At 41.7% G+C, this 127774-nt stretch overlaps 4 protein-coding genes across 10 annotated transcripts; 1 reads left to right on the top strand and 3 right to left on the bottom strand.

Moving 5' to 3' along the window:
* Positions 1-19119: 19119 nt before the first annotated feature.
* On the top strand, positions 19120-78231 carry col11a2 (collagen, type XI, alpha 2). 5 transcript variants are annotated; one of them, XM_078290433.1, is made up of 65 exons: positions 19120-19620; positions 35366-35527; positions 37017-37227; positions 38088-38250; positions 38936-39058; positions 44277-45479; positions 47072-47191; positions 49111-49320; positions 50656-50709; positions 51622-51663; positions 51893-51955; positions 52144-52218; positions 52454-52540; positions 52878-52934; positions 53713-53766; positions 54141-54194; positions 54652-54705; positions 55381-55434; positions 56496-56549; positions 56681-56725; positions 57595-57648; positions 58688-58732; positions 58888-58941; positions 59215-59259; positions 59699-59752; positions 59867-59911; positions 60783-60836; positions 61340-61384; positions 61687-61740; positions 61931-62038; positions 63091-63144; positions 63293-63346; positions 63733-63777; positions 63908-63961; positions 64356-64400; positions 64568-64621; positions 64914-64967; positions 65730-65783; positions 65963-66160; positions 66827-66880; positions 67082-67189; positions 67354-67461; positions 67571-67624; positions 67827-67880; positions 68018-68125; positions 68437-68490; positions 68999-69052; positions 69270-69323; positions 69461-69514; positions 69655-69762; positions 70251-70304; positions 70883-70936; positions 71040-71093; positions 71615-71668; positions 71968-72075; positions 72603-72656; positions 73119-73280; positions 73867-73920; positions 74084-74119; positions 74232-74285; positions 74420-74705; positions 75442-75554; positions 76384-76452; positions 76886-77122; positions 77994-78231. In XM_078290433.1, exons 1-65 carry the CDS (start codon positions 19503-19505, stop codon positions 78138-78140), a joined length of 6519 nt encoding a protein of 2172 aa, XP_078146559.1. In that variant the 5' UTR covers positions 19120-19502; the 3' UTR covers positions 78141-78231. The 5 variants fall into 5 exon arrangements, with proteins under 5 accessions (XP_078146559.1, XP_078146561.1, XP_078146560.1 ...); XM_078290435.1 differs by lacking the exon at positions 44277-45479; XM_078290434.1 differs by lacking the exon at positions 47072-47191.
* Positions 78232-83893: 5662 nt separating this feature from the next.
* hsd17b8 (hydroxysteroid (17-beta) dehydrogenase 8) lies at positions 83894-90500 on the bottom strand. Its single transcript, XM_078290458.1, has 9 exons — positions 90452-90500; positions 89329-89531; positions 88787-88903; positions 88092-88187; positions 86867-86952; positions 86666-86750; positions 86178-86220; positions 85480-85554; positions 83894-84096 (listed from the first exon to the last, which is right to left on the bottom strand). Exons 1-9 carry the CDS (start codon positions 90495-90497, stop codon positions 84077-84079), a joined length of 771 nt encoding a protein of 256 aa, XP_078146584.1. The 5' UTR covers positions 90498-90500; the 3' UTR covers positions 83894-84076.
* Positions 90501-90921: 421 nt separating this feature from the next.
* On the bottom strand, positions 90922-96458 carry LOC139915534 (class II histocompatibility antigen, B-L beta chain-like). The gene is made up of 6 exons (XM_078290431.1): positions 96312-96458; positions 95410-95679; positions 94025-94209; positions 92805-92901; positions 92509-92625; positions 90922-91514 (listed from the first exon to the last, which is right to left on the bottom strand). The coding sequence occupies exons 1-6, from the start codon at positions 96373-96375 to the stop codon at positions 91462-91464; spliced, it is 786 nt and encodes a 261-aa protein (XP_078146557.1). The 5' UTR covers positions 96376-96458; the 3' UTR covers positions 90922-91461.
* Positions 96459-96945: 487 nt separating this feature from the next.
* On the bottom strand, positions 96946-114762 carry brd2a (bromodomain containing 2a). Of its 3 annotated transcripts, none has more exons than XM_071924495.2 (12): positions 112578-114762; positions 107749-108055; positions 106295-106432; positions 105561-105711; positions 105133-105332; positions 103733-104245; positions 102851-102979; positions 102494-102685; positions 101932-102194; positions 100785-101104; positions 100290-100418; positions 96946-99371 (listed from the first exon to the last, which is right to left on the bottom strand). In XM_071924495.2, the coding sequence occupies exons 1-12, from the start codon at positions 112607-112609 to the stop codon at positions 99241-99243; spliced, it is 2505 nt and encodes an 834-aa protein (XP_071780596.1). In that variant the 5' UTR covers positions 112610-114762; the 3' UTR covers positions 96946-99240. The 3 variants fall into 3 exon arrangements, with proteins under 3 accessions (XP_071780596.1, XP_071780597.1, XP_078146346.1); XM_071924496.2 differs by having other exon boundaries at positions 96946-99368; XM_078290220.1 differs by having other exon boundaries at positions 100797-101104.
* Positions 114763-127774: the final 13012 nt, after the last annotated feature.

The raw sequence follows: 127774 nt of genomic DNA, 5'->3' as shown, positions 1-127774 counted from the left end.
ATGAAACCAATCAATTATAGTTAACTTTTTTTTTTTTGTAAATATCTGGTGGTCTGTTTGCACGACTGTGTGACCAGGAGCAACGTCTCTGAACTACACTCTGGCTGGCTTTTTAACCTTTCTCAGGCTCTTGGAACATCTTGCCGTTCAAACCATCCTTTATCCTTTTCCTCTCTTTCTGTTTCTCTCTCTCTCTCACTCTCACTCTTTTTCACTCTCCCTTTCTATCTTTCTTTTGCCCCTCTCACCCTTCCCTCCTCGTTACGACCCTGTCTCACCCTCACTCTCTCCTACTTCACCCTCCTCTTCCTCCTCTCTCTCTCTCTCTCTCTCTCTCTCTCTCTCTCTCTCTCTCTCTCTTTCTAATTCTTTATTTGTGAAAATCAAGAATGAACCTAGTTTTACTTTCAGTCGGAATGAAAGTAGGATTATCACATAGTAATCACAGCTTTATCCTGTATGCTTCCTCCCCCTTTTTGTCCCATATAGAAACAGAGCTATTCAGACACACAGAGGTGGTTTACTTCTCTACATCTTCCCCTTCCAATTCCTGTCATATAGTTCTCCCCTTTCCCCTTTTCCACACACTCATCTTGTCCCCTTTAAGTAAAAACTGGTACCGAAATATTGCTGTTGTGGATAAGTAGCTCTCTCTCTCTCTTTCTCCCTCCATCCTGTCTCTCAGCCTCTCGCTCTCCCTCTCTGTCCTGTCCCTGCCCTCCTCTCTCCTCAGTCTCCCTCTGGCTCTCCTCCTCCTCCTCCTCCTACTCCTCCTCTCTCTCCTTGCCTCCCTCCTGTCTCTCGCCCCTCTCTCCCGCTCCTCCGGTGTGCGAGGGTAGCCGCTGCATAAAGACACCTTTTATACCGAGCAGGTCAAATTCCTCTACATTTCTGCCTCAGAAAATGTCGGATTTCACCAGGCTGATGTTATTGCTGAGTATTGAATAAACGAGGCGTGTTTGAAGCCATTTGCCAGCAGCTATTCGGTGGGTCCTGTGTGGTAGAAATACCCCACACATCGCGTTGACACACACACACACACACACACACACACACACACACACACACCTGAGGAAGACAGAGCTTTATTGAACTTCTGTACTCTCTGGACAGGGCAAATACCAAAGAGCAGGGCAAGATGTCAGGTGTGTTTGCCTCTCTCTGTTCTTTTCTGACCCATAATGTACAATAAATACTATAATCCTGTCTGAACCTTTCCTCAAAAACAGATCAAAACATGCAAAAGAAACAACCTACAGAGTCGCATGCATTAGAAATAGCTTCATAACTTGAAAGCTTTATCGGAAGGTTTAAACTCAATCCCAGGCAAGATTGTGAACTTGCAGCTGTAATTTTATGCATTTTCACATTAATATTTTAAGTCTCTTACGTTTCCATTCTTAGCCCTTTTTCTTATCTGGATCACGCATGAGCTCAGGTTTCAAGATTATGGCCGGAACGGGGGCAATTAGTTTGTCAGCAGTCATCTAACATCCAAGCCAGGTTTCTGTTTAGGTGCTCTACCTTTAAGTTTAATAGCATAAAGGCTAATTACATTAGATCCTTTATATTGGTGAGTGTTTTTACTACCACCACGTACCTTTATTTCATTGTGTTACGATCTTAGAATAACACATTTGCAGACATGGACAATGTGATAATGACTGATTCAGAAAGCAATAATCTGTGACTGGACAGCCTGTTTCTCCCCTTTATTTGTGAGATGTGTCCCAGTGCATAATATTAAAACCAAATTAGCAGTGTGGCATTGTTTCTTTGGCCCACAGCAGGCTCCATCTTAGAATAATTACAGTTGACATGGATCTTGTCCTCATTTCCTAACCCAAGTTAACACATTATCAGTTTTTATCTGTTTTTCGAAACACCATCAGGTGTGACCCGGGAAGTGTGGTTGAGTTGGAAGATAATTGCAACTAAAGTAAACACTGGAAAGACCTGGTTCTTAACCTTAAAAACTGAGACTGTAGTTGGAAGTCGAAGAACAAAGCATTTAGCTTGTTTTTGATAAAACCTGCACACTGTTGCTGCTTTTTCACCATTTACTGAGACAAAACAACAAGCACTTTGATATGTAGATCCATGCTTGATCAGCGTTTTGTCTGTCTGTTAGTATTTGGGATAATAAACGGTGGACAGGCAGCTGCCAGTGTGTAGGTTTTGTCAACTTTTTTCAACTTTGTGTGTTCATGTGGCTTGTTCTTGCCATAAAAATGCAGGAATGCCCCTTACATTTTACAGCTTATTGTCTCTATGTAAGATGCAGAGGCTGTAAGGACTAAAAAAAAACGCTTTGGAAGGACTAGTGACAACATTTAGCAAAGCCAAACTACTGGTCAGCCACTCTCCACATGTTCTTTAAGCTGTAATGATATGCTAGGCTATGGTTGTACACAGACCATATCTGGTCCAGGGTGCATTTAGGAGACTGACAGCGCCTCTGACTGGAGCCAATTATAGGTGAAACAGAAGTATATAATTCTACATCTGACGGCGGTTGGTCTTGCTTTCTAATCGAGAGAACATGGCAGATATTTATACATATATATATGACAGAGAGGCTTATTGTCGACGTTTCAGAAGGACATCATCATGGTGCCAGTCATGTCCAGGGATGTGACCGGCAGCAGCAAATAGCAGGAAAGTTGCAATCTCCAATTAGAAATAAGTGAGAGTTGTGTGTTCCAAAACATAATGAAATGCTGGAAAAAGCACAACTGAAATATACCGTCCCTGCATGTTGTAATGTTGATGTTGCAGTCTGCATTTTACATGTGATGTAAAGTTCATGAGCCAGATTCAAACCCGCAAAGTCTTAAGTACATGGTTTACCTGTTAGCCCAGTTTGGTCCAGATCCAGTGGCTGGTTGTACTCGCTGCCTCCGCATCTGATCGTACAAGATGTAATATATTCAGACAATCAGTATTAGTGTGCATTGGAACTTTCCTGTTTCACTGAAATGCAACCAATTACCATATTGTTGTACTGTATCACATCATGAGGGAAACTAACTGTGTAGGAAAATTAATCTGGAAATGTTGGCAAACGAACCTCAGAATAATCCCAGGTTTTGAAAAGATTAGAAAAGTCTGCATTAGAAAAGATTAGGAAAGTCTGTATGGAGAAATATTTTTCAAAGTGTTTATGTGGTTGTAGACCCACTGCCATTTAACTTTGTGATATTTATTGTGAAGAATACTGTTCAGTTATAGAGTGATATGTCTTAGTAGAAACCACCAGCTTGTATCATATTCAATGCCTATTCAACTATTTTGAATATCCAACTCAAAATATCAGAGGTGTGACCAAGTCCTTCGCTCGAGTCCCAAGTCAGTCTCAAGTCTTGAGGCACAAGTCTAAATGTAGAACACCAAGTCAAGTCAGAACAAATCAAGAGTCCAGTATCAATTTAATATCTTAAAGAAAATTAAATATCTAGGACTTTTCTATGCAATATGGTTTTAATAGGATAAAAACTTGGTAAGAGCATCATGAGTTTGATTTCTATAATCAGTTTCAACTTCAATAAATTCAATCATTCCATACAAATTCAGAAAACAGAATTTAAATTCAGTTGTCTGCTGGAACAAATCTCATCACTTTCAATCCAAGTCATTTACACAAACACAAGATCTCAAGTCAAGACTTTAGAAACCTTTTCAAGTCGTCAAAGTCAAGTCCCAATAAGTCAGCAGAAGTCAAGTCAAGTCTCAAGCAATTGAAAATGTGACTCAGATCCCCACCTCTGCAGTATATTCACATTAAATCAAGACTTGGAAGTCTAAAATAGTTTTGAATTTTGATAAGGAAAACATGTAGGAACCCCATTAATGCCATCTGGTGTGTGCCAGCAGTTTGGGTAAAAAACGGGTGAAGTCTGTCGGAACGTTTGCCGTTTCATCGCGCCTCTTTCCCGGAAAGACCCAGAAGCCCCTCCTCATTGCACTGTCATCACAAGAGAAACTAGGCTATCTGTGTGTGGGAGAATTAACGAGCGCTTGTCTCTGTGCCAGCGCTGAACGTGAGACGGCTGAAATGTGTCCGCCGGGGGAAATGGACGGGAAGACAGAGCGAGGAAGAGGGAGGGGAATATTGTTATTCTGCATCATCCCAGTTATTTATCCTACTGCCTGGCTCTGCATGCGTGTTGTTAGAAAAGGTCCGGATGGGAGCGAGCTGAAATCAAAAAGGGACAGAGATGAAAAGCTCTTTGATGGCAGACAGACAGACGGTGGAATGAGCTCATAACAACTCTGTGATTGTTTTTATTGCTGGTTTTCCCTGACCTCATTAGCCCGGCTCCTGTGTCTGTGTACAGACTGAAGGCCCGAATGTTCAGCCTCTTTTGTTTTCAAGACTAGTTCCTTGATTCACGACAGTAACTCATTTTTGTTCTCCTTTTTTTTTTTTATCTTTTAATCTTCTGTCCCTGTGACGGCCGAGTCTCTACACATTGTCCAGATTCTCTTCTCCTCATCCTTCTCACTCAACTCTCCACCCTCCGTTCCTCACCAGTTCCTCCTCTGTTCCTCTACTCTTCATTGTATTTTGCATGTGTTCGTTATTGTTGTTTGTCTACAACTTTTGTTTGTTCATTTTGACGTTTCTCTTTTGCTCTCTTGAAATAAAGACTCTTCGTTTCAGTGGTCCTGCCTGATTAAAGGTGCTATGTGCAGCATTTTTAAACCTTGATATATCGTTGTCAAATTGCTTGTGATACTTTGGTACAATTGCTGTAAACAAATGAGGCCATGGTCAAGACAATTGACAGCCTACGGAAGAGAATTAGGGCTACATGTGAAAAAGTAATTTGAGTTCTGAGTTTAAAGTCAGAATTCTGAGTTTAAAGTCAGAATTCTGAGAAAAAAGTCAGAATCCTGAGTTCTGACTTTATTCTCAGACATAAAAAAAAAACGTTTCCTGACGCAAACAGGATGTTGATACTTGCTCTGTTTGCGCTGGCGGAAGAGCGCCCTCTTCCTGTTTTGTGCCGTAAAGCAATCTCCTTTTGTGCCATAAAGCAATTTTTTAAAATTTGACCCAGTGACATACAGTGTAAAATGCAGATTATAAAACGGATAGTTCCGGTCCTTGATTATGATTGGCTGAGCTGCGTTCGAAGCCGTTTTAAAATACTCTATAAACACACACCTGTCTGCATCACATCAGTATTACTGCGCCAAACAAATTGTCTGTGTCTGCGTCTGTGTGTTGCTTGGCAACCATTCTGCTAAATGTCGCTGAAGAGCTACATTGCTTGGCGGAAGAATGATTTTTTGTTATCAATAAATTATTGCATTTTTTGTTGCTGTGTGTTTATTTTATGAAACCTTGCCAGGTAACCATTTTATAAAAGCAATAAGCCCCGCGAGGCCGTGGTTTACAGTGATTTTAGAACAGCTACAACGCTGTTCAACGCCCCTTAGCTGTTCTAAAATCACTGTAAACCACGGCCTCTTGGGGCTTATTGCTTTAGTAGATGCTGACAGTCTTCTTAGCAGTGGTCTTGTTCGGTTACAGTTATTAAACTGTCTCATGATTTATTGGTGTTAACATGCTACATGTATCAGCTTTAAATAAGGGTTAAAAAAAGTTCTCCTCTGTATCCCTCTTTAATCACCAATCTTCTCTTTTTATCAACTTCTCCGCTTCACTCGACCTTTAGTTTTTTCAGGAATTCAGTTTATTACCCATGCAGCGCTCATTCTTGTCTAACGGGAGATTATCGCCCTTTTTCCTGCATGTGTTTTTTTTTTGTGTTTCTGATCATTTCCCTGCTCTCCTCCCATACTCCTTCACTCCACTCCCTCCCTCTGCACCTTTTCAATCCTCTCTTTTCCCTCATTCGTCTTTCCCTCAGCCACATCATCCCTCTCTTCCTCTCGCGTACCAAGGTTCTTCTCACTCTTTCATCTCCTCCACTCCCTACGCTCTCGTTCCTGCGTCACACACTCCATCTTCTTCGTTCCTTCAGTCACATCTTTCTCCTCCTCCTGTTCCCCCTCTCCTTCACCTACCAGGTTTCTCTCTCTCTTCACTCCCCTACTTAACCTCTTCAACTCTTCCACTTACAAAACCCTAAAAGTCCCTTCCCATTCTTAGAGAGTCCTCCTTCACATATTTCATCCCTTCCTCCTCATCTTTCTCCTCTCTCTTTCCCCTTCTCCGAACTCCCTATTTTTTCTTTTCATCCTCTTTTCACCAAACTTCATTCCTGTTCCTTCATGTACTCCAACTGGTTTCATTCCCTCTCTCATATCTCTTTCTACCACTTCCCTGGTTTCTCCTTCTCCTCACTCCTTCATCTCCTCCTCTCACTAAACTCTCGTCCCTCCTCAGCCCAGTCCGTCATCTTCGTTCCCTCACTCACATCTTTCTCCCGTCTCTCTCTCTCTCTCTCTCCTCATCTTTCTCACCTTCCAGGTTTCTCTCTGCTCCACTACTGTACCCAGAGAGAGAGAGCGAGGGCCCTGCAGGTCTCAGCGGCTTCCTGTCTCACAAAAGACCCCTCTGTTTCCCCCCCCCCTGCGTTTCCTCCGCTGCCACCCCACCCCCTTCCTCAACACCCCGGTGGTACATTCCCTCCCTCTCCCCTGGTGCATTCCTCATTGACCCCGGCCGGCCGAGGAGTCCCTCTTCCACCAGGCTCTGTGAGAGCGGAGCGGAGCTGAGGCTGCGCTGAGGCTGCGCTGCTCCCTGGAAGCATTTCTTAGGGTTTCTGTCCATTTGGTAGGACGAGTCAGCTGGTTCATTTTTCTTAGTTTAATCTTCTCAGGTTCATCCAGATACTCACTGCGGAGCCAAAACATAGGTCAGAAGTGTCAGTGGAGACTTTGCAGTTGCGTCACAAATCTCCCAGCAGCCAGCATGATGGCATGATGGCAGCTGGTGCCATCATGGAGGTCCATTAGAGAATTGGCTGTTTGCAAATAATGTCTAAATAGCAACTGGGCAAGAAAAGGGGAGAGACCTGAAAAGTATTGTTGTGGTCTGGGTGTAGATCCACTCAGTGACATTTGCCTCTACTCCAACCCTACTTGAACTCTTGGACTCTTCAACTCCCCTACTTGAGTTGAAGAGTCAGCTTAAACCAACCTAAACAGTTGTTTTCTGTGTATTGTTAGCTAGCTAACTATAGCCAGCAGGCTAATTTAGCAAAGCAACCAATGCTAATGTTAACATGCAACTGCTAGCCACTATTAATGCTAGCTTCCTAGATACATTAGCTAGTATGCAGTTCAGATGTTTTACACCAAGGCAGTGATTATTAGTTGACCAGATACTATGGTTAACTAGCTAACAAGCCGTCATTTTCTAAACACAAAATCAATCTGATTGGGCAATGTTGAAATGATCAGTTCCCAGTCAAAAACAGCACAGACATGAACCATGTCAACGTCGTTTACAGCCACTGTCGCCCACACAATTGTGTGTGTGTGTGTGTGTGTGTGCGAGCTCACATAATAAGGGAGAGAGAAAAGGGTGAGCTCAGGTGACCCCCACACTGGTTGATAATATTTACCAGGCAACAATTGCTTTTTTTGACGAAATTTGAAATTCATATTGTCCAATGGTACAAATGAAAATCTACAATCTTTTGTAAAGTGAAATTGTAATGGTTTTAGTAACCAATGTCTCACAGCTGATAGACAGATGAAGAGTTCATTTCTAGAATGCTATATGTCTATTTTGAAAAAAATGAAAATTCCCTGCAGTTAATCATTGAGTATTTTTAAAATAGAAATAAGAAAAAATTAATAAGAATGCAGTTGGTAAAAGTGTAATTTTGTTATCCAAGGACTTATGGTGCCTACTATTCTTTAACAAATTCCATCATTTGTTTTAATCTGATGCAATTAATTATTTTCTGATATAAGGTGACACTTTTTCCAAATGTTGGATGTGTCATTTTGGAATGAAGCTCTTCAAATGTAGTAACAAAGACCTCTGATCATCTCGGTACGAATGAAGCTCTTATATAATTTATTAAAAGGTTAAATTGTCGTGGTGTTGTAACGAAAGCCTCACAGCCGACAGACAGAATGCGGAGCAGGAGCCTCAGGTCATCTCAGCCCGGAGCGTCCCAGTTCAGCGGCTGGTGTGAAAGGGGCCTTGGACCCCGGCTGCTCCGCGGCTCCTGCGGGCTCCGGTCTCATGGTCGGCGGGTCCAGGTGTAGTGAGGCGTCACTCCAACGCCAAAATGACCCACCTGACCTTCGCCTCGACCTCGCAGAGCCCAGCTGACCGTCTGAGCTGCGGCCGGGCTTCGCTGCCCTCTGTCCCCTCGCCGTTCAGCCAACCGCATGCTTTCAATGCTTCACATACTTGCTGCTTCTCCTCTTTCATCCTGTACAACAAGGAAAGCCACAAGACAGGCTTGTTTTTCAGTCAGAATCATCTCTTTCTAAAAATGTTCTCCTGTCCTGGTGGAGTCGAGGAGGAGCTCTGTTAACCGACACAAGTTATTTTTACAGGCAGCCACAGATTGTCATGGGGGAAATTTGCAAGCGTTTTACATCAGCGAGTCGTGTTTTCTAGGTTCTTCTGATTCCATTGAACTATCTAAACATTTAATGTGGTCATTTCCTCTAGTTTTTCACTCTGGGTGGGCAATAGGGGTTAAATTGGACCATTGGAGGTGGGGTAGCCCTGCTTTTGATTTTTAATTGAAGTGTCCAGGATTGGGACAGCACAGTGGCTCATGGTTAGTCTGTAGGAGCAGGACCCGGGTTCGTGCTCGTGTGTGTTTCCTCCCACAGTCCAAAGACATGCAGGTCAGGTGGATTGGAGACTCTAAATTGCCCATAGATGTGAATGTGAATATCTGTTTGTCTGTCTGTCTACGGTGTTTCCCTGCCTTCCACCCAGTGCATGCTGGGATCCAGCAGCCCGTGACCCAGAGGAGCAGAAAGTGTGTAAAGAAAATGAATGAATGAATGCGATTGATCTCTTCTGCATGGTCTGGGTGCAGGAGTTGACACCTTACTTCTAAGAGAGTAAACTCCTGCTGCTCTCTTTCTGGAACCAGTAAAGAGCCAAAGTTGACATTCAGTCCAGTTATTTTCCAACTTTGAGGATTACTGGGCTTTGATTTGGACAAGATTGAGCCCCAGTCACTGAAGCGATCCCAAATGGTTTTAGAGGATCTGTATGAGAAGCTAGCTTGTTACCATAAGGATGTGTGTTCAAATCCTCAGACTAACTACGAAAATCTGGACTAGCGTTGAGGTGTTCCTGAGCAAGGCATTTAATCCAAAACTGCTCCAGCTCCAAAACTAATTATGTTTTCACTCATCTGTCTGTCTGTTTGTTAGCAAGATATCTCAAGAAGTATAGAACAGATTTGGCTGGAATTTGGCGGACAGATAGACCTTGGCCTACATTTTTGTGCTGATCTGGATCTGGGATTCCTGCCATTAGATGATTTTCATTTTTTTGTCATAATTATGATGCTGTGTGTAAACCGTTATGGAGGCTGCAGCAAACGTTAACGAATGCCCTCCAGTTTCTTCATGGGTTTACATAAAGGCCTTTGAAACAGCCTTTAGACCACTGAACACTAAAACTCTCCACTGAAATCAATGCAAACTAAATCCATTAAAGGGGCAATACGGTGGCGGACGGTGCTATGAGCGAGCGAGCGCTATTGCAAGACATTTCAGCTATGAAGGCTAAAAAGCCTTGTTCTCTTGCCAAGAAAACAAATGACAAAGCAGTTTTATTATTCCAGTATTTAGCTTGGTGATATATTACCTCTTCACTAGATGTTTCCTTCATTCTGTATAAGGGAAACACTGTTCCAAACACCTGTCTGCTGGAGTGTTTTTTGTGTAGTGTAATGGCACAGAGGTGACTTCATTTGTGGAAAAACCTGTGACACAAATATGCAGCCGTGTCAAAGTCGCCAAGGTCCCACCCTTAAGTCAGTAGGTCAGTTAAAGAGATCCATCCATCCATCCATCCATCCACCCATCCCTTCCTTTCCCTCCCTACCTCAGTTTTTTCTGGAGTCAGTGTTTTCTGGAGTGTAAATACTGTTTGATCCCTCCTCTCTCTCTCTCTCTCTCTCTCTCTCTCTCTCTCTCTCTCTCTCTCCTTTGCCCCCCTCTCTCCCTCTTGCTCTTTATCAATGGCCCTCATTCATTCCCTCTCACCCTCTGCATGCCTGTGTACCCCCCACCCCTCCCCTCCTCTCTCTATTCATTCCTGTGATTTTTCCTGCCTGTACCTTTCCATGGCCTTAGCGTCTCCTCCCAGCAGCAGCAGTTTCCTCCACCTATCTCTCTCCTGCATCTTTGGCTCTTTTTCATTTGGGGGATTTTGGTATTTAGATGCAGATCTAGATTTGGTTTTTATAGGCTTAGGCAATATTCACTAGAAAAAAATTACTTCTGGGCATAGTCATTACAAGTCCAAATATTTTAGTGTTGGTTAAATATCTCTTTGCCACTGTGGCTATGAACAACAATGAGGCTTTTATTGTGTTGGATATCATATATTTTGTGTGTGCTGTATATTGAACATGTCATATCTCTGCTGAAATTATCAACTACATGGCTCAAAATATCTTTTTCACTTTCTTTTCCATGTTATATCGCTAATCCTTCTAACAGGCTTTTATTAGTAGTAGCCATTATACGCCATCTGGGCAAATTATCTTTAATAGTGAGTAGTTGTGCTAAATTGAGTGAATCTTGGAGTTTAGCTATTGCTATATTTAACACTGTGTGTGCGTGTGTGTGTGTGTGTGTGTGTGTCAAATGCATTTGGATTAAGCCTGTGAAAAAAATGAATAGCTAAGCATTGAAAGCCTCTAATGAAACACACATGCAGGTAAATTCTCGTGAATGAGAGAGAAGCGAACACACACATTGCATTTTTTGATTGAGTTCACTCTATCAAATGTCATTAAAAGACCAGTATACATTGGCAAGAAGTCTCACACACACGCACACACACACACACACACACACACACACAGCTACCATACATTGGTTGGCACGCAAACTTCAGAGCTTGTGAAAACTCACCCCACACAGAAAACACACCCCTTGCTCTGTGCCCCCCCGCCCCGCCGTCACCCCTCGTCCTCCCATCCTCCCTCCCTCCCTCCTCCTCTCCTGCCTATTTCGAGGTGTGTGGTTAGCTGGGTGTGTTCAGCGGCCAGATCGAAAATCACTGACCCATTCTCTGTCTCAATTCCCTTTTTTCACCTGGCTTCACACACCTCCAGCAGTTCCACCAGGCTGTGCGTGTATTTATTACACACACATACACACACACTCTTTGACCCCACTGTTAGTGTTGAGTGTATCAGTCCACTCCCTTTCTCCGTTTCCTCCCAGCCGAGCCCCTTCTCTGATCTATTTCGGTGTGTTGTGGCTAGCAGGGTGTGTGTGCGAGGTTTGCAGCCCTGCCCAGTAAAATACAGACTTTTCAAGGAAGTCAGCAATATAATATGGCCGCTTTATTGTAATTACAAGGTTCCCCTTTTGGAAATAGCGCACAGAGAGTGCTGCCCACAAGCACTTGCTGCGTCTGTCTCCATCTTTAGCTATTCTTCCGCAAACGCCCCTCTCTCGTTCAGAGTCTCTCGTCATTTGCTTCGACCCAGATGTTCCCACTTCATGCAGCTCTGTCAGCTGGATATCGATCACTTTTTGACATTACAACCAATTAAAACTCTAATGCCCTCTGATTGGCTGGAGTGTCAGCAGTCAGTGCCGTGGGTGGCCAAGCCTGATGGAGCTTCCCCGCAGGAAAACCTTGTGGTCTCTGGGTTCTTATAACCCTGAAATTACTGCCCAACAAATTATAAGGGTTTATTAATTTAAACACGGCTGACATTGAAGGTAAATGGTGTAATTGAAGGGTTTACATTGACCTTAGAGGAACCTGTTAGCCAGATTTTCTTGTGACCTAGACAAGCGAGAGCATCTGCCTTTTTATGTCGGGATATTTTAACTCGTAATAAAGTTTTAACAGGCTCACCTCTTGGTAACGTGGTCGCTGGGATGTGCCATGAGTCTGTTTCAGGACGATGAAGTCATATGAGTAATTGCTGTTGGTGGGTGCATGCATGCAATTCCTGCTCTTTTGGAATTTGTGGTGCTTCCCTAATGTCAGCAGATTGTGTGGATTCTACTGTTGCTATGGTCAGGGTTTCTATGCTGCATTTGGCAAACTGGCACTCAGGATGAAACACATCAGATGCTAAAGCTGCACCAGGCTGGATTTTTTATGACAAATTCTCCCATTTTGTCAGTTTAAATCGCAAAATGAGGCTGCAGCAGAGAAGAGCGTCCCATCGCCCCTAATTGAGACACCGTAGATTCGCCCTATTTGACCAAATGGTGTTGGGTATGGACACTGGCAGGGAAGTGACGAATCGAAACTTAAGAGTGAAATACAAACTGTCAGTAGTGAGTAGCGCTCCGTCCAGAGAAAGCTGGACTCTCCAATGTTAGATGTTTTGCTTCTCTTGTCTCTAATTAAACAATTTCCTTTTGCTGCCATTTGTGCCACCGTGTGAAGTCGTCTAGTGCAGCTTTAATATGCAATAACTTTTATATTGCCAATACACAGCATCTGAAGTAACTATCCCTGCCATTAAACTAGTGTAAAGACCTACATAAAATGTTGGCTTGAATGTCAGAAGAAAGAGGGGAGGATGAGAGTGAGAATGGGCACCAAGACTAGAAAAATTAGAGCATAACTGATGCCTGCACTGATATTATTGGACAGTACTAGCGTTCCATATGTTTTCGCATATATTTGAATGATAATGTGCTGATACATTAACTTTAGATGATGTGATATCTCAGGTGATTCCTCAGACACCACTGGTCTGAATTTGATGAATCTTGAGGGGATGACGCATTGTGGCTCTGTGTTCTGGCGTTTAAAAACCGATTGGCCTGATGGGGGCGCTACAATTAAAGGTCAAAATTTCAAACTTTAAAAGGCCCTAACTCCTGCACTGTAAATCAGATTGACACAAAACCTACACTACATAAATCCAGCTATCCTTACAAATGACGTTGAATGGAGTTTGCTATAATTGCTATAATTAAAGGTCAATTTTTTAACTCAAATACCAATACTGAAACCGATACTTTTGTATTTGAAGCTACTGATAGCTGATACTTTGTGCCAATATTCAATATCTTTAAGTTTTTCCTTTTTCAGGCCAAAACAATACAAGTATTCAGCGTTCCCCCCCCCCCCATAATTGTATTCTTTTCATGGTGGAAAAGCCTCTGAAACATCATTTAGACCATCAAGGGACACTAAAACTCTCCACTGAATCCCAGACTAATGAAATTCTTTCAGGGTTAGCAGCTCTTTTTGGCAGAGTGACTCACCACATCTATGGTAGGGAATCTCTGGCATACATTACTGCCTTTAAATGAAGAATTTAATTCACTAACAACATTGAACAATTAAACAAATAAATGAAAACATGAAAAGGAAAGAAAATGTCACTGCAGGTTTTACAGACTGTTTTTCTGTAGCTATGGTCAGGGAGGAGCCTCCATCACATCTGACATCGGCTGATAATAAAAGGCCAATATCAGCAAAGCAATATATCAGTCTAATCCTAACACACACACACACACACATAACACACATCCAGACAAACAGGCAAACACACACTTCTGCCAGGCAGCTGCTGTCTATGACAAACAAAAGCTGCGATTATGATCCTTGAATATGGATGCTCGAGTTTCACCCAATAAAAAGGACAAACACATGCTAACAAACAACAACAGACAAACACACACGTCTGCCAGACCGCCACCTTCTGTCATGTGTGTGATGGAACCAAAGGCGGTGATTATGATCCTTGAATATGCATCCGTATGAGCTTCAGTGAATAAAACGCACACAAACACATACCGCAGCTCTCTCTTGGGGTGTCTCTTTTTACACGCTGTGGCATCTACATTCAGAGCGTCAGGAGGCCAGAACCAAAAAACACTCGGTCCACTGTGTGCGACGAGCCAAAATAAAAACCCAGAGCTACCACACTGAGAGACCGTTTCCTGGACTGTCTGATTTAGGACAAATCCCATTGGATTGAAAATAGCATCCTCAGTGGTGAAGCTACAATGTGTGTGAGAGAAGGAAAGCAACTCATAACCAGGCATTCAGGCAAATAACAAATTCTGGGTTTATTTTGTTTGCAGTTACTCCATTACATGTGCTTGTTTTTTGTTTTCTGTTCTGTTCCTTCTGTTCTGTTCTGTTCTGTTTTGTCTTGTCCTCTTCTTCCCTGTTCCTTTCCTTTTTGCTCTATGTTCTTCTTTCCACAAACTACAAAGAAATCGTGTATGCTTTTTACATCTGGGTATATGAACTTATGCTTGTCCTTTTTGGTTTTCAAATAATAATGCATTTGGTAGCTATAAATATTGCCCGAGCGCCGTTTCCTTACGATTCCTGATGCATAATTGGTGGATGCAGCAGCCTTAGTTGATGGTTGCAGAGAACAGGATCTCAAAACGGCCGCTCCTTCTCATTCTGCTTTCATTGCAGCTCGCCCCTGTAGTTTCTTATGAGAGGGCAGAACGTTTCTCCTCTTCTGGCAGCCTCTCATGCAAACTCGTGGACATTACCAATGAACACAACTCTAAAAAAAAATGTCTGTGATAATTTGAGCGTGTCCCGTTTCTCATCCCCTGGAATTTAGCATCCGATAGACATGTATTCTGGGAAGAGACAAATAGTGGACTGCGTCTTCAGAAAAAGTCCATGGGTGTGTAAGGTCCAAATAATGCACAAGCTATCCAGAGAGCTAAGGAACCGGCAACACTGTCAGAAACAGGAGAGTCTTCACAGAGGCTTATGATACACACTAAGGTTCAACCAATGTGGGGTTTTGGAAGGCCAGTACCGATATTTTTAGATTGAAGTCATCAATAGCCGATATTTTGTGCTGATACTAATTTGACCATTTCTGTGTAAAAAAATATACAAGTATTCTGTTTTTCCCCCAGAATTGTACTCATGTCAGGGAGGAAAATCCTCTGAAACAGCGTTCAGACTATCATGGGACACTAAAACTCTCCATTGAAACTAATACAAAGTAAAAAAAAAAATTAGGGTTAGCAGCTTTAAGGCAGGGTGACACGCCACATCTACTGTTTCAACTCCGGAGTACTTTAGGCCTTTAATTGAAGAATTAATTTACAAAACAGATAATTGAACAATTAAATAAATGAAATGTGCAAAGAAAAAATAATCATGGCAGTTTTTATGTAGCTGTGGTCAGGAAGGAACCTCTATCATATTGACAGTGGACGACACTGACCGGCCGATATCAGCTCAATATATTGGTCTAACCCTAATACACATTACACACACACACACACACGCACACACACCACCTGAACAGACTGAACCCAGCTAGTCTGCCATTCACACTGTCTATCAATCCATTGTTAGTTGTATATCTGTCATTTATGCATATTTTATATTCTATTTATCAGCCTGGTTGTACTTTGCACGTCTATGACTTGATCTTGTCACCTTGTGTTACAGTATTAACACCTCATCATGTCACTGGACCGCTGCACTACCAGACACTCACTGTCCCGCTCACTGTCCCACTCACTGTCCCATTCACTGTCCCACTCACTGTCCCACTCACTGTCCCGCTCACTGTCCCGTTCACTGTACCACTCACTGTCCCATTCACTGTCCCGTTCACTGTACCACTCACTGTCCCATTCACTGTCCCGTTCACTGTACCATTCACTGTCCCATTCACTGTCCCACTCACTGTCCCATTCACTGTCCCACTCACTATCCCGCTCACTGTCCCACTCACCTCACTGCTGTCACCAGCTCCACCAACGCTGCAGCACTGGAACAAATCTCCAGCTTTGCATGTATCCTTGTAGTGTGTTTGTGTTTAGTCTACTGTCACACACACTACCTCTTATCTCCACTGTGTGTGAGGTCCTGTTATGTTTTTTTTTTCCTGCACCTAGTGTGTCACTCCTGTGTTGTGTAACTTGTAATGTGTCAGCACCAATTAACCCAGTCAAGCACCTTGTACATCAGTTGTACTTGGAGAGTAAAAGGAATTTGGACTCTGATGACGCAAAAACTAGAGAAACTTAATACATAATGTGCTAAAGTGACAAAAAAGCGCAATTAGAAATAATTATATTTTTCCAAGTGTGTGGGCAGCAGAGTGACCATGTGGTTAGAGTGTCCGTCCCATAATGGAAAGGTTTGATCCCCACAACAGCCGTGTGTCCTGCCAAAGTTCCCTTGAGCCAGACACTGACTCACTGACCTACTTCACTGAAAGTTGCCCTAGATAGGAGTATCAGCTTAAATTCCTAAAATGTAAATTCATAGAAGATAGAGAACAGTGTTGGGGAGGCTGTATTCTATTGCAGTTACGACCTCATCAAAATTGTATTCAGTAATGTAATCCATGCGATTACCTGAACTCAGTAATGTAATCTGATTACTTTCAGTTACTTTCACATCACTTTGCCATTTACTTTGAGGTATAAAAGTACTGGTACAGATAGGAAAATTTGTAAAATACAGGAAATTTATTTCAAGTTTGCCTACAAACTCAAAAAAAGCCACTTTTTTTTTAATATAGAGATGGCCTTCTGAGGTAACGTAATGGAATACAGTTACATTTGTTTGTATGTGTAAACAGTGTTATAAATATTCTGTTACTACCAAACCCTGAGAGAGAATGAGAGTAAGGGGAGGCATCCTGAAAATACCACATAATACAAACACTCTGCCCTCCGCTCCCAGCAGAGAATCAAAGACAGAAATAGGGGGGAAATAAATGAAAGGGAGTGAGAAAGAGCAAGTGGTATAGAACATCAAGGGGGTGATTACAGTTAATTACTGCTTTCTGGCTATGGAGTCTGCAGTCAAAGAAAGTGACTAACCATAGGCTGTGTGACTGCAGAGGCATTTACAGGGCAGACAGCTGGCATATAGGATGGCTTTGAAACGTAGAAGATACTATAAGTGTTTATGGCAGACAGGTAGATATGAGAGCTGCCTTGGAATTATCAAAGGAATGTGTTTTTAATGTTACTACTAAAGATAAGTGGAAGCTTATGGTTTGATATCTTCTGTGCACCAATCAGACAGGATCAGTTGCTCATAAACAGATTGACTTGGTAAAGAAGGTGTTCAGATTGCAGCAGGACTTTAGGTGTTGTCTCCAAATATGACACACACATACATATACACATACTATATATTGTACATGCATACAGTCATACATATACACATATTGAGTGAGTTTTAATCTACATTTTGTAATGGATTTAAGTAATTTAAAGTGGTAATCAGCGAGATACGTGTTTTTATTTTGTCTCTATCTTTGTTGCTCAGCGCTCATCACTGTGGTGTTTCTGCACTGTGCTTCCCAGAGATCACGTACATAAACATAAGATATACAATACTGTAAGGAATAAAATTATAATAGCTTTGGAAATCATGGTGACCATTTACAGGTGATTTTCCCTAGAGAGTGGACAGTCAGTGTAGTAGAGAGTAAACAACAGTATGCAGGCTGTAGCATATCTACCTCTCTCTCCAGGCATATAGAGAATACCCTGCTATCAGTTTTTTAACCTTATTTAATCAGTCAAGTTAACTGAGAGCACCTTCTTATTTACATTCTGGGGGCAGCAGTCAGGGTTACATCAACACATCACATACACACACTCATTCACACCTGAGAGCAGCCCAGTACAGTCACAGTCTTATATTGGAACCATAGAGTTATACTGAATGATCGGTCACAGTTTACCCTCCTCCTAAACACTATGGCCACTTCCGTAAAGGAGAAATCCACCCTAAAACATTTTAATACTGTTAAAAAACAGCTATTGGCGATGTACTTTGCATTCCTCGGTTCATTTTGTTGTTTGGTTGTGTATTTTTCTTCACTCTGGTCATGCAAAACCAAGCTGGATGCAACAAGTTCATGCCTGTTCTCTGGGGGTTGTTCAAAGGCATTCTGGGAAACGTAGGAATAGGGTTAGGGTTAGTCTGGGCTCATCATTAGCAGCAAGAGGCTAGCGCTCACCGTCCAGCTGACTCTGGAGCCAATATTGTCTGTGGGTCCAAGTACTACAGGTATGTAAGAGACTAATTATAGACTATATAGGTTAAAAATTGCCAAACTTATCCTTTAAAATATCATTCAGACCACATTGTACTGATTTAGCCTGGTAAATTTGCAGGGTGTTCATTAAATTTATTGCAGAGACATATAGCTGATGATTGATAGAGTTGGACTTGTGCTCTCAGAAGTTACAAGTCCATTACACATTCATTTGCAAATCAATTTTAGTTATGTTTATTTTTCTTGTCCCTTTCATGTTAGTATGACAAGATTTCTCTCTCTCTCTCTCTCTCTCTCTCTCTCTCCCTCTCTCGCTCTCTCGCTCCCTCTCTCTCGCACCTGAGCTGATGCTGCATAACAAGGCCACGTGGGACTGACCAATCAGAACGAGAGAAGAGCTCAAATGTTTGGGGGAAAGGGGCGTGGCCACTCGTGCGGACAGAGCGCTGATTGGCTGGTTGAAGCCCTTCTGCGGACTCAGCGGTGCTGCACGGTGCCGCTGTCTGATCTGCCGCTTACCTGCGCGGTCCTTCATGATTTATAAAGCCAGCCTTGTCATGCGGAGGCGCAACCGAGTGCCACGGATACAAAGACAAGGATGGAAAGTAGGAAATAAAAAAGGTGGAGAGAAATAGTCTACCGGCCCTTCTTGGTGAATCGGGATTGTTGAGTGAAAGAAAGTGGAGACAGCAGAGAGATAGAAAAAAAAACTGCGTTATATTAACATTAAACCACTAGCTGACCGCCGCAAAGAAAGACGCCATTGTTGTGTGTCAGGTGAAATATTTGTATATCATTAAAAACGCTCAGTCCGCAGTCTCAGCCCGCTCCTTTGCACACGTAGGGCTACGTGCGCCGCGCGCAATTACGCACGGTCTCTCTCCCTCCCTCTTTCCCCTCTGCCATTCACTCATTCACTCTCTCTCTACACACACACATACACACGCGCTATCTCACTTTTCGTGGGAGAAAGTAAAGAAGGGGAGAGAGAAAGAGGGAGAAGGGAGAGAGAGAGTGGTTCCAGGTCTCTCTCTGCTCTCTCCGCTTTTCGGCACTCATACCCAGTCTGACTCAATGGGGCTTTAGCACTAGGGGGTTAAACGTTAAAATAAAAGATATTTATTCACCCCAAAGCCCCTTTAGTGTTTGGGTTTTGTGCATAACATAGGCAGACATAGGTAACGTGTTAAGGGAAGAGTCGGGACAGAGGTACAGTCGTCTCCAGAGGCGTGCCTTTTGATTTTTTGCCTCGCAGAAGGTTCAGTCGGATCCCTCTCGTCGGCTGGCTTTCTGTGAGAGGATAACTTCCACCATATCCTGCATTTACAGCTCCACCAGGCCGGCAAACTACTGCACACTATGGATATTGGAGATTGCCCCTTCCGGAAGAAGCGGAGACCATGGCGCGTGGACTTCTCATCCTTCGCCTTGGTAACCGTGGCGCTCGCCTTGTGCCAAACGGCCGTGGCTCGCGCAGGTAAGACGGTTTGTCTTTGTCAACGGTTGTGGTGTTTTGTTTTGTTTTGTTTTACAGAGACTGGGGCAAGAATTGTGTAAGTTATCTGGTGTTTTTGTCCCAAAACTTCTTAAATCATCGCTGTCTACTTGGATTTACTGGGCGCAGTTAAGGTAAAGGCGTCTCTTATCGTTTAGCTAGCGGTGAGACATCCGTTATCGGACATTTCACCTGACAGGCTTCTCTCCTTTTCCCCAGCAAAATGTGGTCGACGACCCGCCACAAACAGTCAGTCCACAGTATTCAAACATGTTTATAGTTAAAGGGATATGCTAATTGTTGTAGCGACACAAACACATATCGAAGCGTAGCAACTAAAGTTTATCTCTGCTTTCTGCAACCAGACAGGCGCATCCTCCTAAATCAGTGCTGGACGGTTAACGTTAGCTATCTTACTTGTGTATTTTCTTTCGCCTAGGTCTTGTATGACTGGGCCATGCTATCGACCAGCGTTCATATTGTCAGAAATTAGTTGTGGAATAATGGGGAAGTGATACCGGGGAAAGGCCAGAATAGTAATAGGCTTTAAGCATCATCCGCGGCCGGGCTTGGCTGTGTGTCCGATAACGGACCTAGGAGAGTTGGAAGTTTTATGCGCTGCATCGGTAGTCGTCCATCACACGAATAACAGACGCAGACAAACTAAAAGAACGACAGTTACATAGATTTAGAAATGCTTTGACTTTTTTAATAAGTTGTTTGTTTGTGTTTACATTGATCAAATTAGTTTTCTTATTGGAAAGGTTGACATTTCGCAGAGCTAGCAAAACTGTAATGGACGTTACGCACAGCTCACTGTCCCAACGGTCACAGGAGAAGCTGAGAACAAGTTACAGAAGCTTAAAAAACACTTTATCTCGGACTGATAGATAAGAAAACATTAATATTATTCTAAATATGGGTTTTTCGTGGTCCTTGAACAGCACTCGCCTCTTCCTTCGCTCTGTCTGCTGGGTGTGCAGGCTGAGAGCTGACAGGTGTCATCTCTCCAAATGTTGCGGTTAGCTGGGCAGCTCAAATATTTCAGGCATTCAGGGGCTTTTTTTTCTCATTTTGAACAATTTGAGTGGCGTTGACTTTTTACATTTATTTTCCTGTTAACTTATTGTTCAATCCTTTAAAGAATTCCACTCACTTTTGACAAGATGATGCCCAGTTTATGCCCCTATCCGGAGGGGCCATGGGGTAGGACGGTGCACAGCTGCCTCAGATGCTTTTGAACGGGTTTATCGGTCAAGCAAACCGCTTAGGAAACTTGACTTGTGCTGGCATTTTCTTTTTACAGCTGAATGTAGGCCTGTGAGTATGTAGACACAGACTGCCAGTAAGGCTGTGGTGTTGGTTTGGTGTTTACCAGTTCAGCCTGTGCACCAGTCTATCCATCACTGTCTCTGGTTCTCCAAGGAGGAGGGAACAGTTTGGCATGTAGGACGTGACAATATGGACATTTTTGTTAGCTTTCTTTTCTTTGTAGAACAATATAATAATACAAATAATAAAAAATAATAATTCAGTACGATTGATGATGAAGTTAAATGATACTGACTGACGAATCATGATTTTTTCTAAACTTTAACAATGTGAAATGTCTGGAATAGCCCAAGATTTTTTTTATTTTTTATTTTTTTTCAGCTTTGTTTTGTTTGGGGAGTTCTGCGTCCTAACTTTTTCGTTTTTTAAATTATATTTTAATTATACTTTTTTAATGTATTTATATGCCCCCCCACCCCCTCCCCCCCACCTCTACATTTATAGAATTCTTTGCTATCAAGGAATGATCTGTATGCGCTGTAGTTCCCTGACTGGCCACTGGTTGTCTTCAGTCAGTTATTTTTAACACAGAGGCTCCTTTGATTCACCTGAGCAGTACAGATTTATATGAAGTTTCATTCCGGAATGACCCACACCATTTGAAAAAACCTATGATTGACAGCAAGAAATTAAAACAAATTATGTTTTTTTTTTTTTAGTTTAACGGTAACCTAACCTAACTCGTGACTAAGTCTTGAGATCATTTTCTTTTCCCCAAAATGGATCTATAGCATGGAAAATAAGTCTTCGTATCTTTTTAGTTATTTTAAAACTTGTTAAGTATATAAGCGAAGTTTGACCGACTTTGCTGAAGACGCATCATGCTGAGCGACTGTTATTTCGTATGCATGGTGAACAAAAGTTTCATAATAATGAGATAAAGAGAATATTTTTGTACAGAAACACTTGAACAGAATCAGTTTACACTGACTTTATGGAAATAATAGTTGTCGGCTCTGAAGTTGTTTGATCGGACAGATGATGAATGGCTCTTTATTCTCAGAGTTTGGACAGATTGCGGGACAGTTGCTGCAGGTTGTGCACCAAGGGGGCTTTTGCAACATAAATTGCCCTCTTTCAGTGTATTCTTTGGCCCGGTTTCCAATTTCAGATTGCAAGAGGCGATTGCACCTTCCCGTCGTCTCCCGTGTGTATTTTGGAGGCGGAAGCCTGAGACATTTTTGCTCTTTATGAATAGGTTATTATACGGCGGAGCAGCTCGGTCGCAGGGGTTTGGGAGTGAATGCGTTTAGTGTCTCCGTGTCTATGTGCGCTTTGTACAGTTCTGTTTGTGTATATGCGTCTAGCTATGGATGTTTTTTCCCAGTTCAGGGTGTGGAAATGTGTGCCACATCCATGTGAATGCGCCTCTGTGTCCAGCACCTCGGCAGGTTGTGTTTCTCATCTTAAAGGATGCTTAGATGAGCTGTGCGCGCGAAACTCTTCGTTTAATTGTAGATAAAGCCTTTTAAGCCTATTTCACCCCGTGATGAAGTGATACAGATGTAGCACATACTCCTCTACCGCGCGTCCGGTCCCTTGCGTGTGCGTGCGTGGTTGAGTCCCAGTGCGCACTATGGTCCAGACGCGATGGACCACTGCGTGTGCGCGCGTGTGGATGCGCGTCCCTGTGCGCGCAGTGTAGTCCAGCGGCAGATGTTGAAAGCAGCGCCCCACCCAGGCAGTGAAAGACCGATCTAGAGAAGAAAGCGGCCTGAAACTTTCATGTTTATTCTCTCTTCCATGGGAAAACGAAGACAGAAGGGGGTTTGGGGGGTTTGGGGCCATACAGCCTTCACACATGAAACATACCAGCAGAAAGGCATGAAAGCCCAGTTTTGTTAAAGGGAGGAGAAAATCGGAGGGCAGTATTTTCTTGACATGGATGTTCCTCAGCCTTATTTCAAAGCGGAGCTCTCCTCAAAGGACAGTCTGTCTCACTGTGGCTAAACATAACATAAACCTTCCCCTGCTCGCTCTCGCTCTCTCTCTCTCTCTCTCTCTCTCTCTCTCTCTCTCTCTCTCTCTCTCTGGTAGTGAATAGAGCTACTGTGTGGTGGAGCAGGGTTTGACAGCTCATACCTGTGACTGTATGGAAGTGTGTGGTATTTCAGGCTTCTGTTGGTCATGTGTGACTCAGTCTGGTGGCTTCCCCCGGCCGTGTCCCTCTGAGTTTCCTCTGCCTTGTCATCTTTTTTCCCATGGGGCCCTGCACCTCTAGTGATCTACATCCATTCTCTCTCTCTCTCTCTCTCTCTCTCTCTCTCTCTCTCTCTCTCTCTCTCTCTCTCTCTCTCTCTCTCTCTCTCTCTCGTTTCATTTTAAGGCTTTTGCACATGCTCTGTCCTATTTGTCCAGTTGAGAGTCTCTGGAATCAGAAGGGGAACTGTTCCCCTTCTGATGCCCATAAAACAGCCAAATATATGGCATGAATAAACATTATGACAGGTTTATGCTTGGTTTACCAACGATGTAAAAATATATGGTTTGGATGGGAATGTACAAGTCTGTACTCTATTTATTTTTTTTATTCTATACACTTCTCCATGTAACTGTATCTATTCCAGAGTTTTGATTTGAAGTCTAAAAAGAAGAACTCTTCCTTTTTAGAGCCACTAACCAGGACTCACTGCAAAAAATTTCGATCTCAAGTCATTTAGTCTATTATTGAGTCTTAAAATTGTAATTTTCTTAAAATAAGTGAAAAAATCTGGCAATGGGGTTAATTTCACTTGTTTCCAATGCAAATCAACTTGTTTCATTTTGTAGAATCAAGTGTCATTTTCTTCATAGTAGTACAGTGATCTGCCTTATTCTGACACTCGTTTCTAGAAAAGTCCTGAAAGAAGTGAAACTGCATTGGAAACAAGTGGAGTTATCTCTCCTCACTGGCAGAATTTTTATCTTGGTTTGCGAAAAATAAGATTTGAAGGCTGAATATGAAACTGAATGACTTGTCAAGATGGGTGTTTTTTGCAGTTCTTTTGCAGCTGAGGTATACGCCTGGCCGGGGAACTGAAGCTGTTTGCTAGACATCCTCCAGAGATGTAAATTCACATTGTTGGCATAGACAGATAAGGCCTAGAGGCCACAAGCAGAGGCTGAATGTCTAAGTGTCTTTCTTTCCATGCTCTGTGAGTGATATACTGTACGGCCATCACATCCCCTCAAACCATGAACTCATAAAAGCCTTTCTCAGACAAAACCACAGTAACACCACAGACTCAGAGGAACACAGCGAGCACAAGATCGCTCTTCTCTTCCTCGTAGGTGATGATTTGGCGGTTTGTGTGTGTGTGTGTGTGTGTGGGGGTAGTTAGGCGTCGTTCCTTCGAGGCATTCTGTTTTAGCAGAAGATGTACCAGCAGGACGGCAGGCGAGCGTGCCAACTTTATAATGACAGACTGTCTGTATAGGATGCTATTCCTAGTCACTGTTATTTGGCTGCTTCTAGGAAGTCAGTGTAGGAGGGCGGAGGAGGCCAGCTGTGTGCTTTTACATGTACGCTTAATGTACATCTTTTTTCCAGACAGTACAGTCTATCCATGGTAGATCTGGGTCAAACAGTATTTGAAAATACTTCTCATGGATTTAGCCTGCCACGTGTTTGGTTTGGGATGAGGAGGACAAGTTACTTTTCAATCCATCATATATTACAAGTAATACTTCAACACAACATTTGTGCTAACATGTCTTATGTGACAATATAATAAGTGCAAAAAAGTTTAGACAATTTACAGAACTTGAAAGTCAATTTTGTATACTTTACTGCAATTATCAACTTCTCTGGAACTATTTGAAGTGTCCTGATACAGTAAACTCCAACTATCTGGTAATCCAAGCAGGTTAAAACAAATGGCAAGAATTATTTTTCCAATTCTCTTTTACCTAAAACAACCCGACCATGGCATCATGTAACATAAGAAATGCCAAGTTGACTACACTGTACAATTGCCTTATTGTTATTGTGCTGATATGCATAAATTAATCAGAATCACTTTAATTATCAAGTGCAATAAATGTACAGGGATTTGTGCAGGTGGCATTTGTGCAGGAACATATTGACAACCTACAAAACTTCACTGTACATACTGACATATGGTACAGGACCTACAGTATGCAGTACATATGTATGTTTACACAGGATGGTAGGAAAAGTGCACACTTCCTTTGATTTTTGTGCATTTGAATGTGCATCTCGTGCTGTTCAGAAATATTTGGGGTCATAATTAGTTGAAAGTCAGACAGGAGTTAACATCCAGACAGAACTCATCAAAACTGTCAGCGTCCCCCCACACTCCCTCTGCAGCGCACTATAGTCTATTCAGACATGAAGCCACCATCTCCTCATGGTTGTTTTTCCAGGTAAATTACACCTATAAAGATCCCAGAATGCATGGTAGTTTTCTGATGGGGGGGAATTCCACACTGAAAAGGTGTCGCCGTAAACAGTGATGATGATAGTTTATCATGCAAAGCAGACTTGTCTGACTTGTCACTTCTGGCTAGACTGTGAGATAAATGTCCTTATCACTGTCCCTAAAGGTGTCTAATTTAGATGTATTCCCTATACTATATGTTACAAATGTGAGTTTGTATGTGTTTAGGTTTAGAACAATGTTTTGGCTTGTCGATATATCAGACCAATATTGTACTTTTAAGAAAAATAAGATTGAGGTGAGAGTGTGATTAGCAGCTTCAGCAATGGCAGTTGCTAAAACCCGCAGCAAAACCTTCTTGACTCTCACCTTAAGTAGCTGCTAACCCACCTAAAAGTGCTTTAGTGTCCCATGACAGTCTAAATGCTGTTTCACCCTGACAAGAAGGTCTTCTTTTGGAATATTTTGGCATACAATGAATATTGGCTATTGGCAGCTTCAATCCAAGGCATCACTATCAGCCTTCAAAAATCCATGAGTCAAACCCTAGTACCTATGAATGTTATTTCCCACTTAAATTACAGTCATACGTATTTTGTTTATCTGTTCAACCTCAGAGGTGAAGCACTGCCTTTCTTGAAAGCAGGATTTGTGAAGCACTGGTGTGTTTGGACGGAGTGTTAACCTCTAAGACTTTGCAAACTAAGTGCAGTCGGAGCTCAGCTGTGAAGGCTTACCATTCGGCACAGACACATCAATTGGCTGAAGGAGGGTTTCTAATTTGTGCCCACGCTGGCTGTCTGTCCCATGTGATAGTACGTTACAGTGAACCACCGACTGTCTCCTGGTCAAGGCCCTTTAGTCACATCCAGGCCCTGTGGTGCCAGTATCCTCCCCCAGCGCCAAACTGAGCCTGCGGCCTCCGGGCCTGAAACCACACGAGACTCCGGCACAGAGACCGGTACAGACAGACCGGCACGAACCGCATAATGGCACATAGGGGACGGTAAATGACTTGGGCACATGCTGGCAGCGACTCTTCAATGGAAGGGAATGTCATACAGAAACCACATGAGACTGCCATACAGTAAATGTTGGCGCTGCCCTGCAGTGAGGGCACAGGCTGGGATCAACCACACAGACTGTGGGAGACATTAGTACTGACACTGTAACATTAGTACTGATAGAGGTGGGTGCAAATAGCACAGAGCTGTTGGCAAACAAAGTTTGTCAGGAATGAGGAAAAGAATATGTTTGTTTTCTCTCACTTTTCTTATGTGTTGAATTTGTACAAGGGGGTTTTAACAGGTTTTAAGGGCCTACTAGTCATCAAACTCACTGAACACATAAAGGACCGTGGAAACTTTCAGTTAAAGTTAAAAAAGAAAAACAACCATGTTTAACAACAGCTGCGAAAAGAGCAGATGTCTAGATTCATATTGATCAAAGTAGTTTTCCTCTTCACTTTCAATCCTGTTTCCTCGCTGAAAGGAGCTCTTATCCAGTCAAAGTTCCCTGTTCCTTTAGATAGAGCATTAACCTGCAGACATCTTTGAGGATCCCTTTGTGGGGATAACAGAGGTGTTTCTGTATCTAAATGTTTTCATTTTAAAACCAAATTCCTAAACATACCCATTTTAGATACAGTTTGTCACCTGAAATTCATAAGCCAACATTTCTGAAGCACAGATGATTCTATCCTATAGCCATTTTGTAAGCAAAGGTCTTGAGAAGGGTCATATTAACTTGAATAGTAACCTGTTGTGCTTTACTTACATGGCAATTCAGTTTGTAAGTCAGTAGTAGTTCTAATTTGGATGTTGGATATCTCATTTTTGATCAAAAGCAGATCAGCAGAGATTATATTTGAATTGCATATTATTCCAGCCACACTTGCAGTACTGAGAACAAATATTTATTAGTAAAACCAATGCGTTTGGCTTGTGGCCTTCGTCAGGATTTTTCATCTTCTGGCAATTATCTCTTTCCATACTTTTGCTGCTGTAAAGTCTCAGAATCGTTCTTGTAGCTCGAACATAACCTGGTTCCTAGTCTGTAACTTCTTTAACTCTCATCTAAATCGTATTTCCATTTGATTGTTGAGTCCTATTTCAGTGAAGCCCACTCCCTTACCTCTCACATCCTAGATTTCTACAGGCACGCAGTCTAGTTTAATAGCACAAGGGATAGTATTGGTAAATGTTTTATTCTTATCCCTATAGGCCCTGCCAGTCACACACATGCACTCACACAGTGTAACATCTAGATGATAATCCCCACCACAGTAACAAACCAAACCAAACCCCCATTTTATACCATATAAATAATTTAAATTTGAATAACCCCCTTTTTGCAGCATGGGTAGTTATAATGGAATTTCTGTCTGTGTACACAAGGCATTATAAATAAATCGTAACTACAGAGCATGATGTTGGAAATTATAACTTACAGTTGGAGTTGTGCTTACACGCCTTGCCGCCGTGGTCAGCTGGACGGACGGAGAGACGCAGACAGAACTGGTGATTGAGGATAAACTTGATTTTAGTTTATTGCTTTCCTTCTCAAAATGCTTTTTCTTTCCGTATTTAACGTTTTTTTGAGGTTTCGATGTTGCAGTTTGCCTTTTCATGTTGCCGCAGTTGTTTTTTGGAGATCTCACTTCCATCTTTCCATCTCAGATACTCCCATCCAGTCTCTCTCTCCTCTTTAACCCTTTTTCCTTCTTATAATCGTGAAACTATCACAGGTTAGTTTGGCTGCACAATTAATAAAAAATAAATCGAAAACACAATTTTACATGTTTTTTTCTTGGAAATGCCACTAGACTGAAATATTGACACAATAAATTGATGCAGAGGGGACTTTGTGTATGCATGCATGCGTGCGTGCGTGTGTGTGTGTGTGTGCCTGCATGTGTGTGTGTTGGGGAGGGGGGGTACAATATTGTACATCTCTCCTGCTCTGTGTCTCTAACAATGTGGCGGTTGTGTAAAGGTGAGGGGTTAGGGGTCGTCGTGTCAGCTGGAGTGTGTGTCTGGTATTTGGCACAGCTGTACCAGAAGAAAAGACACACACACACACACACACACAGAAGTTGGTAAAAAGAGAAAAAAGCCCAGGGGGAAATAAAAGTTTTCCACTGAGGTGAACTGGGAATCACTCAGTTGTCACCTTACACTAGTCTGCAGCATTAGTATGACCCAGGGTCAACAGGATGGCTGTGTGTGTGTGAGTGTGTGTGTGTGTGTGCATACGTCCATATGCATGTACAGTATGCATAAGTGAATAACTTGATGTGCAGGTGCCTTTGTCCATGCGTGTGTGTGTGTGTGTGTGTGTGTGTATGTGTGTGCACAATATTCACTAGACCTGTATTTGTGTTCATTCTTGTTTTTTTCTATTACTGGCTTCCATAGCTTCCTATCAGTGCAATCAGTCAGGTTCCAACAGAGAATACTGTATAGAAAAGAGACCTACTGAGACTACTTTTTATTTTAGATTTTTTAATATACTACTTATATACTACTTTCTTTTATATACTACATACTGTATGTCTCCTAAATTTCTACTTTTTTTAACCAATTTTTTTATACACCACTTTTTTATAATTTTGTGTGCAAAGTTACCTGGCCAATAAAACTGATTCTGATTCATCATATACACACCATGTACGTATGTGTCTGTCTGTCTGGGTGTGTTCATGTTGTGTGCGTGTGTGTGTGTGTCCATCCCTAGTGCTGTACCTACTGGGTCTGATCTGTGTGTCCAGTTTGTGTTTGGACAGGAGCGCTGTTTGTTTTTGGTTAGTTAAGACTTCGAAATTGGCTGGGAGAATGTATGGACTCACTGTGTTACGACTTCAGTGCTAGTAAGTATTGGTATTGTTTATCTCATAGGTGTGTCTGTGTGCATAGTGTGTGTACATGTAAACACAGACACGCACACAAGCATGTTGCAGGCCTGAATGTGTGTGTCTATGCGTGTGTTACATTGTGTGTTTTAGTTAGTGTATTCTGTTAACAGTCAAACATGTCACCATTCACCAACTTCACGAAGTCTGATTCAGCTCCATCTAGTGGTGGCTGAGGGGAACAGCAGTAATTGAATGTCATTTTAAGCAGCAGGTCACATTGCACTGTATGATTGCTGGATATCACAATGTGTTTTCTATCACAGCTTAATGTGCTGGTGGTCTGCATGTATGGCCGTCTGTGTAACTCAGTGGGTAGAACATGGCACTAACACTGCCAGGATTTAGGGTTCGTTTCAGACTGGTATCGTTGTCAGATGAAAACCTTGTGACTCCAATTTTGGTGGTTTTCATTTCACTTCAATTAATTTCACTTCAATTAAATTCATTCACTTCTCTATGGGTTGAGAAAATTCTGCAACACCACTTATGAAAACCTATCAAAACCCTTTAAACTGAAAAATGCATGGATGTCAAGCTAAAAACAAGGCTGTTTTTCTTAGTTCCTGAAAAGTTGACAATTTGGAGATACAAGGTTTTCACCCGACAACAATGTTAAAAAACTCACCTTTACTTATCAATGCTTTCGAGCACCACAAAGACATCTTCAATCTTTAACACCTAGTAGAATTCTGGATTTCACTGAGTCATATTTGCTGACACACCTAATCACACAATCACTGTAGTAAATATGAGTGTTTCAGTCATTAATGCGTTTCATTACTGTTCCGGTGTCAGTGTCAACTCAGAATATTTTTCTCTTGGAGTTTTGTCAGGAGGGATCACTGTTAGTGGGCTGCGTCTGCCTGTATGAGCTACTGTAATCTTTACCCGCAGCGCTGGTGGTAGCTGCCTTCACGTGCCTGGCAGCCTGGCTGCTCTCTTAATGACAGCGGTGTAATTGGCCTGTGTTTACATCAATGGGCCGCAGCCATCTGTAAGTGCTTATGGTAAGAGAGAACGACTGAGAGGAAAGAGGGAGAAGAAAGAAAGTAAAGAGAGAGAGTGTGTGCCCCCGGCTGTCTATTTTCCTACCTTGTCTAGTTTCATATTTGCCACTCCTTGTCTCGCTTGGTGAGTGTGTGTGTGTGTCTGTTTCCCTGGGTATCGGTGCACGTTTCCCCGGCTCGGCGGTGTGTGTGTCCCTGTGTGTTGTTTTTGCGGGTGTGTTTTTGTCGTGGTTGTGGTCCTCCAGGCAGGAAGGGCCCCGGCAGCAGATGTGAGCCGGGCAGGCGGCCGGGAACAGAGGTGCACATTGTACTGGGTGGACTGGGGACCCCAGGCTGCAATCTGATCCAGTATCCTGCCATCACACAACCACGCTGTCTACTGTCACTGCCACCCCCCCCACACACCCCCCCTTCTACCAACACACACACACACTCCACCTCTGCTTACACCTCTCTCTCCCTTCATCTTCCTCTCTCCATCCTCCTCTCATCTCGTTCCCTCTTTCGCTTTCCCTTCCTTCCCCAATCTCTCTATCTCTCTCTTTCCTTCTCTCTCCCTCGCTTTCTCTCTAATTTCCAGGTTCCTGTGCAGGGAACTCTGGAAAAGTATGGAGAATAAATTTGATCCGGTCTTGAAAGGTTTGGGAATTGCAGGAAAGTCTGGAAAAGCATACAATTGTTGTTCAGTTGTTCTGTTGTACTTGTAATAACTGTTGTGAACAACTTTGACTCTCTTCAGCTGTAGGGTGATAAGGTGTAGTCTTATTGCCCAGACAGCATCAGCACACAAACCTACAAACCCAGTCAAGAAACTGACGTCTGGAAAAAAGTATGGAATTTTGAATTGAAATACGTTTAGGATCCATTCATTTCTGTCCTCCTTCCTCTCCATCTTTATCCGTCTCTCTCTATTTCTCCTTCTTGCTTCATTTCTGTTTTGATCTTTCTCACCTTCCCTCTTTTCCACATTCCCTCCTCCATCTCCCTCTGTTCATTTCCTTCTTCCCTCAAGGAACCGTTTGAAGGCAGTTCCTGTTTAGGATGGTTAATGTAGCATTACAATATCACTCAGTCTACTTACAGAGAAGTCACTCTCTCAATCCACAAGGCCTCCTCTCACTTTCCCTACTTCCCTCACCCTCTCTCTCTCCTCCATTCATCTTAGTCTTTCTATCTCCTTCACTCCTTCCCTTCCTCCCTCCCTCTCTCTCTCTCTCCCTCTCTCTCTCTCTCTGGTGTAGAGTGACGTTAATGGACTGTGGTCTAGACGCCCTGAGGCAATATTAACGCTCCATTTGTGCCTTCCACATAAATATTACCATCTGTGGGTCAGTTTGACTAACTGTTAACGCTGGGTGTCACCTAAACACAAACGCCACTGAAGGGATCAGTGTGAGGGCACAGTGAAAACTACAACAATGCCTCAATTGAATTATTGCCCATAAGGCATTATAAAGCACCTTAAGCACCTGATAAGCACAATGACACTAGAAAGTCCAAGCTGTGTCAATTGATGGCTGTTTTGAATTTTTAAATTGAAATATCAACTATCAAAATGTCCCTCTGTGACTTATCTTAGACCCAATTTCTGTATAAAATAATGCTGGTTATAAATGCTGTATAACCAGCATTGTAAGGTTTTCAAAATCATGCAAAGAAACAATGATTATATTTCCCCCCCTTCAGTTGACAGCTTATTGGCATTCTCTTAGATCCCCAAAATCCATTGGCCTCTCTAGTGTTAAGAGTGCTTTATAATGCAGAATGTATTTAGAACGTGATTTGAAATGGTGTTGAATACTAACAATTTCATGTACCAGATTCATAATACATTGTTAATGCATGTGATTCTCAGATGTGATTATAAAGTGAGAATAGTCATTGACTGTGGATCTATAGAGATTTACTGCAGTGTTGTGTGTGACAACTTTTGGGGATTTCTGATGGACAACAGAGCACAAGGAGCTTGACTTGTTGATTTGAACAAACAGTTCAGACGATTAAAACATATTACTACTGCTTCTGTCCGGACATCCTGAAACAAGACTGCGACCCATTTTAGGTCCCAATCCATATTTTAAGAAGCACTAGTGTAGAATAACACCAGTAATAACACTAGTATTGATATATAACTGTGTCCAAGTTGGCTGCTTCAGTGTTGTTTGCCAGTTGTTGGAGGTCTTTATCCAGACCACCTGGCATATGCAGCATTGATAACTCCAGTGGTAATAGAAACCCAACCCCTGGCAGTGTTAGTGCCATGCTCTAACATGCTCTGTTGTGCTTTACAAGCATACAAAAGTGGGCATGCTTCCATGGCTTCTTCATAAATCTGTTTAAAGTGTTAAAGTGCCTGGAAATTACAGTAGATCAGTGTGGCTGGTAAATGAAAAATGAAAACAAACTTGTTATTTCATAAGCTACGTCACAGAAGGGCTTGGTTGTAATCTTGTCATCAGCACTGTGGTTTTTACCCAGGATATGCATCACCGCCACCATAAGTTTATGATAAGAAGAGCCACAGCAGGGCTGGCTATAAATGAATTTAATTGGCTGCTAACAGCAAAATTAGCTCTCTGACACACCTCAAACACAGGGAGGCTAGCCAAGCCTGAGGGAGAAACTTCATCCATTTGAGAGTGAGTGTAGAAAAATGTGAATACTGGGTGTTGCTGTTGAGAGTTCTAACTACACAAGGACCCATTAAGATGTTGTATTTCATAGGTAACCGGTGGACCAGTTGGATAAAATGTTACTGTTACTCAATCAGAAAACATTTGGATACCTGAATGTTTGAATTGACTTCTCGTAAAATATTTTTAGGTATGTCACATGAATGCAAGCCTTCTGTTTTGAAACCCTAGAAGGATTTGGGTTCATGAATTTTTGGCTTACTTTAACACAGATACAAGTAAGTTCCTTGTGAATGCACATTGGTGCAAGACTGTGAAGGAAGTTGTAGTTCGGAGGCACCCACCCTGCTGAAGTGTCCTTGAGCAAGACACTGAATCCCTCCCAGCTCCAGGCTGCTGCTCTGAGCCTGACCTCTGACCTCCACATTTTCCTATAGGGATCAACCACAGAAATAGAATGGAAATGGCATTCTATTTCTGTGGGATCAGCAGCACCCCATTAATGTGACAGTGTTCATTTTCAGGCACACCACACCCTAACCAGTGCATTTACCAGAACACCGGTAGATCTAAAACAAGACAGTACAAGTCAGATGATCTGGATATTCACCCATTTAAAAATGTGGCACCTATTCTGATGAAATAATTGCTGACATGAAAGTAAAACTGACGGTGTATTATTTTTAAAATTATTAGTTTATTAAAGATGTTTGTTTACAAAACAGTAAGATTTTAGGGGACATAATTAGTTGAACTTTTGAAATGTTGAGCAATGAACATCAGGTAATAATTTGGTACTGAAATGGATATGTAGCATGAATGAAACCCCTCAATATTTCTTTAACTCATTTGTAGAAGAAAATAAATGAATTAGTTTGAGTAGATATAACACAATATAAGCCATATGGTTGCTTTTATCCAAAGTATCTCACAGCACAGTGAGTGGATAATTGTTTTTAGCATGGCTGGCCCTAAAGGGAATCAAACCCCCAACCCCAGCAGTGTTAGTGCCGTTTTCTACATCTAGATACACAGATTGACACAGTGCTGTTGAGCAATGTGAGAAAGCCAACAAGGTAAACCACAGTGCAGACTGAGGGTGAAGAGACAGACTGGGTGACCTTAGTGTGTGAAAGTGGAGAGAGGATGTGAGACTGGTGGTACAGTGTGTGTGTGTGCTTGTGTGTGTGTTTATGTGGCTGTACACGTTGGCACACAGGTAGGATGTAAGACCGAGTGTGTGTGTGTGTGTGTGTGTGTGATCAGATGAAACTGTGAAATGCTTGTGTGTTCTCAGACAAACATTTATTTGACTCAGCAGTATCACATCAACAACAGTTACTTGTTTCATTTGCTTGATAAATGTGAGTAGAATAGAAGCCACTGTCTCTGGTCTGATTTACACTGAGCTCTACTGTACCTGCCCTGCTGTGGTTCATGTATGTGACTTGGACTGTGGCCCATTTTCTCTCTGGCACACTGCTTCCTTTCTTATATTATGCCTAAATGTACAGTGGTCACCATTGTAGACGTCCCCCTGCCCTGCACCTACACTGCTTTAATACTGCAGGATTTTCCAGACATTTAAGATTACGATTAAGATTAACTTTATTGATCCTCGAGGGGAAATTAGGTTGTTGCAGAAGCAAAGAATAGGAAATATATAAAAATACATTGAACAGAAAATTTTAAAGAGTATAGCTTTAGCAACATTGGAGGCAGAGTGGAGTAAAAGAGTAAAAAGTGGGGCTTTTACAATGCTACGTCTGTACAGCCTGTTGGATGATGGGCCTCCTGAAAAGCTATTAGGGTCAAGGCTGGAATTTGCGCCGCACTGTTGGGTTCTTACCTCCCCAGCTACAGGCCTGCTGTAGCATAATTAGTAGGTGTCGTCGCCTTAAATCTGCACGTGGCAAGATTTTAATTCAAAAATACACGCGTCTTATCAGCCTAAATCACAAAGTGGGGCTGCAATAGAGACAAGTGTCCCATCCTCATTGATTGAGACCCTGTCTCAACTGTCTCCTAAACAGCAGTGAGCAGCGCTCCGTCCAGAGAAAGCTGGACTCACCAATGTTAGATCTTTTCCTCTCTCGTCTCTTTGGTTTCCTTTGGTATAAAGCATCACAGACCAGCCGGGTTGGTAAACATGAGCGATTTCTGGGTATTAAAGTTCAAATTTTTCAAACAGGTTCCTCTCACTGCCACTTGGAGCCGCCAAAATGCAAAGTTGTCTAGTGCAAAGTTTGATATAATGCCTAAGCCAATCATTTCACTTATTTTATTAAGCAACTGTTTTTAATAGTGTAACTGTTCTGATGCATTGTTTGTTAATTAATCAAAGGGTAATCTAATGACATTTTCTTCTCTTCTCTCTTTATTTCTGTCTCTATGTCCCTTTCTTGCCCCCCCCCCCCCCCCCCCCCCCCCCCCTCTCTCCCCCCCCTCTCTCTCTCTCCACAGACCCAGTGGATGTGTTGCGGGCGCTGCAGGTCCCCTCTCTCCCCGAGGGCGTGAAGAAAGTCCCCGGCTTCTGCACCTCCCGTCGCTCCGGCAGCCCAGACCACGCCTACCGCATCACTAAGAAGGCCCAGATCTCCGCCCCCACCAAGCAACTCTTCTCAGGTAGGCTTCAACTGTCGACGGGACGGGACGCCAGGTGGTTGGAGAGACCGTTCTATAACCAAAAGCTTGAGAGGAGAGACCGTTCTATAACCAAAAGCTTGAGAGTTTGATCGCTGCAGAAGTCAGGTGTCGTGTACTCAAGTCACTCTGGATAAGCTAAATACCTAAAACATAAATCTTTAGAGTTTAGAGTTTGTTTCACTTTAGAGTGCATTTAACCAGTATGTCACAACACATTTTACAGAGTAACAAAGTTCAAACCAGTGCAAATGAGGTTTTAAAAATGGCTTTACAGTAAAAGCAATGGATACAATAGGCAAGCTTTTTATTTCTGATTGGTCATGCTCAGGTTTCCCACCCTGGTCTAAATAACTCGACCAGAAATACACTGGTATATCACTGTGAACAATGTGACAAACATACAGCCCTGAGCCCTCAATAGCATATGGAGAGTTTACGTGGATCTTATTTTGGCAAAGTCATCTATTTTCAAAAAAAATTGTAAGTAATTAAAACACAAAAAATCAGAAGAATTCATGACACAAATGACCCTGGCCTACACCTCAGTTCAGTTCAGGATTAATATTTAACTGATGAATTCCAATGTGCAGAAAGCTCTAATTTTCATTACAGCTAAGACTGGTTGCTATTTATGTCAGGATATATTTTAAGATGGGAACTAAGCTCTCTGGAGTAAAGTGGGGGTAGTTATGCCCTCTGCTAGATTGCTCATGGATATAAAGTATAATTATGTGGTGCAATACGTAGAGCTCAGTTAAATTGTGTGGGAGAACCAAAACAAATTAACTTTAGAATACTGTCTGACACCCTGAAGCGTGGAGAGGAAAGAGCAAGTAGCATTTATGTGGTTGTGAAGAAATCCTGAAGTCAAAGCTCATTTCAACTTGTTTTGTGAAATTTCTGTTTCCCTCTCCAACTGTGCACACCTGTTATTATGTCTCCTCATCATCTATGCAAACTTCATGTAGGCCTATATTCTTTCTTTTCATAACCAATTTATCCCACCACAGATCTCTCACTGTAATCGCTTTAAGCTCGTCACTCAAGTGTCACTTTCACACATTCGTCTCTGACATTGCGCTCTTCCTCCCTCCTTCTCTCTCTTCCTCTCCCTTCTACCTCCTGTTCTTCTGTCCTTCTCCATTCTCCCTCTCTCTCCATCCATCTCTTCATCCTCACCGCGCTCTCACTCTTTCTTTCTCTCCCATGTTGTTTCTCAGAGAACAGGTTAGTCTCCAGACCTTCCTGCTGTCAATTTACATATTTCTAATTTAATCCTCAGTTTTTTTTGCCTCTTTCCCTTTTCCTCCTCTTCTCTCCATCCCTGCATCTTTCTTCTCCTTCTTCCCTTCCTGCATCACCCGACAGCCCAACAAGTGTCAAGGCCTTCCTTATGTCCATCCTTATGATCTAATCCTCCTTCTCTCTTTTCTCTCTCTCTTCCCATCCCTTCCTTTCCCCCCCTCAGGTCGTTTCCCGGAGAACTTCTCCATCATGGCTCTGGTGAAAGCCCAGGCGGGTCTCCAGGCCTTCCTCCTCTCCATCTACAGCGAGCAGGGCATCCAGCAGCTGGGCATCGAGCTGGGACGCTCCCCCGTCTTCCTGTACGAGGACCAGAACGGCAAGCCGGCCCCCGAGGACTACCCGCTGTTCAGGGGCGTCAACCTGGCTGATGGCAAGTCAGTAACCAGCGACAACCAGTTTCACATGGGTTGAGATTACATGATTGGGATGATGTGAATGACTGTGTCTGAGTGGGTGGGGATGGGGTGTGTGTGTGTGTTTGAGTGTATGTGTGTTGTGAGGAACCCCTGTTCCTCACAACACACACTGATCACTACGCCACCCTATTCCCTAGTGGCCATATTGGAGGTCTTCAGCTGGACAGTTGATTGTGTTTCTAAACGGCCGTCTCAACAGAATTCAATGGACATGCTGTGCTGTTTTTGACTGGGAACTGATCATTTCACCACTGACACATCTGACTGATTTTATGATAAGATAATGTCAGGTTGCTAGCTAACTAACCATAGAATCTAGTCAGCTAACCATCACTGCCTTGTTGTAAGCACATCTGATTTGCATACAAGCTAGCTTATCTAGTAAAAGCTAGTGTTAGGTGGTAAGTAGCTGCATGTTAACATGCAACATTAACATTGGTTGCTGTCTAAATTAGCTTGCAGGCTAGTTGGCTGGCTAATAAACCCAAAAACCAACAGTCTGTTCAGGTTAACTGAGCTGACTCTTCTCAAGCTACCACTTTTAGTAGAGACCAGGACTAATGACAAGACAGTTTAAGATGTCACAGCAACCTTAATTTGGGAACAAATCTACCTCATCAGACTATTCACTTTTACCTGTAACATGACTGAATGGAACTTCACTCACACCATAACAATCTTGTTCAAGTATCTCTCATTTTCTAGCCTGGTAATGCTAGGACATTTGTGATGGAGCTGCAAAGCCTCTATCAGTCAGCCCTATACCTTCCGCCACATGACACATTTATTCGCCTGCTGTTGCTCCTCTCTGTCTCCAGGTGGCACCGCATCGCTATCTCTGTGTCCAAGAAGAACGTGACACTGCTGCTGGACTGTAAGAAGAGGATGACCCGGGCGCTGCCCCGCGGCAACAACGCCGAGATCGACACCAACGGCATCACCGTGTTCGGAGCCCGTCTGCTTGATGAGGAGGTTTTCCAGGTGAGGACTATGAAAGGCATATTGGGGATAGAAGGGAGGGGTGCGCTGTGGATAAAACACTGTACAGCTATTGGTCGGTTAGTTGACTGACTGACTCCACATTCAGACTGTGAGCAACTTAGTTGATGAGTTGCTCTGTAACAGATTGTGGGCGGTGTGAGAGGCATCTATTGCATCTATGTAGTCATCTCATACAGCTACAGTTTTGAACAGTCAAATGTATTTTATGCTGCTTTGGTATTGCCTTTCATAGCTTGCTAACAAGTACTAATTACAGTAGGTATCATTCATTGAAAATAAACACAAAACAACTATAGTGTAGTGTAGTGTTTTAAATAATCTCCCTAAATTTCCCCAAGGGGATTAATAAAGTGCTATCTTATCTTATAATAGTTATGGAGAACAGGTAAGCTTTGAATGGCTGTAATCAGCTTCTTGTCCATTTTGCACTTGCCAGGCAAAACTATTGTTCATGAAACAAAATCACATCTGTAGGGAAACAAGGAAATGCAGAAATCTGATGAATGAATCTGAAAAGTTCAGTCATAGCCAACTTTTCTCGGCCAACAAGCTTGTTGACTGTCCACATATCCGTCCGAGTTGATGATATGGGATTTTCTGTAGTTGATCACTTACACATTTTTGTGTATCTGTTTTTGTTTTTTTGTTTGTTGTTCCTCCACAGGGAGACATCCAGCAGCTGCTGATTGCCTCCAACCCCCAGGCTGCCTATGACTTCTGTGAACACTACAGCCCCGACTGTGACTCCCCACTGCCCAAGACCCAGGCTCAGGACCCCAACACATACGTGAGTAACACCACCAGGACACGTGATCACACACATCTGCAGATACATGCACACAAATATGCGAGTGCACGTGCACACACAGACGCACATATGATATGGTATTTGCTCGGCGCAATACACTTTGAATGAACCAATTAACCATCTCAATAAAGAATATAGCTTCAAAAACCTTGCTGTAGGGCACAACAAAACAGACTTTCACCTCTCATAAAAGTTACTGCAGGATCTCATCATCTTTCATACAACGCCACACAGCCACCAGCTAAAGAGAGAAGACAGTACCACATACAAATCCCACTGCACTCACAAGACTACAGTGTAGTATAAAGTACAGAGGGGATAACCTCTAGTAGTAGAGCCAGTACTGTGCTAACACAGCTCACTCATAAAGTTGTCTTAGGTTTCATCTGTGGCTCTGATAAAGCAAGTCCAACAATCTGTGGACTTTCTTTTCCTTTTCTGTCGCACTTTTTAAAGTTTTCAAATTTAAAGTTTATTTACGTGCACACAAAACACAGAAAGAAGGAAGAAAGAAACCTAATTTCGTGAATAAAAAAAATTAGAGGCTTATAAAAACAACTTATTTTCAAAGTTAAAAAATAAACAAAACTATTGAATTGTTTACCAATTGAAAAGTTTACCACTATCCTACAGATCCTTGATATCCTTTAAAAATATGGTTTCTGAAAATTTGGTCAGTCAAGCTAAAAGCAAACAAAGGCTATATTAAATGTGTCAGATCAAGTCCTCGGAAAATGAAAGAAAAGTCTTCGGGTTCAGTTTGGGTCTTCTGATACGTCATCAAAGTGCTCTTCTCTCCCTCTGTCCTCTTCACGCATCACCGTCATCAACAACAGTTTGTATCCATCCACTTTCCTCCTCACCTCCTCAGTCTGTGTGTCCCCCCAGGATCATACCTTCCCATAATTACACCTCTAAAAATGGGCATATTTTGATCATCTGATACACTCCGCGTCGGGGAAACGCAAGCTTAAGTTTTCGGTCTTTTACGCTGTACCACAGTGGAACACAGAAAGGTAGGGGAAAGAGGATGATACAAGCCAGCTTCTTTTTGATTCTCCATTTTTTCCCCCCATGGACTGAAAGAAAGGGAACTTGTTCGGTACATAAAACATGGAAATTAACTTAGATTCTGATTGGTTTTCTGGGGAAATTGAGACATATAAGGATTAGGCATAAAGATGGCTTAAGGTGGAGCCTCTTTGCTCACTGAGACTGGTTGTGTACATTACATGCAAAGCTTTGCTAGCTCTCCCTCATTGTTTTTCTCTCAAAAATACATATGGATATTTGGGAAATAAATATTCTCTGACACCAGTTACGTCACAATACTAAAGTGTCAAGTGATTTTCATCCGCATTCATCCATCCAAAGTACATGATTTCTATTTTATGAGCCTGCATGCCAGATCTTAATTCAGTATAAACTGTGTCAGTCACTGTACAAAGCTCCAAGACTTTGCGTCCCAAGCCCTATCATGTTGATGCTGTTGAGATGACTGCTTTATGAATGAATATAAATCAGTGTGGTTTTATTCATTATTGGCTTCACCCATTGCTTTTTTTTTGCTGTTTTCTCATTCATCAAGGCCGTCTGTGTGTGCATCTGTAACGTCAAGACTTCTTAACCAGCAGCACAGAGTCCTTCCGATGAATAGAAAAGAAAAACTTGTCATCATCTCTCTCGCTGTCTCTCTATCTCTCTGTTTTATTTTCTTTCCCTCTTGCTAATGCCTTCACCCCTTTCTCTTCTTTTCCTCACCTTTATTTATCCCTTCATGGCCTCTCCAACCCCTCTCCACCTTTGGAAATCCACTCTTCCCCTACCATGCATTCCTCTCCTTCCATTCCTCTTGCTTTCACCCCTCCTCCATCTCTCCCTACCTTTCTTCCCTCTATCCATCCAACCTTTCCATCCTTCCATCCCTCCATCTCTCTCAGTACTTTGATGAGGAGCAGGATGACCATGAATACCCCTATTATTATGAGGAAACAACAGGCATTCCCTCCTCCTCTCCACCCCCCTCTCCCCAACCTGGGGCCCCCAATCAACAGGTAAAGAGGGAGCAAGAAAGAGGGAAAACACAAGGGGGGTTTGAGGGAGGGATGGAGAATGAGAGAGAGAGAGAGAGAGAGAGAGAGAGAGAGAGGTATCAAGGCAAAAAGACGAGGCATGAATGAATGATAGCGGTTTAGCTGGCAGACGCTTTGAGCTCAAACAAGATTTAAATTTCCCTTGCTTTTACATACTGTCATATGTGCTTCACTATCATAAAATGCATCTTTGTTTGAAAATCTAGATTTTCATTTTTAGCTTAACATGCCTCTCTCATCTCTGGTCACTCAGTCTCTTCTCCATACCTCCCTCGTTTTATTCACATCTCAAGTTTTTTTTGTTCACACATCCACCTCGTTTCCACCATCTCCGTCACATTGGATTAACATTGCTCCTTGTGATATTTTGTCTTCATGTCATTACATGTTGTCATATATGTATGTGTGTTTAGATGTGGCCAGGTTCACATGGTGGGGGCACTGGGGTGGTTTAGGTAGAGCCATGTTGTATTACACACACACACAGACACACACACACGTACATAAACCCCTGCCTTCCTTCCAATCATCACCCCTCCCTCACACCTCCCAAATGACCCTCTCCCATGTAGGCTTAAAGAAGGCAATGACATTTTCAGAAGGACAACTATGGATTTTTTAAATTATCAAATGAGATTGAAATGGGTTTCAAAGGGGTTACAAAACTTTCTCAGCACACAATTGATTCTGTAGCCTATGCTTTCAATTCAAGTAAAAAAAAACACCAAATTTGGAATAGAGGCTTTACAGTTTATTGCAAATCTCCTAGCAACGATGTCTGGCGCCATCATGGAGGTCCATCAGAGAATCAGCTGTGCGCAAATAATGTCTAAATATGTAACAACTGGACTAGAACAAGAAAGATATCTGTAAAAAGATTGTTGTGGCATAGGTGTAGGTCCATTCAGTAATGCTATAAGTAAAAGTGAATAGTCTGATAAGGTAAATTTGTTTCCAAATGTAGGTTACTGTGACACAGTAAACTGTCTTGTCTTTAGCCCTAGTCTCTACTCCAAAACACACCGTTGAGTTGTAGCTTGAGAAGAGTCAGCTCAGTTAACCTGAACAAACTGTTAGCTAGCTAACTAGCCAGCAGGTTAACATTAAGGTTAACGTTAACATGCGACTACGAGCCACTACAAGTGCTAGCTTCTTAACTAGTGCGCATATCAGATGTGTTTACAACAAGACAGTGATGGTTAGCTGAACAGATGCTATTGTTAGCTAGCTAACAAGTTGAAATTAATCAGATGTATTGGTGCTGAAATGGTCAGTTCACAGTCAAAAACAACACAGAAATTAACCATGTCAGTTGAATTCTGTTGAGATGGCCAAGTTGTAGACTATATTTAGAAATGCAATCAGCTGTTCATAGCCACTGGTACCCAGTAGCTGAGGACCTCCAATATGGCTGCCAGAGGGTGTGTTAAGTCCCCCGAAAGCTCTCTATTACCTGTCTTTAACAAGTAAGACGGATGAAAGGGGGATGAAATGTCATACTATATCCCTCTTTGGTTATAATCATCATTACTACACTAATGTTTATGAAAAATGTATGGATTCGATTGTGTGTTTGTCTTTGATGACAAACTGAAGACATGCAAGGACAAGTTAACATAGGAAACACTGAGTGTGCCACAGCAGCTGTGTCTTTATCCGACCTGGGTCAAATAGTCTTTGCAACTAGGTTTTGTTTTAATCTGCATGGAGTACCAGATGGCTGGGGGTTGCCACATCATGATAATTCAGATAGTGTTGGGTAAGTTGATAATCACAGTAAAGTATTATTAAATTGACTTTCAAATACTTTACTATGATTGTCCAATCTTCCTGGCACTCATTGTATTGTCCTATGTGACAAACCCCATGCATGTGGCACCTAAGTAGACTAAATCAAAAGATAAAAAAAAGTTTGCAATACTATTCGACCAGGGCATGTCTGTATTGTCTTGTTACTTGCATGATTTCTTGAATGTCTTGGAGGATGTCACCGCATGCACCTACTGTTTGTCTGTGTTACCCATTTGTTTACCTATTCTTTGATCAACATGGGAATATCATTGCACATGTCTTTTTCTTGGTTCATGCATTCATGGTTGTACGTCTGACCTTTGTATGACATACATAAAATACATGTATGCCACAATCTGTTCTAGGTCTGTTCTGTATTCTACACTGCGTATTCTAGGAGTCTGCATTCAGTTTGAAGGCCTGTTTATCAATCTCTGTTTGTAATTATTTCCTTCACAAAGTGTTATTCTGGTGAAAAGTTTGTCTTTTTCTGTTACTTACTATGTTAATTTGCATGTATTTTTATTATAGCAGCATGTGTAGTGGGAATTAATCATGTGCAGTAGTTTGACTTTTGTGGTTTTACCTGACTGAGACTAACATGCATCTGCATGCCAGCCTGACATCCATGCTTCTGCTTTCGTATGGCCTATATGCAACAACTTTCTCTCTCTTGCAGTTGGACCGCTCAGTGCAATCGTAAAGTGTGTGTGTGTGTGTGTGTGTGTGTGTGTGTGTGTGTGTGCGCGCGTTTGTGCGTACAGTATGTGTGTGTTCAGCACCAGCTTTACCTGACCAATCACACCCTCAGTGCCTCTGCCAAACCACAGGCTCCAGTTCTTATTAGCACAAAGATGCTGCTTTGTCATTTAATATGGAGAATGGCATTACTGGAGAGATCAGCTAAAATCATTATAAATCAGTTGGATTAAATTTTAGGCAAATAATTGAATATTCTCAAAGGCCTAATGTAGCATTCTGGATTTGCTTTTTTGCAATTTGTTTTTGCGTATTGATACTTTTTACTTGTATTTTTGTTCACTATTTTAAAACTTCCATTTAAACTCTGCTGTATCCAGTAATGCCTGAACAGTCTCAGTAAATCATCCAAGCCTTAGCCATCTTTATGTCATTGTGTCTCAAAACATCCACCCTTGTCTTTCTCTCTCCTGTCCATCCCTTGTTTGTGCTCTTCATCCCCTCCCAACCCCTCCATATATCTCTGTCGTCCTCCATTCTCTCTCCCTGTCTATGTCAATATGCACCTTCACACACTTACAACATCTCAACCAACCAATAAACACGGAAAATAGAAGAAGGCTGTCAATGGAAAACCAGTCCCCACTAAACCCACCCCTGTCAAAGCCAAACCCACTCCAGCTAAGCTGGCCAAGACTGCACCATACAAACTTGTAGTCAAGCCGGCTATGCCCACCAAAGCTCCCAAGTCTTCCACAGCCAAACCATCCAAAGCAAAGCCCACTGCAGTAGAGGTCCTCCTGTCTAAGATCAAACCTACTGCCGCAGCTAAGTCCAAGTCCACACCTGCCCCAACTAAGAATGGCAATGGTAAACCAGTCGCTGAGAAGAAAGCGAATGGTGCAGCTAAAGCCAATGGCAACGGCAATGGAAAAGCAGCTGTAGCAAAAGCCAATGGTAATGGCAAAGCTACGGCTGAGGCCAAGCCTACAGCTCAGGCCAAAGTGAATGGAAACGGCAATGGCAAGGCTGTAGCTGAGAAGAAAGTCAATGGTAATGGCAATGGAAAAACCTCAGCAGAAAAGAAGGTCAATGGCAAAGCCACCGTTGTGGCTAAGGCAAACGGTAACGGCAATGGCAAAGCTTCAGCAGAGAAGAAAGTCAATGGAGAAGCTAAAGCCAATGCTAATGGCAAATCTGCCGTTGAGGTTAAAGTGAAAGTCAATGGCAAAGCAGAGAATAAAGTCAATGGTGAGGCTAAGGCTAACGGAAAAGCCATTACTGTGGTAGATAAGAAAGCTAATGGGAATGGTGCTGTAAAACTGGCAAAAACTGAAACCACTACTAAAGCAAAGACAGTTGTTGTTAAAGTAGAAAAGATAGAAAAGACTGTGGTCAGTGCAGCTAAATCAGCTGCCAAAGTAGAAGCTACCAAGGCACCTAAACCCACAAAAGCACCTGAACCTACAAAAGTGCTAAAAGCTGCGGCCACCAAAGCTCCAGCAGCAAAAACTCAAGTCAAGGCAGAAGTCAAAGAGGTCACCAAAGTTAAAACTGTGGTCACCAAAGTCCCTCTGGTCAAATCAACAGTGAACAAAGTAGAAAAAGTGAAGAATGTGGTCCAAAAGGTTTCCATCCCGAAGAAAGAGCCTCCCACGCCCACCCCCGTCCGGCCAACTCCTCCCAAACCCACAAAATCCAAGGTGGTGTTGGACATTAACGTCAAATCACAGCACAAACCTTTCCCACCCTTTGGCAAGACTGCGCTGAGTGGCACTGCAGTCCCAGCGAAGAAAATCGGCAACGGCTATCAACAGGTACAACAGGAAGGCCCGTGGTTGGGTCGAAATGTCCAGAGCTGTATGTCCCATCTCTCTCATCTGGTTACCAGGTCCTTCCCCATCCAGGGTCTACAACAAAGTTTGGGAAAATCATTTGGGGAAGTCATTTGATGAATGACCAGATGACCAGATTTTTTAACAAGTCTCATAGTGGTGCAGGAAACCTGACAGAAAAGTCTTAATAGAGCTACATAAAACTGTAGCAAAACTAAATATAACAACATAGTACAACATTTGTCATAGTAGTTATCTATTAGAATTAAAAACATGAAGACTAATAAATAGATGAATGCACACATTTGAATTAATAGATTGTTAGATATTGTTAGACAAATTTTGAGGTAAATCCTTGATGGTGGACTACCTGGTTTCTCAGAATGGAAGTTGGCTCATACCAACCTGGGCCCCTCTCCTCCGTTTATATATCATATGATCTTCACGATCACCACTACCTCTCTATATGATATGATACAGCGGTACGCAGACTGTCACATTGAAGCATGGCTAATTGTACAGTCTCATTACTCTTTACTTCACTTCATACTCCCCACTTCAAGCTGCTGAAACTGGATCTCAGAACCTGAATACACTCCAGGCCTGCCGTCTCTTTCTAGTTGGGAAATGAACAAGTCACGTGAATGAGCATGGATTGCTATGACACAGAAACTAAACCTGAGAAAACACCATCACACTCTACATACATGCAACACAACACAACTTCTCTATTACTCTGTCATTCTCTCTCTTTTTTCTCTCAAGTACCTGTGTTTTCTCTCTGACACTTGTCTCCCTGTCTCTGGTCATATTTTGTATCAAATATGAATGAAGCAGCCTCACAGAAACTACTAAGCAGGTTTTTAGTTTGCTTAGATTGGAGGTTAAATTACATTGAGCATGCACGATTGACTACTATGGAGTTGACTATGGAGTTCAAGATAGAGATGAACACTGTTGGTAGTGAAGATGATAAATGTGCTCTGGATAAAACATAGGTTGTTTTGAGTATTACTTTATTACTTACGTATTACTTAATTAATTGAACTCTGTTCTGTGAGGCTGTTGATTGGGGTTGTCGCTCTGTTTCTGGTCTTGGGTGAAACTAGACATCCCGAAGCATCAAGTCATGATGTTTTCATCTCAAGGGATGGATAGAGACTCAGAGGCTTTCAGATCTTCTTCTGACACCAATAAGAGCAGACTTCACCCTTTCTTGAATCTATCATGGCATTGTGGGCTTTAAAAGAAAAAATGTTCAACAATACAACAAAAGAAATCTCAGCAAAGTAGTATTGATGACTCCCTAAATCTTGCATATGGCACGATTTATAGTCATCGAGATGCTGAAACTCCCTGAAATTTCTTTCTAACGTGAATCTTCATAACTTTGAAAATGTGAGTTGCCAGTAACATTTCTTTGCCTCTGGCAACCACTATTTTAAGATGTGTTCCATCCTATTCTTTTAACTCATCATCTCATACAGCAGACTTTGAACTAACCGCGCTCTTCCAATCAAATCTGCTTACTTCCTCCCTGCTCCCCACCACTTCCTGTCAACTTGACCAATCAGGATGTAGATACTGAATATGCCGAGGCTGGCCACACCCCTACAGAGACGGAATATTATTATGAGGAGACGGTCCCACAGCCAGAGGGTGAGGTGATTGGACAAGAAGCGACCAATGTCCAGGTAAAAAATAAAATACATACTGATGAGCGATACAGATCCAGGAGGAGACATGATGCACAGAAAAATAGTCGCAGACAGACAGAACAGATAATGCATACATATATGTAAATTCAATAACAGATTAGAGATCTCTTCCATAAACCTCAACAGTATTCACCACAGTGCCTCAGAAGTATGTGGATTGATAAACCTTGTTAGAAACCAGAATGTCTAGACTAGATAGCTTATTTTAGTTTACTTAGTTAGTTTATTTAGTTTAGATTAAAACATAGAATTGAAATGATAAAGCACAGTGAAACATGAGAACGCAGAAGTGAAAAAATGTTCAGGTGAGAGTGAAAGAAACCAAGAGGCCTATAAAAAACATCTCAACACAAGAGACTTTCATCTCAAAAGGAAGAAGACAATGTAATTTCTGTGTGGTGGTGAGCCCAGTCCTTGTAGTTTAACCAAGTAGTTACAACATCATCTTCCTTAACACTTTTCTAACCACACTTAACAGTTTTGTTGGCACCGGTGCCATGAGACAAGACATAATAGAAGACCTCTTTCAAAGAAGAATGCACCACATTCATCCGCTTGTATCATCAAACATTTTTATGTGGCTGTCCTTTATTCCCTAACAACAAGATTCCTGTTTTGTTCTCATGTCAAAATCCTCGGTTGATCAGTTTGCGATCTTGAAATAAGAGCAAAAACCTTGTGAAAAGGGGAGTCGCATAGGAATATTTGATATACAGTTTTAACCAGAGCAACAAAGGGGGATGAATATAATGCATTCTTGTTTGACAGCAAATCTAACTGAATTCTATGAGAGTACAGTAGATGTTGTGGCTTATTTTACAGCCTTGTTTAACTGACAGAATGTGTGACCTGCACAGTTCTGATCTGTTTCTCACAGTTCACGTGTTATTGGTGATAATGCATATCATCACCATTACCATCATTCTATCTGTATTAGCTGACTTTGATGACTTTTTATGTTTTACAATTTTGATGCTAGGAAAGAGTTTGCCTCTGCTTTGGAAAAGAATGTGTCAGTGTAATATGGTATTTTTAATGAACAAATGATCCACGCAGTCGACAAATATTGATAGCTAACATACTATTGCTCCAGAATTATTCCACATTTGTTTTTGTTTTTTAAATCATTGCTTTTTTATATGAGAAGACATTCCAACATAATTCCACTGGATTCATATTTGTGTTTTTAAAACATCCGTGGTAAGTAAACTAGAGAAATAACATAGTTGTAATAGCTTTGCATAGCATAGCACATAGCAGCAGCTTGTTTTCACAAAGCAAAGTGTTTCATATCAGTCTTGTGTGTTTGAGGACTTTTTAAGGGTTGGTTGTTTGTTTTTTTACATTTTTTAAACCTACTTCTATTATTTCAGAAAATATATTTAAGGCACATTTGTAGAGCTCCATCAGTTACAGATCCTAACACACAAGCTGGTGTAGATGTATAAGCTTTGGTGGAAACACACACTATCATGAGCACAATGATAGATGATTAACGTAAGATTTAAGGTAGTACAATAAATCTGATATCAATAGTTCACCTGGGAAAGTCAGCCTGAAGTTACAGTGCCTGAAGGATTGGTTCAGTTCCCCATGGTCCGTCAGATGTCTTTTTGCTTTTTATCCCTGTGTCACTCTGTGTATTTACAAAAGGTAAGACTCTCACTTCTTTCTATATATGCCCTTCTCTTCTACTCCCCCTCTCATTTCATTCTTGCACTTTCCTTTACCAACTTTTCCTCGTCATGAAACACCTTTCCCTTTGCTATCAAAATCTCTCCTCCTTTTCTCTGTTCTTCCTCCCTCTTGCATCTCTCTTTTCCTCTGCTCGCTCCATCCTGTCCTCTCCCTCCGTCTATCCCGTCGTGGCTATGATAAACCCAACCCAACCCCAGGTGGAGCAGACGGTGGTGGGAGAGGAGGTAGATGCCACCAAGGCAGGCGGTGAGGGCGAGGAGGCCTTCACTGAGGAGTATGTGACAGGCGACGTGGGCCTGAAGGAATACGACTATTCCTATAGGGACTACAACGAGCCCATACTGGAGACTGGGGAGGCCGATGCCAACATGGGCCCCGCCCTGTCCGCCGTGACAGACGAGGGAGGCGTAAGTTGTTTTGCTTCAGAGGCAAAAAAAAATAAAAAATCCCAAATCTCTTAATTTCAACCAACTGTGAATCTGTGGTCTTTGTCGAATTGAATTTGATGTCCTCTCAAATGATTTGTTTGAGGTTGCCTTCTCTCTCTGGCCACATGGAAGACATTTATTTGTCTTTTTGTTGTTGCAAACTATTTGTTTTCTTTTTTTACCCTTCTAGGACTTATTGACGTTATGCCCACGGCGGCCATTTTGAACACTCAGGGTGGGAAACTCTACCTGGAACATTGGCATATAAAACTAGCGTTACTTTAACACATAAGTGATCCAGATACCGAACAGTTATAAAATGAGTTAGCAATCTCAGGAACAACATCTACAACGACTTTAATTTATGAGATAAATTAACTTACTAGCTAGTTAGCAACTATCTAGCTACCTAGGCTAGATTCTGGTAGCTAGTGGGCCAAATATCTTACCTTAAAATGTGAACCTATATCCCTCTGGATTCTTGAGATCCATTTGCTTCTAATAAGTTTTTCAGTGGGGAATCTGTGAAATGATAAATGATTGTCAGATTCCCAGTGTTTGTATGATGTGCATCTTGGTACACAACAGTAGGACATAGCTGGACTGTGCTTGCTCTTCTGGTTAGTTTCCCACCCCACGTGTGGTTCAAAATGGCTGCTGTGGGAATAACGTCTATAAGTAGATTTCATTATATGCCAGGCAAGGTCAATCAATCACAGAGAAAAATGTATTTGAATGCATTTCAAATGCTTTAATGACCAAGATCTGGTCTTTGCATCAGTGGTTGAAATGGGATTTATTCTATACTGTGTATAATCAGCTACTCCAGGACTAGTGCATACACAAAGAGGCATTTAAAAGTGCAGCAAATGACCAGGAACTAACTTCATTTGTTTTGAATGCCATTTATCTTTGTGTATGGCTTTGTTTAGACCTGCTAAGCCCAGATGGTTCTCTGTATCAGTGCAAAAATGTCTAGAAGTAATGGACAAACAGTTAAGAGAACCAAGGAATCGTCGGTTTTTGGATGAATGCTTATGCCTATATCACGGGCAAAACAGGTTTTAAGTTTGTTTTTAATTCACACATTGGAATATTAGTTCTTCATGGAATGGAGAAATGCATTTATCATCTATTTTAAGTGGTATACTGATATGGGTATCTTTTGATAAATGTGTGTCTACCTGTTGTCCAAATGCATCCATAATATAATCTACTGTCTGTGCTGTCATGTGAGCTGTGTGAGTGCGTGAGTGTGTGAGTGCCTCTGTACTGACTGCGCTGTGTTGTTGGCTACATGTGTGTTTTCCTCAGGCCGCCATCAGAGCCCAGAAAGGAGAGAAGGGAGAACCAGCTGTCCTGGAGCCTGTGAGTTACTGTTTCTTTTAACAATTATTTGTCAAGTGAAGGTTGACTAAGCATATCTGTATAGTCACACAGGTACGCACATTCACACTAAAGAGCTGCCAGTATATCCACAGTCTTCTACTGTTCACCACTGAGCAGCTTTACTTGAGCGGTTGCTCAATGGCAAAAGGGAAAGCATTAGTTGATCTCTTCCCCCAGCCAGTTTTCCCAGCAAATCCAGGGATTCGAACCAGTGACATTCCAGTCACAATCCTACTTCTAACCTTAGGGCTATTGTTCCTCATTTGTATACTGTATCCAAGTTAATCCAAGTTGGACTTCCCAGGCACAACCATTCATAGACTAAATGACAAACTGACTTGCAGTTTTTTTAATTGCTCTACACATCCATTGGAATCTCTATAAGAAATGCTGTGCAGTAGCTACTGTAAATGGATCTTCATTCTGCTATCTAAACTGCAAAAATATCCATCTTAACATGTCCGTAAGTATAGTGTTGGGTCTTAGTCGTGTTAGTTAGTTAGTCCTGTTTTCTGTAAAACAAGTGAAAAATCCAATGCCAATAGGGTGAAATGAGTTAATTTATTTCAAATGCAGTTGTAGCTGTTTGAATCAAGTGACAATATGTTGAAAAAATGCAGATCACTCCAGTGGCATCAAGATGTGTCACTCGATTCCAGAAAATTCTTTGTACAAGTTGAGGTGCATTGGAAACAAATTACATTTTTTCATTATTTTAAGAAAAAGAGTTTAAGACTTAGTAATAATATAAATTACTTGTTAAGGTGTATATTTTTGCAGTGTAAAGACTTGAATAAAAGATTCATCAGTGATACCTTACCGCTTTTAAGTTCCATTGATCATGTTTCCTCCTCTTCTATTGTCTTTTTTACTATATTTTGTCTTTTCCAGGGTATGCTGATTGAAGGACCCCCAGGACCTGAGGGACCTGCTGTAAGTGGATTATCTAAAGATTGTTTTACTTTAGTGTGTCATGTTCACACTTCCATGCCCTTCTTGGTTGGTACTTTCCTTCTGAGAGCTATGGATTACCTCTACGAGAGGAGTGTAGCTTCTGTGTTATTAATATCAGGGAGCATGTGGAGCAATAACACTCTCTAGACAGGACACTACTCTTATCGCATTGAATGTGATTTTACTCTGCAACCTCTCTCTCTTTCAGGGTCCCAGTGGCCCCGCCGGCTCTTCTGGACCTCCTGGCTCCGTTGGTGATCCTGGTGAGAGGGTGAGTCTTTCACTTTGACTAATAAATGTCAGGTTTTCAGAGCCATTGGTGCTGAATCTCCTCTGACTACAGGCAATTCTAGGTCAATATCAGTAATTTCAAACGCACACTATGCAAGAACAAGTGCAGTTCATTCCCAGTCTTGTCGTGAACCTGCCATCTCACCCCTCCATCTCTCCATCCTGCAGGGCACTCCTGGTAAGCCTGGTCTCCCTGGAGCTGATGGAGTCCCTGGACCCCCTGGAACCTCCGTCATGCTACCTGTGAGTCACCCTTGACCTTTGACCCCTTACTGTCCAAAGTTACTATTAGACCTTACTGTGATATCCATCATCGCTCTGAAACCTAGCTGTCAGAATTAGCCTTAAAAGGCAGTGTTAGTGCCATGGCCTACTTATTTAACTGTACAGGATCTCTTTATTCTTCCATGCATTTCCCTGCAAAAGCCTCAGCATCTTCATTCTGTTGAGTTGTGTCTCCTTCCTTCTCTTGTTTCAGTTCCGTTTTGGCCAGAGTGGAGGAGATAAGGGTCCTGTTGTGTCTGCACAGGAAGCCCAGGCAGCGGCCATCTTGTCTCAGGCCAGGGTGAGTCATCACTGTTATTTCACATTGCCATAGAGTTGAGACGTTCGGTTCCTGTGCTTTTGATGCAACATATATTTTATAATACACTACACATACTATACATTAAAAGAATTAAACCTCAACATAAACAAGTGGCTTATCTTAGCCTACTACAGGTAGTGCAAGTACACAGCTGTACACAAATGGAGCAGAGAAAACCTAGCGACAGGAACTTTCTAACCTCATAACAACATAATTTACATGTTCAGTTTAGGCATTTAGTTTACACTTAAACTTAAACTTTACAAGCAGCCTCATGCATTCATCATCATTCATCTTGACGTCTTGTTGTCTCTAGATGGCTCTGAAAGGACCTCCTGGACCAATGGGATTCACCGGACGCCCCGGACCCCTGGTAGGTTACCTGTTACCCAGACACTCACCTGTGCATAAAGTGTTTGTTGTTGTCACTGCTAACTGTCAACTTCACAATCCAGCTGATTCTACACTACAAAATATTTCCAACTTAATAAGGACTTTCATCTCATAATGAGTCTTTAAATCTTATTTTCCTTGTAATAAATGAGAATAATCTTCCAATGGTTGTGATAATTTTACGTATTTTAATGCAATTCAGCTTGTTTCAAGAGTGTGAATAGGATTAAAACAATAAAAAATATTTTTTTGACCTAAGAAGCTATAGAATTTTAAGCTGTCAAACAGATGGATGACTGAAATGAATCTACACAAACATAGAATTTTAAGACTTTCTGATACCTCTTTAAATTTGCGTTTTTTCGCAGTGATTCTGTGCCACCTGGCTGCCAGAATGTCCAAGATTATGGAGCATATTGTTACATATTTTTGACCAAAGCATCATAGATCTAGAGAAGGGGCAGCAAGTTGACACTCATAACATAACCTGGCTAAACTATTCCTACCTAAAGCTCTGATCACCTGTACACTCACCTGTATCTTTTGCTGTGGATGCCTTGGTTTCTTACAAATATGTATGAGCTGTGACGTCAACATAAACACCAAAAATAGGCAGAGAGAGACAACTGAAAAAAAACACTGAAACAACTGAAAAAATGGCCACAAACTGTTGTGTTTTTTTTCACCTTTGATTTTTTAATCACCTTTAAGAAGAATTTTCCAGGTTGTTTTGCTGATGCCTGTTGTGTCTGTTTCAGGGAACTCCAGGAAGTTCTGGACTGAAGGGAGAGAGTGGAGACCCCGGTCCTCAGGTAAACACACCCACCACACCTCACCTGTGAACCACCTGGGTCTCATGCTGGATCTGACCTCACATTAGAAGGATCATACTTGTGTATACAAACACACACACACAATCATATACATACAGATACACACACAAATACAGTCATTTACACATACAAGCATGCACACACAAACACACTTCCACATATCCACACACAGCTAGATCCACCATAATTAATGTGGTTCCAAGCACCCAACATTTCATTTAAACAGTTTGTATGTCAAATAATGTAATGGAGGCCCCATTTCACAGTACAGTATGATGTTATAATTTAACTTACAGTGTAAGTGGCTCACATCTTGACAGGCATTTATCACAGACATCTAATTTATTTTTCAGGGCCCTAGGGGACCCCAGGGTTTGCTGGGACCTCCAGGCAAATCGGGAAGAAGGGTGAGTATCTGAAACAATCAATGTGTCTTGTTTATTACGTTTGTTTTCTTTATAGTTGTGTGTTGTTTTACTAACCCAGAGTGTAAGAGATGTACTGAAGTAATTGTTGTGTCTCAAAGTGGCTCTGAGGCTGTTGGTGCAAACTAGAGTGCAGGAAATACATTTAGAGCTTTAGACAGTTTCAGCTCCTAACTCCTATACAGTCATCAGTCAGTCTGTTCAAATATTCTATACCTTAGAAAGTATAGCGGTAGCCATTTAGGAAGTCTGCCCCCGCACCCTACATCTCTGCATTAGTGGTGCAGGATTTTCCAAAAATTCCTCTTGGTTATGGAGCAGGAGTGCAGCAAGCATGTGCTGTAATAAGTGGGACTTTTGGTACATTTGTATCTCATGTAGCATGCTAAAATAATTGAACATGGCTTTGTAAAACCTGTTCCCCCTGCTTGTCTCACAGGGTCGTGCTGGAGCTGATGGTGCTAGGGGAATGCCAGGAGAGTCTGGATCCAAGGTAACCTCCCTAAACCCTTTATTAACATCATCAAAATCTCTACATATAGGCTTATCATCACTCAGTCGCCACAATCACTGCCTGCCTCATCATATCTTTATAGGTTTATTTCATTCTTTGCCTGTAATTGACCTTATTCCCACTGTGGCCATTTTGAATACTCGTAGTGGGAAACGACCTGGAAGATTGACATATACAGTATATAAAACTAGCATTACTTCGACCCACAAGTGAGGACTTCAGGGAGGCCTAACAGTTATCAAATTAGCTAGCAATCTCGGGAACGACAACAACCACTTGACTTTAGTAGGGTAGCTATAGTGGGTCAAATATATAAATCTATATCCCTCTGTATCTATGTTTTTCAGTAGGGAATCTGTGAAATGATGTTTGTATGAAGTGCATCTTGGCAGTAGGACATAGCTGGGCTGTTCTTGCTCTTCTGGGTCGAGTTTCCCACCCCGAGTGTGACATAAGATCAGAGTGACTGTCGTGGGAACAAGGTCTTGGCAGCATCACTCACATTTTTCTTTGTGTGGGCTTTCTGTGATGTCCCAAAACCACTTCTAGCTGCAAATCAAAAGCTCAGATAAAGTAATAATGAATCAACTTCTCTTCTGTCATGTTTTCTCTCTGTAATGAAGTCATGTATCAACCTCCCTCTGTCTCCCTCAGGGTGACCGTGGTTTTGATGGTCTGCCTGGTTTGCCTGGTGACAAAGGACACAGGGTGAGCCAAAAGCAAAACTATCACAATCTGAATCACAGTAACATGAGTGCATGCTGCCACATATAGAATGGTACAGGGACAAGACCTCACACTCAGTGCAAGAAGACAGTGTAACATTGAGAGACAACAACAACAGTCAACAAAATCATGATAAATAATAATAAAAAAAGGATTTATGGAATGTTTTAGTTCTAGAATGTTGATCGTTCTTGATTATATATGGAATGTTTTCGTTCCAGAATCTTGATAGTTCATGTTTACTTATGGAATGTTTTAGTTCTAGAATGTTGATAGTTTGTGATTATTTATCGAAGGTTTTAGAATAGAATATTGAATATTGATACATTTACTGAACATAGTGCATAGAATGTTTTTAGTAAGTACCTTTTGCATCTAATGAGTTTCTGTAACTACTGCCTTCAGTAGTGTTGGTATTGTAGCATTGTAAATGTTTTTTAATGTATTTAATGTATTGTGATTAATGTATTGTAATGTATTTTAACATTGCATTTATTTATTTGTTTGTTTGTTTGTTTTTAATGTGATATCACAATATGTTTTGGCAACATTCCTTTGTATTCAATTTGTGCCCGTGAATTTGATTTTGAATTTGACAGTTCTTGAATATTTACAGAATGTTTTAGTTCTAGAAGATTGATACTTGTTGGATATTTACTGATATTCTAGCTCTAAAATCTAGTTCTTGGAAATTAATGGAATATTTTAGTACAGAATATTGCTAGTCCTAGAGCATTTATCAATTTACTGAATATCCTACATCTAGAATATTGATAGCTTTTGAATATTTACTGGAGCAACTTGTTTCTTATGTTTTCTTCTATCTGATTTAATTTACAATAATATACTCAACTTCTAGAATATTGATAGTTCTTTAATAATGATAATAATAATATATTAAACTTATATTGATAGTGAATGAATATTGATAGTTCTTGAATATTTATAGAATATTTTCACTCTAGAATATTGATTTTGGGGATCTAGGGTTTGAGAATATTCCCTTCATGCTAATCCCTCACTTCTCTCCTTCATCTCCCCAGGGTGACACAGGATCACTGGGACCCCCAGGACCTACCGGAGAGGACGGAGAGAGGGTAAGAAGTTCTGGCCATAAAAAAAAGAATTTGAAATGATTCCAGGCTCCATTCAAACATCCAGTTTCTCTCTCTGACCGTCTTTCTATCTCAACATCCTTTACATGTTGTGCCTGTGTGTGTGTTTCCAGGGAGACGATGGAGACGTTGGACCCAGGGGTCTCCCAGGTGAACCAGTGAGTGTTTCCATGACAACACAGCTGGTTCTGACTCTATTGTTTCTCACCAGTATTATGTATCTAATTATCTGCTGGTTGCCCATAGTACTTATGTTGCCCCTGCCTCCATTATTATTATTATAAAATACACACTACCATGTATCCATCTGTCGGTTGGTGCTGACACTAATGTTACCTCCACCACTGTTGTTTCTCACCATAGCGATAATACTTGAGATACTGGAGGGGTTCTTTGCTGCAATTATGGGTACAACAGTGATGACTAGGTACAAGCTGCAGCCAAGTGCCATCAGCATCACAGATGTACCCATGATCCCAGGAAGGGTGTTATGGTTTCTACACAACAGTTACCAACACATGTACTGACTGAAAAGTTTACTAAAAAGTAGTAGCATGCATAAGAATAAACAAAAGGAGAAAGAATGAAAGATTGCTAGTCAGCACCCTGGTTACCACAGGAGCTAGCTTTTCAACCAATTCTGTTTTTGCTCATCGCTGACTCATCCGCTTTCTTAGTTGAAACTATGTATTGTATTATATTGGATATCAGCTCCCACCAATTCCATCTCCTTTAAACACATTTCTATGTTTTCATCTGTTGGTTTGTCCTGTCGCTCATCTTACCTCTATACCTGTTGTTTGTCTCGAATAAATGTGAACTCACATTTATTCCATCCCCAATATTTATTTATTCTAGATCTAGAAGATAATGCATAAGGATTTTTGATAATATCATTTACATTATGTCTGTGATTATATGGCCTTCACTGACTGATCCTGGTTTGTGTGTGTGTGTGTGTGTGTGTGTGTACATCTGTCTGTCTATCTATCTGTGTGTGTGTGTGTGTGTGTGTGTGTGTGTCTAGGGGCCTCGTGGTTTGCTGGGACCTAAAGGTCCTCCTGGAATCTCTGGACCTCCTGTGAGTGAAAACAGTGTTGCTCCATATTGTGTTGCTGTTATTTCAGGAACATTTGGTTTATCCCACTGTGACCACTTTGCACTCACAGCACCTCCTAAAACAATACTCTATGACCAGATATAAAGATGATTGAGACGTCCGGTAATCTAAAAATGAACATGTAATGTTCCCACAGTCACCTTAAAACAATACCAAGTCACCCAATATCACACAGGATTCATGCCAGCCAAGTCCAAAGTATCCATTTGACAAACATACAATATATTTATATATAAGCGTTGTTTGGCTCATGTGGCAGAGCACTGCCCTTCAGCAGCAGGGTTCAACTCCCTGCTGATTCCCACAGATCTAAAGGTACACAGTCCCACCAGCATCGTCACAAAATCTATAATTTGCGGTCCTGAGTGGCTCACTGGGTAGAGCAAGTCTGCAATACTGCCTGGGTCAGGGATTCGATTCCCACTGCAGCCGCCCAAAATAAAATAAAAAATGTTCACTCACGGTGCTGTAAGGCAGTGGCTCTCAACCTTTTAGCTCATGACAACTTAAAATGAAGCGATGCCTCCTCCCCGTCACAGGCTGCATATGCAGAGTGATGAACAGTTCAACCAAAGAATGGTTTTCCTTTTTCAGGTTATTTAATTTAATTAGGCCTAGAGACTGAAAACTATTTAGTATTTCACAAGAAAAAAACATTTGGAGAAAAATCAGAAAAAATAGACATGATAATACATTTTTATAGTAGAAATATATATATATAATCTTGTGATCCCCTGGGGGGTCCCGACCCCTAGGTTGAGAACCACTGCTGTAAGGCACTTTGGATAAAAGCATCCACCAAGTAAACGTTACTTACTTCTACTGTTACTTAATGATTTGAACAATGTATTATCATGTCATCCCCTGCAAAGCTAAACACGTGATACCACAAAGCTTTGTGAGACAACAGTGTTTGAGTTGTTTATTTCCAATCTGATTCAGATTTTGATTCTTCTTTTCTATTCAGTGATATTATAGTCTCTTCCTGTCTTCCTTTCAGGGTGTGCGTGGAAACGACGGGCCCCACGGTCCCAAAGGAAACCTGGTCAGTGTCAGCCTAAGTTATCTACCGTGTTATATCATAACTTTGTTCTGTTGAATGTGCAGATGTACAATATGAAAACCCATAAAACTTTCTTATGGTGCCAGTAGTAATTCTCCCTGTTTTCATTCCTCTTCTTTTTCTCTTCTTTTCTTCAGGGTCCCCAAGGAGAGCCTGGACCCCCAGGACAGCAGGGAACCTCAGGAACTCAGGTGAGACAGAGGACAGCTGGACAGGACGGGGGACATACCTGCGATTTTTACCAATAATTTGTCACCAATAATTGTGTCACCAAGTATTCTAAAGAGCATAGACATGCACACACATCCAGTGCGGGTCAAGTGTGAATCAGGAGAACGTAATGAAGACTCAGTTTGGATTGAGACATTGTCTGTTTTCGTTTGGGACAGTTGATGGTGAAAGTGTGAATGTGCATACAGTGAATGTATGTCTCATGTGTTTTGTGTGTGTGTGTCGTCTCCCAGGGAATGCCAGGACCTCAGGGAGCCATTGGGCCTCCAGGAGAGAAGGTGAGACACCAAAGTTATTTCTACCTGTATTGATAGTGCTGACAGACACAGTAAATGTACTGGAACCACCTGGTCTCTCCATCAAATAGACTGAAGTTGTGGTCTCTTGTTGGTTTCACCTATTAAATCCACTGAAGGAGGGCATGAAGGAGGGCATGAAGAACAAACCCAGAAGATTAGTGTTCAGAATATCTGGAAATGATCAACTGATGCAATTTCACTGTTATAAAAGATTAGATCAGATCAGATTTTAACATAAAATATCTTACCATATATCACATACAATGCTGGATTTCATTTCATGTAAGAGATGAAGAGGGCTACTGCTTGTTGTGAAAAAAAGAGACAGTGTAATACAGTTTATCTAGAAGACATATTTATCTTATTTATATTTATCTCTTGTTTATCTCCTATCTTACGTTCTCCTTGTCTCCTGCAGGGTCCCACAGGAAAGCCCGGTCTGCCAGGAATGCCCGGAGCTGACGGCCCTCCTGTAAGTTTCTTCCTTGCTGTTTTCTTCCTTTATATCTTTCTTATTGAATTAAATTGAATCCTCTAACAATGGATGCTCTTCCTGAGGCTTTACCTCTCTGTCTTACCTTCTCAGGGTCACCCAGGAAAGGAGGGGCCTACTGGCACCAAGGGAAACCAGGTGGGTGTCAGTCATAACCCAGTCACACCTCATGTCCTCCTTTTGACAAATTCACTGAACTGATTTCATATGCGACCAAATGGCATGAGGAGCCATTACAGGAGAAACGTTTTACATGAGAAAGAGTTAAAATACACATTTCTGATTCATTAATTAATAATTCAAACAATAATAATTAAACTTATTGACCCCTCAGAAAGATCAATCATCTTTGATAAAAATAAAATTAAAAAAAAATCTCCCATAGTGTGCCTGTATTTCTATTTGAGCCACCTAATCTCTTGATTTGAGCCATACCACTTGGGTAGAAACCTTTATATATAGGATTTAACAGTATATTACCATCATGAATTACTATGACATATTATGGTTATATCTGTACGACATAACAGTTAAAGCACAAGACAGGAAGACACATAACGGTTTTGTATTGTACATCAATGTAAACAGTAGAATATCTGGATTGCCAGCCCATTTCTGGTGGATCCTCATGTGACAAGAGTAATAATATCTTAATAAGTGTGGGTCCCATGGCGATACCAAATATCTTCACTTTGGGTCTGCGTCATATTGGCATGTTGGCTAGGGAGGCTGCCGAATAGTTGAAAGTTTGCCAGTTTAATCCTCCCCAACACTGCCTAATTAAAGTAAAGACACCTCACCCTCATATATTTACCAGCCAAGTCCAAGGACTGGTATTAGAAACTAGCAATTACAAGTATAAATACAGTGATGCAACATGATGGGCAGTTGCTTGCAGTTCCTTGTGGTTGTATCTCTCCTTGTAAAAACTAAACCCAACATATTCACATGTAAACTGTTTTATTGTGTTGTAAACTTGTTACTGTAATGTGTCTTTTACTTGTTACAGGGTCCCAGCGGTCCTCAGGGAACTATTGGCTATCCTGGCCCTCGTGGCATCAAGGTCAGTACAGTTACTGTTGCTAATAACCATAATCAAAACTTTCAACTCTGAAATCTATTCTTAGGTGGCTTTAAATTAGCTATTTTTAGACGTAAACGTACCAGTTATATGATCCAGCATGGCTGGTCGGTATTTGCCATTTCAAAGCTGCTCTCCCTCTCATTGCTCTGACTGACTGACATTTTGGCAATGGATGTCAACAATACCAATGACTAAAGGCAGCAATACACAGGGCAACTTTTTCAGCAACTCTGAAGAGCAACAGTGCCCAAAGAGTTGCCTCAGCATGGTTGCTTTTATAACCTAGGAACATCAAGCTACCAGGAAACATCTGAATGTCTCTCTGACTCTGCGGCTCACTTTGCAGCCTTATTACTGTTAGCATTGCTCATATCTGAGGATGCAACATTTTCATGCCTCCCTAGGTGTTTCTTTGTCTCACCTGCGCAGATTGGATTCCTCCTCTCTTTTTTTATTCTAATTATTGGCTGTTTTGATTGCAGGGAGGTCAAGGAATCCGTGGACTGAAGGGCCACAAGGGAGAGAAGGTAAGCGATTCATTACAGTTTGGGCTGTTTAAGACTTTTAAATACATGTCACTCACTTAAAAACATCCTGGCTGATTAGTCTTGGCCCTATCTCACCAGACACCTGTATAGTTAGTTATAAGGCATGATAATGTATAAATTTTTAGTTGACACACACCGGTGAAAGTTATAAAACAAGGCATTTCTGAGGCTGTTTTATCTCAAAATCAAAAGATGATGTTGAGTGTTTATTAACAGCACTGCACCGCCTCATTTGATTTTGTTTGAATGTTTTGTTTTTTTTTGCCTGTTTTTGTTTCTAGGGTGAAGATGGTTTCCCTGGAATTAAGGGAGATTTCGGTTCCAAGGGAGACAGGGTAAGATTGATTAATTGATTGGTTGGTTAATTGGTCTGTTAATGTGTGGGTGGATGGATGGATTGATAGGTTGATTGATTAAACTAGTTGCCTCCATTTGATTTTATATCATTGCTTTTTTTGATTTGCCACTGTATGGAAACGTATGTGTGAATGCATCCTGACGGGTTTCCTGTTCTCATGCTGACAGGGTGAGGGTGGAGTACCGGGGCCCAGGGGAGAGGACGGTCCTGAGGGGCCAAAGGGTCGCGTCGGACCCCCTGGTGAGCTCGGACCCCTCGGACTCGTTGGAGAGAAGGTAGGAGCTGTTCAACCAGGACAACATGATGTGATTGGTTCTTAGTAACATGCAACAGGTTACAGATATTCTTAAGGTTGTCACTTCCTTCTTTATCTGTTGTTTCTTTATTATTTAAAGGGAAATTCTATCAAAACAGACTTTTAGGTTATTGTTCTGAAAAAGTAAAATCCTGCAAAATCCTTGCAAGTTTGTGGATTTGAGAAAAATAAAATAAGGCCATGAACGTTTTTATAAATGAATGGATGGCCTTGGAAGATTTTTTATTTTTTACTAAAATATAGCACCCAAATTTATCAATATGCCTCAGCTCTCTGACCTGTCTCGATTCGAGGATCAATACTTCACATCCTGAAGAAAATCCTGTGATGGAGATTTGAGTATAGCAGCAAATTTGAAATGAATTTGAAAAAATGATTTCTTGACTTCACGAGGCTTCTATGATGTCTAATTTTGACCAATTTCATGTCTCACCCCAAAACATGCCAATTTTGAGTCCTTGAATTTCACTAAACAAGACCTTGCATTTGATGTCCAACTAAGTGTGGGAACCCTGAAGAAGACATTTTCCCAAAATTTCCCACGACATTTCTCAAGTGTTTTAGGATTTGAGGATAGCCTCCCTGTTAAAACATTAGGGGAGGAAAAGTCATCATGCTGCCCTCTTGTGGTTGCATTCACACAGTGAGAAAAGTTTGACTTTTTCACATGGAAGTCAATATAAAATTATATTGTAGAGACAATTGAATTAAACATGACCATTTCATTTTCATATAAAGTGATACTTTTTTTATTGTATGTATGTATTTGTTGGTTGCTGCGTTTTTGCAATTGAACTTTATGGCATGGATTAAAATTGACAGATAACATTACTTTACCTGACCACCATATTCTGAGTTAAATTTGAACAAATCACCAGTTGCAGTTGTACATTCCAATGCATTATGTAACATCCTACAGGTCAGTAATATTCTAACAAGCGTACAGCTAATGTGGCCCTTTAAGTTAAAGGCTAATGATTATTGATTATTGGTGTCAACATGTGATTTCAGGGTAAACTCGGAGTACCTGGACTTCCTGGCTATCCTGGAAGACAAGGACCTAAGGTAAGAACAACACACATATATACCATCCCACTCATTTATTTAGTCATTTATTCACTCACTCATTCACCCAGTTTGACCCTCCAGTTGTCACCAGGCCTCTTTATGATGAGAAACTGTGCTGATGCTGAGTTGTTGTTTTGTTTTTTAGGGATCTCTTGGTTTCCCAGGATTCCCCGGCTCAAACGGCGAGAAGGGAACAAGGGTAGGTCGACTTTCCTGTGGATGACTTATAGCCGCATAAGTCAGACTATCTGGCTGAATAATTGGTATTGTGATCAGAACAACAATCACAATGAGAATCCCTGTGTCAAACGGTGTGATTCATAGAGTGTTATATCTAGACAAACAATAGACAGAAGATAACTCGATTTTTAATCCAGTAATATCATAGGACAGGAAGTGTTGATATGGCATGAAATTTAGAGCAGAGGGATTATTTCACAGGTGGAATTTCCATCTCCAATTCATTTACAGTGAATGGAAAAATGTAAAATGGCCACAGAAGGATGGTGTGACACCAAGGCAAAGGAAGTCATAGAGTGAATACTGATGTGCAGTTTCTGAATCTGTCATCTTGTTTTTCCCCAGGGTCTGATCGGCAAGTCAGGGCCAAGAGGACAAAGAGGACCAACGGTACCTTTCATTCATCAGTCATTTACTCATTTACTCATTCACTCATTCACTCATTCATTTACTCATTCATTCATTCATTCATTCATTCAGTGACTTTAAAACTCCTAAAGTTTCCTGTTTCTTCCCTCAGGGCCCCAGAGGGCAGAGAGGACCAAGAGGAACGACTGGGAAACCAGGAGCTAAGGTGCGTCGTTACAGTGGATTGATTATTATTATTGATAATTTTTTGACGATCATATTGTCAGTGTTATTATCTTTGTTAATATTATTATTATTACACCCAAGCTTCCTAAGCCAGATAATTTGCAAGTGTTTTAACTCAAACTGGGTGTTGAATCCAACAGTTTGAATAAATGAAAGCACACAGGACATTTTTTTTTCATGTTTCAAGCAAGATGCCTGCCTGTACCTAAAACATGGAGTACCATCTGTTTTCTTTGATGTATTTACATGTTTCTTTAAGCAAATAATCTGGTTTATAAGTTAAGTGGAGTCCATCAAATATTGAAGAATAGTAGTTTGGGATCAACAGCTTCTTTTTTTATTTACTGTGTTGTTTTTTTGTTGTTGTTTATTAGGGAACATCAGGAAGCGATGGCCCTCATGGCCCCCCCGGAGAGAGGGTGAGCTCTGCCTGTTTGATTATCAGAAGACACCCATGCTGACGTGCTGTTACATTCAAATCATTTAACCTATGCCTAATTTTTGTAAATTATTGAATGATTAATGGGTTTATCAGTTATCATTAAATTATTTGTTGTGATCAATACATGTGTTGTTGCCTCATCAGGGATTGCCAGGGCCTCAGGGAGCCAACGGTTTCCCCGGACCAAAGGGACCTCCCGTAAGGACTGTTTTAATAATTTTAATTACGTTTAAATTTTATTGGTCACATGACAGCTACATCTATAATCCATTTGAAATCACTTGGCTTGATATTATTTTGAATAATGTTAATAACAGAGTTGTAATATGTGACTCAAGACTCATCTTAACTCAAGTTAAGATGTTTTGTTGTTTTCGTTGACTTGGTTACTGATGCTTGTAGGGAATCCATTTTGTTCTGATGTCAGAATCATCGTGAAGGTGGTGATTTAATTCCTAAGTGAATACTGGTTGATTGATGTTTCACACAGGGACCACCAGGAAAGGACGGACTGCCCGGACACCCTGGGCAGAGAGGAGAAGTTGTGAGTCTTTTTTTTATTATTATTTGTCTTTTTCTCCTCTTGAAGATGGTGAGAAAATATTCTGCAGTTGTTGGAGTTGGTTATTGCAAGAACTGCATCCACCCTGGTTCCAGTCTTGGCTCTCCTTAATGATACAAATCCTTAGAAATTATGTCAATTATTACCGAAGGGAATGTTTCCGATTTTTTGTGCTGTAGAGAACATTGATGAATTACGTATGATTATTCTTTAGCATGAATAGTCACCACAGTGTACTGAATTAAGCAGAGTGATAGCAGGAATTGATGATATGGATTATTGATTCCATCAATTCTAGTAAAATGTTAATCTTGGCAATTGAAAGGAAATGGCCCTCACACACTGTCCACTTCACTTGCAAGTTAAGTTGATTTTATTAGGAACGTCGTTTCAGTACAAAGAACATCCTCAGGTTATCTTCAAAGAAATGGGAGGGACCATCTTATATAAGATTTATCCTTTCAATGGTCGAATGGCCAATGGCCGACAAAACATGAGGGCGACCTGCTGTTTCCCTGAAATAATCTGACCAGGTGAATCGAGGTGAAAGCTGTGATTCGTTACTGATTTTAAATCCACTTTAGTCATGAAGGGTAGGTGAAGATGAAGGAGAGGAGACGGGAGGAAGAGGGTTTTTAGTCCTCTTGGCAGTCGAGACGTGGGTTGTGCACAATGGGATGCAACTCAACAGTAGGAAGGAATTCCTAATATTTTGTCTTTATTAACTTAATTTCTCTCCTCCAGGGTTTCCAAGGCAAGATGGGTCCACCTGGGCCTCCTGGAGTTGTTGGACCTCAGGTGAGTTTCTGCAGGATGTGTAGCATTTCCTCATTAGTTTGTTGTACATCATCAGCTTCCACAACAAAACATCTCTTTTTCTCTTTCCTCTCCATCTTCCATCCATCCTCACCTTTCTTCTTACCATCCTCTTCCCCTCTGCACCTTCTCCCTCTCTGTCTATCCCTCCCTCCTCCCAGGGTCCATCAGGAGAGACCGGCCCCATGGGCGAGCGCGGCCACCCCGGACCCCCAGGTCCACCCGGAGAGCAGGGACTTTCTGGTCCGTCAGGGAAGGAGGGCACCAAGGGAGACCCCGGACCCCCAGGAGGCCCCGGCAAGGACGGACCCCCAGGACTGAGAGGCTTCCCTGGGGAGAGAGGACTGCCTGGAACCCCTGTGAGTGTGATGGAGGGAAACATTGTATGGATCATGAGATAGATGAGTGAGCCTGCACACTAATGGCTGCCATTTCAATAACAGGTCATTTCTATCCTTTTCTGACATAGAAAAAGTTACTTGTGGCTTGTGCAACTCTCTGTACTCTTGAAATTCTTCAATCCACAGACAAATCTCTTCTGACTTTTTCCAAGTCTAGTCTAAAAGAGTAGTTAGAGAGTAGTAGAGCGTAGTTAACTCTCTCTCTTCTTTTAAGTCTCAGCTGAAAACTCATTTTTATAAAATACCATTTAACTGTTAAATTAGTTATTTCACTTATTTAATTTCTTGTGTTCTGTCCCTCTATTTATTTGCTGTATTTTTCTTTTCTGACACTGTTTCATTCTATGTAAAGCATTTTGTAACTCCATTTTGAAAGGTGCTATACACATAAAGTTTATTATTAGTAGTAGTAGTAGTATTAGTTGTAACAAAGAAAAAACAGTGAAGTGTGCAGGTTCCTACATCTACTTCATGATTCACAGCGCTAGTTCAATCACACTGGTGCCATACATACTGGGAGTGTAGGCATGCTTGGTGTTTTGAGAATCTTTGGATAAAAGCGATCAACAAACAGCCGATGTGAAGATGAAAACTTATTGATTAATCCCTTCTCTTTTCTCCCAGGGAGGTGGAGGCCTGAAGGGAAGTGAAGGACCTGCTGGACCACCTGGACCTGCTGTACGTTTCAAATCATTCTTTCAGATGTTGGATATCTCATTTTGGGATGAAATTCCTCAGTTTCTATTTTAATTTCCTCCAGATATTACTCATTTTTACATATCATAAATCCATATATCTCAATCCATATAACTTAACTGCACTGCCGTCTCCTGCTTCTACCAATAATATGCTGTCTTTTATTTCATTGTACCTGTGTAGGGGTCTCCTGGTGAGAGGGGATCAGCTGGTACTGCCGGACCCATCGGACCCCCTGGCAGACCGGGCCCTCAGGGGCCTCCTGGACCTGCCGGGGAGAAGGGAGTTCCTGTGAGTACTTTGGAGATTATTGTCCAATGTACAGTAGGGGATTTGACTCAACACTCAGGATAAAACTATCCAAAAATATTATGCATCCAACCTGAACATTGTCACAAAGAAAAATGATGGGTGTTTATTCTGATTCTACTCTTTCCTCTCTCGCTCTCTCTCAGGGTGAGAAAGGTCCCATCGGCCCCGCAGGACGTGATGGAGTGCAGGGTCCCGTGGGTCTGCCTGGCCCTGCCGGATCCCCCGGAGTCCCTGGAGAAGACGGAGACAAGGCCAGTTACACTCGTAGCCCCCAAAACCTGCGCCTCCACCATAACCAGAGGTGATGTCATTAATTCTGCCCTTTCTTTGTTATAACCTGCCGTGTGTTTGTGGTTGCAGGGTGAGGTTGGAGAACACGGCCAGAAGGGAGGCAAGGGAGACAAAGGAGAGCATGTGAGTGAAACTGATATCGCATCAAACCCTAAAATTCACTTATGATGGGAAATAATCAGAATTTAATTTGTGGAGTAAAGCCGACTTTGTATATCCAGTTATCCAAACTGAAATGATGCTGTTTCTCTACTTATAGTACCTGTGCATGTTTGTTGTTTTGTTCATGTGTTTTTTTGTTTGTTTGTTGTTTGTTTGTTGGTAGGGTCCCCCTGGTCCACCAGGGGCAATGGGTCCAGTCGGTCAACCTGGTGCTGCTGTAAGTAGGAACTTTAACTCTTTGAAGACACAATTACCATCATGAATAATTACAATCATGATGACAGTGATTTCAGTTAGTTATTCTTGTCTCCAAGTCTTATTTGTCTTTGTTCGTTCTCTTCTTCTGTGGTGCAGGGTGCTGACGGAGAGCTCGGACCCCGGGGCCAGCAGGGACCGTTTGGAGCCAAAGGTGACGAGGGATCCAGAGGATTCCCAGGAGCCCCTGGACCCATCGGACTGCAGGTACAAAGACCGACGACGCTGTAATACTCATTACAGAGACAGATTCACTATGGGTTACTGCTGATACCACAACTCAAGGTTTCAGCTTCAACTGAAACCTGTTCCTTTGTTTTTACACCATACTCCTAATGTATCTTTAACCTGTGTGTCCTGTAAAGATATTTATTCCATTAGTGTTATACATGACGTTACATGATGTCAGTAGAGTAAGGTCAACTAATTCTACGTCTGTATTTCCTGTGTCCCGTACTTGTGTGCTAAGATACTCAGGTAGGCTAATTCTCTGTCTGACTTTAATCTTTATCCTATAGGGATTGCCAGGACCATCGGGAGAGAAGGGAGAGACTGGAGATGTTGGGCCTATGGTGAGTATCATGAAATACTTGGGATATATGTTTTTCTATGTGTTAGCTGCTGCAGGCAGGATCGTCCATAGATACCTGTGACAGATACAGAGAGAGGCAGAGCCAAGCAGAAAAGAGGAAAAACCCACCAGCAGGAAACACTCACATTCCCACTTGTAGATTTCCATACAAATCACATATATGTTCAGATTTGGTTTACAGATGATCTGAGAATATGCGATCATCTGTAAACCAAATCTAAACATTTTGTATTTTAGTTAGCCTGTTGTGATGTTAGTGATGTCAACTTTTACTTATTTGTCTGTCACTGCTGTCAAAATGGTGAGACTTAATAACTTTGTAATGCTAAGAGTCATAAAGAGAGACGGGTAGCGAGTTAGTTGTCTCTCTTAATTATCTGGATGGCCCTTGTGTCTCTGTTCCGTGGCAGGTTGAAACTCTGTAACATATGTACACATACACATTTACACATATATATACAGTATATAACACCTGTATGTGTTTCCAGGGTCCTCCCGGCCCCCCTGGACCCCGCGGCCCTGCTGGACCCAACGGTGCTGACGTGAGTATCAGTCCTTTATTCATAAAATAATCACAACATGGACTACATGGGCTGGTATTTCTTAATATGAAGCTAATATCATGAATTAACTAGATTAGATGACTATTTTGAAAATGTTACTATTTCTACTGAGATTGTAAAAGAGCTTTAATGTTGATGATAACCACTTTGATGTAACTGATTCCCCTTTTATCTGAAATGTATTTGTATTTTTCAGGGTCCTCAAGGTCCTCCTGGTGGTGTGGGTAATCCTGGAAACATCGGAGAGAAGGTGCGGAGATAAAGATATTTTACTCTTTAAGCTTTGTCTCTGCATGAGTGTGAAGTCATTGAGAGAAATAATAACTCAGCGCCATGTTTCTCATATGTTTGTCCTGAGAACTCAAAGAAATAATGTTTGCTCGACAGGGAGAGCCTGGTGAGTCTGGACCACCCGGAATCGGAGGAGAGCCAGGAAAGAAGGTGAGTTAGCCGAGTGTGTTTCCCTGAGACCATGTAGGCCAAGACACCAAGAAATCTCCCCTTTATCAGCAGTAGAGTCTGCTTCAGCTGACGGGTTAATGCCATAATGAGTAACTGATAGTTTTGTGGATTAATGGCAGGGTCCTCGAGGAGAGCGAGGAGAGAAGGGAGAGGCAGGACAGCCTGGAGTTTCTGGACCCACCGGAGGACGAGGACGACCCGGAGACGACGGACCTAAAGGAAACCCTGTACGGCGCACACACACACACACACACACATACAGACACGCACTGACACAGCTACACCAGGAGAGTGCACAGATCTATAACTGTAGACTGCACTGCAAAAAGAAAGAGTATAATGACTCCTGCGGCTTTCTCTCTAATCTCTACTTTGTCCTAATTGTGTTGCCATCAATTCAGATGACATTTCAATCTCTGCTATGTTGTGATGCAGCTTTGAAGGTCTAGACAGTAATACACTCATACAGAATATTCATAGATCTGGGTATAAACCTTGTGTGTCTCATATAATACTCACCCAAGTCAAGTGAAGTCAAATTTATTCAGAAAGCACTTCAAACAAAAAGGTTTGTCACAGAGAAATGGGACATACATATGGATGAAGACAACAGATAAAAGAAAAGAACTGATCACAAATTTTAACATATGGGGCCAGTGTGTGTGTGTGTGTGTGTGTGTTTGATGTCTGAGGTGTGTTATCTCTCCATCTCCAGGGCCCAGTTGGTTTCCCTGGCGACCCCGGCCCCCCTGGTGAGGTCGGACCCAGAGTGAGTATCCTGCTGCCTCCCACTGTATTTCCTTTATACGTATTTATCAGTATCTCAAACACTATTTAAGATTTCAACCTATTTCCTATCTGGCTGCAGGATGTTTGTGTGTTTTAGAAGGTACAGATAGCCTTTTGCTTTACTGCAACCCAACAAGAAAACCCATCAACTAGGGATGGAACAATATATCGAAATTCAATGTATCGCATGTACAAAAATGTCACAATACGTATCACAGGGCAGAAAAATTTTATTCTGCTGTAGTGATCATAAATGAGACGGCTTGCTCATCTGAATTTCACAAGCTCTCCATCCAAATTACATTATTTACACTTTGTAATGACGTTTTTAAATTGTTGTTTACATTCTAGCAAGCCAATGCCATGCCTAGAAAATTTTTTGGCTCAGAAATAAACATAATTCTGCACAGTCAGACTTTGTTGTCGTTGATCTTCTATGTATTACATCGTATCGTGGTTGTATTGAGTCGTAAACCTCATATCGCATTTTGAATGGTATTGTGAGATAAGCAGATCGTCCCATCCCTACCAGTAACCCTGTTCCCCTTTTACCCTCAGGGTCAAGATGGTGCAAAGGGAGAGAGAGGAGAGGATGGTGAACAAGGAGAAGCTGTAAGTGACAAGCTAATACAATGCAGATATGTTAATTAAGTATTATAAAATACCTGTCTTCATTGTTTTGAACCGGTCTTCTCTTCTCTCCTCCCCTCTGCAGGGCTCCCCTGGACCTACTGGAGAGAACGGACCCCCCGGCCCCCCTGGAAAGAGGGTAAGGTGACCCCGTTCATCTGATGGGCTCCTGGTGCTACCAGGAGTCTCCTCCATAAGCACAGCACAGTGGTCAGGGTTGAATTCCCCATCATGCATCTATTCTACATCTATCCTGCAATACCAATGGCCAAAACAGTCTGTTCTGTTGTAAAGTAGAACTGAGTCGTATGTGAATATTATGGCTCCCAAACAACTTTCTTCATATGTTCGGAGAGTTGAACGATGAACAATATTTTTAATTCTCAAACAATTCCTTTGGTGGGAGAGCAGCAGTGCAGGAGGCATCCAAGAAGAAGTGTGACAGCTCCATCTTTATATTGTCTGTTAGTTATGGATTGTCTCCAGCGTTAGAACAATACTGTGAAAATGGCTTGACTGACTTGATAGCTTTGATGTACAGCACATATACAAGTAAAAACAAAAGAATCTTATGTGACTATGTTTGGTGCCATAGATGTCACAGAATTATCAAATATGTGCTATTCTGTTTGTTAACGTGAACTGTGTTTTATCTGGCAGGGTCCTGCTGGAACGAGAGGACCAGAGGGACGTCAGGGAGAGAAGGGAACCAAGGTGAGTCCAGACGTTTTACACTACATTGTATTTATTGTATCTGTGTTTTTCAAGTCCGCCTTCAACTCCCTGTGGCTAAAGACATCAGATCACCGTCTCTCTTCCTGGTGATGATAGTTTCCATTACTGACCCCAGTATTAATCACTAACTATGTATCGTAATTGCGATACATATCTATACTATAGTCACATACAGTGGAAAATTAGTGGTTTAGTGGTTACATAGTGCATGGAATAAGAAAAAGTTGATAACATGTTGGTTTTTAAACGTATTTCTCTTAATTGTCATTCCCTCTCAGGGAGACCCAGGTGCTCTCGGCCCCCCAGGAAAAACCGGCCCCGTCGGCCCCCAGGGTCAGCCAGGAAAACCAGGAACCGAGGGTCTCAGAGGACTCCCAGGATCAGTGGTCAGTAAATATATTGATTAGGGTTAATTTTTTGTGTAAACACATACAATACATACAAACACATACAATACAATATACAGTTGCTAATACAAACCAGTAATAAAATCAACAGCAGTGAAACAGACAAACTTGTTCCCATCTGGCTGGACCAACTCAAGTATCACTTTGCGAAACGCAGACAAAACATGGGAACACTCATCATGTCTGGAAATATCCTCACCCTTGTAACTGTCAAAAAAAAATATGAGTTTACTCTCAAATGTGATCAGAATAACATATATTTGTTTTTGTCTGTTGCTTCTATCTTTCACAATCAAGGAGACATGGGAAATTAGATTTTAGACATGTATATAATGACTTCTGAGTCTGCTGTTGACCATTATAGAGCTGTTGACTGCTTATACTTACTTTGCAGTGTTTAGACTTAAACATGGCAGCGTTATACAGTATATATGCACATATGGTATTTGGTTTATTAGATACTAAATACTGAATGTGGCTAATGTGTTTCTCGCTGTGTGTTTCAGGGTGAGCAAGGATCTCCAGGCCCTGCTGGACAGAAAGGACCACCTGGACCTCTTGTAAGACAATAATACCTTTTTATTTACATGCATACATCCATTCTGCACTATTGTGTACAGTTTGACTTGAAGTTGGAAAACTCCATTTTGATCAAATGGCAATCATGTAGTCATTGATTTGGTCCCCATGCCAAAGCCCTAATATTTTCCTTTTCATTTTGATTTTCTTCCCCTCTTCCTCTCCTCTGCTGACTTCTGTTCTTCCAATCCTCCACCTCACTTCTTCTCTTCTTCTTCTCCTGCTGTCCTTTCTCCTCCTCCATCTCTTCCATTTCCTCTCTCCTCATCTCGTTTCTCGTCTCTTCCACCACCTCACTGTCCTCCTCTCCTCTTCCTCCTCTTCTTTTCCTACTCCTCTTTCCTCCACTCTTACCTCCTTATCACCTCTTTCTCTTCACCTCCACCACCTCACTGTCCTCCTCTCCTCTTCCTGCTCTTCCTCCTCTTCTTCTCCTCCTGCAGGGACCTCCCGGTTTGCCCGGCCTGCGTGGCGACCCTGGTGCCAAGGGAGAGAAGGGTCACCCAGGTCTCATCGGTCTCATCGGACCCCCAGGAGAGCAGGGAGAGAAGGGAGACCGAGGCCTGCCTGGGCCTCAGGGATCCAACGGACCCAAGGGAGAGAATGTGAGTTTGGCCTCTCTCAGATGTGCTGGAGAGGTGCAGCTCCTCAGTCTGTAGACTACAGACGACACCTGTGATGTCAGTGTGGCTGAATGTCACCTAAACTGTGTGGAACTGGGCTGCTTATGCTGCAGAATAAATTCATGAGAGAATTGTCAGTAAGGTATTTCATCATATAGGGTTTGACTGATGTGGGTTTTTTGAAGGCCAATAGTGATATTTTTGGATTGGAACAGCCGATAGCTGTTTTCATTGCACAAAGCTAAAAAAAATGCAAGCATTCAGTGTTTCCCCAAGCCTCTGAAGCCCAGACTAATGCAATTCTTAGGTTGTTAGCAGCGTCTTCAAGCTGCAGGATGTGGCAGGTTTCATCACAGGTTTTACTGACTCACACTGCTGAAGCTGTGGAGTAAAGTCACATCCTCACCTCCATCATATTGTAGGTGGACGACACTTAAAAGGCCAATATCAACCCGATATGTAATTCCAGCCCTAGTATCATATCATACATACTCACTCAGAGACACACACACACACACACACACACACATTGATGTTTTAGTCTCATTTTTGACTTGTGTTGTTCTAGGGAATGTCTGGAGCCACTGGACCCCTCGGCCCTGCTGGTCCTGCTGGTCTGCCTGTGAGTGCCTTTACCTTTTTATCCCTTAAACATGATGTCACACTCTTTTCTCTCTCTTGAGTCTGTTCCTGAGATGTTTCTGAGTATCATGGTAGTGAGTGATAGGAGTGAAGCAATGAAGGATGGTCATCATCAACACACTAAAGCCTCATATCTTCCACAGGGTCCTCAAGGTATCAAGGGAGCTAAGGGCGCAACCGTGAGTACACCTTGAGAGTATTTGTACCATAATATCAGTGAAATTAAATCTATTTACTTTGATCTGTTGCTGTAATGTTTGTTGAACCTCTCTCTCTCCTCAATGTGTTCAGGGAGGAGCTGGTCCCAAGGGAGAGAAGGGTGTACAAGGACCTCCTGGACCCCCTGTGAGTACTTTACCTCTCTGTAAAAACAGGAAACTAAGATTTATCATATAATCTGAGCTCCTATCTGCTCACGCGTGCATCGCTCTTGATAACAGCATCACCTAAAAGGTTAAAAAATTTACCCGTCACCCCAGGGCCCGCCAGGCGATGTCATCCAGCCCCTGCCCATCCAGAGAAGTCCCAAGTCCAAGCGCTCCATCGACGCCAGCAAGCTGCTGCCCGAGTCTGAGTCCGACATGCCGGCCTCCGACGCCACCGGCACGGAGTTCCTGATGGGAAGCGAGGGCATGGAGGAGATCTTCGGCTCGCTCAACTCGCTTCGGCAGGAGATCGAGACGATGCGCTTCCCTCTGGGCACCCAGGACAGTCCCGCACGCACCTGCCAGGACCTGCACCTCAGCCAGCCAGACTTCAAAGACGGTAGGTTGGGGGGGGGCTCTGATGTGGTGGTGGGAGCCGAGAGCAGGGGTTCTCAGCAATGTGACCCCCAGAAATCATCTTGCTACCCCCTGGGGAGTCACAGCCTCTCCTGTTCTTCCTGATTGGTGTTCTTTGAAAACCAATCAAGTCAAAAAGCCTGGAAAGTGAAAATAATCATCATTTCGTGTCAACATTCTGTTTTACACTTGCAATAGGGAACCGCAAGTTATCACTTCATTTTTGGGGGTTCTGAACCAAAAAGGTTGAAAGGCAGTATCTTACTGGGTAGAGAGACGGTCCCAAAACTGAAATGACTGTGGATCTCCACCAGTGTGTTCATCCACAGTCATGTGTTCTGTTGAGTTCGTTAGCAAGACACTGAACCCAATCACTCATTACAAGTCACTCTGGATGAGGAAATCAGCTAAAGATGAGGGAATGAGCCTAAAATGTAAAATGCAAAAATGTGTGCAAATCCCTCATCAAAGATTGTTTATAAGTTATTTCTGCTTTAAGAGATACTTAAAGTGTAGAGAAACAAGAAAGGTAGGCGGGATAGAGGGAATGAAATGCAACTACTGTTACTAGTCTTAGATGTATTTCATTTAAAATGAAATATGAAGTAACATCCATACAGATATATTTCATGAGAACGCATGACCCAGTCAATAACTTGCCTCCCTGATGTATCCCATGTATTTTCCACCCTGCCTCACCTCTGCGTCGCCCCCTGCAGGAGAATACTGGATCGACCCCAACCAGGGCTGCTCCAGAGACTCCTTCAAGGTCTTCTGCAACTTCACTAACGGAGCAGAGACCTGCCTGTATCCCAGCAAGAGCATCAACACGGTCAGTCCACCCAATCTGTGAAGCGCTTTGAACCCCACATACTCTCTCAGAATTAATCATGTAACACAAACATGTAACAAGGGATGGAAACTTTACTCACCTGGCGCTTGTATTTTTACCTCTGACCAGGAGGTTATATGTTATGTTTTCGCCCCTGTTAGCTGTTAATTTATGAACAGATTTCCATGAAATGTCCATCAACTATCTTGCTTGAGCCAAGGAACAACTGATTAGATTTTGGTGGTGATCCAGATCTGGGATTTCCGCCATTAAACAGTTATTGTCATAACTATGAAACTATGAGGATAGAGACTTGAATCTAACTCTTAAGGGTGTTTTCAGGGTCAAGAAATCAATTTAACTTAAACTTTAAACTTTAAGCTTTAAGCGATAGGAATGATGTCTTTGGGCGTAAAAGCAAGTTGGAGAATTGTTCAGCATTGGCGGAGGTGTGCTCTCTCCAAGTGCCTTCTAGCTTCCAGAGACTGGTTTCCCAATAACATCTATGCACTAAGGCCATCTTTCTCTCAGCCATTTACAATATAACCAAGGGGATGTTAGTGCCATAGAGATAAAGCAACAACAAACTGTTATATCTCTATGGTTAATGCTAAGATGCTTCAGGGAAATTGGGCCCAGGCTGGTGCAAAATTGTCTTTACTATCTTACTGTCTTACACAAGCTGTATTATTTATTTGTGCAAAATAAATGAACCAAACAAATGGAGACTGAGATGTCAGCCAAACAGTGCAGCTGCCTGAGCTAGTGCACAAAATCACCAAGTTCCCCTCTGTGTCTAACTACAATATCTGTATAATTCTGCTGGCAGGTGAAGATGAGCTCTTGGGACAAAGAGACTCCAGGATCCTGGTACAGTCAGTTTGCCACTGGCAGCAAGGTTAGTAGCTGTCTGTGACCTGAAGGCTGTTTGTGAAACCTTGGTTTTTACCAAATGATCCATTATTCTATTCTGACTCTCTGTTATTCTATTTCTCTCCCTCTCTAACTCCCTTTGTTTTCCCTGCTCGTCCCTTTCCTCCCCCACTCCCATCCCTTCTTCCTACTTTCTTCCCTGTAACTCCATTCCCTCCTCTTCCTCATGGTTTTCCTCTTCTTCCCCCTCCTCCTTCTCAACCCCAACCCACTTCCCTTCTTTTTCCTCCTTCTCCTTCTCCTCCTCTTCCTCCTCCCCCTCCTCCTCTTCCTCCTCCTCTTCTTCCTCCTCCTCCTGCTCTTCTTACTCCTCCCCCTCCTCCTCTTCTTCCTCCTCCTCCTCTTCCTTCTCCTCCTCCTCCTCTTCCTCCCCCTCCTCCTCCTCCTCCTCCTGCCAGTTCTCCTATGTGGACTCTAACGGTGATCCGGTGGGTGTGGTCCAGCTGGGTTTCCTGCGCCTGCTGAGTGTCCAGGCCCGTCAGAACCTGACCTACCACTGCCACCGCTCGGTGGCCTGGGCCGACCGCACCGCCAAGAACAACTACAAGAGGGCGCTGCACCTGCAGGGCGCCAACGACGAGGAGCTGAGCTACGAGACCAGCCCTTACATCAAAGCCCTGCTCGACGGCTGCTCTGTGAGTTGAGACACACACACACACATTTATTCATTCAGTTAATCCACTCTTTATGCACTATTAGAATTGATATTGACTGCAGTTGAGAATGATTTAATGACTGCTGTTTAACTGTGTGGCCAGTTAAAAATTACTTATTACAGATTACAGATGTCACACACTCTGAAGCACATTTATTCAAACAATCAAAGACAAAATAATGCTCCCTTCCTCTTAGCTACATATGGCTGCTGTCACAGAGAAACCACACAACTGCAATTTTGGTGGTTTTCTTCTTAACTGAAAGTTTACATGGTTCTTCACTAGGGCTGAAACATATTGACATTATCACACATTTTTTTTGTCATAATTTTTTTAGAACTTTAAAATTGTTTAAAGAAAAGTGAAAAAAAAAATAGATGTCACTGTGCAGGATTTATTCTATGTATGATGAAAGGTTTTCACCAATATTGTACTTGATTCATGGACCAAAGATTACCTGCAGCTCCAAAACACCTTGTTTAGAAATCCAGTTTCTCTCTTAAGAAATTAAGTGCAGCCTCTGTGATTTAGAAAGTTCATAGTTGATTTAGATTTATTTTCAATTAATTTTTCAGCTCTATTCTTGACCCTTGAAACCTGTGCAAAGCGGGGGCTTCATTGAGAAACTATGTAACCTTTTGTCGACTATGGTTTTTGTCTGAAAACAGCAATATAATTACCAAAGTATACAAGCTCATATTCACACAACCACAGACAAATAGCATGCTCTCCCTCTTTGCAACATATAATTATCATTATTCCAGTTTTCTGACACTTCCTCTCTCTGCTCTCTCTCTCTCTGCTCTCTCTCTCTCCTCTCCCTCTCTGTCTCTTCTCTCTCTCTCTGCAGTATCGTAAGGGCTTCGACAGGACAGTGCTGGAGGTCAACACACCACAGGTGGAGCATCTTCCTCTGCTGGATATCAAGGTCTCAGACTTTGGGGAGAGCAACCAGCAGTTTGGCTTTGAAGTGGGACCTGTCTGTTTCCAAGGCTAAACACACACACACACACACACACACACACACACCATGCCGAGAACAACACATAAATATACACACAGACACACACACGCATGCACTTAGAGACACACTTAGACATGATAACCATACATTCCCGGTAATTTGTAAATTAACTTGTAAATGATATGAAACACACACAAACACACACACATACCCACACATACACACTCACTTATACACACGCAAATGCTGTTGTGAGACAAACATGCGCTCACACTCGAGTTCATGCCCGGGGAAAGCAACATCCTCCCAACAATTAATGGACGTCAAAAAAGTAAAGAGAAGAGAAACAAAAACGTAGAGCGTTCTCGCGAAGAGGAGACCATCGGTTGAGCGAACGGCCGCGAGAAAGGAAGAAAAAAAAAAAAAGAAGGAGAGAGAGAGCATTCCTCGGAATAAAACAGTGTTCTTCTACCAGCAGCGAAAGGGCCGGCCTGAGAAAGAGAGCGAGCCGAGCCGAGCCGGCGACTCGACGCCAGAAGCCCCGCCTCCGATCCCCCTCTCACTCCTCTCTCCTCCCCGCTGTCTCTCTTTTTTTCCACTCATCTCACCTGCTCTACCTCCCCCCCTCCTCCCAAAACAAGGCCCACACCCTGACACCTAACAGTGCATCCTTTCTATCGCCTTCATCCCACGTTCACGCTGAGAGCAACATGGCTGATCTGTCGCTCTATTCTGACAGATTGTGGGCGGGGCCAGAGGCTCCAATTGCATCTATGTAGCGGCCTGCAGCTACAGAGTGTTGAACGGTCAAATCATGTATTGTTCGCGGCTTTGGTTTTGCCGTTAATACATCGTTTTGAGTTAACATAGCTAGCTAGCGGGCGCTAATTAGGTTGCGTTAATTGGAAAAAAGTTCAGCCATGGCCGACAAAAATGTGTTGAGCGTCCACACTTCAGCTGAGTTTCTCTGGACGCCTGGTGACTTGCCGGTCGTGTTGCTCACAGTGTGAACGCGGGGAAACTCTCAGCTCCTACCTGATTACATCAAAGGGAACCAAAGAAAATGGAACCACCAGTAAATAAATAGAGGGAACGGACCAACTGTTACCAACTGAGTCTTACTTGTTAGACTGAGCTGTATTTGTCTTGTCACCAAGTGAATATTCTATTCATCGTCATATTCTCTTCATAACCACCATGCAGTTCTAATAAACTCCCCACAAATGTGACTCACAACTACCAGCCCAACTCAAACCGATGACTAGAATCTTCCTGGTGTGGTGCATTGTGGTTAGTGGAGTCTGAGACCAGTAGGCTTTATTGTGTTTTTTTTTAGGTGTGACTAGGGACAGCCTCTCCTCGGTCCTGAGAGCAACAGAAACTCTCTTTGAAGTTGTACAACTGTTAACGTAGGGCAGAAACATGTTGCATGCAGTGGGGCAGGACAGAAGATGTGCCGGTGCCTAGATCAGTGAATCCAAAAACCATTAACTTTGTAAACTGTACTGAGCTTGATGTTGTACGTGTGTTTTACGACTGTCAGCGCTGCCTCCGAACGGGCCGATTCTCTTCAGATCTGGATCAGCTAAGCAGGAAACCAGGGCTTCTACCACACACCAGTCCAGTATTTACTGAGTCACTGCCTGGGTGCTTCATTGTTTCCCACACAGAACACGTTTTCTGATCTTCCATCTGGTTCTCCAAGCACAGAACGTTATCAGGGTTTAAATATGTATATGAGTTTCAAAGTTCTCTCTCTCTTTTTTTCTTACAACCGTGAATAAATGCATGCTTTATTGAAAGAAATGTGTGGCAAGGTGCTAATTATACCAAAGCATAAAAGTTTTATTATTCACTTTGAGTTCTCCATTTCCTTTAGTCTCTTTTTACAATCTCATGAAGCTTTTACTGGGGAAAATGTGCATTACATTCCATTTGTACAGAAATAGTGATATTCTATTGTATTTATTTAAAACAAACAGGGTGCTTTGAGATTAAAAAAAAACAAAACAAACGACCACCAAATATTCCAGTCGAATGTGGTATATTTCATTTGTATTTATTTGTGTAGCTCGAGTGATACGAGTGATATACATATTAAACTCACTGCCAGCCTGAGTCGCAGTACTTCTGTGCACGCCCTGTCGGTCTATGCATGATGTCAAAGTGAAACTCCTTTTGTACAACCAAAGAATCTGTGGCCATATTTTATTGTAATATCCCTTTTTTAGTGTTTTCATCAACTGTACTGTGCTGTTAAATTTTTTGCTTCCATTGTAATGATTAAATGGTGACTCTTCCAGTTCTGTCACGGTTCATTGTCGTTTGCTGCTGTCTGACTGCGCCGCTTTGAAATGGAAAGATCGTTTTTTTCGGAAAGAAGAAAAAATGCAGAACAGAAAAACAAATCACATCATATAGTTGATCCCTTTAAGGCGATGGACCAACTATATTCTGAACGCTAGGTGGAAGTACGATATGGTGGGACGTCTGTTCTTTTCCTTCTCTGTGTGGAGCCATCAGTTCTTTCTCCTTACTAGAACAAAGTGCTCTATCAACAAAAAGTTCACCTGGTTTCAAAACGACCGAACACACTTTTAAAACAAATCTTAATGTTAATAAAAAGTGATGAGTAGTTTGATGTTATACCAATTTTTGAAAAACATTCTTAAATTGCTGACGTGACATTCAGTTTGCTCCGGCCAACGTTAGGTAGAGGCTCAGCTACATTCTCCATCTTAACTGGTCCACCGATTGGGTCACTTTATTGTTAGAAAATGCATTGTACTTCTTATACAGTCTTTTGTAACATAGCATTTTTTTTAACGATGCATATACACTACCAGTCAAAAGTTTGCACACACCTGATTGAATGTTTTTCACTCTCTTAAAGCCATTTTGATCTAAAGGCTTCTGCTTAAATGCTTGAAATGTGTTTCTTAGACAAATATAAATAGTGAAGTTGATCCTATGTATGAATTTCTTTCCAAAGCCTTTGCCTTTCCATCAAGGCAAAGGGCGGCTACTTTAAATAATCTAAAATATAAAATAGTTTTGATTTGTTTAACACTTTAATTTGTGTTATTTTATAGTTTTTATGTATTTACTATTATTCTAAAATGTGGAAAATAGTAAAAATAAAGGAAAATGTGGTTATAACGTTTGACTGGTAGTGTATATAACTGTAACATCACGGGTGCCCCCGCAGTAACAGCTGGTCCCAGCCTGGCCCCCTCATTTAAACTAGTCTAGAACCGCCACTGCCTAGAGCTGAAGTTGTTGTGTCAGCCCCTGCCTCTATCTAGGCCAAGGCGCTGTCTGTATTTACTCTCTTCTCTGATCTTTAAAGTCCACTGCTGAGACACAACCAGTGGAAATCTGTCTGTGGGACGACAGCGGGTAGGAGGAAGCTGGTGGGAGGGAGGGGACGATTCTCTCAGCCACCGTGGGACTAAAAGTGATTAATGAGGTGTTGTTTTGTGGCTACGGGGTGATATCATACTAGGGGGTTTTGGGATTTATTTTGTTTTGTCTTTTTATTTGTTTGTCTTTTTTGATATAGCGGGGAAATGGGGTGGGGACGACCGAAACTTTTTAAAAAGAAGAAATCTGCCCTTGAGATTCTCCAGAGAGAAATGACCTCGACTTATTCGTTTGTTTTTTATTGTGTTGAAGACAAATGTTTCAACAAAACAATATGGTGCTGAAAAGAGGAAAAAGTATTATTTTATAATGTGTGTAAGTAATTTTTTTTTTAATTCTTGTTTCTGTAATATATAATCTTTTTAAAAAGAGCTGCTTGACTCTTGTTTTTCTTCCAAGCCCTTCATCCCTTGTTGTTCTCTTCTTTTTATCCCCAGTGGCCACAAGATGTCGCTGTTTTTCATTTGTAGTTATAAAATAGGACGTTTTCTGTGCTACTTTGGAGAAAAACCTGTCAGACAGTGCATGTGTTGTGTCTGTGTGTTGTGTTTTCATTTGTAGTATTTAGTTATGATGAATCTAAATGTGTAACACGTCATGCCTTGGTAAACCTCTCTCCTCTTTCCATGTCTTTGGTTCCTGTTTGGTTATCAATGCTGTCTGTTGATTTGCATTGTGGATGTTTGGATGAATTTGTGCCCCTGCAAAAATGTCGAGTACACTCTCCCAGGTATTTTTGCTTTAATGAACAGCGACACCTTGTGGTCGTTTGGGTTTCGTTCCCCCATTGGTTCCTAACCATGTATAACGCAGCTGTTTTTTTTTAATATGATATAATATTATCAATATAATAATATACTACCTCCATGGTTTATGTCCTGTGACGGTTGGTTGTAGGCAGCTCATAATAACCCAAGTTGGGCGCTAGAAACAGATCACTATTTTTAAACAACTCGGTAGGAACCATGGAGATACATGTACAGCAGTGTGACATGAAATATGTCTTATTCTTATTTAACTGCATTAAATAACCCGTTCAGGCCATGTAAGTTAACCTCAGGCTGTTTGCATGTATCTCATGACAGTTGGCAGTTGGCCCTAAAATCAAAACTAAACTTGAAATCTTTATCTTGTTAAAACACCTCCAAACTTAATCTTACTTGACATCTGTTGCTTTTTTCACCTGTGCAAATAAAAATACTGTGAGTCTAAAGGTTTGCTTTTGACAGGTGCCCAGTTTGGCTTTTTGCAGTGATTGCAGAAGTGAGCGGCTATAACCTTAACAAAAATGTAAAGTGTCAGAATTCATGTCTAATTTCTTATCAACCTTTTTGCCACATGATATTGAATTGAGTTTGAATATTGAATTTTGGTATTTGACAGAGTGTAAAACATCGGGTGACTGTGGTCATAATGTTGTATCTCATAATTGTAGTTTAGGCTACTGTGTTAATCTGTGGCAGTTTGAAAAATGTTTGACTTCATAGGATCAATAACACATAACACTGGAGCTCTTCCTGCTTCTTCACCCCATAATGGTCGTGTTTTGAAATCCACTATGGGGGGGAAATCATACAAGACAAGCTAAGCTATTGTTCAACTGGGTGGCTCAAAGGAATAAGCTGTTACACAAAGTCCTGGTGACTGTGGGTCCAATTTCCAAAGCTTAACTTTGTATTTTGAGAGCCAGCATCCACTCAGAGGCGGTACTGACCATTAGCTCATTGAGAAACGCAGCAACACAAAGCTGCTGTGGTCATGACCGTAAAACCTGACTTTGGTTTTAACAAAGGAGAGCGCCAGCGTCCAGAGGAAAGACAGTGAGGTCAAGTGTTAAAACCACTTTCCACTGATCCAAGCATGTTTTGAAAGCCAACATCCAGATGAAATTTTGAAAGGTTCTCACTGAGCATGTTGAGAAGGAGTAAACCTCAGTGGCTCAGTGAGTTAAGCACCGACATGAAAAAACAAAGAGCTCAGGGGTTCAAGTCCTGCATCTACTCTTCATTTCCAAGAAGGTTTTGAAAGCCAACATCCAGAGGAAATACTGGAAAGCATCAGAGATCAGCTTCCTGTGTGAAGGGCCTGGTGGTGTGACGGTGTTGTCAACAAACCCCAAATATGTCTGGATGTGGGTAACAGGTTCAAATCCCACTCCATCCCTAATCCACCAGTCTCTTGTATGGACAGGTTCATGAGACAAAAAGCCAGCTGAGGATTTACAGACATGTGAAAGGGTTAAATAAAATATTTTCCTTATGAGCTGTATGTATGTTCTCTATGACAAGTGCCACTGCTGTGTGAATCCAGCCAGACTCCAATTAAACTACATAAGAATACATTCTCTCTACCTGTTAGGTGTATAAAGGTGTTTATTTGTACAAACAGTATCTTCACACTGTACATATTCACAACTAGATTTATAAAACATAATCAGCACCAATCATGACCTTAATTAAAAGAACAATCACTTCAACAATTAACTGATCAAGGCACAGCAGGAACCGGACTCCCATTGGTCTTCATCAGTGTGACGGACAGCCGACTCAGCCAATGAAAAGTCCACCTGACAGATAAACAGAAACGTTAGTTGAGTTAATTTTGTATTTTCTGGTTAATAAAAGTCTAGCTGCTGGGTCACATCCAGAAGCTGCAAATCTCAATACATTATGACTGTAAAGCAGAGGTGTGACCAAGTCAACGTTACTCAAGTCCCAAGTTAGTCTCAAGTCTTAAGTCAAGTCCCAAGTCTAAATGTAGATTACCAAGTCAAGTCCATATCATTAATGTCAAGTCTCAAGTCTAAATGTAAAACACCAAGTAAAGTCAGTTGTTTTTAGTCATTTTAATAGGATAAAAACTTGGTAAGAGCATCATGAGTTTGATTTCTATAATCAGTTTCAACTTCAATAAATTCAATCATTCCATACAAATTCAGAAAACAGAATTTAAATTCAGTCGTCTGCTGGAACAAATCTCATCACTTTCAATCTGAGTCATTTACACAAACACAAGATCTCAAGTCAAGACTTTAGAAACCTTTTCAAGTCATCAAAGTACAAGTCAGAGTCAAGTCCCAAGTCACCAGAACCCAAGTCAAGTCTCAAGTCTTCTCTTCATGCAGCAAGTCAAGTCTCAAGCAATTAAAACTGTGACTCGAGTTAGGGCTGCACGATTATGGCTAAAATGATAATCACGATTATTTTGCTCGATATTGTGATCACGATTATTTATCACGATTATTCATCCATTTTGTTTTATTTCACTTGAGCATTTTAAGTTAACCGAAATGCCTTCACATTCATAATGTATTTTATAAACCTATAAATAAAAAAACATTCAAATGTACAAATCTTTGAACCTGTGATTCCGGTGCACTGGGTACGTTGTTTTTTTTTCCGGGACCATCACCTCTGTAGCCTTAGTTTTTGGGCATTTGTATTCTAAGACACTTATTTTGTAAGAAGTCTATTTGGGTGTTTGTGGGCTTTTATTTTGAAGTTTCCCATAAGGACCCGCAGGAGAATTAGTGTAAATAAGGAAGTAGTACATTTGCCTGTGTACCGCGTCTCTGGTTGGAGATTAAAAAAGAAATATTTTACCCCGTAACCTGTGCTTCATTGTATACTACACTTGGATCCAAGCTAACGGAAGAGTTTATACGCGCTTTGAAAGGTCAGCGGCAAATAAGTAATTTGAGTTTTGATTACGTTGACTAATCGTTGCAGCCCTACACCAGAGCAAGCTAAACCCAGCGTGAATAATCGCCCCCGGCCACAATCAATTAATTGTGGAAGCCAATATCGACATCGCGATTAATAAACAATTAATTGTGCAGCCCTAACTCGAGTCCAAGTCACGTGGCTCAAGTCCCCACCTCTGCTGTAAAGTAATGGAATCAGACATGTACTGCGGCGTTTAGTTATCAGAGATGTGAACCATACTGCACCTGTCACTTCAATGCTGGTTCCTGTGATGTAGCGAGATTCATCTGAAGCCAGGAAGGCACAGACATCAGCGACCTCTGTCAGAGGGAGGAGGGAGGAGGAGAGAAGGAAAGGAGACAAGGCGACAGTCAACATGTCAGTCAACAAGTCCTCATCCGGGCCAATCACTAACAAATGTCAGCTTAGTTTGAGCTGTAACTGTAGTTCTCTCTTGGGACAATCTGTATCATTCTGAATGCTTGAATACAGCAATGAGATGCATCATTTCCCTAAATTTTGTCTAAATCAGATCATTGGTGTATCATTATGTAGTGCCCCCCCTTTGACTGATCAGTGTAATTTTGAAAATGCAGCAGTGAGATGCATCATTCATCCAAGTGCCGGCAAAATCCAACAAGAAAACAAACATAGCGCCCCCCTTAGGCCAAATGCCAGAATGGAGCAATGAGACGCATCCTTCTCTCAAGTTTCATGACAAGTGGATCAGCAGCATCCAAGATATTGTGCGTGATGTACAGACAAACGCTGTAGCGCCCCCAATAGGCCAATCAGTGTAATTAGGTGCTGCAATGCTGAGTGCTGTTGGGAACATGCAACCGTTCATCCTTTCCATTGAAAATAATGATTAAAAAAAAAAAGAAGGCAGCGTTATAGAAAGTTTCCCAGGTTCTCATTCTGTTCCATCTGTGTCTCCACTGACCTGCAGGCTCGCCCATTCTTCCCAGAGGCACTAAGGACGTCATCTGAAACACACACAACACACACACAACATATTCAAGGAGCATGTCAGTGTTTTCAGGTTGTTTCATTAGGAGAGATTTTCTAATCACCATGTTTTAAAGTCCCAATGAAACGGCATTTTGAGAGCATTTGTCATTTCATTGTGACTTTAACTCATGACTTGGAATTCATGTTTCTTGCCTTGCTGTCTTGTAACATTTCAAAGTTGGGCTGGTACATTTTTAATCTTCTTTTAAATGAATTCTGCTACAATTATTATGCTCACTAATAGTGAATGCACTGTCCTTGGCTGCAAGAAAGAAATCATGATTATTAAATTGCATGGTATTCAGTGGATCCTACTGGACATGTTACACTTTACTTATGATTTTTTTTCCTGATAGTTCTTGTATACCCAAATCTGTCTCTACCTCTGTGTGTGTGTGTGTGTGTGTGTGTGTGCTGTACCTTGTTAATAACCTTCTCTGGTACTTTCTCTGTCATAGGAGTGGATATGAAGCCTGGCAGCACACAGTTACACCGAATCCCGAACCTGGAGTGAAAGAGAAAGGCAGTGATTGACTGGGGATTCATTCATTCATTTTCTCCTTCAAATAATTCAAATGTCCATCGGTCCGGAGGTTCACGGGCGCTTCAGGTTCATCTGACCTGCTGAGCTCTTTGGCAGCAGTCCTGGTTAAACCCTCCACTCCGGCTTTAGAGGAGGCGTAGTTTGCCTGTCCAATGTTTCCCACCTGGTAACATGAATCACACACAGAACACAGTCTATATAAACAGGGGAACTTCATCCACCTTTCAAAATTCAGATCTAACAGATGCTTTCACCTTTTTCACCAGCAGATGTGTTTCTCAGACTGGAATAGCCACAACAGTTATTTCCCACTCTGCATATAAACCAATGATTAAAGCTTATTTCACTTGACAAAAACACATTTTTTGTCAATTCTCAATTACTTTCCTGTTAAAGTGCAGGACCTCAATTGAACACTTCATCAACCAGGAACAACTCATTAACTTAATGGGGCAATATATATGATTTTTACTGTCCAATAGCAGAGTGAATAAAGAGCGAAATGACAAAATGACCATAATTCATCTGTGGGGGGTTGATGGGGTTGTTGATCAATACCAACGACCAACTGATTCCTTCACCAGGTAATGAGATTTCTGTCTGTCAAAACTCTCTTTCACAGCCTGTACTCTGTTTTGGAATAAAAACTAATTTCTACTGGATCTCTGCTCTAATTAGCTAGCTTACTCGTCTCTGTTGTGAAAATGTGACTTTATTTTTACAGGCCACTGTAAGCGGTCAGAGGCTTGTGTGGGAGGAGAAAAGTTGTTGCAACTGTGTGAGATGAGTTGCAGTAAGGTTGTTGCAATTTCTGCTGTTTGCCAGCAGAGGTCAATAAAAGTCAAAGCTTACTTAATGCCCCTTTAAAAAAATAGTTCACCCCTGAAATGAAAACATAGTCATTATCTTCTCACTCCCATGTCAATCTAAATTCAATTGAAGTTGGTGGGAAAACCAGTTAGCTCCTCTGGTTCCATCTCAGCTTTCTCCTAAACTATTGAAGTTGACAGAGCAAATATGGACCAGGTTGAAAACAACCAGAATTATCCGGCGTGTTTTAATCGCTTTTTGGGTTCGACTGTTTTGAGTTTCTCCTGGAAAGCAGCACTCCCTGCAACCTGAAAGATATGTGGCTCGCTCTGCAGCGAAGTTACTGACTGGCCCAGGTTGAAAATAACCAGAATTATCCTTTATCTTCAACAGGATTCCACTGTTGCACTTTTTGTTAAGTCACTCTGGATAAAAGTTCCAGCTAAATTCCTAAAATGTAAAATACAGACAAGATGCCTGCTTGTTCCTCACCTTGCCCACGATGCTGCCCACCGTGACGATGGAGCCCTTGGGTGCTCCGCAGGCCACCAGAGCCTGAGCCACGGCCTGGGTGACCAGGAAGGACCCCTGGGACAGGAGGTGGGTGACGCACCCGGGAGGGAGGGAGGGAAGAGAGAGGAGGGAAGACGAATGAATCACTTATCCCACTACTGTATCACTGGACTCACTTCATGATGTGTGACTATTTCACAGATCCACTGCAATTCATTATCCAGCAACTAACTGTCACCCTGACTTTTCTGTGACTAAGTTGGTGTACTTCCTGGTTTGTTAACGTTGTTTTTCAGCACAGAAAAGTTCAAAAGGAGCGAACAGTCTGGTTGGGGCTTGCTGTGGAGAAAAACAGCTGAAAACAACCAGCTAATGCAAAAAATGTGTTAAAACAAGTTGTAAAATACAGTCTGGTATATTCCTGTAAAGTGACTCGTCCCCCAGGGGATTTGATCAAATTCCCTGACTTTCCCTGTCTGGAATACACTTCTCAAAATGCCATGAGCAGAGAGAAACCTGGCAAACGACGGACTCAAGTGGAGACTAGGGCGACTGCATCCCATCATGCTTTGCTGTTAATACCGTTTCTGAGACAGGTTAGTCCAGGAGATGCTTTCCTGCAGCCGGACCTTTAATCATTCATGTGAGAAGCTGACCGGATGGTGTCTGTGTACCTTTAGGTTGACCTGGATGACTCTGTCAAACTGCTCCTCCTCCATCTTGAGCAGGAAGTCGTCCTGGGTGATGCCCGCCGCGTGCACACACACCGAGGGAGGCTGGAAGAAACGGCCCTGCGGAGGGAGAGGAGAGGAGAGGAGAGGAGAGAGGAGGACTGTGACTGACTGTTAATGGAGAGAGAAGAGGGAGAATGAGAGGAGGTGTGGGTGTAATGGGAGGCGATTATTTTTCTTTCTCCATCTTTGTTGCTCAGCCTCACTGTGGTGTTTCTGCACTGCTCTTCCCACAGATCACCTGTCAATCAAACAGTGTGGGCGGAGCTTGGATTTTCTGTTGCTGCAGTTTGAGTTTCTCTTTTCTTTCTCTGTTCAGCTATGGTGGCTATCACTGCTCATGCTAACTACCCAGTTCTTCTTCTTCTGTTTATTCCAAACAAACCAGAAACATAATGCAGGTTTTTATTTAAATGGATAGAGAGAGTGTGTCTGGGTGTTTGTCTGTCCGTCACACACACACACACACACACACACACACACACCTGTATGCTTGTGACCAACTTCTCCACGCTCTGTTTGGATGACACATCCACCACGGCCACCATGTGATCCTGCCCTCTGAGGTCACGTGACAGGCTCCCCAGGGTCTCGTTGGCCGACTCCTCGCTGATGTCAGCGACCACCACGGAGGCGCCTTCTGAGGCGAAGCGCTGGCACACCGCCCGGCCGATCCCACTGCCCCCTCCTGTGGGAAGGGAAGAGCAGGGACTCACACTGGGACCAACTGACTCTTTCAGACTTGGACCAAACCATTGTAGCTTGTCAGGCCAAGTTAATTAAGATTAAAGGTTTCAGATACAAACATCTCTTTATGTCATGTGCAGTAAATATGCTTCATTTGCACTTTTGCACAAATATCTCTGTTCTCTTCTTGCACATTCATTGCACCTGCCACCAATCATCAATTTAAATTGCACTGGGGTCTATTTTTTGTATATCTGTGTTTATATCATTGTGATTTTATTGTGCCTTGCTGCAAGTTGAATTTCCCTCATGGACAATAAAGTGAACTGAACTAACCTGAACTTTTCTATCCAACAGTTCATTCACCAGTCACTTTCACTATCATTTGATCAGTCAATTACATTTTTAAATAGGACTAAATGATGGTTGGTTACCTGTGGAAGTAACTGGTACAGCAGACTAACTGAATTACTGATTTCCCATCCTGTAAATGACTGAAAGCAAGTCAGATGAAATGCATTGTTCTTCACTTTGAATCTTCAATTCGGCTACATACAGTATTTTAGTCCGGTTATGACAGATTAACTTCCATGCGCTCGCACCGTGCTTTCAAACTAGTGCTTTAGACGTGGTTTCATGTGTATTTACATGAAGCCAAAACCCAAAGCTGTCTGGTGTTGAGAGTGAGTAGAAAATATCTTCACAGACTTCTTAGAGGTTATGCAATGTTACCAAATCCACCTTAAGTCATTAACCGAAGCTCTGGTTTGAACAGGAAACCTGTCCGACTCTGGCTCGGACTACAGAGACTTTACTTTATAAAACACGACATTCTGCAAACAAAACAGCCCCCAGAAAGCTGTATTATACTTATCTATCTAGTCTCACAGTATTATGCTGTATGTTACACCGTGAACTTACCGGTGACCAGCGTCAACCTTGATATGAGTCTTGTAGCGGCCGCCATGACAGTTTCGCCTGTGTTTTGGTAGTTCCCGATTTCTACCACTAGAGGGCGCCGCGAGACAGGCTGTCATGGAGTGGGGTTTTTTTTGTTTGTTTGTTTGTTTTTTGTTTTTTAGAAGTAATTGTGATTTTATCGTGATGGATTATCATCTGTAAAATTCAGTACACGAAGAAAAATAAGAATAATGAAACATTTTTATTTTATTTATTTGTATTATTGCATTATTATATAAAAACAAAATATATAAGAACAAGAAAAGCAGTCAAAACAAAACCCGGTTTGAAATAAAAAATAAAAAAATAGAAGAATAAGAATAGTAAAGTACAGAGAAATAAGGAAAAAAAACATAAGATTATGAATAAAAACAAGAATAATAAATATATAAAAATGAGAAAAATGTATCAAGCATTCAAAAGAAAGGCAGATAAAAATAAAATAAAATGCATAAAATAAGATTAAAAAAACATACAAAATAAGACAAGTTTAAAAAGTGTGCAAAATCAATAACAATTTCATAAAAGCAAGTCTAGAGAAGACTCTAATCTGTCCTAACTTTGTTTCAGTAAATTATATTGATAAATTATGATTCCATAATTTCTAAAGCTGTTTATTAGCGGGGAAGATTGCTTTGAAGTAAGAATCAACATATAACATTTTTTCTACATGAAATATACAAACTAATCATCATGTAGAATATGTAATATGTATATGTTTTGCCTTATTGACCTTATTTGTTATGTAACTTTTATTTAACCAGGTAGTCCCAGTGATATTAAAATATATTAAGAGAGACCTGAATCAAAAGGTTGCAGACAAACAACATAGATACACAAACATACAACCCAAATCTTATAAAAGAGAGCAGCAAAGTCAAAATTCACTGTATGAGCGCTGAAAAGTCAGCAGTCCAGTGGCAGATGAGCAGGATGAGGGAGCAGCCTGAACAGATCTCATGATTACTTTCTTATCTCTCTGCAGAAGATATCTGACTCCATCTTGGGAATAAAGAAGTAAAACCTGGAAAAAGATTAACTTGAATAAATCAAAGACAGCTGTGCAATTACAAAGAACCCCGCAGACATCCGCAAAGAACATATCGATGGCATAATAGTTTTGTTTTTCATTATCTTTTATGATTATAGGCTGGTGGATCAGTGAATAATAATAATCAATCTGTTTTCAATTCAACTTATTGTTAAATGAATGTGAATGTGCTTAATGGGTAGAGCGTGGCACTGACACTGCCAGGGTTTGGGGATTCATTCCCACTGGACCTAGAAATGTATTCACTGATCATACTGTAAGGCGCTTTGAATGAAAGTGTTCATAAAATGTCATATATAATATATAAGCTGCATATTTATTATTAAAGGAACTATCAGTAAGGTTTTTACTGCCCCATGACACAAAAAGACCAAGATATTTCAGCCAGAGACCTGACCATGTTGTTGCAGTTCCTACTAGTCTCCACTAGAGGTCGATAGAAGACACAGACTAGTTGTAAAGAGGCAAAAAAAAAAGTGAGACTCGTTTTTTATATATTGGCAGAATCTGCCTTGTCACAGTCCTGTCTCCCACCTTTTTTCACCTATTTACAATTATTGGCAAACATTTCTTCGTTCCATCGGCATAAGTTTCCTCGGACCGGATTTCAGTGTTACTTTTGTTCAAACTGAAAGGTTTAATAAACATAAAGAAAGAGACTCACTTAAAAACAATTCAGCAGAATGACTAGTTTTTTGTATATTTTGTCAGAATCTGCTTTGTTTGCATTTGTTTATGTGCTAGAAGTGTGATTTTCAGACTGTTCCTCCATACAATGGCAGTGAATGGAGAGAGAGAAAAAAAAAACAATTCTCCAGTCTCCTCTACCAGAGCAACAGATCACAGAATCACTGATTTGGGGTTTTTATCATGGAGGAAGATACACAACCCAAGATACTACCAAAGTCCAACATCACTTTAATGTCGCTTTAATCAACACTGTTATCACATATTACTAGTATCTCACCACGTTGTGTTTTCCAGTAGTAGTAGAGCACCCCGGCAGCGGCCACCGCCACACCCACGAAGAAGAAAGACAGACCCACAGCCTTCTTGTAGACTCTGGCAGCGAGGGCCGAGGCGTCTGAGGAGGAGATGCATCTGTTTTTAGATCAAGACAGGACTCACTGCTGCCTGTCAGCTCCAGCTGCGGCTCTTCAGCAAGGAGGTTTGGGGTTCTGTTCCCTGTGTAGCTCAGTGGGTAGAGCAGACACACACACACACACACACACACACACACACACACACACAGTGAGAGCTCACCCCAGGGGACGTCCAGGACTTCCTCCAGGCTGCTGTGTTCGACCCGACAGCTGAGCGTCTCTCCGTGTCGGGGAACCAGCTCCAGGTAGGAGGTGAGCTGGAGGTAGTCATGGTGATGATGATGTCAGCACAGTCTCACAGGTAACACAGTGCAGTCACTGTCAATACTGTACTCTGTTCAGTATTTTTTAGAAGCATTGTACTTCCCTGCATTTTAAAATCACAACCATCACTCAGTACAGATGTTGCACATGCATCTCATCAGAGTCTGGTTCATTTACATCAGAGGTGGAAACGTCATCAGTGACCTGGTTGGATTTACCGTTGTGAAAACACTGAGCATGTGCGTGAAGAAAGGAGGGATGGTCTATACAGAAAACATCACTTACACACCCCTAAAATGTTGATGCTTTACTTTCTTTCTGCACTTTATTTTTTTTATTTAAAGAACCTAGTGTGAACTCTCGTTGTTTTTGCATTGCACAGGAAAAATCAGGACATTTTTTAAAAGTAACTATAACTTTCACTCTGAGTACATTTTAAATTAGCTACTTTTTACTTTTTACTACAGTAATTTTACTTTTACTCAAGTAAAAGTTCAGCAAAGCAGTTGCACTTCTGAGTAGGATGTTTTGATTCTCTTTACACACCTCGAAATCACAGTCAAACTAGATTACACAGGGGCAATAATTTTGTTTCAAAAATAATGAATAAAATAACATCTACTCTAGTGCAACATTAAAATAAATTATGATGCTTTTTAAAGGACTGTAGGCTTGAATATGCTATATAGCATTTTGATATATAACTCTTCTATTGTACTATGATGATCACAGTTGTTTAAGATTATTTCATAAAGTCAAATTTACCACCAAGTACATTCACACCCTCTCTCAGCCAATCATATTCTTCTATATATGACTTAATTCATGAAGAACGGAAAGCACTCACTATGAAAGTAATTGTAAACTTCTTTTGTTTATTTACATGATGATGTACAAGTGTCACACCACACAGGGCGTTTCAGCACCTGCCTTCCTCAGTGTGCTAGAGTGTTTACTTGTACATCATAAATAAACAAAACAAGTTCATAATTACTTTCATAGTGAGTTCTGTCCGTTGTTTATGGATTATTTTGTTCTTGAGATACAAAAAGAGACTGATATGGTTTCACTGAGTTGAGCGCGCTCCTCTCTCCTCTGGATCTGTGTTTGACTCACCCGGTAGGACCAGTCACCGTTGGCCAGTGTGTCTGTGGAGGACACGCCCTCTGTGACCTCTGACCCGTCCTTCAGCCACGTGACCCTGATGTCCTGAGGGTAGAAGCCCGTGACCCGGCACTCCACCGTGGTCCTGGTCCCGAACCGAGCCTGGACCGGAGCCGTCACACTGACTGAGGGAGGCACTGCACAAGAGCGGACAGACCCTTTAACCTCATGACAGACCCATGGGAGTCATTTTCTGCATCAGGACTATTTTCATTTATTTTATTTCCCATTCATGCATTTTGTTTGTTTTCATTTTGCTTCTGTTATCCTACTCAGTTGGGTTTTTTTTCTTCTTTTTCTTTCTTCATGTGAGATAGTTTTATAAGCTCCTGTAAAATCTATAATTTTTTCTGTCTGTATTTTATCAAATGGCCGTAATTTGAAAACTCTCTGTCCTTACAATCACAAGTTACATGGAGCAGGAATTTGGCACCAACATGGCTGCCGCTGAAACTCTAATGCCCAAACTATATATCAGTGGCTCTGCAGACACTGAATTTTTCTACTTAGTTCCACTGTCTTATTGCTAAGTGGCGATCCTGTTGCTTAGTAACTTGTGATTTTGGTTCGTCTGATTTTCAGAGAGTATTCATCTTAGCAGGGGGATGTTATGGAGGCCGTGTATTTGCACCAAGCCTCGTAAAACTTCCTGTCATTGGCTGTGAGTTAGAGGAATGAGGCCAAGTTGGAATACATGTGGGATAACCCACTAAATATATACTGAAAATACTTTCTGCTATCTTCTCCTCTCAGACAAATGTATTTAAAACCCCACTGAATTATAAAGTAAAGACACAGTTGTGGTGCTGTACAGCTAACACTGCCAGGGTTTTTATTCCCATTCCCACTGCTGCTCATACTAAGGAACTTTAAACAAAAGCATCCACCAAATGTCATAAGTTAAATGCCATATATTTGTATATTGTTTTATATAAATGGGTTCCCTATGACCTTATATGTACGGAGGTGCTTTGAATGTACAACAGATAAACTTCAGAAACTTAACGTTACATTCTACAGTCCAGTCTCCAAAAGACAAAAGGTAGCAAACACACAGATCTTCAATACAAAATAGACAGACCTCTATTTCAGCTATTTGTTTTGGCCATGCATGTCAAACACACATGCTAAAGTTTCGGCCTGTGGCTTCATCAGAGCGTTAACTTGACATTCTTCAGCAGTGAAATGTGGTGAAGTCAGTCTACTGGGAAGTCACATCAGTCACATGTCACACATTTTACATGGACCCCAGGAAGTCTAGCCTGTCGCTTGTGTGTCGACTAATGCAGATCCACAATACACAATAAACATGTTTTATAATGTAATCTCTCTCTTACCCTTTCTCACGGTCGTCCTGTTATAAAACCTTGCGTTGAACTTGCACAGAGTCTCCACCTCAGCACTGCGTTCCTCCATTTTCCTCTTGTCCTGATTGAAACGTTCTGCGTTTCTGATCCCCAGCTCCCCATAGCCGGTGTACTTCTTCAGCCTGGAGTCGTAACAGCAGAGTAACTGATGATTGAAGACGAGCTGCACCAGGTAAACCATGTCAGACAGATCCTCCTTACTGTGTTCACAGTCCGTCACAGCCTGGAACATGTAGCCATCTAGAGTAGAGACAGAGCAACACACACGCACACACACGCACACACACGCACACACACACACACACATACAGGTGTCATAATTTATGATACCAAGTGGAATGCAATCCCCTTTAATCTCCCCTAATATCACCCCAATGTAAGCAATATTAGGCTACTAAATCAATTCATCAATCAATCCAAATTTTAAATGTTACTATATTTAATTTTACTATTTAAAATTAGACACACAGGCACACATGCATGCACCCACGCGCGTGCACACACTGCAATTGCAACACACTGCAAGTGCAATGCAAATCCCTTTTATCCACCTTTAAATCACTTTCTCACGAATTTGAAATATTACTAAATGAATATACATTTTAGATGTGTCAACAGGTAAAAAACTGCAGTACAACATTTTACTGCAGCAATGTTTACTTACTTTTTACTGCAGAAATGTTTATTTACATTTTACTGCAGTAATGTTTACTTACATTTCTGCAGTAAAACATTTTACAGCAGTAATGTGTAGTTCTTCGTCCTGGACTAGAGTGGTAGATCCTGTTTGGTCTTGTTGGAGGAGGGGGGGGGGGGGGGGGGGGGGGGGGGGGGTCGGTTACTAGGTGCTACATAATAATGTGTCACCTTACCAACAGAGAGCCAGGGCAAGACGCAGCACAGCAGCACCAGTAGGAAGGTGGATTTTAGCAGCATTTTCTCTTTCTCTCTCAGAACAATCGTCCAAAATCACTGCAATACAAAGAGAAAAACTGCAGCAACCGTCCAACTTGTATCAATCACTTCCTAAGAGGGAAAAAAAACACAGCAGAGATCAGCTAGGAGGAAGTAGTTACAGTGGGAGTGTATTCAGCTCATCAGCCACTCAGAATATTTTAAGATGTGACGTCACTGGTTCCTCTAGACGGGTTTCCCAAAACCAACATGTCCGTCTGTTCTGTTACAGCCTGCTGCAGAGGCACATTAGGGAAACTGGGTCCTATAGACGTTTATTAGCTGTTCAGTGAAAGCGTCTGACACAGAGTACTTTATATGAAGAGTTAATTTCCAAAACACTATATAAAAACTGGAAAAAACTCTAAAATCTAGAGAATCAATAGAGGAATTGTTTTCATTTTGCAGTCACTTTGTAAGAGTAGATGTCACTATTTTCAAATGGTGCTTTCTTTCATTTTGGATTCTAACTCCTCATTTTCAGTCTAGGTCTCAATATATGATGTCAAAAATACACAATCCCCAAATAAAAAGAAAAAGCCACACAGCCAGTCGGTGAAAAAGATGAACGTTTCTCAGTTTATTTATGTACAGGTGTTCAGATGAATGGTGGAGTCAAGTACAGAGGCATTTAGATTTCTGACAAACTTCAGAAAAGTAAGACTGACAGTTCTGGAGTATTTCTGTCTTAGAACAATAGAGAGAAAAAAAAACAATCTTAGCTGGGGAAAGAAAACTCTTGACTAAGTTACTGAAAGAAAAAAAGAAAAGAAAAAAACATGCTCCGAAGTTGAAGGACTGTAAAATATGTACACTTCTAGCATCCTGACTGTTACCTTAATCTGTACATATTTCTTAGAAGCAGATTTTGTCGACGTAAAAGCTTAGGATTCCTTTCAGTTTTATCCATTCAAATTCCTCCTAAATAAATAATATCTCATTTCACACACATACAAATAATCCAATCTCAAGCCATAAATGATTTTTAAAAAAAAAAGAAAAAAAAAGAAAAGAAAAACTAGATACACACTTTTACCTAAATCACAAAATTAGTTTAGTAGTACCGGCAAAACATAAACAGTGCATCATTATTACTCAGGGCAGGAAACTATCTTTCTCATCCGCTGGTCAAAGCGGCTGGTGGAACCAAAATTTAAAAGCCACTTTCATTATTTCACCAGCCAAGTTGCTTTTTTTAGAAAAACTGGATTGGTTACCTGCCAAAGTGGCTGGTAGAACAGACAAGTTTACCAGCCACAGCCAAATTTCCCCAGCATCGAGGCTGGTGGCTGGTGATAATTTCCCAACCTGGTGTTACTTTATGTTCATCACACAACAAACAAGGAAACTTACTCCTAAACAAGACTCAATTAAAACAGAGGATAAACTTGCAGCTGCCGTAGTTGTCAAAGGCCAAATTGTTTTAAAGACAAAGTTGTTTGCCATCATTTGCTATGGCAACACCAACGCCGTTCAGAAGTGATGGCCCATGGGAAACCGAGCCATCACCTACTGTTTAAAGTTGAATAAAATCTCAAAATGTAAGAACCAACAAAACTTGTTTTTTTTTAAACTTTAAAATACTTGTATCAAATATTGGTTGTGACTAACGTACAAAACCAAAACAGAACCGACCACAAAAGAAATCAAAAGAACCAAGGTGTTATTTGGGCACGGGTGAGTGGACAAGACGCGTCCTCACAATTTATTAGCAGATTGGTCACAAGAAGAAAAAAAAGCAACACACGTTTTACAGAGAAATAGAAAAGGAAAGGGCGAAAAAAAAACAGCCAACATGAGAACAGAAATATATTTCACCTAAAAACCAACGTGTTAACTACGTCACATTTCTGTACAGTGGCCAACCCTTTCAGAGAAGTACATGAGTACACAAGGATGCAGTAAAGTAGTACATAGTACACGAGTATGCAGATGTACAACAGGGATGTTTGCCAGCTCCTCTGTATTGCATGCATTCTGTATTCTACTGAACCAAGGTGCTTCTGTATGCAGACTGATTTTCAACGCCTGCGTCAAGACTATGAGGAACTTCACAAGGCTGCACTTGTGGTGCCGGATCTCACACACACACACACGCATGTGCATGCAAACACATACGTGACGCATTCGCACAGACATACATTACACACACACGCGCGCACACACACACACAGAACCCCACACACACACACACAAAAGACAGACACAGAAACACCCCCTCTACCCTCTTTGTCACTTAAAAAAAAAAGAAAGAAACAAGAACTAAAACACAAGTCCGCCCACGCCAGTTCAACTTTCCCAGAATGAGGGAATAAATTAGCTCCTTAAAATGCTTCTTTATAAAAGAAAAATAGATATTTATATAACTGTACAAATTATCTATACAGCGTAAAGACAGGGGGCACGGTAAGAAGGGAAAACATCTCCAGAAATAAGACCGATTCTGGCTCTAGCACCCTTATCCCTCCATCGCATGCGTCGCTCTTCTCCTTTATTCGCAGGAGATGGAGCATCCCTCGCTCTGCCCGACAAGGCCAAGTTCTCCAGAGAACGACAGGACTTTGCAATGAGTCTCTCTCTCTCCATCCATCCATCCATCCATCCATCCACCCTCGTTCTTTCTGTGTCCAGGGACAGGAATGGATGACCGGGCTGAGCGCAGGGAGAGCGCCATCTCTCTGTTTTACACTGCTGAGTCGGACCAGTTCTGCCTAGCTGCGGTCTGGTCTGATCCGCCCTGCGGCTCCATCGTCAGTAGCTCTACTACAGTTCAGTCCACTCAGTGGGAATCGATGCTTCCAGGGTCCCAACACTTGACCCGTTCGTCTAGAAACCCCTCTCTTCCTCTCAGCCGGAGTCTGAGTCGCTTGTGTCGGAGGATGAGGACGAAGAGGAGGAGGAAGAGGAGTCCGAGGAGGAGCTGCTGGCGCTGAGGCGCGACGGCTGGGCGTGGGGCTCCGCCGCCGTGGGCTTCTCTGCTGGAGAAAACAAACGCACACAATCAAAGATGATTTAGCGCACAGCCAGCATCTACAATGATTTAGGTAAAACCAAATCAATAGGATCTATGCAAAGAAACTTGACTGCATTCGACAGACAATACATTTCCATTTTTATTATGTATCTGCAAATTGAGGGAAAATTTAAGGTAATGAAAAATATCACAAGATCCTTTTCTCATAATTATGATAAAACATCTTATTATGAGAACAAACGTTTTCTCAAGATGAACGCGATACACTTCTATACATGACAGAAGCTTGAGGGTAAAATGCATTTGAGTGCAGTGGCCTTCCTGCAAAATAAATAGCTTCTACACATCAGCCAAGACAGAGTCTGAGTTTGACAGGATAAACATTTGAAACCAGGCCACAAAACAGCAGTGACAGATTCAGAAGCAGACAGACCGAAGCTGCCAAGTGCAATTCCACTCTGCATAAAGAAAATGCTCAGACTAGCCTAAACACAGCAGCCTTCCTACAAATTAAGTTTCAGATATCCAGCCAAGACTGAGTTTGACTGTGTGGTCCAAACAGACTGCGAACCAGCAGTGATATAAATCTGGATGTACACTTGGTCGACCTGCTAAACACTTCAGAGTTCCTACATATTTTCCATTTTTAAATCCCAGACCTCAGCTTCTACCAACTACTTAACCCTCTTTGTTTTACACCTTTGACTTCAGGTTAGTTAACATCACCAGACAAATACCTGGCGGTATACACAGACTCTCAGAGGCAAGAGATTTGCAATGTGGTGTTTTTTCCTAATTTTCACTTGATTTTTGGTGTTTCTCCCCAATCTTTTAAGAACAGGAAATTATGAAGATGATTTTTCCAGAGTTGCGCAGGACCCATAACACTGTATTCCTATAGACAGCAGTATGGAGGACTTACGTTTGGCCTTAGGAGGCTTCTTTCCGGAGTTGAGCTGTCCGCTGACGTCCAGCAGCCTTCTCTCCAGCTCCAGCTGCTTCTCCAGAGCCAGCTCTTCACGTGATTTGCCAGCGCCGCCCTTCTTACTCGCTACATGCACAGAGAAGAGAGGACCTGAGTTAGGTGGAGGTATACTGCATTACGTGGTCATAGATCTATAGCTGATGGACTACACTGAATGTCTCAAAGCTACAATTTAGCATCTTATTTAACTTGTACTAACTGCATGAGGAGGATTTTGTGTAGCAAGGTTCTAAATTTATTACCCACATTCATAGTATGGTAGTGTCCAGCATATGACATACTGCTGTTGTCAGAGAGAAATCATCATCAAGAAAGCATATTATCAAGCATATATGTATTTTTTTAAACTATAAAATGGGTTAACAGGAGTGTGTTTTTTCCCTGAAACAGCAGCGACACTACCACGTCTATCCTCCACCTCACTCTACTCACTGTACGGCTTACGGGGTTTCTTCCTCAGACACGTCATGACGTATCTCTCCAGCTCCCGTAGCGTCGACGGCTTCAGCGTCTCGAAGTCGATCTCGATCTCCTCGGGGTTGGTGTCTCGGAGCGAGGGCTCGCGGGCCTGGATGATGTAGACGACGCGGCCCAGCTTCTCCCCCGGCAGCTTGTTGATGTCCAGGCTGAGCTGGCGCTTCTCGTCGTACGACATGGGCGCCGTCTCCTCCTCCTCGTCCGAGTCGTAGTGAGGCAGCATGGCGGCGGGGTCCACGCGCTGCATGTTCAACGTCACGGCGCCCTTCTTGGATCTGATGGAAGAGAGGAGGGGAGGGGGATGGAGATTGTTACAAGAGGAATAAAGAGGGAATTTTGGATTTTTTTTGGAGATATCCAAAATCTCAAATAGCTATTTCTATTTTTTTTTCTGTAGAAATACACAGTCTTATCAGCCTAATCACAAAGTGAGGTTGCAAAAAAAAGAGCATCCCATCCCCTCTAATTGAGATGCTATAGATTCACTATATTAACCAAATTAAATTCTGGTGTTGGCTATGGACACTTCTCCACCCACAGGAAGTGACGATTCAAAACTTAAGAGCAAAACAGCAGTGAGCAGCGCTCCGTCCAGAGAAAACTGGACTCACTCTTAGATCTTTTTCCTCTCTCGTCTCTTTGCTTTCCTTTGGTATAAAGCATCACAGACCGGTCGGGTTGGTAAACATGAGCAAGCTGTGTGCAGTTTACTGACCTCACCTTACAGGCTTTCTGGGTACAGAGGTACAAATTTACAAAGTTACCTCTCACTGCCATTTAGAGTTGCCAATGTGCAAAGTTGCCATGTGCAACTTTAGCTACATAACTAGATAACTAGAATAACAATTTCCTGTTTGTCAAGACAAGGAGTTTGTAAAAACAAAACATTGCAAGATGTTAACAACAAGCCCAAAACTCTGTCTGATAGCTCAATGGATAGAGCAAGGCTCTAACACTGCCAGAGTTTGGGTTCCATTTCCACTGGGGTGAAGATGCACCTGTGGTACTCTGGATAAAAGCAACCACCACATGGCCTAGAAAATACACTATGCATCATATATAGCAGCAATTCCACCCGTGTCCAGCAGGTGTCACCACTCACTTGCTCTTGTTGTTCTTCCTGCCCGGTGTCTTCTTGCCCTGTATGGCAGGCGTCGCCACTGCCTTGTTGCTCTTGGCTTTGGGCGTCTTGGTGATTTTGGGGGCCTTGGCCGGCCGAATTGGCGCCGGCTCCTCCTCTATCCTCCGATGCTTCTCTTTCTCTGGCTTTTTCTTCTTTTTCTTGTCTTTCTTCTCTTTCTTCTTCTTGGGTTTGACGATGGGACCCTGGGAGAGGGCGGTGAGCTGCTCGTGTACGGCTTTCAGCTGGAGGGAGGCAGAGAGAGAGAGAGAGAGAGAGGTGGAAAGGAAAACAGAAAAAGGAGGAAAAGAGATAGCAAAATTAATGCATCATGTTATGAGTTTATGCAATCCTAGTGTGATTCAGGTGTATGCATGGGAAACACTAAATTGGGGGCTGTTTTCTGTTTCTGATTTGGCTCATGAATTAGTTTTTGCTGGTGAAAAAGTACCCTGATGTATGTGTGTGTCCGTCTGAATCGTGTGTGTGTGTGTGTGTGTGTGTGTGTGTGTGTGTGTGTGTGCGGGTACAGCCGTGTACACACCTGTTCCTGCAGCTCTGCCAGGCGGTTTGCCCTCTCCTCCTCAGAGTCGGAGCTGGGGCTGCTCTCACTCTCCTCGCTTTCGCTGCTGACCTCACTCTCCGACGAGGAAGAGGAGGAGGAGGAGGAAGAGGAGGAGCTAGGGGGCGCCGGCGGCTCGTCTGGCATCTTAGCAAAGCAGAACTCAAAGACATCCTGTAAAGAGAAAACAGGAGTGTGAAAAACAGCATGGTGATTTGTGGCAGAGGGGGTTTTGGGGAATGAGGAGAAACCAATAGCAAAACTGTGAGTTGGATATATGTAAAAAATAAATCCTTAAAAAAAAATGATAAATCATATCAATGGAAAAAGAGTAGTTACCTGTAGTTTCCTGGCCATGGCCACCACATCATGATCAGGGGGGTTGTACTTGTAGCAGTTGGAGAACATCAGTCTGACGTCTGCAGAGAACTGCTGGGCCTCACGATACTCTCTGCTGTCCATCTTCCTCTGCAGACAAGAAGAGAGAGGAGAAGAAGAGATTTTAGACTTGTACTGTGTTTACAAACTCTCCAAATGTATCTGCTCGCCACTGTGTAAGGTTTGGAATCACTGGAATTTTTTAATACTGGTTTCAATGCTTCGAATTTTACTTTTTCCAGACCTTAATTTCTTGACTGGATTGGATTACAAGAGATTTTGGTCTGTGTTCAACACGATGCCCATAGTGGCTAGGCAATATGACAGCTAGGCCACATCAGCTGACGCTTATTCTTTCCCAACAATAAATATATCTGAAACAACAGTGGGTATACAGCTACATATAAAGTCATAGTCATAGTCATACATGTATCTGGAACAGTATTTTCATTTTTTTGTCCAATTTCTAAACTGTCAAATCATCATAATTGTTTCTCATACTTTTTTTTCATTCACAGAAACATTGTACCAATGAGCTTCTGATAAACAAAATAAGGCTATTATCACATTTGTCCATTTATCTCAGAACACCAAAATACACAATTGCAAAACACATCAAGTCTGTTTTTGTAGCACCCAAAGGGGAATAACTAGAAGACTAGCTTCATGATTTAAAGCTATTTTCACATTAGTGAAAAGGCGCTGTTGCCGTGGCACATGTTGCCCTGCTTCCATTCTGCACCTGCTAAGATAACTGCATTCCAGGGCAGAACTGAACACAGAGGAGAGCATCGCCTTGCTCTGCAGTGTGTGTGCGCGTGTGTATGTGTCCAAGACATGTACCTTGATGGAGCTGAGGTCCATGGGCTGCTTAATGATGTCGTGGTAGTCGTGGAGACCGAGCGACGAGGCGTCGACGGGCTTGTAGAAGGGCCAGGCGTACGCTGCGTGCTTCTTGGACAGCAGCTCCTTCAGGACCCCGTTGCAGTAGCGCAGCTGGGGGCTCAGCTTGCTGCGTCTCACCGGCTGTGGCAGCATGGAATCCGGTAAGTCCTTCTTAGGAGGCTTGATGGGGCGCCCGCTCACCCCCCTCCTACCCCCCGTTGGAGTTTTGGTACCCATCATGCCCCCTCCGCGGCCCATGCCCATCCCCATGCCCTGGCCGAGTCCGAGGCCCTGGTTCATCCCCAGGCCGGAGCTGTGGTCCACCCCCAGAGAGGTGAGGGTGAGCGGGGAGTCGTGACCGACGCCCATCCCCAAGCTGATGCCGCCGACACCCATGGTGCCCATGATGGGCATGGGCATGGCCATGGTGGTGGGGGTGGTGGTGTCCGCTTTCCGCTTCACACCCTTTTTCTGTGGTTGGAGAGAGGAAGGGGGAAGAAAGGAGCAGGGAGAAACACACACGCTTAGTCCATGGGCTTTGATTCATTTTTATTCAAAATACTACCAAACAACAAACAACCTTAAACTTCCATTATGTTCATATCTTTAATTATTCTCTACACCAACGAATACTTATTTGGTGTGAATGATGCATTTTCTTCTCTACAATGTACTTGTTGCTCTATAGATGCAATATACATAGTGTATGAAAGTAATGGAATGGCTCTCGAGGCCTTTCAGTATAGATGCACAGAGCATCTAAAGAGATTTTGGCTGGTGTTTGGAATGATGTATGCTGACAGTGGCTGACAATGATTTTCATGTACAAGATCCCCTATCTGACGTGTATTAGACCAAGAACTTCCATTTGCTAAGGTTTTGTCCCAAGCAACCCCATCTGATAAATGTTTTTTTTGTTGCTGTCAGATATGACTTGGTACAGAATTATAACTGTCTATACCGTAGGTGGGGTGATAACAGCAGAAACACTGAAACCTGCAAACAAAACACCCATTCTTACACGTTCTGTCAGTTCAAAGAAGTGAAATTAAACTCATTAAACCCTCATTCTGCTGGGGACCTGCTGAAACCCCCTCAAGGACCCCTGTTGGTCCCTATGACTCACTTTGGAAATCCCTGGACAAGGCCTTATCGCTCGAGAACTGAAGATTATTCTTCACCACCACGAAGATGAATGACTGAGTCTACAACTGCATAAAATATGTAGTCATATGTTTATCAGAAAACTTTTGTCCCATACTTTAACACACTTTCTGTCTAGATCCAAAAACTTGGACAAATCAAAATTCAACTTCTATGTTTTTCCAGACCTCCATAGGAACCCTGTCAACTATTACCTTTGCAGTGGGCTGTGTGGGAGGCAGACCCATGACAGCTGGGGTGCTCTGTGCAGTAGGCAGGGTGGGGGGCAGGCTCTTGGTCAGGAGCGTCTGCGGGGGAGTGGACAGGAGGGAGTCGGGGGTTTCCGGGGTGGGAGGGGAGTACGCCGACTGGGAGACAGCTGGGACCTGGTGGGCCGTCGTCACTCCTCCAGAGACTGGGAGGCAGAGGGAGGGAGGGAGACAGAGGGAGGGTAGATTGAGAGAAAGAGAAAGGTGAATATGATACAATGAAAAGACATTTACTGATGTGCGTGTGTTTGTGTCCACACACAAACATGTGTATGTGCAAGTACATGTATCTGTATGTGTTTTTATGTAAGTATGGTGATTATGGAATACATCTGCATGGTGGTCTGTGTCTGAATGCCTGTGTCGGTGCTCACCTGTACTGCCCCGGCCTTTCCTGCCAGGTTTTCCCGGTTTGCCCCGCGGAGGCGGAGGGGGCAGCTCTATCTCTTCCTGGGGCATCTGAGCCACTTTCTGCAGGAAGGCCTTCTCCAGAGACTGGGCCATCAGCACTATGTCGTCTGTAGGCTGCGGAGGGGGAAGCGAGTCAGGACAAAAAGGCGTTGAAAGTTGAACTCTTACATGCCATGAAAGTCAACTTATCACTTGCACATATTTCTAAACACATTTTAAAACACCCTGCCATCACCTAATGGATTATATTAACATCAACAAATTGATTACTTTTCAATAAGTTAGAATAAAACATATTTGCCATTAAATGATGTGGATATCTACAGCAGTGTCTCCAATTCTTGTTTACATTTCACAAAGGGGCAGATTCGCTTTCCTTACATCTAAAACTGAAACGTTCCTGCAACGGAAAAACAGCTGCCACATGCATGAAATTATTCCCCAGGGATTTGAATTATATTAGGTTTTGCAGCCTGTGTTGTGAATACAAAAAGCAGCATGTTTGCCACATGTCCAGGCAGTGGCAGTGGCAGCTGGCATGAAACAGTATCTTGCCAGGTTGTCTCAGGCTTTCACTCGCGCGCTCTCTCTCTCTCTTTCTCAGACACACACGCACACCCTCTTACCTTGCTAAGGACATAGCAGTTGGTGAGCAGTGCATTAACTCAAGCACACACACACACACACACAGTCTTACCTTGTTGTAGATGTAGCAGTTGGTGAACATGGTGTTAAAGTCCTGCATGCATTCGCTGGCACTGCGGTAGTAGTTATTCTCTAGTCTCTTCTTAATGGTCCCCATGTCCATGGGCTGTTTGATGATCTTATGATAGTCCTGGAGGGAGACAGAGACATTCTCAGGGTAGGAAACAGTGGCCAAGTAGAGTTTTAGAATGGAACATGCAAACATTTTTTTTCTGCATCCAGTAAAGCCACAGTCTTCTGTTGGCCACTGAGTAGATTAAATTTTTCGGTGATGTAATGAGGATAAGAGGGCATGAAACAAGGCAGGAAACCCAAAAATGGGAACCTCTGCAAAAGAAATGAGGCTGAGGATTCCACAGAAAAATCTAAAATGATGAAATTTTGGAAAAATGCAAGTCTATTGTTTTCTTTTTATGTACAGGGGGACAAAGAGGTCATTTTATGTCTTCTAATTTACTTTTATTTATTAAGAGCAAAGCTGAATTGGAAGGGACATTAAATTATTTTAAACTGGGATAGAAAACACTTCAAAGAGAGTCCCGTGGCTGCAATCTCTAAGAAAGCCTGACTGTGATTAATTTAACTTTATGCATCAGGACAGAGCTGCACCGGCTATTCCTAACTTCTTCCTTAAGTTAGGGTGTAAAGCTTCTACTAGAGGCAAAGATAGTTTGTAACTAGTCAGCTACTAAATTTGGTTGCACTATGTGTAACTTAGTAACACTTACTTAACATAACTTAGAAGGGTCTTGGTCGTCCATAAAGTAATGTACAGTTGCACAAAATTATCTTATTAGTTATCTTATTAATCTAGCTGGTTTGATCCAATGAGCATCCTTGTCATTTGTAAACACGGCAGTAATTTAACACTGGTGTGCCATTTCAGCTTTCACAACCTCTTGAACAGGACTCATAGCAGGCTTTAGGGGACTTAGTGTTGTGTAATAGTTATTCCAGTTGTCCAGATGAGTCCATCTCTTTTTAGCTGTACCAGCTACACTCTGACAGGAATTAGCTTAACACAGCCTTTGGGGTAAAAACTCAGTCAGTCTAACAATTAACATAGTCATGTTGTCTCTCCTCCTACCCTGGAGGCACAGTGAGACACACTGCTGAGTCAAGTTGAATTAGGTGGTATCTAGTATTGTTTTAATTGAGTGAGCAGCAGGATTGTTTCTAGAAAGAAGGAAGTTCCTTCTAGAAACACTCTATTTCTGAGGTGAGTTTTTGTTGACTTAAAAGACATTGCTGCTAGAAGAAGAGCTAATTGGCCTCTGGGTTGAAATATATTAGGCAAGCAACCAGTGGTAACTGGTCGTTGGGTTAAAATATCCATGGAACACCAAGAAATGGATGCAGCTGATATGTAGCGTGCTGCCTATTGTTATCATTGTATTTATTAGCCTTAGAGTTTAGTTTCTGGTCAGCCTGGGCAGCGACACTCACAGGCAGGTTGAGCTTGGCAGCGTCTACGGGTTCATGGAAGGGCCAGGCGAAGTGGTGCCTCCACAGGGACTTGAGCAAGGCTTTCTGTAGGAACTGGAGCTGGTTGGTCATCCTCCCCTGTCGGCTGGGGTCCCTCACCGGCGGCTGTGGGGGTCCTGAGGTGTTCATGTGGCCGAGGGGGGGCAGCCCTGGGCTCTCGAAGCCCTCGTAAAGCAGTGAGGGTTTGCGGATACGTTTCCCCGCCGTGCCAGAACCCTGGTCCATCGCGGAGACTCCCGTCATGCCAATCTCCACCCCAACTAGGGAGCTGTAGAGAGCAGAGAGAGAACTGGTCAGAAGTTAAAGAAGAAGAAAGTAAAGAAGTATTGTTACATGCAAGTAACATGCTGCGAGTGGCATGTGGTAAGAGACTAACAACAATATTAACTCTCCAGCATACCTGCTGAACAGAGAGCTCTCAATTTCATGAAATTTAAAGATCTACAGGCATTGTAGATTGTTGTTGTATTCTCTTGTTCTCATATCTAGCACTACCATAAACTTATCCTGGTGTCTCAGGTTCATCAAGCTGTGTTATTAGTGCTGCTAGTGGTAGAGCACACAGCTGTAACTATGAGGCCGTCACATTAGCATTACATTCTCTACAGACAATTACACATACAAGCATAGACAGATGCACTGTTTTGATTCACCATAGCTCTGTGTAAGCAGTGATATTTTTGCCTGCTTGCCAGCCCAACAAATCCTGGGATTAATACGGAAATTAGTTATGATTGCATTGTGTCATCCTGATTATTATAATGCTGTGTGCTTGTTGGTATATATATTGTATTTTATCCTATCAAATAAATTAACTTAATCCCGCTTGTCCTACCACACTCAAAAGCCTACAGTAAATCCCCTCCACTTGGCACGCATAGCTGCTTGGGTCGGTCACACGTTCCACACATTACCTAGTGAGCACTCATCAGTCTGAGTTGGGATGCACTTCTGCCAAATCAGCGCTCCCACAAACTGTGGAGAATGGGCAAGAATGCCGTCTCCTCCTCTCTCTCCCGATGACACAGGCAGAAACCCCACCCCCACTTCCTCGTCAGAGAAACTGCTCTCCCAAAAGGATTGTGGGTGGGGTTTCAGCTGCCATGTTACAGTAATGACTGGAGTATTTCTAGGGAAATACCCATAACATAGCAGACAAGCTACAAGCAAGCTCCAATATGTTTGCACAGAGTATGTGCAAACATACATCTCTGGTCTACTATACCAGCCACTCTGCCAGGCTGATGATCTCCAAACTGTCATGTGAAGGTCCTACGGTGTTGTAAAAATCCATATGGCCAATTAACAGTAAAAGTGGCAGTTTACCAGCCACTGCAACATGTAGATTGAAGAGGTAGTTTCCCACTGGAGAGTGAGAGAGACCTATATCTATACAGGAATGCCTGAGTCAGGAGCTGCCAGTGGCATTGGCCTTGAAAGCTTCATCACTGCTCCATAACCTGGAATGTGGCTGCGCTGGTTCAGAGCAGCAGACTAGAGTTCGCACCATTGCATCATAACAACCTGATGACCTCTCAGCTCCAGTTGGCTTGCCATGTGTTTTAATGCCCCTGATAACGCATCTCTCCCAGTGGGCATGGTCTTTCATGAATGGAGGCACTGTTGTTAAGAAGGAAGGATGATTACTTCCTGATACTGAGAAACGGCTCAAACAAACACAAGAAGAGGGAGTAATTAAAGCAAACCAAAAGCAAATTTGGCTGTTGGTGTTTGGCAACTTTACCAACCACTTTGGCATGAAACCAGACATCTTTCGGAGGTTTTATCCTATTACAAAAATCCAGCTGGTTAGCAAAATATTTTGGGATTCATTCGCCATTATGGGCCGACAAAAAAGCTTTCTGCCCGAAGACACACCGCTAGATGTAAAGTACTATGTGACCTGACTTACCATTCTGTTGTCTTACAGAGGGGACTACCTAATCTTATTCAGCAACCGTTACCACAGCAACATGTAACCTTAATCCTGCCTACAAATCTGCAAGGCCACCTGGGAAATGCATTTCTACAGAAGGGCAACAAACACTTGCACGGATTTTACTGCCCATTTCGCCAGCGTGGCTCTGGCTACAACGCTAATAACACAGCACCGTTGGACAGTAGGCTGGCATAACCATGGAAACAAAACCCCTACCCCCTACCAACACAAGGGCTGTATTCAGTAGAGTGGAACAGTCACACGCCATCAAGTGTAGGCAGCCAATTACGGCAACACAGACTGGTTAGGCCTATACTAATCCTATACACTTACAGCTTCTCAGCATGCCAATTCTACACCAGTCGCCCCGAGCTGAACTGAACATTTCAGGCCTGGTCCAATTAACAGCCATATTACTGAGCGATACCACCTTTCACTCTGGCATGGATTCTGGTTAATTCCACTACTCCCTTGATAATATCCAGCCAAACACTTATGACTAAATATGCATGCACCCCCTTATTTGCTTTTAATTACAGATGGATAGTGCACTGTAAAACGTCAGACTGTATGTTACTTAATCGGTCACTTTATTCGCCAAGTGCAACAAACGCTCTCGTTCTGATATCGGTGCAGGAACAGTTCCAGCAACTCGCATGGTGACACACTCTGCTGGCCTATTAATGCATCAACTAGCAGCTGGAGGTGGGGCGTGGACCATGTGAATCTAAATTTCTCTGCAATTAAAAAGTAGTTTACTGCCCTAAAGAGAATATAGGGCATCTGTAACGTATTGCGTTGTCCCGCAACATATGCAGTCCGACGCTGCCCTTTACTTCAGACCTTAATAGAACAGTATGAACTCACCATAACCCGTCTCCGCTGGCCTACTGACACAAAAACTATGAAAACAAATCCTGCTCCCATGTCCAAAGGGTAAACAGGGGCATTTAGGGTAAACTCTTGACACACAGTCTATACGTTTTCCATAAAAGGCCCGAGCTACTTGACTTCTGTTGAAAATTTAGATTTATCTGCAGTCACATTCTGAGATGTTATGTTAATTGCTTGTTGCTTCACTGTTGGCAAACATTTGGTAATCTAAATGAGTAAATCTCACACTTGCCATTTAACAGCAAGTGCATTTTTCTAGTCCATTTCAACACCTGCAGGTTAATGTGAGGGCCCTAAACTAAGAGACCCCTTCAAACCGCTGTGACCTTGAAGCAGTTGATGCAAGTGGGAGTCAAGTCTTAATGTGTTTGCATCAGGCAGTGAAAAAGGAACATGGGGCCTTGTTGGGATAGTGGGGGACTTGCATTGCAAGTTAGTCCGTCCTACCTGTAACTCGGGTCCTAGCACTGTAACTGAGCACTATATATGCACTTGCCCAAACTGTACTTGTACACTGAACCAACTTGCTGTATTGTAATTGATAAAAAAGGGAAATAATACAATCAAACACTGATGTATTACACTTACTTGTTTTTTTACAAATGTCAAATTGAGTCCAGACTACAAGCAAAACTGCTTGCTAGTTGACAAACTAGGTTAACAAAGTAAGGAATTAAGTATGAACTAATTCTATTCAGTGTAATAAAGCAAACCGTTTTGAATGATACAACTTTTGGAAACACATTGGACAGTTAATGTACTTTATTATAAAAAGGAAAAGTATTCATGTACATAAAACATTCACAATACTATCTTAAAAATAAAAAAAATAAATCTTATGGTTAGCTGTAAATAAAGTTAACAAAATGGGAGGGGGTAATAAGTTATGAGTGACCAATTCAAGATCAAGAACAAATTTACAAGGGAAAAATGAACTATAATCGGGCATCAGACAAGGTAACTTAAAATCTTGTTTTACTAGTTAAAAAACGACATAAACAGGTTGAGGTGCTAGCTAAATTTGAGTGACATCTGTAACTATTTCAGTTACCAAGCAACTGACTGAAACGTTCCCCAGCAAAATCATGACCAGCCCACTAACAAACACACATTTATTCTGGTAATATAGTTAACTGAATAGTCTTAATTGTTAAACGCCTTAGCTTTCCTGAGCTCTCCTAAACTCAGACAGTAACCATGATGTTGCAACCAACACAACACTGATACCAGTCTGGAAAGCAATGTCGCCATCCCGGTGATCACAACAGCCTCTGACCGTCACATGGCTACAATAACAAACCGGCTAAACAAGCAGGAATACCGGTGCGACCGCACTCGCCTGCCATTTTATCAAACACAAGTTCACACAAACACGGGTCTCGTTTGTCAAAAGCTTTGAATGCTTGCTGTCGGCCGCGAACTGACATGATCCTGCTACTTGCTGGAATTAGCATCCTTAACAGATCCCTTCAGTTCCCTAAAACTAATGTCAGGCAAATTATATCAGATCGTAAACAACCCAGAGAAACAATACAAGAATATAAACAAGGCCTCACACAAAGAGGCCGAGCGACTGCTGCACTGAGTAACGTTATAAGAACCTGTACGGGAAGCTAATGCTAGCCATGTTAGCACCAACTACCAGGCAGTGGGAGAGAGCGGCCAACGGCAGAGGCGCTCCGAAGATGGCGCCGGCGTAGTGCGAACAACAGTCGCAGCTAGTTACAAACCACAAATACCTATTTGTTGTTATGTCCTCAGAAACAATGTCGCTTCTAATCCAGCAACGACGGAATACACGTCTTCCTTCTGCAAACTCATAGTCCATTTCTGTATTCCACCCGGTGTATTACAGCAAAGACAGGCTGTAGATAGCAATTTCTGAGAAAATTAGGAGACATATCTTTACAATATTCCCTCCGATGGAAAGCTGAGAGTCAATTTTACCGGTAGATACCTGTCAAGGGGCGGGTTTAGAGCCATATCCATCAGGATGGATCCGGATTCTGTTTTTAGCTAGGCTGAAAATCAGGATCCGACTCTGTTCGTCCGTTCTCTCCTGTCCCCTCCACAGCGAACGTCTAGATACAGCTTCGTTGAAATGGCGACGATGCGACTACACCCGTTACTTTATAGACCAACCATTCACTCTATTGGGTAGGCTACTCTGGGAAGTATACGCCCCCGATGTTTCTATTCGCTGCTTACAATGTCCGTCAGAGTCACCACACCCCTCGACAACGACACTTCACCAACAATCTTTCGGGCCAACCTATTCGCAAATTCTCGTTGTCCATCAAGGAAACTGCACAGTACTATTGGCCCAACATACCTAGTATTACAGAAATGCTGTTTGTAACTGGCTACTCCACATAATCCTCCACAAAATGCGACAGCTCCGATGCCGCCCTCCTCCTTATCATATTACATTACGTCAACGTGGGCAAAGCAACGGCTGAGATTGGTCAATGAGGTTCTAACGCGGGCTTCCAGGGTAAATGCATAGAAGCCCATTGGTCCTTTCACCAGGTCACGCGCATTCCCCCGAAGCAAGAGCCTCTCCCCATGCGCTCTCCTCTCACCAGAATATCCGCATTTCTGTCTCTCCGAAGAGGCGCACAGCCGCCATCTTGAAGTACAATGTGCCTGTGTATTAAAATCGAATTATTTACAATTGCCATGGTTATACATTAAACAAAACGAAGCATATGCTGTACATTTCGCCTAGAAACACAATTGATAGAGAACTGTTGCTCAAACGCAATTAAAAAGTGGCTCAAAAGTGAATACACACACACAGTCAAACGAGGCCTTGATGGCTCAAACTGCAAAGTAGCCCAATACTATGCTGAAACCCAAATTGATACAATTGTAAATAAAATAGAAAACTGAGGGTTTATGCCCTCCACTTACTTTGCAAAACAATAAAAAGACGACCATACCAAGCTGGGTCACAAGGAACTTGTCCTCCACTGAATGACACAGCAGTTTCCCTTCCTGCCTCCACTGACCTCACACACACATTTGATCACAGTTAAGGACACTTATCCAACCACAAAAAACTGGATTGATTAAACTATAGACAATCAAAATAACATAATCTGAAATGGGCCTTCAGTAAAGTCATGAATACCATACCCAGACCTATGAAGGTTTGAGATTCATAAGACAAAACCCTAAACTATACAGAAGTAAAAAACATTTTTCTGATCTTATACCAAATAAATAACTATCCTAAATTACTTATTACCTTTCAACAAAGCCTCGACTAAGCTCTCTCTACAAATTCAACCATACAAAATGGTTACCTAACCACAGGCGCCCATCCCCCACACCAAGGTTACAGGTTCCCTACAATGTCACTCAAATAAATGATATAAAGTAACACGAGATCGTTAAAATATAAAACATTACTAAACAATTTTGACAACTTAACGCTGTAAAAACACAAAACAAGACAATTGTTTAAACAGAAGTTAATGTTTCTAAAAAAATAAAATAAAATGTTTCCAAAGAAAGTATGACATAAAAACCTTGTATTTAAATAAATACAAATCTCGATTGGTAAATCCCAAAATAATGCGAAACCTTTCTTCAAATAATCTTCTTGTCTTCCACCTCGATACTTTTTAACCAACACATTTCCCTCAAACATGTCCGCCTTCTTCCCCATTCATTGCACAGGGTGGGGGAGGGGGAGTCATGTGATAAAATAAGCCCTAGGCGCACTGTTTATCGAAACTTGAACACGTGGCATTCCGCAAAAAAAGGCAATAAAACATATCCACGGCGTGTCCTTTCTCGCAAAAACATCGTCCCCGTGTCCATACGGTGCTATTTAATAAAGAAATGTGCTCAAATTTAGGGATAAAGTTGGCAAAATACCCGAACAAAGAGCATACTTTCCGTTGGATTTGGATTGTTCCGATTGGGCCAGCCCTGACCACGTGACGCACATCCGCTTCAGTATTATCGATTATGCTATTTCTCGACCTTCCTCTACTGTAATCCATTCATAAGCGCTCCCGTATCTCCCACAACACACTTGTAGTTTCTCGGCTTTTTCTCCTTCAAGGGTTAAAAATTTATATTTTCTCCAGAAAGGGATTGCTGACGATCTCGCGGTCGGTGTTGCAACACGACGCATTGCGCATGCGTTCCAGCCATGAAGACGCATTGCCAACGATGCAGAGAAGGCTAGACGCTGATCTAAGACCAGTTTTGTGTTTTCTTCGTATGATAATTGCGGAGATCAATACCAGTGTTCCCTGGGAAGGAGGTGGGGTTCAACTGCGGACAGAAATCAAAGAGAACTGGCGTGTGTGTGTGTGTGTGTGTGCGTGTGTGTGTGTGTGTGTGTGCGTTTTCTGGGAGCGTCAATGCATTTCTCAAGATGAAAGCAAGAGAAAGAGAAGACGCGAATCTGAAAATATAGACAGAGATATAAATGTAAACAGAGACAGAGGCTAGCAGATTTGCTGAAAGAGGATTTTGTAGAGTGGACTAATGACCGGACAGGATCCTATGTGTCAGGTTTTTGTCACACACATTTTTTTTAGTCACATTTTTTTCTTGGTAATAGGATTGACATCAAATGGTCTTGTCAGAAGCCCCCCTTCCCCATCTCTACACCTCTCATCTATCTATCTATCTATCTATCTATCTATCTATCTATCTATCTATCTGTGTCTATCTATCTGTCTACCTGTCTGTCTATCTATCTATCTATCTATCTATCTATGTATCTGTCTGTCTGCCTGTCTATCTATCTATCTATCTGTCTATTTATCTTTCCATCTATCTATCTGTCTGTCTATCTATCTATCTATCTATCTATTATGTAAACGTGAACATTTTCTCAGGATCTCCCTCTGTGTTTCTCTCTCTCTCTCCACCTCCTCTTCCTCAGGATCGCCCCAAACATCCCAGCATATTTACATTGAAGTTGTGCTTGATATGTGTTCACAAATTTGGCAGGGTCTTAAAATGTAGCAAATGAGATAGATGACAGAGGAGATATCTTTTGATGAGCTCAGGGCAACAGACTGAATTTATATTTCTTTTGGGTCACACGGTGAAAAAACATGAAAAAGAACCCGCACCGACAAAGCTGCTCCTCAACCGGATTGGCCATTGGGCTTTTAAGAATATATTTTTGGCATTATGCTGCTGTAGCATGTGAGAGGGAATCTTGGTGTTTTACTGTGTGCTTTTGCCCCCAAACCCAAGCACAAGGACTACATTTACATAGACTTTTAGTTGTTTCATTTCATTAGGCATTTAGTTGATGAACTTGTGCTTTCATCCAGAGCAACTTGCAATGAGTGAGCAGGTGTGTACTGTCTCGTTCACAGACACTTTGACAGCATACGTAGGCCTAGCTGTTGCTGGGATCAAACCTATGATGTTCAGGTACAGGACAGTATCTCTAACCACTAGAATACCCTCTCAGTTCATGTTTTGGCCCAGTCCAGCTCATTGGAAAAAGGGGCATAGACGCAGGAACCGGATTCAAGCACCAGGTTTGGCCCACAGTAGAAAAGAACGCTACTGATCTGCAGTTGATCGAGACCTGAACTGCATAACTTGGATTAAAAAAAATGTGAATTAAAAAAAGTTTATTACTAAGTCAGATTTGGATGAAGTTAATGATTGTCTGATGTTGATTTGCTTTGCATTTGTGCTAAATTCCAATGCACCTCTCACCTTTGTTGATTATGTGAAAAAATAATAAAAAGCTGAAGGAGAATAGAAAACTAACATTCCTCAAAAAGAGGTGACCAAACGTTTTGGCATGGAGGCCAAAACGTAGCATGGACAGCGGGCCAAACAGTCCATATTGATCATTTATATGTGACTGCTAAAAGCTTCTTCAGTTTTATGCAATCAATACTTATTCATTTATTGAGTCATTTTTCTCAGAATATCTTATCAATATAAATATTTTGAGGAGAGCCAGGAGCAGCCAGGAAGGGCCATGTAGGCAGCGGCTGGGAAGGAGGGAGGGGTCGGGAGATTACGTCAGAGTCAGCCTCCTCTGACTCACCAGCAGTCTCTCTCTCTCTCTCTCTCTCTCTCTCTCCCTCTCTCTCTGTTTCCCTCAAGTCTTGGCTGCATCAGCTTGTCACATGATGATGATCAGGCCAGAAATGGTTGCCAAGGAAGCTCTCTCCCTCACAACACCTCAGTCCTGAGTCATAGTTTGCCAGAGTTTTGCAAATCTACAGCAAACTGGGTCAACACTGACACCTAAACACAGAATGCATTTATGATGTTTGCGTAAACCCGCTGTCATAAATAGACTGCAGCACCAAATAAATGTTCTCTATATGTCATGCGCCAACATGGCTGTCATGTTGTGTTTGTCTTCTGGAGGTTTGCATAACTCTTTCGATCTAGGGCTCTGCCTCAGTCCATTCACTCACTCACCGTGGCCTCAAGCCTTCCTTAGCAACAACAACAGCCCCCTTGACGACTGACGCAAGCAGCAGTTTTCAGAAATGGAAGGAAAACTGAGGGGACTGTGCATTCGAGGCTCGCGTACAGTGGTGTTGTTGTGTTGTCGTCTGTTTTTTTTCATCACATTGTCTTTGTCAAATGGTCACTTGCAGCTGTACAGGCTTGCATGTGTAAAAACGCTCCTACTCACAGACATGTCACACACACACACACACACACACACACACACACACACACAGTACACACTATATACATTTTCTTACTCACACCAGTCCAGCTCATAAAACTGTTTTGTTCCACTGATGCACCTTCTTTCTTCAAATCTCTTACTCTACATCGCATGAGCCTTTACATTCACTTGTAAAGAAACACAGCATTGTCATTAACATATTTGTCTTTCCATTCCCAGCTACTTTAATTTGCATCCCACTGTGTTGTTTACTTTACTAAGCCTGTATTCAAAAACACACTTGTATTGTTTTCTGTTGTGTGTTATTAGTGCTTCCCATGTTTCTGCTGTCGGTCAGCCTTTCCGGTCTGCCAACATAAAATAATATGCAGCCTTTTGTCTGACAAAGTAATTTTTTAAGGAAAAATGCTAAATTTCAGTGAGGTAGGATTTCCACAGCAGCAGTATGCAATTTGGCGACGCTTTCACCCAAAGAGCCTCTCAGTACCATGTGTGCACACATTTGTAGAGTGGATGACCTCACCTGGAGTCAAATCTTTAAAGTTGCTACAGGTACTATTTTTAGACATCAATCTGTCATTGTCACATTACTTGTGATACCTTGGTATAATTACTGTAAACAAATGAGACCATGGTAGAGACAACTGACAGCCTCTATCTCACACCAGTGGTATTATTAGTGTTTCTCAAATTTAAAACCACATTTTGTTGCAAAGAGGATGTTGCTGCTTGCTCCGTTTGCATTTGAAGAACAGCGGCTTCTTCCTGTTTTGTGCCGTATAGTAATCTCCCTTTTGTGTCGTAAAGCAATCCATCAGATTTCCCATCAGAAATCTGACCTGGCAGCACACAATGTAAAATGCAGTGTAGAGGCTGCCAGTCGTAATGATTTATTGATGTTACAATGCTACACGTAGCACCTTTAAACCTAGGAGTGTCAGTGTCATGCTCGACCCATTGAGCTGCACAGGTACACAAACACATGCTCAGTGAGGCGGCGCTGTTACCATGATCCATCTTTGAACTGTATTGATTAGAATTAGGCACTTAGCTGAGTGTTGTCCACAGTGACTTGGGTGAGCAGGAAGCAGTGAAGTGTCTCGCTCAAGGACATTTCAGGAGGACATACAGTATGACAGTTATGGAACGGTCTCACTAACCACTAGACCACCTGCTGACCCTGTGGTATTCTGAAGCCTATAACTATCACCCAGAATAGATTTACTAAGCACACTGTAAAAAAATATAATTTTTTTGAATGTGGTTCATAAAGGAGAATACCACTCAATTTAAAGATGTGCATTCTACACTGGAGTTATAGCAGGTTTAAAGGGCCCACGAGTCATGAAACCCGCTCAGCACATGCGTGTAAAATATCAATTCTATTAAGAAATAGAAAAATATGTGTGCAAGGATTTTACTCAACAGCAGTGATATGTTAGTACTATGGAACGATGGATTTGTAAACATGAACAACTCTCTTCCAAAGCCAAAAAACAGATCAATAATAGTAATAATAATAAACAGAGCACTTCAAAGACACTTACAGCTACTTTACATCATCTGAAGAAGAGAGAACAACAGTACACAAAACAAAGTTGAACTTCTGATGTGTTATGAAATCTGAAGCTGTATTTTACAGTATCACTTTTATGGTAACACACCCTACAATGAGCTTATTCCAGTGTATTAACCTGTGTACTAACACATGGAAAAGTACTGTACACAATAACAATTAGTGTTAGTCCTTTGTTTAGTGCAAACAGTTACTCACTGCCCCAAAATGTATATTCTACAATTTTAGCCCATTTTATTTTTCTCATTTAATAACTACTTAGTATTATTGTGCACATATAACACTTTTCCATGTTTAGACACAGGGTGTAACTGGAATAAGGCCATTTCTAAATAAAATGTTTCCCATTTTACTACTTAAAACATGTCTATAAGATATCTAAGATTGTGGATGAGACCCTGCACAGTGACGCCATCCACAGGCATAGAATAATAGAACAAGAGTAGTGATCCATTTAAACATGAACGTATCTCTGTCTATACTAAAGATGTCTATATGGACAACACAGTTCAAAGAGGGTGACTATCTGTCCAGGCAAACAGCTGCTTAATTATGCAGTCATGCAAAATGTGTTGTAAATGTGTGAACCTGAGTAGGGACACTTCATTATACTCTCAAAAAAGGAAGCAAGGACTACGAGGTGATTGGTGAGTGATTTCCATCTGAATAAAGGAGAGAGAGAGAGAGAGAGAGAGAGAGAGAGAGAGAGAGAGAGAGAGAGAGAGACTAGTAGTAGAGATCCACCTAACCTGTTCACACTGTCCAAACAGCCACACCCCAAGGCCCAGCACCCGTCCAATGGCATTGCACATGATATATTATATAGATATTGATTTTAACCTGGACTTCTCCTACAACAATTTCAAAGAATGCACTAAAAACCCAAAACACATGAAATGTCTACACCATTCACAACTTGGATAATGATGAAAAAATAAATACATTTTAGTCCTTAAAATGTGTCAGAAGATCAGAGAAAATCAATGTAAATTATTGATTTAGAGCTCAGCGTAACTTTGTAATAAAACATGAGTTTGTCTATGGTTTGGTCGTACACGTAAGTTAGTGCAAAAGAAACTTTATAAATCAGACCCCGAAAACTGATTTTCAGATAAAACAAAACATAAACAAAATAAAAACATACAGTTAACACTGTGAGATCAGTTTAGAGAAACTTTATTTCAGTTTCTCATTATTAAAGTTCAGATGTATTTATATGAATAAACTTTTTCTTTGTCAGGAAATATTTCCAATCTGATTGCATTCAGACAACAGGTTTGCACCTATCAAGCTAACTACTGGACAGGGAATGAAACCAACACTGGCACAGATAAAATCAACAAAGACGATCACCAACATGAAATGAGATTAAGATTAACATGCTTTCTAATCTGTTTTGTATCATATGTCTCTGAACCTTTATGGCTTAGTTAGAAGGGGAAAGCTATGGTGTTTTTTTTTACCATTACAAAACCCATTGTGGTGGGTTTGATAAAAAATATGTATATATGAAGTGTTTTGTCATTGAAAAAATGGGCACCTACTGTCATAATAAGTGATAGCACAAGATTAAAACAAGGATAGAATAATAAGTAGGAAAATTAAGTGTTAAAATGATAACACTTTTACAGACTGGATCCTCTATACAGCTGTGAGTGAATGTGCTGGAACCAATTAGTTTTTGTGAGAGGGAAAAAATGGGGTTACACTGATAATAGCTTTAACTTATTTTCACTCACTCATTTAGATACCCACAGGCTTCAGTTTATTGTACTTTGTGGCAGTGTGTGGTTTCACACAAAGCCTATAACAAGATGTGTCAAATATAGGGAAAGGCATTTTTCACTCTTGTTAACATGCAAACAGCCATTTCCTATTTCCGTTTGCAATTTGATGTGTATCACTGTCAGGTTGGACACTTGAAAACTTGTTTGTATCTGCAGCTTCTGATGCAAACAGTGGCTGATGTCATGGGTGGGGCTCAAGTCATCAACCTCATGCCTGGTATCGACCCCACCAAACCCCCAACATTATCCCCAGTATTACCCCAATATTACCCCAATATTACCCCCAACACTACCCCCAACTTTACCCCAACATTACTCCAACATTACCCAATATTTCCACCAACATTACCCCAATTTTATCCCAACATTACCCCAATATTACCCCCAACATTATCCCCAGTGTTAGCCCAATATTACCCCCAACACTACCCCCAACTTTACCCCCAGCTTTACTCCAACATTACCCCAATATTTCCACCAACATTACCCCAATTTTATCCCAACATTACCCTAATATTACCCCCAACATTATCCCCAGTGTTACCCCAACATTACCCCCAACACTACCCCCAACTTTACCCCCAGCTTTACTCCAACATTACCCCAATATTACCCCCAACATTATCCCAATGGCAAGAGTAAAAGAAAGAAAGAAAGAAAGAAAGAAAGAAAGAAAGAAAGAAAGAAAGAAAGAAAGAAAGAAAAACAACAACAACAAATGAAAGAAAGGGCAGAGAGAAAGAGACAGAAGAAAGCAGAGAGGGGAAGAGATGGAGAAGAAGGAGAGAGAGACACAGAGTGCAAGGAATACCAAGACAGCAACAGGGGGGAGAGAGAGAGAGAGAGAGAGAGAGAGAGAGAGAGAGAGAGAGTGAGAGAGAGTGAGAGAGTGTTATCTACCCAGCAGCCAGACAAACAGCCAGGCTCAGGTGTGAACGTCAGGCTTGTCGTCCCACTGTGCCGCCTGTTTACCTCTTCCACACAACGACGTGCAAAACAGAAACCTTATTAAAAGCAGAAACCTCTGAAACGCTGTGACTGTAAACAGCCGCTCACTTCACATCAGTGGACTGGTGCAAAGACACAAGCACTGGATATACAGTAAGATAGTGAAGTGGAATTACTACTCTGGCTTGAGAATATCTGAAGGATTTAATTCCAAAATTGATATCCATTTTGGAGAAAAAATAAATCATACGTACGTTAAGCACAGATGACTACAGTGCTATTTTATAACTTAATGGCTCAGGATAGCTAATAACTTGTTTTACTTTTATATTATCAATCAATTAGACAGAGCAGAGGTCACCTTTTTCTCATTTAATCAAATTTTTTATGAATCTTCATTGTGTGTGTTTGTGATTGTTTGTCAAATCTCATAAAGCAAAACCAGAAAAACAACAAACAATCACAAACACACACCATGAAGATTCATATAAAATGAGATGAAGTGAGAAAAATGTGACATCTGCTCTGTCTAACTGATTGCTTATATAACAACCAAACAAGTGTTTCCGCATGACATCTTAACATGTATGATGTGTTTGCTGTCTCTGGTTGCTGTGTTTATTTCTTTATTATGTTATGTGTTTGTAGTCTTGTCCTACAGAGAGAAGAAAGCCAGTTTAACCATGGAGGCCCTTCTCTCTCTTCCAGACTGAATTAAAGGGTGGAACCAACAATAAACAGAAATGTGAGACAGGTGCAGCCACCATGTTGTCATTGTTGTTGATTGGATTAGGATTTGGCAGACAGTTTCAAACGCTGTTTCCCTGAAAACAGATTAACCGAAACCTTGTCCCGGAATTAAGATTGCTTTTAATCAACTATGACCTTATGATTGGGGATTAGTCTTAATTGATAACAGGGTGAGGGAAGCGCAGCTGCCCAGATGATAAAGATCTAGGTTATACTCACTGCATAGCCTATTTTATCTTGACCACATAGTCTATTTCTACCATGTTTCCACAAGACGGACACAATTTGTATTTCCAGCACAAACTGTGTGTGTGGGACCTAAAATTCAGGAGGTGACCAGGATGAAGCTGTTTTAAAGCGCCATCTAGTGACCAATCTGACACATTATGGTGCCATTCGGGTTATTGAAATGTATTGTGTTATGTCGCCATCTAGTGGCCATTACGTTGTAACAACATTTAACAACATGACAACATGTCAACTGGTGATTGTTTTTTATGCAAAACACCTTACATAGACAGGATTGTTTTTAGTTTAGTTAATTTTAGAGAAGATGTTGGAAGCAAATAAACCAAAGGATGTAAGAGTGCACAGTCTGCATGAGGTCTGTTGGTTTTGTTGTTGGTCTTTTTTTCTGTTTATGCTCATTGTGAGTTAACCTATATGACATTTGGTGGACCATCTTTATCTAAAGCACCTTACAGGAAGGTGAATGCGCACATTTGTAGTATGAGAGACCTTGGTGGTAAGCAAACCTCTCAACTGTGGTAGAGTTGGTGCCATGCTCTTCTCATTAAAGTGCACAGGTAAAATTAATCAGTTCGACACGTTATTGTGATGGCATACAACTCACTTAGTATTTTGTGCCTTCTGGCCACTATATAATTAACAAGATTTAGGTTTAATTATGGGAAAATGGGGCCAAAATACATTTTTTGTACTTTGAATTAATAAAGGTTTGATATTATGTGAACAATCAGATTTGAACGTTTAACGCCATTTCATTTGATTGCTCCTCTACAATAGTAGATTCTCTTTAGAGCACTGTGAGCTTGAAATTAGTAGGTTCCATGCAGTTTTGCCATATTGAGGTTAATTTAATTTAAATTTTTCACATCCCATCAAGCAAAATTACCTCTATTTGATTAGCAAATTTGACCCACCTAGGTGAACTCAATTTCCCCCAATATGTCAGATGGAACTTTATAATTCTAATGTTATGAAGCGCAAACACCCAGAGGTCAGTAGTATTCTGGTCAGTAGGCTATCTGAATGTTTTTTATAATGAAACTATTTTACATCAATTTTCAAAAGAATTAGTTAAGAACCCTATATCAACAAAACAAACAACTGCAGGTCTTTGGATGTAGGCCTTCATCGCACTAATGAGGCTGGGTGTCATACTGTACTTTGCAGTGTTATCATTTTGTCAATCAATCGCTTAATTTTCCTACTTATTCTTCTATCCTTGTTTAAATTTTGTGTTATCAATTATTTTGAGAGTAGGTGTCAATTTTTTCAATGTCAAAACACTTCATAGATACATATTTTTATCAAACCCACCACAATGGGTTTTTAATGATAAAAACACCCTGGCTTTCCCCTTCTAACTAAACCATTCAGAGACTTGTGCTACAAAACAGATGCATCGCAACAGTTCTAAAATTATTTGGAAAAAAAAAATTCAACATTTCATTATGCAATAGAGTAAATTATGTTCCGTTTTATATTCCTACACACTAGGCCTTGGTTTTCTAAATAGAATCAGACACACCCCAGTTAACAGGGAGAAACCTTCAGTTCTCATTGTAAGATTTGAAAATTATCAGGCCTTGCCATATCTCTCAATAGCTTTTGCTGTCTTAAAATCAACACCACTAACAAAAATGATTGATTTTCATCATCCAGTCTACAGTAAGTAAAAAAGTTTTTTTTAAGGTTTAGCCCCTTGCACCCTGAGTTTCCCCTTGAAATTTTTCTTTTTCCATACTGTCACATATATTCATTGAAGCTACATCACGCTTATATTGAGTGAAATATTCAAACATAAGACGGCATTTTTTTATGTCTGCACCTTTACATCAAATGGAAAAAATCGAGATGTTTGCGCACCATTTTATAAACATTTCCCTGTAATTCAGCATGGCATATTTGGTAACCTTGGAAATCTTTGGAAACCTTGGGACCTTGACTAGAATTTGAAGTAATTTGAATAAAGTTGTGTGAGTTTGAATAAAGCTTGGCTGCAAAACGTGTTTGTAATGATGATCCTGCATGCGGGACCGGCGGGGTGGAAGTGGTTGGATGACGGGGATCAGTAGTGTAGGGGAGTGTTACAAAGGCAAAACCACATAATTGTAGTATTAAAGCTTTACTCCTGGAAGTATTTAATTTTGGTGCGATTTTTATCCATAGCCTATGCTCAAGTATAAGAATAACTGTTATGTCATTCAGTTATTTCTGGTATAAGCTTGAACCCCTGAATCACTATCATACCATATTTATAGTGTGGCCTGTTGGTTAGAGAGACTGTCCTGTAGCTGAAAGGTCACAGTTTCAATTCCTGCAACAGCCAGCGTCTCCGTCCCTGCTGAAGTGTCCATGAGCAAGACGCTGCACCCTACCTGCTCCTTGATGCTCCTGCACTTTGACCCCTCTGCACTTTGACCCCTCTGAGGGACGCATGACAACACCAGAGCCTTATCACACTGTGTAGTAATGTAACAGTGTTGTAAAATTAATTATGGTATTTATTCTTTATTTATACTTCCTCTGTTTGGGTTGTGTGGCATTATATAAAGTCACAGTATGGAGGGTGGATGTGGCCCAGTGGGTTCACATCAGTGATGTCATCTTCCCTCACCTACCAGCCTGTGGTTTCCTGTGGCGTCTCCACACACCACCAGGCACTCTGCTCCGGGCCCACTGCAGGATCACAGCCAAAGCCTCTGTGTTCAGTGTTGCCACTACAAAATATAGTGGTTTGCTTTTTATCTTCATTTATTTGTTTTCTGTACATATGGTACCTCTGTCCTGGAGCTTTGTTACATAACACAGATGGTAATGCACATATTTGAAAAAGGCATATTCTGCATTATATTTGATACAGTCAGTTTCTTTACTGCGCTGATGTGCAAGCCATGACACTTTATGTACATATTTACAGTATTTGGCTTTCTGCAGGCTGTTAATGTGACTTCAGTGCACATTGCACATTTATGTACATTGTTTACTTTGCGGTCTATTTTATTGCTTTATTGTTTATAGTCTTTTACTGGTATTTAATGCTTATTTGTTGTATTGATTTTTTATATACTGCTTATACTCTTTTTACACTCTTTTTTTTTCTCTATTGACTTCTATTACTCTTGCTATCGTTATCATCTTTTATCTTTTTATCTTAATTATTATCTTAATTTTATCTTTCTTTTCTTTTCTTTTATCTTTACTGTTTATTTTGGTTTTCATCTTATGGTTATCCCACTATTTACTTGAATGCTGCTCTTTTCCACCTCTGTCCTATCTGAATTTAATCCCTGTTTATTATTGTTTCATTGCTTTTTAAATTCAAATTGTGAGTATTCTGCTTTTATTTTGACTTCATTTATATAGCACCTTTAAAAACAGAGTTCACAAAGTGCTTTGACAGTTATTATTATTATTGCTGCTGTAAAGTGTCATGTTATCATAGCTTATTTTATGAGTGGAAATTTACCGGACTCTTCCACATTATCTCGTTTGGCTATTCATTTTCAAAGCATTTTATATTCATTTCTTATTCCCCCCACTAGATGGCAGTCAAGATCTATAATTCATTGCCTTTTGCCGGGACTTTTTGGCGCCACCTAACTTTTGCCAATCTGCCATACTGTTGAGTTTTGAGTTCCAAGAAATCACATGGTTGCTTGTTAAAGTACCAGATGCAACCACTTGGGGGCGCTGTTGCACTTCCTCATAGGCTTCACCACTGCCTGGGTTTAGCCTGTTACTGTAAGTCTTTCTCATATTGACTATTGACTCCTGACATCATAAAAACTTGAACTTCCCGGTATAACCTTCACTACAGCAGCGTGGCCTGTTGGTGAGAGAGACTGTCCTGTAACTGAAAGGTCACCGTTTCGATCCCTGCAACGTACACGGACCCACTTTGACCCCTCTGCTGAAATGCATATGGAGTCTTCTCTTTTGATATCAGATTGTCTGACTCACTGATAATTAAAATAAATAAATAACTAAATAATTCCCTTGCTTTCAATGGTTATATTGTCTTAAAATTGTGTCTGGTTTTCTGTTTTTGCCCTATGTTCTTATGTTTTTAATTCTATATTTTTATTTTTATTTTGAAGCACTTTGTAAGCACTTTGGTTTTAAAATGTGCTATAAAAATAAAGTAAAATAACGTATAGGCCTTATATATATGTGTGTGTGTGTGTGTGTGTGCGTGTGACTTCAAAAAGATATATGAAGAAAAACAATCTTGTTACAGTGTGTGTGTAAGATAGCAATTGAAGTGATCTAAAATAAATTATACTGTTCATGCTTTATTTACTGTAATATACTTGCTGTCCTCTGTTAACCCCTCGTTGCCTGGGTTGTGTGACATTATATAAAGTGACAGTATGGAGGGTGGATGTGGCCCGGTGGGTTCACATCAGTGCTGTACAGCTTCCTTCATCTATTGTCCTGTGGCTTCCTGCGGCGTCTCCACACGCCACAAAGGCTTTCACAACACCAAATCTACTCCCACTGCAATCAAGTACTGAGGATGCTACATGATAATAATGTTCACAAAATGTAGGGGTTTATGTATGAGGGGTAATTGCCTGTAGTCTTATGCATTTACCTGTTTGTGTTTTCATTTTCAAAGCATTTTTATTCATTTCTAATTCCTCCCACTAGATGGCAGTCAAGATCTTTTTTTTTTGCCTTTTGCAGGGACTTTTGGGAGCCACCTAACTTTTGCCAGTCCGCCATACTGTTGAATTCTGAGAAATCACATGGTTGCCGGTTAAAGTGCCAGATGCAACCACTTGGGGTGCTGCCTGATAGGTTTTTATCACAGATTAGGGATTTTCCTGTTTTTAGCTGACTCAAGATCAGATTCCCTTGCCCCACTGTTTAGAGTTTAAACTGAAAAACAGACATCAGATCAGTGTCTAGTCCGCAGCTCCAGTGAAACCGACATCCCTGATCTGGGACTTCCCTCAACTGATGATCACATGGTGTGTGTGTGTGCATGTGGTTGTCTTTTTTTTCTTTTAATTCATCATTAAGTTAGGAAACCACAGATCTGCCTAGCTTGTCCTACAGTAATTATGCTGCGATCTCCACAGTCCCCAGGGGAAGTTAGGGGATTCACAATAATGCAGTGGGGGTTTACCTGACTATAAAACAAGAGGGCCTGCACAGTGGATACAAACGGTTACCATATAACCAAACTATGA

This window comes from Centroberyx gerrardi, chromosome 19 (assembly GCF_048128805.1).
Source record: "Centroberyx gerrardi isolate f3 chromosome 19, fCenGer3.hap1.cur.20231027, whole genome shotgun sequence".
NCBI classification, from domain to species: Eukaryota; Metazoa; Chordata; class Actinopteri; order Beryciformes; family Berycidae; genus Centroberyx; species Centroberyx gerrardi.
Note: the sequence above shows the minus strand (reverse complement) of the source record. Positions and strands in the feature narration are given on the sequence as shown.

Excerpts from the sequence above, each read along its gene's own strand:
- col11a2 (XM_078290433.1), top strand. The coding sequence starts at position 19,503 with ATGGATATTGGAGATTGCCCCTTCCGGAAGAAGCGGAGACCATGGCGC. Across the intron at positions 55,435-56,495 it reads CTGGTGACAAAGGACACAGG|GGTGACACAGGATCACTGGG; the intron begins GTGAGCCAAAAG and ends TCATCTCCCCAG. Across the intron at positions 57,649-58,687 it reads CTGGAATCTCTGGACCTCCT|GGTGTGCGTGGAAACGACGG; the intron begins GTGAGTGAAAAC and ends TCTTCCTTTCAG.
- hsd17b8 (XM_078290458.1), bottom strand. The coding sequence starts at position 90,497 with ATGGCGGCCGCTACAAGACTCATATCAAGGTTGACGCTGGTCACCG. Across the intron at positions 86,953-88,091 it reads TGGGCAGCATCGTGGGCAAG|GTGGGAAACATTGGACAGGC; the intron begins GTGAGGAACAAG and ends TCATGTTACCAG. Across the intron at positions 86,751-86,866 it reads GCTGCCAAAGAGCTCAGCAG|GTTCGGGATTCGGTGTAACT; the intron begins GTCAGATGAACC and ends CTTTCACTCCAG.
- LOC139915534 (XM_078290431.1), bottom strand. The coding sequence starts at position 96,375 with ATGCTGCTAAAATCCACCTTCCTACTGGTGCTGCTGTGCTGCGTCTTG. Across the intron at positions 94,210-95,409 it reads CAGGACGACCGTGAGAAAGG|TGCCTCCCTCAGTCAGTGTG; the intron begins GTAAGAGAGAGA and ends GCTCTTGTGCAG. Across the intron at positions 91,515-92,508 it reads CTACTGGAAAACACAACGTG|GTTTTACTTCTTTATTCCCA; the intron begins GTGAGATACTAG and ends ATCTTTTTCCAG.
- brd2a (XM_071924495.2), bottom strand. The coding sequence starts at position 112,609 with ATGGATATGGCTCTAAACCCGCCCCTTGACAG. Across the intron at positions 108,056-112,577 it reads CTAAACCCGCCCCTTGACAG|CTCCCTAGTTGGGGTGGAGA; the intron begins GTATCTACCGGT and ends TGCTCTCTACAG. Across the intron at positions 105,712-106,294 it reads ACTGCTACATCTACAACAAG|CCTACAGACGACATAGTGCT; the intron begins GTAAGACTGTGT and ends CCCCCTCCGCAG.